Below are 144,179 nucleotides of genomic sequence, written 5' to 3' on the forward strand. Positions count from 1 at the left end.
CCGTGCTCAGTGTAGATGCTCAAATGGATACGGAATGTACTCCCCTACATATAAACCGCAAACCGGTTGAATCGAAGAGGGTGACCGCCGAGCGGCGAGCACCAACGTATCCACTATGTGGAGTTGTTACACCAAGCACGGAGCACCCACCTATGGATACCTACCTTAACGGGATGTCGCACCTATTCGTACTATCCCATAAAGAATTTCTACTAAAAACTACAGTTTTTATTCTAAATTGGGTTAGATTTGCCACCACTGTTTTTAACGAACGAGCCATTTTAGAAATGAAGTCTATAACTTCCATTAGTTGGTCTTCATTCAATTGTTCTCCTTTAACTCTCGTAATTTTTTTATTCGTATTAAATTCAATTCTAAACGTATTCCACCCATTTCAGCATTTAAAACCCTTTGTGTTTACGTGCTTTTTTGAAAAAATGACTTTTGGTTGCAAATGATGAAAACATCGTATCCTGAATTGGACGTTTCTGATGTTCCACCTAAAGCTAACAGATCTACGGGACAAGGAGGTCGGTGTTACTTATGTCAGAGAAAAAAGACCAAAAGTCCCGGCATAACTGCTGTATTGTGTGTAAAAACTCTGTGTTACTCATTCTGTGAAAAATTTCATGTGTTTGTCTTGCGACGATAATATTTTTTTTTTAAGAAGAAATGAGTACTTTTTTGTAAAATTAGGTTTCGTACGATAATAAATAAGTCTTAATTATCTTTCAAATTAATTTCCCCGACATTCACATATAAAAAATGGATATACAGATGGGGTGCACATGCACCCCGCTCCGTTGTTTACGTAAGAATCTAAGCACCGCCTTACGAGGGTTAAAGCGAGCATCAAGAAGATTGGCTGCAAAGTGAATCAGCTTAGAACAAAATTCGTAGCGTTTTTTAACATATTTTAACAAGCTTTCGATAAGAGAACTAGTCTGGTCAACTTGTTGGAGAATATTTAACATTATGCTTTTTATATACTTAAAGACAAAACGCACTTCTTATAGTATAGATCTATCCGATTTTATTAAATTTATCGATTTTGATACGGGATGCGTAATTTGTTTAGTACATTGAAACAAATTTCAATTTTTCCGTATTTTACCATTTTGTTTTCCCGTTTTCCGAAAATTTTAATTCTCTAGTTGGGATTGAATATTTTTAAAAAATATTCAATGCATTTATTAAGAAAAATTATCAATTTTTTTCTAAAATATCTCGAAACAAATAAAGAGAAAAATAAAAATTTAAAACATGACGCAACAAGAGATACCATACTTGTATTGTTATTTGTAATTTGATAGTTTATGTCTATTCATTGACATCAATAATACGTTATTTTTGGTCCTGCACAGTCATATTGGTCAAACTTTTCAAAATTAATGTGACAGTTGATCAATTATTTGTAGAACGTTTTCATACTTCTTAATGAGTCCATTTTCCTATTTCTAATAATACCGTAACAAACTTTCCATATCTAGACATACGTTATTTTGCAGTGAGTCCATACTAAAGTGTTCGTACTGTATAACATGGTCTAAACTCTAATGTGATATGCCTGAGGTACCGCCTTAGTAATTTATCATCTTTTCTTAATGTTTAAGTACCTACATATGTGCGCTATAATTTATCTTTCCAAATCATAACGCGTCTGCCTTTATAAGATACTCTATTAATCAAAGTAACAATATCCATCCTCATTATTCAAATTGCCAATTAACCAAAGAAAAAGAAGTAGATTTCGTAATGGTCAACAATTATCCTTGAGCGAAAAAAGTTTATATCCTTGTTGTATTTTTGTCCCATACGAACTCCAAATTATAGGTCAATAATGCCTGGTTACACCAACAGATCTTAAACTCCAACTTAGCTAAGCTCTACTTATAGATAGGGCCTCTTTGAGTATCACTTACGTTGCACCATACTTTTCGATTTTTACCTTATTATCAATCATATCTATTGCTATATTATGATATTTTTATTATAATTTATTATAATTATATTATATTTATTTTTTTGTTATTCTCGTCTTAATCTTAAGATCTGTTGGTGCAACCGGGCATAAGAGATTTTTCCTCTATTCCGCGACCATAAGCTGGCCGAATATCCAGGAAGGTGGAGGCCGATAAACCAAAGAAGAAGAAGGTTATTATTTACCGAGTTACAGTGCTGGAAGTAACGTTACTTGTGTGATTTTTATAAAAAAAGGATTCAAAGCTCTTTCTTGTGTTGATTTATCACTGCTATTTGATGGGAAAAAATACCGTCCAAACCGAACAATAGCTCAAAAAGTGTTACAAAAAGGACTCTGCTCCATTTATTACAGCTGGTTCTATTAGAACTTAATTACACCAAAATATATTACAGAAAAGCGCCAAGTGAAGTTTTAAGAGATAGCTGACCCTCTATAGTCTATAGTGATATAGTGATATAGTAATTTGGGCTTATTACATTCTAAAATATTGTTTTTTGATTGCTAATGAAGCTTGATCGCCCATCCTCTCATAAGCGCTTTATTTACAATTGAAAAAGAATGATTACGATTAAAACATGCCACAATGTTTTAATGGGAGCGTATACAATAACGTTTTCGTAATTTAAAAATTTTTTACTTGTGTTTTTAAGCCTTCAAAATCGTCTTTTTTTTCAGTTTTAAGTTGTTCATAACTCGAAAACGGTCAACTTTAGAGAAAAATTATAAAATACTTTTTTTGTTTCCAATGATCCAAAGAATCTAAAATAATATCTTCTTGGGCCGAAAAAATTAATTTTTATAAATTGTTTAAATTTTGTTTTCTTGCTTTATAAATGTGCAAATTAGCAATAATTTCGAAATTACGGCATGTGAATGTAGGAAATCTTGCATAAGAAATAATCAATATTTCTTAATGACTTCAAAACTTGGGTTTTGAAAATTTCCGGAAAACTAAAGATCTGAAAACAATGTAAATACCATTATAATATCGGTCGCATTATTAGAACACTCTTACCCATCAAAATCAAAAAAAAGTTTGCAAGCCGTTTCCGAGATAATTGAAGCGTTCCATACATAAAACTCACTCTGTATAATATACGTACTTTCTTAGTGCCTGCGTGGGTAAAAATTATTTGTTGAATGCACTTTCGTTTCGTTAATTTTCTCTAATGTCTCTTAGCTGGATTGCTCGTTATTTCTGACAAAAGAACTATAATTTTACGTTTTACTAAAAGCCCACTCACCTTTATGATCTTGATATCATTCACTTTTAACATTGAATTTTTTTACAATAATGTAGTCAATTATTAATTATTTTAAATTAAGGGTTGGTTGAATCTCCGTGCATATGTTTGTATTAAAAGAAACCATTAGCTATTTTTAAACGCTTTTCTTTAGTTCAATCGTTTGCGTTAAATTTTTAGACGTTATTTTGACTGCCTTTTCTTCAATGCAAATGAATAAAATTTGGCAGACATGTGCGTTTGCAGGAACAATTCACGAATGGTCAATAAATTATTTTTTTATGTTTATGAATTGTTAAAAAAAAACGATTTTAATGGAAAGTGCTTAAATTCTCTTGTTTTTTACAATGTAGAAACTTGAAACTTTTACAGATTGTAGCTAATTATATTAACTATACATAATTTTACTTTTTACGTTAATTGTTTACGTTATGCTTCTTAGCTAAACAATAAAGTTTTAAATTTATCCAGTTTCTGTCCGATTTATATCCAGTTTTCAGCGAAAAAAAGTTATGGAACCGCAGAGAGATGAATGCTGCCCTTAGTATTGTTGTGGGCTTTGACTGTCCATAAGACGGAAGGTTCGACTGTTGACTATGCTGTCGTGAACGTGGGCCCGAAAATGTTTGCGTAAGGACAGGCTTACGTTGCATTGAGCCGAGTGCGATCATTAAGGTACGTATCCATACAAGGGTGAACCCTCCTCGGTGTATCTGCTCAAATGGATACGGCTTGCGCTCCCCTACATATAAACCACAAACCGGTTGAATCGAAGAGGGTGAGCGTCGAGCGACGATCACCGACGTACCACTATGTGGAGGTGCTACACCGAGCGAGGTTTACCCTTGTATGGATACGTAACTTTAGACGGCTTGCGCATCTAAGAACTGCATTGCGAGAAATTAACAGGGTCTACACCGTGCAATAGTAAAGCATTAGAAGAGATGGAAAGACTGCGAAAACTGTAATAGGTGTAAATAATGATTTTGATTTAAGAAATATATGAAGAAATTACATAAAATGTACAATGTATGTATTAGGGTGGTGCGAAAAAAGTCAAGTTGATAATCCAGTATCGCTATAGTGCGGAAAAGTTGCGATTGGTAATTACAAGAAAAACAAAACAAAAATTATTCAAATCGGAATTTATCTTCCGATCTCGCAACGGGCCTAAAGATTATGAAAAAATGAAATTTTACCTTTTTTCCGAAATTTTTATTTATTCTCCATGTACATTTTATTAATCGCAATAGTAAAATTTATTTACAGTTTGCATGGTTGATTAATAAAAACAATACTTTTACGCACTTAACGAATATATTCCGATCCCGCAAGGTCAATCAAAATCTATAAAAATTTAAAATTGTCGATGATTTTGATAAATTAAAAAACAATTAGTTATCTCATTTTTCTGTTACATTGTAAAGCTCTTCGCTTGTTTAATATATTGTATAATAATATTTAAACGACCCAGAACTCACAACAAGAAGGTGGTTGCACTTTTTACTCCACCCACACCCTTCACTCCATACAACCAATGAGTGTGTGGTTTTTACATTATTTACATAGTACATTTCTTTTTCATTTGTTTGTATCCAGCTTTTAAACGTCAACTTTGAATTTTGATTTGGTGGTAAAATCTGGCAGCATGGACCTTGATTTAAGTGTTGCCTTGATGAATCCATCTCTTGATTGGGTTCCACATACATTAGACGATACTTCCCTGACCAACTCTACGTACCGCTAGACAGCTTGCGTATGACAGGGATGGTTTTGTACATTTCAGTCTGGCGTATTGCCTGATATAATGTAGGAACTTATATCTTCATTTGAAACGCTTTGAAGAACTGGTAGAGAAGATAGTTTAGCAACATTCCAATCTAATATTTCAGTGTAGTCCTGTGCTTCAAAATTTAAAGTAGGAGGGATGAAATTTCTAATACGTTTGTCCTTGGCTTTAGTCTATCCGGCTTTTAACACTCTCTTTAGCCCTAGCTCTCTAATGTGTTTCCTTTCTTCCTACTACTTAAAATTTTGAAGCACGGGACTAAACTGAAATAATAGACTGGGATATAATGTTGCAAAACTATTGCAGACTGTTGCAAAACTATCTTCTCCACCACTTCTTCGAAATGTCAAATGAAGATATAAGTTCTTGCATTACATCGGGCGACATACCAGACTAGAATGTACAAAACTATCCCTGACATACGCAAGCTGATGAGAGGTGCCTAAAGTTGGTCACGGAAGCATCGTCTAATACAGGGGAGGCCAACCCGTCGATCGCGACCCCTAGGTCAGTCGATCGATGGCAAGAAAAAATTATCTACCTACCTATCTATTCCCGTCCTAAATATTACAAAAATTCCTAGTCAGTAGATCCCAGAGAATTAGAAAGGCAGACAGTAGATCTCGAGTCCGATTAAGTTGGTCACCCCTGGTCTAATGTATGTGGGCCCCAATCAAGAGATGGATTCATAAGGGCAACACTTAAATCAAGGTCCATGCTGCCAGATTCTACCACCAAATCACAATACAAAGTTGACGTTTAAAAGCTGGATACAAGCATGAAATAGTATATTATTCAACGAGCATGTAATGATGGCTATTACTCACAATGATGAATTTTGCGACACGAGCCGTAGGCGAGTGTCGTAATTCGTCAGAGTGAGTAATAGCCATTACATGCGAGTAGAATACTATACTTTTTCTACGACCTTTTTTTATTTTAATTAGTAAAAAATTTAATTATCGACTACTCGAGATTTAAATTATAATAATTTACAAAAATACCTAAATGATATTTACCCCTAGTACGTGGCTGAATAATTAGTTGCCTACTATTACTAAATTCTTATTTATTGTAAAAATACAACTAGAAATAGACGATATAAGTTCTATTCGTTTCCGAAAAATTATAAGCTTAAATTTGTACCTACTGTCAGTGAATCTAATAAATAGGAAATGGCTGTTGTCGGTGGACGTATTTCATAATAACGAGCGATCCACAATTATTGGGATCAAAGCTAGCCGTGCAAAAAAATACGTATGTCTTGTTTTAATCTGAATTTATATCATTGGTTTATCAATTAATTTTGATTAACATTTTAAAACAAAAAACCAGTCAAAGCCTAACACAGAACTTTAATCAGAAATAAAAAGAATTAACAAAATTATAAGTAACAATAATAAATAAAATCAAACAAACTACATAACCTAACTTTTCTTGTTAAGTTGACGTACACTGCAAAGTTGACGTAAACTGGAAAGTATATCTGAATTAAGAATAGACATGCACTGTATAGCTATCTCTGTCGTTCAAAGCCACCTATGGTGACAATAATTTTGGATCACACGTTATATAGTTATAACGTATATTTAAATTTAACTATATATTATAATATAATAATATAACTATACATAATATGTTATAACATATTTAACACAATATAACTTTAAAACAAACACAACATTAGTTATAAATTCCAATTAACATAAACAAAATGCGCTAATGTCACTGTCACTAAATTAAATTATAAACGTCAAAATTTTTAGTAAACAAGATATAAACGTAAAAAATATACTGACATTGCTATAGTTAAAATTGCTTTAAAAATTTTACGAACTTAATTATTGGTATAAATTACAATAATTATTGTATTAAATAAACAAGTTTAAGTAATTTTGTTTGCAGTTTATATACGATTAATATTAAAAGTGGCATGCGCCACTTGAATCTAACTTCAGCCCGTGAGTAATGACCCGTAAGTAACTTCAGCCCGTGAGTAATGAATTATTACTCACAGGTACAGTAATGGGTGCTATTATCTATGAAAAAATAGCGAATAATGAGCATGTTATTAAACGGTCGTAGAAAAAAGAAATTTACTATGTAAATAATGTAAAAATCACACTCATTGTTTGGTTAGAGAGAAGGGTGTGTGTGGAGCTAGAAGTGCAACCACCTCCTCGTTGTGAGTTCTGGGTTGTTTAAGTATTGTCATACAATATATAAACAAGCGAAAAACTTCACAATGTAGGAGAAAAATGAGATAATTAAATGTTTTTTAATTTATCAAAATCATCGAAAATTTCAAATATTTATAGATTTTGATTGACCTTGCGGGATCGGAAGATATTCGTTAGATGCGAAAAACTGTTGTTTGTATTACTTAACCATGCAAACTGTTAATAAATTTTACTATAGTGATAAATAAAACGTACATGGAGGATAAATAAAAATTTCCGAATAAAAGGTAAAATTTCATTTTTTTCATAATTTTTAGGCCCGTTGCGGGATCGGAAGATAAAGTCCGATTTTAATAATTTTTGTTTTGTTTTTCTTGTAATTACCAATCGCAACTTTACCGCAGTTTAGCGATACGGAATTATAAACTAGACTTTTTTCGCACCACCCTAGTATGTATCAAAAGTTGAAATAAATGCAAATAATATGTCTATCATATACGTACATCCTTTTTTAACATGACGATATATTCTAATGTTTGAAAATTGTAAGACTAAAAAGTAAAAAGTAAAAAAATATGAAAAAAAATTAAGAAACGCTATTCTTTAGTTATGAGTGACTAAAATTTAAAATATTATAAAAAAAATCAACTAAAAAGCAAAAAATTAAAAAATATCAAACTCGAAGGATTATTGGAAAAAAACGTTCGTTAAAAAATGTAAAAATCTAACACATTCGTTCAAAAAAAAAGCGTGGAGCGCTATCCTCAAACCGTTTATTCGATGAAGACACGCCCCATGCTTTTCTTTAACGAATGTGTTAGATTTTTACATTTTTTTAACGAACGTTTTTTTCGAATAATCCTTCGACTTTGTTATTTCTTTATTTTTACCTTTTTAGTTGATTTTTTATAATATTTTTAATTTTAGTCACTCATAACTAAAGAAAAGCGTTACTTAAAAAATTTTATCTACTCTATAATGTCATATTATGTATCAGTTTTTAGTTTGTGAAAACTGTCATTATAGATAGCAGTGCGTGAAGGGTTTAAAGTGTGCGTGAAGTAACAATGTATTTTAAATGGGATTTACTTTCTCGCACACTTTCAATGGGTTTTTTGGCACACTTTTATATAATCAAATATCCTTAACTTTTGCGTTGTCATGGTTGTGACAATATGAGCAATGACTTACAACAAAATTTTTACCAGTTTTGTGGTTTGAAAGTAGTTAGGATTTTTAAATGTCAAAGTTCTAATAATTGTAGAATAGAAATGAATTCCAGTGACGAAGAGTTATAGTTTTTTTATTTGTTTATCGAAGAGTAGATAAAATATTGTATGAAACTGTGGGTGAAGTACGTTTTGCGTATAGCACTTGCTCCGTTGTCGCTCGTTCTCTAAATGTCGCATGCGTTCGCAAAAAGCATACTTCACGAACTGTTTCATAAATAACTATTTTTTCATATTTTCTTATTATTACATTTTTGGTGGGTGATTCATTTAGAGGTACTTTTTTTTGGTGAGGATTTGTTGGGAGATCGTGCATGAATGGTAGCACCTAAGTTGCTTTCTTATTAAGTATTGTTTGACATTTCATACTGGAAAGACCTAACTCGGTACAACCTCTAGAAATTATTTAACTCTATTACGAAAATAGGCGTTCAACGAAGAATGTGTTTCGTGCGCTTAGAGAAAAAAAATTGTTTTCCGATTAGTCCCGTTTTTGGCTTAACGAGGACGTGAATAAACAAAATGTCCGTATTTGGGTTGACGAGCAACCCAAAGAGGTTTAAGAGTTGCCATTGCATTCAGAAAAAACTACTTAGAGAAAAAACTACTCAGAAAAAACTACTGTTTGACAGACACCGGCCAGAATGTTACTGTGAATGGAGACCATTATAGCGCCATAATAACGAACTATTTGGTACCAGAAATTGAAGTTCGTAGTTTACATGACATTTATTTCCAAAAATATGGCGCTAACTGCCATACATCCCGTAAAAGCCAGGCTTTACTGCGAAAACGATTCGGTGAGCAATTTATTTCACGCTTCGGACCACTCAATTGGCCGACTATATCCTGTGATATCACAGGTCTAGTCGTTTTCCTTTAGGGCTACCTAAAGTCCAAAGTCTACATGAATAAACCGGCTACGATTGAGGCATTGGAGGCCAGTATTACTCGAGTTACTGGAGAAATACCAATCGAAAAGCTCGAACGCGTCATCTAGAATTAGAACTTTACAGTGGACCATCTTAACCGCAGTCGTGGTCAACATTTGAAATAAATTATCTTAAGAAGTAATTGTAAAGAATGATTCTTTTTTATGACAATAAAGATTTTTAAATGAAATTATTTTTTTTTATAGTTTTTTCTTTTTTAAAAAAGTAAATACCTCTAAGTGAATCACCCTATTAATTAGCCTGATTCCATTATCGCTGAAAGTATCTTTTCTTGGAGACCTATAATACTATGACTATTGTTTTGGTAGCCAGTTCAAATAAATAAATTGCATATTACTTTTTGCATTATTACTTCTCGCATAATTTCGATACCTTCAATTCTTATTTTACATCTGGTCCATCATTTGATGAGCAATACCTAATAGTGATTATTTTTAATGTATCTTTATTACGTTTAGTTGAAGAATGGTCTTACTGGCGGCTTCCCAATCCGTAATGTTTTTTTCAGTTTTGTTTTATGATTATGGAATATCCTGTTTTGGCACTTCGGTCTTTAGATAGGTACTTCACTCTAGAAGTGTACCTATCCTTTTCTTGCTGCACCAACCGCTTTTTTCTATGATTTCAAATTATTATTTTAAATTTCCCTGTAAATTGTTTTACATTTTACATTCCGACATTCGTTTTCCGTGACCGTTTTCATCTTAAGTTTTTTTATCTACATATCCGTGGAATTTATTGGGTTTTTATTATTGTGTTTTTTAGTACGAAAGAACCGGTCCAACGACTAACCCCCCCCCCCCCCCCCCCAACCTGAAGGATCAGATTTTTTTTAGGTTTTAATTCCTTACAATCCGGCCAACTTACACATCAAAATAGTTGGCAATTAACAAAAATTGCCGGAGAGCCAAATGTTGGTGGAGGACTAGAGTTTACCATAACCAATAAAGTTTTAAAAGTCCCCATCGATCCCATGTGTGCAACAAAAGTTATCCGGGGTCAAAGGTCAAAATTTGAGATTTTTGGATTTTTCTCGAAAACGCTAAGTTTTATCAAAAAAAAAACATCAAACTAAAGTTGTAGATCTTAACATTTTCTACAAAAATAGTTCTTACAATTTTTTTCCTAAGAGTTACCATTCCTGAGATATCGCGATTTTAAAAGTTACTTTATACATTATATGCACACATAAGCCACGTATATGCATAATGTGGCACTTAAGACAAGTATAAATGCCTATTTGTGTCTCTTTTATATAATACATTATACTATTCTGAAAATATTTCTTCAAAAGATAATCAGTCCCAAACTGAATTTCCTCTATCCACGTGGCCTTAAAAAACATTTGGCTGTACCATTGTTTAAAAAAGAACAGATTGTCTATTGTAAATAATGGCTACAGTATTGTACGTATGTCTTGTTCATATTATCTGTTTCTTTTAGTGCTAAAGGTTCAGTTCAAGTGAATATATAAGTGCTTATTACAAGCGTCTACCATTTAGCAGACATTACGGGCTTACAATGACAGTGGTATTTGACGGCTACAGTCGAACTAAAAAAACATCATCGGGTTCCAAGATTAATTATCTTTGATGAAAATATAACAGTTCCAGCGAATCAACAACAATTTTCCGCTAATATTAATAATAAATCTCGTTTCATTTCCACGTTAACTGACAAATTAACAGCTGCGAATATTGAAGTGAAACAAGCTAAAAATGACGCAGATGTCCTTATAATTGAGGCAGCAATTGAAAATTTTAAGGCAACAAACATAACAATTATAGTTGGTGAAGATGTTGATCTGTTAGTACTGCTTACTACAAGGACTCCAGTAGATAAAGTTATTTATTTTCTGAAACCTGGAAGGGCTCAACAGCGAACAGAGATATATTCTTCGAAAAGTTTATCGGCTTATCCCAAATGCCAAAAGTACATTTTATTTTTACATGCGATAACAGGCTGTGACACTACGTCAGCAATGTACAGAAGGGGCAAAACGTCAGTACTTAAATTATTCGAAAAAAAAAGATTTGACTGACTGCTGTAAAGTTTTTACAGAACTCGATTCCACACCGCAAACAATAATTACGGTAGGAATTCGCTTTCTTCTTGCGGTTTATGGCGCTCCAAAAAAAATTAGTTGTCTTGATAAATACCGATACTTAACTTTTGTAAAAAATACGCGAAATAAGAAACAAGTACAACTATCATGTCTTCCTCCAACATCAGCATCTGCTTTTCAACATTTGTATCGAATATATTATCAAGTTCAAACATGGCTAGGCAATAAACTGAATCCAGAAGACTGGGGTTGGAAATTAATAGATAATACTCAGGAACCGATTAAAACCTTACTCCCACCTGCTCCAGAAAAACTCCTTAACACTATTTTTTGCAATTGCAAAAAAGGTTGTAGTGCCAAATGTCGATGTACAAAACTAGGGTTGCTGTGCTCTCTAGCGTGTACCAACTGCCAAGGTCAGTCTTACTCAAATGTCCAGTTTAGTACAACAGAGGAAGACTCCTGTGATTTTAATGAAGAGACCAATGACTCAGTCACATTTGAACAATTTTTTAACATCCAGCAAGAGGAAAAGGAAAAGATAAAATCGAAGAAGACTTGACTGTTGAAGTAGCCTTTCAAGGATATGAATCTGATTAAAATATCTAAAGAAACCAAAACAATAGTTAACCTAATAATCAATAGCAATATCAATAATCAATATTAATAATAAGGTAATATCTAGAACTTGACTGGTATTGTCTGCTTTAATTATCCTAAAATTGTCAAAACAGTTAGTGGAGTAGGCCTACAGGGGAAACCAAAGTAAAATAAACGCGCCGAGTACACTACCTCACAGGTGGTGTGGAAATGTTGGCATTGGGCATATCATGTATAACGTGACTCTTAGAATCGCGATATCTCAGGAATGGCAACTCTTAGGAAAAAATAGTAAGGACTATTTTTGTAGAGAATTTAAGATCTACAACTTTGGTTTAAGGTTCTTTTTTGATTAAACTTACCGTTTTCGGAAAAAATCCAAAAAATCTCAAATTTTGACCTTAGACCCCGAATAACTTTTTTTGCACACATGGGATCGATGGGGACTTTTAATACTTTATTTGTTATGGTATACCCTAGCTCTCCACCAAAATTTGGCTCTCCGGCAATTTTTGTTATTTCAAATGTCTATATAGACCTGGTTATTATGCAACATATTTCAGTTTTAAGGCGCCAGAGACTTGCCTTTCGCCCTTTCTCGTCTGCTATAATATAACGCATACCCACTGTATGTCATACACCCAGTGATTAGGCGGCACATTTTTTTCAGTACGTTAGAGTAAAATTTGTGGAAAAGCTGAGTTATCTTCCAGAACGTCCAAAATATTGGTTAGAAACCAGTCGGCATTTCTCAGAATTTCATTGTAATCGGGATTTCGACACTTCATAAAAGTTATTGACTTTTCTAAACTAAATAGTTATTTATAAAACAGTTCGTGAAGTATGCTTTTTGCGAACGCACGCGATTTTTAGAGCACGAGCGACACGAGTGCTATAAATCACGTAAGTTCGAAAAAAGTACTTCACGCACAGTTTCATACAATATTTTATCTACGATAAATAAAAAAGCTGTAACTCTTCGTCACTGGAATTCATTTCTATTCTACAATTTTTAAAACATTGACACTTTCTAGCACGCATTTCGTTTCCGAAAATTGCACTTTCCCGCACGGCGTGCGTAAAAGTAAATTTTCCCGCACGGCATGCAGGAAAGTAGAATACCTTCTAATATGGCATTATAATATACTATAATACATGCAATAAACTAATATATAGATATTATTTACTAATTTATTTCAAATGTACAAGTAGGAAAAATGAAAGAATACCCATGAACGAACATATAAAACACGCTGTATTTTCCTGTCACCGTGTCACACAAAAAATTGGTCAGCGCAAGTACATGTAATAATTATTGTTACATGTACTTGCACTGGACAATTTTCTTTGTGACACGGTAACAGGAAAATACAGCATGTTTTATATGTTCGTTCATGGGTATTCTTTCATTTTTCCGACTGTATCTTATTGTGTTCATGTTTTAATGAAATTAACGCAATAATTGGCTAAAATAAAATTATTTTGACGTCATATTTAAAAGTAAAATCAGTAGACAATTACAATGGTTTTAAATCGTCGTCATGGAAACCAATATCGTCGTTGTGGTAACCCATTATATTGAAAGTTTGGTTTTGACAACCTTGTCAAAGAATTAATTTGTGTATTTTCACTCCTAAATAAAAATTGATATGACTTTATTTTTTGTGTCTTTTTTTCCAAACGTACGGCCCTAGAAAAAATATTGTTCCTAATTCATGCAGAAAGTGTCTTCCCGGCACTCGACTGCTTGCCCGAACTCCGCTATCGCGTCGTTCGGGTCAACGCCAGTCTCGTGCGTGAAAGTATCACTTTCCGCACTAGTTAGGAAACTATTTCATTAGAAGAGTTGTAGAATGAAATTGTAAAGTACTAGATTATAGTGGAGTAGAGTACCTAGCCTTCAGCCGAACTAGTCTACTTACTAGAGTAGCGTTTTAACTCTACTGACTCCACTTTACTACACTGGGGTGCAAAATTAACCGGACACCTTAAAAATGGGTCATTTTTTATGTCTGGAATTTTTTAATCCTGTTGTCCGATTTAAGTGATTTTTTTAATATATTATAGCCTTAATCTTTCACAATATCGCTGTAATAGTTGCTAAACAGTTAAATTTTCATTGTATACCGGACGTACCAATCAAACTGTGTTTTTTTCTCAAAGTTCGCGTCACCCTTTGGAACATTCTAGCATTTATAAAATACTAAAATTAAATTCTACCTATAGCCTCATATTTTCTCCACATTTTGTTTTTTGGTTCATTCGCTTACATTGGACCATAAAAAAGTTAGGTACTTTAACAACTAGCCATGTTTTTCATCAATACAGGGTGTTTTAAATAAGTTTGTTCAACTTTAATGGGAAATTCTGCATAAAAAATAATGAGAGTTTGCTTTATAAACGGTATGTCCGCAAATGCTTCGTTTCCGAGATAGGGGTGTTGAAACTTTTATTACAAAATGACGATTTATTTATTGCTTTAAAACCGCTTGAGATATACAAATGAAATTTGGTCGGGTTTAAGACGCATTTATTGCACATTTTTTGACATAAAACTAAGCATTTAATATTCACGCTTGGCGCGCATACGGGTAATATAACCGCTCATATTACCCGTATGCGCGCCAATGGTGAATATTAAATTCTTACTCGTATGTCAAAAAATGTACAATAACTACGTCTTAAAACCCACCAAATTTTATTTGCATATCTCAAGCGGTTTTAAAGCAATAAATAAATCGCCAGTTTGTAAGAAAAATTTTAACACCCTCTATCTCAGAAACGAAGAATTTACGGACATAAGTTTATAAAGCAAACTGTCATTATTTTTTCGTATAGAATTACCCCTTGAAGTTTGCCACACTTATTTAAAAACACCCTGTATTCATGAAAAACATGGGCAATTATTAAAGTACCTAAATTTTTTATGGTCCAACGTAAGCGAATGAATCAAAAAACAGAATGTTGAGAAAACATGAACTTATATCATTTATATCATTTATATGAAAGATAAAAAAGAAGCCAAAACAAAATCGGTTACCAACTGAAGTAATTCGAAACGATTGGAATAAATAATAAATAAGAAAACATATAATTTATGTATCCAAAATCGGATAGGAACCAATTATATAAAATATAGGTTATAAACAATTAAACTAGAATTTCTGAAGCACTATAATAAAATAAAGATATTAAAGCAGAGAAAATATTATTTATGACACTAAGCATAAAAGTCTTCAATGGCGATTCTGATATTTTTTTATTTATTTACATAAAGTACCTCGACAACTATGGCCATTGGTACTAGTACTTATTCCAAACAAAATTATAAAAGAAATTGGGATAAATAAAAGGAAATTTAAATGAAGGAAAAACTGAAAAACAGCAGAAAAAGAGAGAAAGGAAAATAAATAAATATACATCATCATTTCATGAATTTATTCTCAAAATGCTCTTTAGTATACCAATTTTAAAAAATATAAAACTTAAATAATATTAATTATCCACCGTTAAATTCTTTAAAAAGGTCAATATATTTTTTACTAAATCTACTTCCTTTTGAATAATAGGATCTTCGTTCATCCTCCTTAATATAGATGATTCATTCTCCAAAATAGTGTTATCAATTTGTGCGTAATTATTTAATGTTTTTTCAATTTTTTCGATACTACTACCTATTTCATCTTCTACGCCTTTGAATTTATAAAATCTGTCAATAGGTATGACAGTTTTTCCTGAGTCTTTTTGACTAGAAGGATTTACAACAAAAACATTTTTATAATGATTATCTTTAATCTTCTTGTCTGATAATTTAGTTTGGTCATCACTTACAGCTTTCTTTAAAATATCTTTAATAAAACTGTGAATTCCACTTTTCTCGTTTAGTTCCTGCTGACTTGGTGTAAACAGATTAGCCAAATTATTTACCTGACTATCTACAAAATTGTTAAACGATTCACCCACAACTCCTGGCAATGGAGATTTAGTTTTAAGTTTAATTTCTACAGGTGTCAATGTATCTATAGATCGCTTATGTCTGTTAAACCATCTTCTATTTCGTTGCGAATCTTCAAAGTGTGTTTGTTTTTTATTTTGAGTGTCTTGTAAACTATTGCTATTCAAGCTCTCATCTTCTGCAATAATTTCTGGTTTAGGCATCCCAACTGATATGTCTTTTGAATCATCTAACTGTTCAACTTCCTGCTCCAAAATATTTCCAACAGTTTGTTCTAATTCAGAACGATCCTTGGGGTCTTTAGGGCAGGTTATATTATTACACGAACAAAGTTTATCGAGATCCACTGTAACCTGAATGGATCCGTTAGGAGTTTTTACCATTTTCAACGGCAGCTTGATTCCGTTTCCAATAAAATAAAGATGTTCAGGATCTTTAAATGATACTTCAATGTTATCTGAAACTGGTACTAAACTACCTAGAGAATTAGAAGCGTTATTTTCATTATTGTTGACTTGTTCCCTAGGTCCAGTATCAACATTATTTTTATCCAAGCTAGCGCTCACCCTTTCATCATCAACTTGATTGCTTCCATTTGGTTCGTCCATCATTTCATTATGTCTACTTGCTACCCCGTGTCCGTTCCATGGTCCATTTGAGCCAAGTTGTAAGTTTTCCCAGCCATTTTCCAAAGGTTGACTACCTAGTACTTCGTTTTCTCTTTTGTTGTTCTCATCGTCATTAACAATTTGCTGTAGTTGCTGGAGAATTGATTGAGGTGAATCAAAATTATCGACAGCAGCTTCTCTAGGGGCTTGTTGAAGGTCACCACCGGCATTGGACTTTCCTTGTGGATCAGCTAAATCTTTCAATGCGGTGTCATCTACAAAGATAATGGTTTTAAGTTGTATAAAGTAAACATATACCTAACAATAATTAAGATGAAAGGCGTTGTAGTAGAGAAAGATAAATATGTTAGCTGTTTTTAGACTGGCAAAGTGTGCGGTTGCAACTCTGTAACCGGAAAACTGAAATTAAATCGCTTACTTTTAGCAATATATTTGGGTTATAATCCTTAATTAGACACCTCCTTTGTCATTCTATCGGTTCTAATAACGGAGGAATTGTGTTCATGGACACATGGACAGAGAGAGGGACTGACACACAGAAATAAAATAAGAAGTATATAATATTTGTTCTCGTTTTGCTGAGGTGAGTCGAATAATATTCGCTTGTACTCTTTCGGCTACTTTAAAATGGTACTTTGGGTTAAAAGTCCATAACCGGAAATCAGAAGTTTGATTTTTTATCACCTTTAGTACTTTGGTTTATAAGATTTCATTTAAGACCTCATTTGGTATTATACAGAACAAATTTTATGTATGGAACGCCTCAATTATCTTGGAAACGGCGTACACGATTTTTATAGATTTTGGTAGATTAGGGTCTAGAACAAACGAGGAAGTGGCTCAAGCGCTTCAAAAAATAAAGAAAGGAAAAGCAGTAGGACCAGATGATATTCCTGGGGAAGTATGGAGAGCATTGGGAGAGACAGGAATAAGTTGGCTAGCAGATCTATTTAACAGAATTATGGAAGTTGGACAAATGCCAGACAAATGGAGAAGCAGTATATTAGTACCTGTCTACAAAAACAAGGGAGACATAAAACAATGCACAAACTACAGGGCTATAAAACTACTTAGCCACAAAATGAAAATATGGGAGAGAGTAATTGATAGACGGATACGTGAAGAAACCGAAATATCCGATAATCAATTTGGCTTTATGCAGGGCAGATCAACAACAGATGCAATTTTCATTGTAAGGCAACTGATGGAAAAATACAGGAATAAAGAGACCAACGCTCATATGGTATTCATTGATCTTGAGAGAGCATATGATAAAGTTCCTCGAGAGATTCTATGGTGGGCTCTCAATAAGAAAGGAGTCCCTGGCGAATATGTAAAGATTATGAGAGATATGTATGAGGGAGTAACGACTAGTGTTAGGACAGATGTGGGAGAGACTGATAAATTTCAGGTGAAAGTAGGATTGCACCAAGGCTCGGTGCTTAGTGCTTATTTATTCTCATTAGTTTTGGACCAGATAACATCGAAACTACAGGGTAGTATTCCATGGTGCCTAATGTATGCTGATGATGTAGTGTTAATAGGAAATAGTGAAAGAGACTTAGAACAAAAACTGGAACAGTGGAGACAAGCTCTGGAGGAAAAGGTTTAAGACTTAGTAGGACAAAAACAGAGTATTTGGAATGTTCATTTAAATCTGGAGTTACTACAAATAAAATGGTATCTTTGGATGGTGAAATGATTGTGAAAAGCAATAGTTTTAAGTACCTAGGATCGGTATTACAGAGTAATGAAGAAATAGATGGAGATGCATGCAGTAGAATTAGGGCTGGATGGATGAAGTGGAAAGAAGCGAGTGGTGTGTTGTGTGACAGAAAAATTCCAATGAAGTTGAAGGGAAAATTCTATAAAACAGCCATAAGACCGGCTATGATGCACGGAACTGAATGTTAAGCAGTGAAAAAGAAAGAGGAACAACGAATGCATGTGGCGGAAATGAGAATGCTTAGATGGATGAGTGGAGTGAAAAAGAAGGATAAAATTAGAAATGAGTATATTAGGGGAGGTCTAGGTGTGGCACCAATTGATGCCAAAATGAGAGAGCATAGGTTAAGATGGTTTGGTCATGTTCAACGTCGAGACGTTAATCACCCAATACGAAGAAGAGCTGAAGTGCAGATTCCTGGAAGGAGTAGGAGAGGAAGACCAAAGAAGACCTGGGGGGGAGACGATAAGGCAGGACATGTTGGTAAAGGGGATTAACATTGATATGACCCAAGATAGAATTGTGTGGAGAAATGCAATTAGGGAAGCCGACCCCGCATAGGGATAAGGCAAAGAGAATGATGATGATGATGGTAGATTAGGGTCTTCTAATGCGGCCGATATTATAGTGGTATTTACATTGTTGTCAGATCTTCTATTTTTCTGGAAATCTAATTAACTTTCTTATTTTAATAAGAGCAGCTGTATATTTTTTGCATTTTAAAGTCTTCAAGGAATACTTATTATTTCATGTTATATTCCCTATATACAGGGTGTAACAAAAATACAGGTCATAAGTTTAATCGCATATTCTGGGTCCAAAAATAATTCGATTGAACCTAACTTACTTTAGTACAAATGTGCACATAAAAAAAGTTACAGCCCTTTTAAGTTACAAAATGAAAATCGATTTTTTCGAATGTATCGAAAACTATTGAAGATTTTTTATTGAAAATGGACATGTGGCATTCTTATGGCAGTATCATCTTAAGAAAAAATTATAGTGAAATTTGGACACCCCATAAAAATTTTATGGTGGGTTTATTCCTTTAAATCTCCCCCAAACTTTTGTGTACGTTCCAATTCAATTATTATTGTAGTACCATTAGTTAAACACACTGTTTTTAAAACTTTTTTGCCTCTTAGTACTTTTTCGAAAAGTCAGTTTTTATCGAGATATTTTGAGTATTTCTCAAATCCACCACATATTTGTATATTAAGTACGATTATGGAGTTTATTTTTGATTTACATTTTTAGGGATATTTTGAACCATATTAAAAAAGAAGTCACATCTCGATAAAAGGTGCCTTTTCGAAAAAATACAAAGAGGCAAACAAGTTTTAAAAACACTGTGTTTAACGTACACAAACATTTGGGGGCTTTAAAAGAACAAAACCCCCATAAAATTTGTATGTAAACATATTGAAAAATAAGCCTCAACTCGATAAAAACTGCCTTATCGAAAAAATACTAAGAGGCAAAAAGGTTTTAGTAATATTGAATTTAACTAATGGTACTACAATAATAATTTAATTGAGACGTACACAAAAGTTTGGGGGCGGTTTAAGGGAACAAAATCCCCATAAAATTTTTATGGGGTGCACAAATTTCACTATAATTTTTCTTTAAGATGTTACTGCCATAAGAATGCATTATGTTTATTTTCAAAAAAAAAATCTCCAATAGGTTTCGATGTAACTTTTTTTATGTACATATTTGTACTAAGGTAAGTTAGGTTCATTCGAACTATTTTTGGTCCCAGAATACGTGATTTAATTTATGACCTGTATTTTTGTTACACCCTGTATAAGTGCCGTACTTTCGAAGCTATTGCCACTTTTACTTTGACAAAATCAAACTAATCAATTAAGCAAACTATCAAAAATAATTTTTTTGGACCGGACAGATATTATTTTAGGTTTTTTTGGATCATTGAGAAGAAAAAAGGTTTGTTGTTGAAGTTATAAACAATTTAAAGCTGAAAAAATCGAAAAATGGTGATTTTCAAGGCTCAAAAACACAAATAAAAATCTAATTTTTGAAATTGAGAAAGTACCTAAATTTAAATTCAAGTTTAAATCTTATTCTATCAGTCCCTGTAATAATTTTTGGCGTGTTTTGTTTTAAAAGTTTGTTTTTAATTGTTAATGAAGCACTTTTGAGATGGCGGGCGATCGGGCTGCAATAACAACTAAAAAATAATGTTTTCAAATGAAAGAAGCTCAAATTATTTAACGGAAGCTGATAATATAAGGTTTGATCTTGAATTTAGGCACTTACTAATTTCAAAAGTAATATTTGTTATTTGGGTTTTTGAGCCTTGAATTTTAAATTATTTATAACTCGAACACGATTATTTTAAGAGAAAAATTACAAAAGATAGCACAGTAAATGAACGGGAAATACGGCGATATGATTTAGCTTCTACTTACCCTCCACTTCAAAGTTGAACTTGTGCCGTTGGTTGCTTCTACTTGTGGGTGACATTCACCCCTTTTAAGGGGTGAAAAAACGCGCGTTTAAAATAAGTCTGGTATTGGATAAATTGGACACGCGCCAACTCGTAACTTTTAATGACAAACATTTTCAAGTCAAAATGTACACCTGCCAATTCGTAACTTTTCTATTATTGACCTGCCAACTCGAAACTTTCTTCAGGTGAATTCGAAACCATTGATTAAATCTAATACGTTAGATATAAACCGAATGTTTCTTGGTTTGCTTAAAAACATTATATTTGTATTATATGTACCTATAAAAAATAGCAAAAATTGAAATATCTTAATAAAATAACTGAAACAATATTATAGTGTTTCATTAACACGTGTTATAAATATTATTTCCATCAAGTATAGCTCTACACGAGCTTGGTTTTTATTAAGTAATTGTAAATTAAATATTTAGATGTTTAGCAATGATAAATTATTTAAATCCATCTTATACTAATTTAAAAGCAAAGAGATTTTCCATATGTTTACATATTTCAAATCCAAAAGATTATACCTTTATTTAGTTACGAATTCACCGGCAGTTGATTGGTTACCGAAAAATTACCTGAGGGCCAGAGTTACCAATTGGCCTGTAATTAGGATGGGGGATTAAAATAGTTACGAATTCACCGGGACCCGATAAATTAACCAATTTTAAGCAACTTTCATTTTATAGTCTTTTAGGTAAGTCAATACTTTTTGACTTATTTGCGATTGAAAATGTTTATGTTTCGACAAACAACCACGTTTTCAGGCGGTTTTTCGAAAATAACTCAAAAAGTAAATATGTTATCAAAAAAAATATTATTAGTTAAATGTAGCTTATAAAACAACGGCAAAAAGGTGTATTCATGAGCTCTACAAACCCAGTAAAAGCAAAGTTGTAGCTCATGAAAAATATATTCTTAGTCGTCAAATTCCAAATCGACTACTTCAACGTGAAATAACCAAAAAATTAAGCAATTTTCGGAAATATCTCATAAAAAATTTTTAAAGTATTTAAAAAAAGCCTAATTTTTATTTTATAGTCTCGAACATCAAAACTGAACAAGTTACACTCACAATAAAATTGGCCCCATTTTTGGGAAAAAAATTCATGAAAATATCTACCTATTTAGCACCCCAAAATAAATTAATCGTTACCGCTTTACAAACACTTACTTTATTTATATATTTTTATATGGTCGGTAAGTTTCACCGATTTAAAGTGAAATTTTTTTATTTTTGAAAGGGTTATAGTTGAAAGGGCTTGAAAGAGTCACTAATTAAGAGTGTACGCAAAATTTGAACAGCCATATCTTAACCAATTTTTGTCCTACAGAAGAACAAAAAATACAAAATATTCATAAAAGCAAAACCTACATTTTTTTAATCTTTGAGATTTTTCGTATCACGAATACTTTTTAAGTTATTATGAAAAAATTGAATTTTTCAAAATAATTTTTTGGCATTGGAAAATTTTTAGAATTTTTTTTTTAATATCAAACCAATTTTTTTCATAAATAAGCACTTCAATAAGTCAAACTTACGGATCGTGTAAACAATACACATACCTACATATAAGGTAAACGGTAAAGCGGTTACGATTAATTTTATTTAGGGCGCTAAACAGGAGGAGATCTTCACGATTTTTTACCAAAAAAAGGGGTCAACTTTATTTTGAGTGTATCTCGTTTAGTTTTGATTCTAAAAACTTTCATAAAAAATAAAAGTAAGGTTTTTTTAAACGCTCAAAAAAATGTATACGTTATTCCCGAAAATTGCTTAATTTTGTGGTTATTTAACGTTGAAATATTCGATTTGGAATTTAACGAATAAGAATGTATTTTTCATAAGCTTCAACTTTGCTTTTACGGGGTTTGTGGACTGCATTAATACACCATTTTTTCGTTTTTTTTTATAAGCTACATTTTTGCTAAGAATATGTTTTTCGGTCAAATATTCACTTTTTGAATAATTTTTGAAAAACCAACTAAAAACATGTTTGTTTGTCGAAAAACAGACATTTTCAATGTCAATATGTCCTTTTCCGATTTTATTTTAGATTTTTTTTACCCCCGGGAAGGGGTGACTGTCACCCTGCCCCCCCCCCCCCCAAGTAAAAGCAACCAACGGCATAACTTTGAAGTGGTCGGTTATCAGAACCTAAATCCAAATTTTCATGCAATTCGGAGTTGACCCTGAAAATTACACTCCAAAACGGCCATTTACTGAGATAAGACTTTTTTGTTCCCAATGATCGAGTGAATCTAAAATAATTCTGCCCGGGACGAAAAAATTGATTTTTATAATTAGTATGGTATAACTAGACCCAAGCCCAGACATCCAAAGCGAATGTTATACTCCAACACTAAATTGTTTTAGATGATCCACATAATGTTCAGACAAAAGTTACACTATTTTGAGCGTCGGGTTTGGGCGGGAGAAGGGGGAGAAGTCGGTAAATTAGTAGTTTTTTTTTACGATTTTCGTCAGTGTTTTATACAAAAATGTTCTAGATAAAATTTAAAATAAAAAAGGTCCTATACATAATTGTTATAAAATCAACGGTTCCAGAGTTACGGAAGGTGAGAATTGGAGGTTTTCGATACTTTTTATATTATTTGGGCAATTTATAATATTATTACTGATCAAGGAAAGTTTAACAGGATTGTGTTTTGTAAATAAAATTTGCTATTTCCGTGACCGATGGAATGTTAGTAATAAGAAGTTCTTGAGGAAACGTCAACCTCACCACCCAAAATCATCATCAATTGCCCAAAAAATACAAAAAGGATCGAAACTCTCCACTTTTCACCCTCCGTAACTCTGGAACCATTGATTTTATAACAATTATGTATAGAACTTTTTTTTGTTTTAAATTTTATGTAGAACATTTTTGTATAGAACATTGTTTACGCTAAAGTATAGTTTTAGAAATATTGACGAAAAACCTAAAAAAAAACTACTAATTTACCGACTTCTCCCCCATATCCCCCCAAACCGGACGCTCAAAATAATGTAACTTTTTACTGAACAATATGTAGACCATATAGAACAATTTGGTGTTGGAGGAAAACTTTTACTTTGGATGTCTGGGTTAGGCCTTTTTTGGACCAATTATATTATACTACCTCCGTAACTTTGGAACCGTTCATTTTAGAAGGATTATGCATAGGGCCATTTTTATTTTAAATTTATTGTAGAACATTTTTGTATAGAAGGTTGTTCATGCTAAACCGCATAGTTTTATAAATATTGACGAAAAACGTTAGATAACTACGAATTTATCGATTTCTCCCCCTCTCCCTCCCCCAAACCCGACGTTCACAATGGTGTGACTTTTTTCTGAACATTATGTGGACCATGTAGAAGAATTTGGTGTTGGAGGATAACTTTCACTTTGGATATCTGGGTTATGCCATCTTTTGGATCAATTGTATCATACTTTGTTTTAAAAATGTTGTCAAGTAAATGTAACAATATCTCCAAAATTACGGAATTTAGATATAAGAAATATTACATGAAAAATAATATGTATTTCTTAAGATCTTAAAAACGTAAAAAATATATATTAGATTTTCAGAAAAACGGAGGACTGACAACAATGTAAATATCACTATAATATCGACTGCATTAGAAGACGCTATGTAAGATACACTAACAATGTAAATATCACTATAATATCGGCTTTACCCACCAAAATCTATAAAAATCGAGCAAGCTGTTTTCGAGATAATTGAAGCTTTACATACAAAAAACTCACTCTGTATGTGTTCTCATAATGGAGGAGTTGTGCTTACGGACGGACGGACAGACAAGGATAATTCTAGGTTTTCACATTTTAATGTTGTAAATGGGTGAAAGCAATAATTAAGTTTAAATAAAGGAAGTACTAAATGAAGAGGAAAGGGTGAACAAAATACTAGAGATAGAAATGGCGAAGAAAAGTAAGGAACACCGACCTCTGATAAGGGAAAAGCTAAGGAAGAAAAAGAAGAAGAAAAAATAAGGGAATATATATTTCTATTTTTTTAAATTACCTTGTTTTGATGTATCTTTATCAATTTCAGATTTCAGTCCTTCTCTGGCTCTTTCAAAGTTTTGTCTTTGCGCGGCTATCTTCTGCAAAGTCTGGTCTTGTTTTTCTTTAATTTTTCGTAACAGCTCGCTAGTCCTTGCTCCAAGTTTGATTTTGGGAGAATCATTTTTCTCCTCTTCTTCCAAATGGTCTCGTGCGGGGAGAGAATTAGGAGCACCTACACGATCACTATGTTCCAAATCGTCTTCTATTGGGAGAGAATTACCATCTTCGGTATCTTCGGGAATTCTTGGAACAGCTGAATTTATTTGTTTATCTTTAGTGTTTCCTTTATTTTCAAGATCTAATTTTGAATTGTCGGAACCATATGATGGGGCGGGCATAGCAACTTCCGGATCTTGGAATTCATTTCCACGTGATGAAAACTGAATTTGCTCTTTTTCAGGATTGTTTAGACTTGGCATTTTACTTTCGTCATGTTGGACATTACTCTGTAAGTTATTTTCGTCTGTTATATGCACAGCACCAACTGGGGTATCTGCAGATTTATCTCCTGTAAAACAAATGAATTACGATTACATATTATATCGATTAATAATTGATATTACATTACGAGTATAATAATTAACAAATTTATTTAAAAAAAAAACGTAGCATAATGTAGGCCATAGGCATCGGTAAAGTGAGGAAAATGGAAATGATCTGATTACTCTCCAATTAGGACACTTGTAGTATTATAAAGTAAAATATAAATCATCTACGGGAGGTACCAGCCTCTTTATATTGGTACACAAGAGTTCCCAATTACTAATTTATTACTAATTTTACGAAAAAAAGGTATTCTTCATATAATCTGAACTCTAAGATGCAACCATTATTATATCAAATTGTATGAACTGTATCTCTCTCTCTCTCTCTCTCCTGTCGTTTCCCCATTACTGAGGATCGTGATTTCTTCCAATATTCCTAACAATGTTTCTCCATTGGTCTCTATCTTCAGCTGTTCTAAGAGCTTAGCAGAATGAGTTTCCAGCTGAATGCTTTATTTCGTCAGACCATCTAGTTGGTGATCGTCCTCTTGATCTTCTCCCCGGAACGTTTCCAGAAACAATTAATCTCTCCAAACTGTCGTCACCTCTGCGAACCACGTGGTTAAAGAATTGCAGAATTCGTTGCAGACATATTGTGGACAGCCTTTTTTTAACATTGAGTTGGTTTAGAATGGAAACGTTTGTCCTATGAGCTGTCCAAGGTATGCGCAGTATTCTTCTCCAGCACCACATCTCAAAGGCATCAATTTTTTGGCGCTCACATGCGCGAAGAGTCCAAGTCTCTGCTCCGTATAGAAATATTGAGAATACAAGAGCATTCACCAGTCTCATCTTGATATTTTGAGATATAGATCTGTCTTTCCAAACTTTAGTTAAGCGACTCATCGCATTTTTTGCCATACCAATACGTCTCCGAACTTCTGCTTCACAGTTACCATCGTTAGTTATACTAGACCCGAGATAGACAAAGGTGTATCTGGTATTCCTGTAATATGTTAGTCAGTTGAATAGTGTCAAATGTGTCGACTACCATTATTTTTGTCTTAGCTTTATTGATTTTCAGACCAACTTTATTGCTTTCGTACTCAACTCTTTGCAGAAGATCAAACATTTCTTGAATGAATTGTATACGAGGTATATAAAAAATATGAATTTCGCTCAAAAGTAAAATACATAGCTTTAGAGTTCAGATTATTTCAATCAGAAGGATAGAATTGCACATCGAAACATAATTTGTAGTTCTAAACAACTTTCATAATAACAATTGTCAATATTCTGAAAAATAAAGGTACTTTACTCTTGAGCGAAATTTTTTTCTGTCCTCTTGAGCGAAATTGTTTGTTAAATTTTCTTATTCCGCATACGTCTTCCGCCTGATCGGTTATTGTTCGTTTGAATATTTTTCAGTTTTCTTTAATATTCCGTTGACTTTCTTCACTTTATAATTTTTGAAATTTATTGTTTGTTTCGTGTTCGTATTTTTCCTGTATTCCTCCCTTCTTTAGTTTGTATATTGTTATTTTTATATACTCAGTTTAATCTTGTTTTCTTCCTGATCTTACTATTATACATTATGCTACGACTAACATATTATAATGCTGTGATTGTATTTGTGTTTCTCTTCTTGTTTCAATTTTTTTTCTATTACTTTTTTTTAATTCTTTCGTATGTACTAGATAATTTATCAAACCTCTTTTTTCAGATTTTCTAGAAATATTCTAGGTCCAATTTTCTTGTTTCTTTCGAGAATTTGTTTTATAATATGGTCGTTAGTAAATCTTTATTTTTTTCTAAATCCGTATAGTGCTGGATCCTGCGTACCAAATAAAAGTTTATTAATAGCAAACTGAAAATTTGTTTACGGCTTTTAACGGTATCGAGTCGGACAAACTTTGATGTATGGGAACACTGGAACAGAGGAAGTTTTAATTGTTGAAGGTGATAAACGTGTCATTCTGACAAGTTTGTGATTATGAAAACTAGCAGGCTCTTTCTAAGTTTATTCAATAGCCAACATTATAATATACTGAAAAATGTTTGTCCGACAAAAATATTGGGCATTTTAACCAGTCCGACACATATAATATGTCAAATGACAAGAATTATGTTGATAAAATAGCAGTCAGATTTTGGTATGAGAGTTTAACGAAACTGTAAAGAAAACAATTGGAAGTTCTGTCGTACAAAGTTCATGGGAAGTTTTCGTAGTCCGACGTTAGAAACTGTCTATACCTTACAGGTTTAGAACGTCGGACTACGAATACGAAAGCTTCCCATGAATTTTGTCTGACAGAACTTCCAATTGATTTTTAACCTTTCATTAAACTCCCTTGCAAAGATCAGACTGCTATTTATCACCAACATAAGCCCTGTCATTTGATATGTTCTACGTATCGAACTGGTTAAAATGCCTAATTGTTGAACTAGTGGACACCCAACTAGTGGAGTCACTGAAGGTTTTCACCTCCGATGTCGTTGAACCTTCATCGATTTTCATGAAAATTGGTGAGTAGTTAGAAGATACTTCAAGGAACAAAGGTGACACGATGCCAACTTGCGCTTTTACCCTGGGAGTGGATGTCACCCCTTCTCGGGGTGAAATTTTTTTTATTAAAAATAATACCAGAAACCGATAGAGGGGCAACTTCTAAGCAAAATTTGTTATATAAAGTTATTAACATAAACTTTTTGAGTCATTAAATATAAAAGATTTTATTTTTTCTTGAAAAAAATGCATGTTTTAAAGCTGTTTCTCACGTATTACTCAAAAACCATAAGCTATTGTAAAAAAGTTGTTATTACCAAAATTAAAGATAATAAAAAATTTAATACACTTCCCACTTAAAGAACTAAACTAATGGTATTTCAAAGTGAGTTAAGGGTAATTGAATGTATATTTTTTTCGACGAGTACTCAAATCTAAGTATTCAAACTTCTCAAAGTACTTCGGAATACCTATCACATGAGCTCCAGTAGAAGTTAGTAGCATCAAAATTAAGCAAGTTATGATGAAAATAAGAGAAGCCTTTCGATTTTTTTAGGAAAAAGTGAAAAATAAAACATACGCCATTTCCACAAAAATTAAAATTTGTAGTAATCCTCAAAAGAATTCTTTAGGTTAACATAGTTAATGATTTCAACAATTTTAACCGGTTTAGAATGCATATTTTTGAAAAAAAAAGATATAATTTAAAAAATCAGAATTTTTAAAATTATCGTACTTTTCATTTTCTTTTGATAATAACTCCAAAAATACTCAATAAACGTAAAAAATGATATAAAACTAAATTTTAGTTTTTCTGTTCCAAATATTTACCCATTTTACTATTTCCATAGAGTAAAAAATAACCGAGATAGAAACGTTTAAAATTTCAATTTTGCTGCGAGAACCATGTAACCGGAGCCATTTTACCTTATATTTTTAAAAAAGTAAGAGATTTAAAAGACTTAGATCCGACGTTTTTAATAGCTCTTGGAATCAACTTCTAATTAGTTTTTAGGTGAACCTCAGATCTTAAAAATTAACGTTATTTACAAAAGAAACAAACTAATAACATTTTTTGGAAAAATTTTTAAAAGATAAGTTTTAAAAGCTTTTTATTGCATAAATTTTAATACTATCAACTTGTTCGAAGACTTATTTGATAGAGATTTCTAAGAACTTTGACCAAAATGTTTAATAAGTTTATGTTATAAAATGCAACATTTTCCCGGTATTTAAGCTTGAATACTTAGATTTGGGTACTCGACGAAAGAAATATACATTCGATTAGCTATAACTCACTTTTAATTAATATTGAAAGGTTTTTCTAGTAAGGAGTTTATTTGATGTTTTATTAGCCTCAATTTTGATAATAATAACTTTTTTGTAAAAACTTATAGTTTTTGAGTTATTTATAAAAAATCGGTTAAAAACGTGCATTTTTCTCACGAAAAATTAAAATGTTTAATCTGTAATAATTCAAAAAGTTTTGATTTATTTTAATAACTTTAAATAACAAATTTTACTTATAATTTGTCCCTCTGTCGAATTGTGGAGTTATTTTTAATAAAATAATTTTCACCCACGAGGAGGGGTGGCATCCACCTACAGGGTAAAAGCACAAGTTGACACCATGTCACCTTTGTTCCTTGAGATATCCTCTAACCACTCACCAATTTTCATGCAAATCGATGGCGGTTCAACGAAATCGGAGGTAATAGCGCATATCCACCTTTAGTGCAGTCACTGAAGGTTTTCACCTCCGATTTCGTTGAACCTCCATCGATTTTCATGAAAATTGGTGAGTAGTGAGAGGATACCTCAAGAAACAAAGGTGACATGATGCCAACTTGTGCTTTTACCCTGGGGTGGATGCCACCCCTTTTCTGGGGTGAAAATTATTTTATTAAAAATAATACCATTAATCGATAGAGGGACAAATTCTAAGCAAAATTTGTTATATTAAGTTATTAAACATTCTTCTTCTTTTAGTGCCTATTCGTTTCGAATATTAGCGATCATTCTGGCTATAAATATTTTATTAACTGATGCTTTAAATAGATTAGTTGTTGTTGATTGAAGACACTCTTCACTCAAAGTACTAAACTAATGTTAATTCAAAGTGGGTTATGGGTAATTGAATGCATATTTTTTTCGATTATTACTCAAATCTAAGTATTCAAGCTTAAATAACGGGAAAACGATACATTTTATAAAATATATCTGCTAAACACTTATCAAAGTACTTTAGAATACCTAACAAATGAGCTCTAGATGAAGTTAACAGCATCAAAATTAAGCAAGTTATGATGAAACTAAGAGAACCCTTTCGAATTTTTTAGGAAAAAGTGAAAAATTAAACATCCGCCATTTCAACAAAAAGTAAAATTTATAGTAATCCTTACAAGAATTATTTTGTATTAGCATAAGTAATGATTTTAACAATTTTCACCGGTTTAGAATAAGTATTTTTGAAAAAGGATATAATTTAAAAAAATCAGAATTTTTAAGATTATCGTCATTTTCATGTTTTTTTGATAATAACTATAAAAATATTTAATATACGTAAAAAACTGCAAATAACCAAATTTTATTTTTTCTATATTAAATATTATATCTTTCTTACTATTTCTGTAGGGTGAAAAATAACCGAGATAGAAACGTTTAAAGCTTAAATTTCGCTGCGAGAACCATGTAACCGTGGCCATTTAATCTTTGATTTTTAAAAAAGTAAGCGGTTTAAGAGATTAAATTTACTGCGTTTTAAAATCCTTTGGAATTACCTTTCAAACCGTTTTTAGGTTAACCTGATATCTTAAAAATAAACGGAGTTATTAAAAAAAACGGTAACATTTTTTGGAAAAATCTTTAAAAGAAAAAGTTTGAAAAATTTTTGGAGCATAAATTTTAATGCTATTAACTTTTTCAGTATCTCAATTGATAGATATTTCTAAGTACTTTCACAAATGTTTAATAAGTTTATGTTATAAAATGCACAATTTTCCCGTAATTTAGCTTGAATACTTAGATTTGGGTACTCACCGAGAAAAATATGCATTCAATTAGCTATAACTCACTTTTAGTCAATACTAAAAGGTCTTTTTAGTAAGAAGTTTATTTAATTTTTCATTAGCTTCAATTTTGGTAATCATAACTTTTTTGTAAAAACTTTGTTTTTGAGTTATCTATGAAAAATCTGTTAAAAACATGCATTTTTCTTACGAAAAATTAAAAATTTTGATCTTTAATAACTCAAAAAGTTTTGATTTATTTTAATAACTTTATATAACAAATTTTACTTAGAATTTGTCTCCCTATCTAATTATGGGGTTATTTTTACTAAAATAATTTTCACCCCGAGAAGGGGTGGAATCCACCCCCAAGGTAAAAGCGCAAGGTTTTAGCGTGCTATTAATAATCTTTTATTTGATACGCCATAATGTTCTGAAGACTAGATATAAAATACTAAATATTTATTCAAAAAAAACTCTTTAAAATAATAATTTTATATAAAGTTAGGTCATTTTAAAATTTACCAAGAATTTATTGAACATACATAAGTAACATTTGCAGTAGCAGAGTATGTTTTATAACTTTTTTCAGAAACCTACTACCCAAAAATATTGATGCTATTTGAATAGAGATATATTTTAGCTAAATCAGTTCACAACAATAACTTCTTTGGTTTTAAAACATTTTAAGTTGTCCTTAAGGAAGTACATTAACTGTACTGAGACACAGATAAAATAATTAAGGTTATTTGTGCTATAAATCTTAGAGGAAAAACCCAGAATTGTACCGTCGGATTTCAATACGAAGCACGATTTTATTCCTTATGGCTTTTTGGGTACTAAATATAATATCATATTATGAAATAAGCAAAAAAAAAAAGGAAATTCAGAGTAGAATTCTTAGCAACTTTTCTAAGGTACTTTTTTTTGTTTTCACTATACTTTTGTAGATTCCTTATCATGAAAGCTAAGAAACTTTTAAGTGGCATGAACTAGCTGTTTAGGTTATAATTTAACACTCTCAGCTAGGAAACTTTGGTCTAAGTAACCAATAACTAGGTTCAATAGGTACCAAATTGTTTAAAAATAGAACCAATACTCCTCGACCGGTTGTTAAAATGGCATAAGGTAGAAAATCGTCGCAGTATATATGATTTATTTATAAAAGAAATTTCATTTTTTACGCAGATTTCTCTAGTAAACCACACAGTTGTCACATATTTACTCTTCTAGATTTTGTCTTTCAATGCCCTCAAAGGCATCAGGAATATTTCGTGGCTGAACTTCTGTTGTAATCCGACTACAGGGTGTCCAGAAATTCTCCTGACAATCGAAGACCGAAGATGCCTCAAATAATTTTAAGATAATTCAACCCAATTCACATAGTCCGAAAATGGGAGCTTGAGGATGAATAAGGCGCCTTGTACATAATTATTTTTTTTAATATCTCCAGAACGCTTCTATTTAGAAAAACTAAATCTGGTACGCTTATTTATCTTCCGGAGCTAAATTGATTCCATCAATTACGAATTTCTATTACCGGTTATAGGCGTCCGTTTTGGGTAGGGCAACGGTTATTTTATCGCATAACTTTTTTACCTTTAACTTTTAAGCATTTTTTACACTGGATTAATAAATTGTGGGATATTATAGTGATAAACGTACTCTTACTTTAAGTCGACAGGATGCACCATTTTCTAAAAAAATCGAGTCGAAAATTTTTCGATTTTTGAATTTGAAAAAAATTTGAAAAGAATAAAAAAACAAATTGTGTTTTTTACCGACTTAAAGCAAGAATACCTTTTAGTACTAGAATATTTCATAATTTAATAATCTAATGTCAAAAATGCTTAAAAATTAAAGACAAAAGAATTATGTGATAAAATTATAACCGTTGCCCTACCTAAAAGTAACGCCTATGACCAGTACTAGAAATTCCCAATTGATAAATTGGGTTAAATTTTCTCAAAATTATCTGAGGAATCCCCGGTCTTCGTTTTCTGGACGCCCTGTATATAATACTATGCTTGATAGCGTTACCATTACAAAATATATAGTTGATACATATCAACTGTTAAAAACGTCTACCCAGACGAACTATAAAACAATAATTATTTCCACCTACCTCTACCGAAAGTATACTTTTCCGGACCTGATTGTAGGGAGCAAAGTTGTACTTTTCCTCCCTAGGGAGGAAAATATTTTTCCTCCCTAGGGAGGAAAAGTAAAAGTGACGTCATAATATTTCATTCATGAAATATAACTTATTGACGCCCTGTATAATATCTATTTTCTATTACGGAGTATCTATACATTTTAACGTTTATTTATAAAACATCCTGTATTTTGCAGAATGGTAAAAAACAGTAAATTGTTATTTTTATTTAACAATGTTTACATTAATAATTTGACTTATATTTGACAGCTGACAGTTATATTGTACCTACTTGTTGTTTCAGTTCTAATAAATTTTGTTGGTTAGTTACATAAATAAATTAAGTAAAAATGACAAAATGACTTGTTATTTGAGGAAGGTGGAAAAACCATATGTATAACATGGGAGTAAAGTGCCTTTTCCTCCCTTGAATGATTACTGCCCTCCGCTACGCGTCGGGCAGTAAACTTCATTCTCGGGAGGAAAAGTTACACTTTCCTCCCTTGTTATACAAATAGCTATTACAGCATACTTTCACGGCATACTTATAATAATCCAATATTCTTGCAAAAAATATTTGTGAGTAGTTGACTGAGCGCGTAATAACCGCCAAAATAACCCAAAAGATGGAATACATAATAGGTAAATTGTGAAATAAAAAGAGATGAAACTAGCAGAGGTGTAAAATTATCGATAAGAACCCATAAAAATTTACATTACTTTACATACTTTCCCACCTTTAGACGTATCGGAGGAGCATGACGACTATCACTGTGACAGGAGAATTTTATAAAATTCTGCTGTCACAGACATCTAAAGGTGGGAAACTATGTAATGTAAATTTATAGGTTCCTATCGATAATTGTACACCTCTACTAGTTTTATCTCGTCCTATTATACGTCACAACGTATTATGTTTTCCATCTTTCATACCGTTGGTCTTTGGATAATGTTGATGTAAATATTTTATACCAAGAGTTACATGATACTTGTGGTAGAACATTAAATAATGTAGCTCCCATCCAACCGTGTAGTTATAGCGGTCACTTATGATGGTTTGATAATGAAGTAGCCAATAAAATAAGAGCTAGGGATAGCAGCTACAAGGTGTTTAAGAATTCTTTGGGTCAAGAAAGGGATAATAATTGGTTAACTTTTAAAAAAGTTAGAAATAAGGTTGTGAATGTGTTGAAAGTCAAAAAGGAGCCATACTACTTTGATAAAATTGACAGAAATAAAAATAACTCTAAATTAATGTGGAAGACTTTAAGAAAATTAGTTAACAGGAACGGTCGGGATTTTCCAAATAATATAGAATTTGAGTTGTCAGAAATGCGTATGTCATGATAAGGTGGACATTGTAAACAATTTTAATGTGTATTATGTTAATAGCATAGAGGATATAGTTAACAGTATGGAATTACAAGATTCTTGGATTAACATTAATAGTAATTTATATATGCCCTTTACAAAATTTAAATTAATATCACTTTCTGACCTACGACACATCATTAACTCTCTTGATAGTAAGTACAATCCACAAGACGTTCTTTGTAGTAAAATGATTAAAGAAGTATTTGAAACCATAGGTCATGTTATTTTAAATTTAATAATTAATACTTCCCTAGATGGTGGCATTGTTCCTTCTGACTTAAAATAAGTACAGTTGTTCCTATCCCTAAAGTGACAAATACTATTAAGTCGAGCGAATTTAGACCTATCAACATGTTACCGGCTTTGGAGAAAGTATTGGAAAAGGTTGTATACGAGCAAATTCTTGATCACATAGATTTGAACCATATTTTAATTAATCATCAATCCGGTTTTCGTAAGAATCATTCATGTGAAGCGGCTGTTCAACTCTCAATATGTAAATTTAAACAAGAAATAGATAGAAATAATTATACAGTTGCAGTTTTTCTAGATCTTAAACGAGCGTTTGAAACGATTGATAGATACATTTTATTGGATAAGCTAAAAACCTATGGCATTAATGGAGCTGTTCTGAATTGGCTAAGGAACTTCTTAACTGACAGAAAGCAAAGAGTAAAAATCTCTGATGTATTATCCGAAACTGTCAGTTATAACGTTGGTGTACCGCATGGTAGTGTACTTGGACCATTGCTTTTTATATTATATTTAAATGATATAAATTTGTTTCTGGACTATGAATTTATTGACCTTTTCGCTGATGATACCCTCTTGGCTTGTAGCGATAGTTCTATTGAAGGGGGGGTTGACAAAATGAATCACGTTTTATGTTCAGTGTCTAAATACTTAAAACTTAATAAACTTAAATTAAACGTAAGTAAGACAAAAGCCATGATAGTTAAATCTAAATTTAAGTACAGGAGTCTTAATACTAACAATATAATGTTAAACATTGATGGGGAACCAATTGAACTAGTGACAAAAACTAAATATCTTGGTTTTCAATTAGATAATACTCTATCATTCGACAAGCATCTCGAGTATACGTGTAAAAAACTCGCAAAAAAATTGTATTTCTTTACAAGAATTTCTAAGAATTTGTCACTTCAGTCAAGGGTCACTGTATATAAATCGATAATCCAACCTCATTTTGATTTTTGTGCATCCATATTATATCTTTTAAATCTTAACCAACTAGCCAAATTACAAAAATTACAGAATCGTGGAATGAGGATCATTTTACGTACAAGTAGATTAACACCTGTCACATTGATGTTGAATACTTTGCAGTGGTTTTCTGTATCGCAACGTCTTTTTTATTTGACCATGATATTGATTTTTAGAATTGTACATGGATTGGCACCTAAATATTTTCTCGATCTTGTTAGTTACAATTCAGATATTCACCCTTATTTTACGAGAAATTCTAATAATATTTACATCAGCAGAACCAATACTACAGGTGCTATGAACTCACTTCTCTATAAAGGTTTTGATAATTTCAATAAGTTGCCAACGGAACTCAAGTTGAAGACCTCAATTAACATGTGTAGGAAAAATTTAAAGAATTATGTTGCAAATCGTATTTATTGTCTCATGTGGCTCCTAAATGTGTTTTTTAACTGCGTGTAGTTTAATGTAATATTTTGAGTAATGTAGTAGTTTTAATGCTTGTATTGTTATGGAATATTTTAAGTGTTTTTTTTTTGTTTTTTGTTTTATTTTTATTATTGTGACTTGTATATTGTATCTTAATAACACTTTTCTATTGTCAAATAATTTAAATTGTATATACATATTATAAAATATCTCAATTGTAACTGTATATTAGGGTTACCTAATTTTTTTTGAATAGATTCTTCTTCTTCTTTTTTTGAGCTATTTTACCGGTTATTAGCACGATCATCATTGTATACAAACAAAATATACATTATTTGGGAAATGTGCCAATAGAAATGGTTGATAAATCCAAATATCCAGGAACCTGATCAACCAACAATGATCAACCAACAGAAATAAGGGCCAGGATAGAAATAGCAAGAAATACGTTTGTAAAAATGAAAACAATTATCTGCAAAAAGGACCTTAGATTAGAACTGAGAGTAAGAGCTCTGAGATGATATGTGTTTTTGGTACTGCAATATGGACTTGAAAGCTGAACATTAAAGCAAGAACACATAAATAAACTACAGTTATTTGAAATGTAGTATTACAGAAGGATGCTTAGCTTATCATGGGAACAGATGAAAACGAACACGAAAGTATTGAGGGAAATGACAAGTGGCACAAGTGAAAAATTTAAGGGCACACAAGTGAAAAATTTAAGGGACTGCGCTGGTTTAAATACAATTCCATAAAACTCTTCAGAGCGGCGGTAGATAGAGTAAATATAGTGACGATAATATCCAACTTCTGATTGAGATACGGCACTTAAAGAAGAAGTAGAATATATCAGTACAATACATAGTCGAGGAAATGAAGCATTTCGGCTCGCAATTCTTTCGTCCAGCATGGATTTACTTGAAATTTTCGAAGAAGGTAGGGAATAGTCCAAGGATCATTTTCTATATCATGCTGCTGTACGCTAAAACCTCGGGGGTGGTTGCCACCCCATCTCGGGGGCGGAAATATTTTATTACATTTTAACCATGTAAATCGATGTAGAAAGTAATTCTAAGAAAAAAATGTTTTTTACATTTTCTTCGTAAGACTAATATTTTTCGAGTTATTCGCGCTTGAAAGTAAGAGTTTTTCGATGAAAAAATCGACTTTTTTAGAAGGTTTTTTGAGAATACCTCGAAAAATATGCATTTAATCAAAAAAACTGTAAATATCAAAATTGTATCTTTTAGTAACAAAAACCAAATTATTTTTCTGTAATATCTTTAGCTTTTTTCGTCAAATGCATAATTTGAAATATTCAAAGTGAAATAACGGAAAAACTTTGCATTTTTCGAGGAAAACTTGAATAATCTTTTTTCAAGCATACAGATATGCCTTTCAAAATTAATAATAAAAAGTTTCTAGCCTGAAAATAAAGCGACTTATGATCAAAAAAAGGTCGGTACCTGCTTTTCTGTATAAAAAAATCAGTGAAAACAACCCCCTAACTACCCTCCTAATTAAAAATTGGTCTTTGCTTTTCTGTAGTTCCTTTTATATTTGTATTATAAATACACCCAAGAAGTTTGACCTATTTAAAAGGCCTAATTTTAGAAAAATTGGAGTTTAAACAAAAATTTATTTTTTGGAATTTCCCATTTGTCACCTTTTACTTCAAAATATCTCCGAAAATACTGGAGATACGAAAAAAATTATAAACTACTAAATTGTAGCTTTTTTAAGAACTAAAATTCACTTGCGCATAGATTTTCATTATAGTGAACAGTTAGCGAGATATAGCTGTTTAAATCCTCTATTTACTAGCAAACACTCCCTTATTCGAGCCCTTTAAACCCACCCTAATTAAAACTAGGGGATCTTAAGGAATTTAGTTTACACAATCTTATAACTCTTCAAAACCCCTACAAAGTCATTTAAAAAAAAATATCGACAAAAATAAGGGAGCTATGTTTATAAAACAAATTTTTTTTTTCGAAAAATTCGGATAGTCCGCTTATGGATAATTTTCAGTGTATGTATAATACCACAGAACCGGTTCGTATACTGAAGATGACTTAAAAACTATTTGTATGTATATTTGTAAATTCGTATTTCTGTGTAAATAAATGTTTTTGTAATTCTTTAATTCTACTTTTTTTTTCTGTATAAATCTATTAAAATATCTACTTATAAAAAGTGTAATGTTATTAGGGGTGGTTTTTAAGGGTTGAAATATTATGATATTATATCCTAAAGTATAAAACAATCATTATTTAACCAATCAAAACCAAATTTTACCCATATTAAAGTTGACAATGTTTTTATATAATTTTTAAAAATAAGGGGTAGTTTACACCCCTAAAAATAATCAACGCCCTTAAGCATGATATTGAATATGAAGTACAGGGTGAGATTATCCTAATCCCAAATTCTTATGTAAATCGATGCAAGCCGAAATTATTCTTTTAGGATAAGTAAATTTTTTATATATAGCTCCACGGGTGGTTTTAAAAGTTGAAATATTATATCTTAAAGCATAAAACAACCATTATGTAATTAATAAGAAAAAAATGTTGACAATATTAAAGTTTAAAATGTTATTTTATAATTTTTTAGAATTAGGGGTAGTTTTCACCCTTAAAAAACCAAAAGCGTACAACAGCTCAATATAGAAAATAAACTAGATGGTGTAATGAGCCTAATCCCAAATTTTTGTACAAATCGATGCTGGACGAAAAAATTGAGAGGTTTTGCCATTTTTTCAGCTTCATTTTCTCGACTAACAGGACACAAGCTGAATGACCATGACACTAACAAGAACAAAAGACCACGTTTAATTATTTAAGTAAAAACAAAAATTATAAAAAAATCTAAATAATAATCAAATAGGGATTAGAACAGATAATAATTAGGGGAGTGCAATTAGAACGAAATCATGCATTGTTTTGGAAAAATTCAAACAAGCTTATATTTTTCTAAAACTTTTTTGTTAGTTTAAATAATTGTTAAAATAAAAAGTTCTACTCGCAGATTTGGCCGCTAATTGTTTATTAATTGTTTAAACAATAACAATTATTTTGTATAAATAATTTTAAAAATATCGTTGAATTCGTCATTTTACTTTGTACAAATATGTTTCTATTTTGTTTTTGATTATGCTGAATCTGAATATGGCATTACAATTTAAAAATTCTTATACAGAAACTCTTATACAGTATGTCTGCCTAGTTAGGAACCACATGCAAAACTTTTTTATTATCAATTTTACGAAAAAAAGTTATTCTTCATAAAATGCTCTACCTGGTCTAAAATCTTAAGATACAACTAACAGATATCAAACTTTTGCAATTTTATACGAGATATGTAAAAAATATGAATTTTTCTTAAGAGTTAAGTGCCTTTATTATTCACAATATTTTAATTAAAAGGATGTAATTGAACACTGAAACATATTTTTTAATTCCAAACAACTTTTTTTAATAACAATTTTCGATATTGAGAAATATAAAGCTACTTTACTCCTGAGTTAAATTCATATTTTTGACAGAACGCGTATAAAATTAATAAAATTTGACATTTGATGATTGCATCTTAGATAATATACGATGCAGAGTATTTTATAACGAATAACGTTTTTTCGTAAAACTGATAATAAAAAAGTTATCAATAGGTTTCAAGTTACGCAGACATACTGTATAAGAACTAAAAAAAAATTTTTTTGTTGTACATTTATTATTGTTGAAGCTTATTATTAAATGTGTTTTAGGTAAGTTTTATAGAAAAGAGTTTTGATCACTTTGTATAAACATTTTTTTAACTGGTAATTTTCGGTTTTTGTATCACTTTTTGGTTATTTTTCTTAATTTTCTCAAAAAGAAATAGTTTATTTCATTTCTAAAGTAAAATAATTCAGTGCATTTTAAAGATTATATCCTAAGTTTTAAAAAAGCACCTACAAAACTGTAATAAATCTGTTCCAACTTGAGTAATATCGTCTTAAAGTGGTGGTAATTCTGTAAAACTACGAAATTTTCAAAAATTACATATTTTGAGACGTCGTATCATTTGAATTAAATTTTTGAGATTTTTTTTTAGAGAAACATCGTTTAGTACGATGTCTGAAAGATAAGATGTGCAAAATTGAGAGTTTTATAAGAACAATTGTATTAGTTACACATTTTTAAATCATTTTTAAACCCAATTCATGTAAGTCTCAATTTCCGCCCACCCCATACTGTCTATTTATGATTATAGTTTCCCTGAAGATGATAATAATCATTATAGAAAGCTTGGACCTATTTTAAAGAGTTTTCTTTGAGATTGCTGCTGCCAATTTTTATATGTCAAATATAAAATTTTGTTTAAACTTACCTAACTTCTTATCTTCGCCTAAAATTGATTTATCTTGTGCCTCATTTTTAACTGGACTTTCGGATTTACTAGTACGAGGGAAAAAGCGATTATTAAAATGGTCATCTGTAAATGTAGAATGGGACTGTGGAAATCTATCTGGATGATTAAATTGCATTTCAGGAAATTCTGAACGAAAATGCTGACGATTTGAACTTGGTATACGATGATGAAAGCGTTGATCATTAAAATCAGAATCAATAAAATTAGGGCTGTCAAAACTATGCTGATGGAAATGAGGATCATGAAATTGCGACTCATGGAAGTGAGGATCATGGAAATTTGGATCATCGAAGTTACTAAATGCAGCCTCTCTGTATGAGGATTCTTTTGGTTGTCCTAGAATTTGTGCTTGCCTACTAGGTGGTCCAAATTCCACCGCAGGATTTTTGGTTCTCGGAAGAACTTTATGAAGATGATGGTGGTGGTGATGGTGATGGTGGTGAAGGAGGCCTGTTGTTCTTTGATCTGGAATTTCAATTTTATGATAGGATGCCGATGGATTAGCACCTTCTAAGTTATTTGTTTTTAATTTTTCAAACGTATCACTTGGTCCTTTCGCCATTAAAGTAGCAGGTCTTCCTGCATTTTCAGTATCTGCTTCTGGAAAGATGGCATCATCTAGGTTATCCTGTAAAAATATATAATTATAAAATTAACAAGATTGCTCAACCCTAAACTAGAATTTTGTTTGTACTTTTATTTATATAGTATTTGTGTGTACATAGGAAGAAAAGATAACAAGACTGACAGACCAGTCTAAATTTGAAGTCGAACTGTTAAAACATAAATTTCTGTTACAAACAGGAACATTAGTGTGTATGTATTATTCCTTCTTTATAGACCTTCAGCGCTGATTGCGAGCATATCAGTGTAATATTCTATGTCTTGGGCTTACCCCATACAAGAAAGGTAACAGGATATAAGTGCTACGTTTCAACCGTCTATGATTATTAGTGGTTTTACATAAATAAACTTTGTGAAGGTTATGTATGTATATATTGAATTTTATGTATTTAACATTCGAAAAATATCTGCTCAAAATCTACTTTTCACCACAATTACAACTTTATTCGAAAAATATGTGGGTGATAAGATGTGTGTCTAAAAATTTGGTAACGATGTTGTTAGTTTCACGTAAAATACAGTGCCTATGTTAGTATTGACTTGGAATAGTCGCATGTAGAAAAAGTCGATTTAATAGGATTGGCGAATCAAAATTATGTCCAGAATATGGACCAAGATTTAAAATTAATTGCTTTTAATGGTAACATGAAAATTAGCCAGGTATACTACAACATCCAGACGAAGAAGTTGAATACTTTTATGATGATATATATGTAGGTCTAAAGACACAGCCACCCACTTTACAATCTTGTGTGGGGATATTAATGCAAAATTAGGCCTTAAAGAAGACGAAACAGAAACATCACTAGGAAATTTTGGATCTCTAGGTAGGAATGAACGTGGAGAAACACTCTTAGGATTCTTGTTACAAAATAACCTGTTTCAAATGAACAGTTTTTCGTTAAAAAACTACATAGAAGGTGGACGTGGGAAAGTCTTGATGGTAAAACCAGAAATGAAATAGATTACATTATCAGCGACAAAAAACAAATTATCACAGACGTGAGCGTCCTTAATAAATTTATTACAGCAAGTGACCATCGAATGGTAAGAGCCAGAGTAAAAATAGATCTCAAAAAAGAACGAAATTGTTTGAAATAAAAGAAAACTTTGCAAACAAAACTTTAGATGATAGTATATATAACTTAAATGAAAACATAATTAGAGCCAATGAAGAAAGTCCATTAAAGAACGAACGAAAAAATTGTTAAAAAAAGGAAAGAGATAAAAAAATAAGCCCAGAAACTAGAAAACTAATCAAAACTCGAAGTAAAATGAGAGGAAGCGAAAATACTGAAAAACGTGCGTTAACATACATCAACAAGAAAGTGTCAAAGGAAATCAGAAAACACCAAGGCACGTTTAAAACTCAAGGCATGAAGAAAACCATAGAAGAAAACAAAAGTTTGAAACTTTTACGAAGGAAATTGAACAACGGGAAATGCGAAATACATAAATAAAAAAATAAAAAAGGCGAAATAACATCAAACAGAGAAGATTTACTAAATATTGTGTAAGAATTTTTTTGGAATTCCATTAATATGAGAGTCGAAGACAAAATCAAAATAATCTAGGGAAGCGGTTTCAAAGAAAATAATTAACCAAGGCTCCGACATACTACTAGAGATAACCACTAGCACTAGACATGCATCAAGTACTAAGAGAAATAAAAAATGGAAAACCACAAGGTGAAGATGAAGTCGTAATAGAGGCCATTAAAAACGGAGGCCACATTCTTATAGGTAAAATAAAAAATCTCTTCAACTTATGCCTTCATCAAAAGTCGATACCTGAAGAATGAAAAAATTCAGTATAGTCGGTTCGCTAAACTTAGACGCAACTGCCTAGTAGTTTTAGTAGGTATTTTTTTGGTTTTTAACTAATGTTGCCAAAATTGACAAAATTGCTAACTATTTTTTAATTATTAACTATTTAGTAATTATTTTTTGCCAATTTTACGAAATTGGCAAAATTACTTACTAAAATCGTTAGCCAATTGTGTCTGAGTTTAGCGAACCGACTATAGCAATACTTTTGCATAAGAAGTGAGATAAGACAGACTTAGAACATTACAGAACCATTAGCCTGCTAAACCACTTATACAAACTTTTTACAAAAGTAGTGACATCAAGAGTAGAAGAAAAGCTATATTTTTACCAACCAAAAGAACAAGCTAGATTTCGCACAAACTTTGAAACAAGCCACCATCTGCAGGCAGTAAAGTTACTAATTGTGAAGTCAATAAAATGTATTAAGCTCCTTGTACTAGCATTCGTGGATTTTCATAAAGCCTTTGATATGGTAGAGCTGGATAGCATTTTATAAGCTCTAAAGGAATGCCGCATTAACCGTCGTTATAGTACACTCATCTATAATATTTATAAAGAGGCAACAATGAGAGTTAAGATACATGGTAAAACCAAACAAATAAGCATAGAACTCGACGTAAGACAAGGCGACACACTCTCGCCAAAACTATTCATAACTGTTCTGGAATATGCTTTAAGATGCTCAACTGGGACAATAAAGGGACTACAATAGATGGAGAAAAGTTAAATCATCTTTGTTTTGCAGATGACATATTCCTTATAACTGATGACCTAGGAGAAGTAAAGGAAAAGCTAAATGAGTTAGATGGGATCTTCTGGAAAATAGGCCTGAAAATGAACTTTACTAAAACTAAACTTATGAATAATCTGATTCCTAGCGGACAGCCGATTATACTTGAACAAGGAGTAGAACTAATGGAAAAGTGCATTTACTTAGGTCGTGAAATCAGAATTGGCAGAGATAATCAAACGTGCGAAATAAAAATAAGATTAACTCTTACTTGGGTAGCCTACGGGGCGCTTAGAGGCATATTTAGAAGCAGTATACCGATCAGTTTAAATTAAATTAATATTTATTGACGGAAAACTCCATTTTACAATTAAAATTAAAAGTCAAAATTAAACATTGAACACAAGTTAATTTACATTACTTACAATTAAACTAACGACATCAAAAAATTAAAATCTAATTAAAATAATGCATGTCCTTTGGAAATAGTCATGGAATTTAGTGTCAGGCAGTAGCGTCGGAAATTGTCATGGAAATAGTCCTTTTAAAAGCATTTAGTGTGACTCCCATAAAGTCTATATTTGGAAACTCATTTACACTAGAAACAATTCTATTTAAAGGCATATTTTCTGCATGACGTGTATTGCACGATCTAGCGGATAGCAAGGGACATCTTCTCAAATTCCTAGCTGTAACATAAAACTCTATTCGACCCAGAATGCTAGGTGCAAAAATAATACCATTTAACAACTTAAATACGAAATTAAGGTCAAAGTATCGCCTGCGATCCTCTAGACGGTGCAAATGAAACATCTGCATGATCTGACTGGAATTCAATTGCATTCCTCTAGTAGCTAATCTATACCGCAGATATCTAACGAATTTATTTTGAATCGATTCAATTCGATATTTGTGATTCTCATAACTTGGACTCCAAATCACTGAACAATACTCTAGTAATGAACGACCATAACTCAAAAACAATCTCACAATTACAAACAAATCATTAAAATCATATGACATTCTGATAACTAACCCTAATGTCCGATTAGCACGCGCAATAATGGCATCATAATGGTCCACTAAACTTAGCTTACTATCCAGTAACACACCTAAATCCTTAATTACCTGAACCCTAGATAAATCCACATCTCCTATCTTGTATTTAAAATCACTGGTGGTCTTATTACGTGAAAAAATAATATATGAGCATTTCGAAGCATTCAATCTAAGATTATTCTCCTGGCACCAATGTACTAAAGAATCCAAGTCTCTCTGCAAACCCTCACAATCAGATTCTGACCTAATGCATTTAAGTATCTTTAAGTCGTCTGCAAATATCAGATATTCAGATTTAAAGTTCCTACCAATATCATTTACTAACAACAGAAAAAGCTTAGGACCCAAATGGGAACCCTGCGGAACCCCTGACATGGCTTCAAATCCATTAGAAACACATCCTGCTGATCTTACTTGCAATGTCCTTCCTTGCAAATACGAAGTAAACCAAGCTAATAAAGAACCAATGATACCAAAGTTTCTCATCTTTGTAATTAAGACATTATGATCTAGTAGGTCAAAGGCCTTACTGAAATCGGTGTATATAGAGTGCACCTCGTAACCCTCATCCATTGCTGTACCTATACTATCGATATACAAAAAGAGGTTAGTGAGAGTAGAACGTCCGCCTACAAATCCATGTTGGTTTTCCGTAATAATGTTTCTAAAACAATTATCCAAACTTGGCAAAACCATTTTTTCAAATACTTTAAATAAGGCTGACTTAATACAAACTGGCCGATAATTTTTGATATCACTATGATCTCCTGCCTTGAAAATCGGACACACAAAGGAATGTTTCCATCTGTTCGGGAAAATTCCCATCTGGAGAGATTTATTAAGATATATATTTATTATATAATATACTAATGGTTCACACAAGGACACTGCACTTTCTCTTAGGAACAAATTCGGTATCAAATCAGGGCCAGCCCCTTTATTGACATTTAATGACAACAACACATTCAGTAAATTGTCAAAAGTGTCTTCGAGGTTACTAATTTCCACCTCCAGCTGTTGTGAGAAAATTTCATTACTCTCCAGGTTATCCAGAGATTTACTATTAAAAGTGCTGTGTACAGTACCAAAATATTTCGCAAACAACTCTGTTATTTTTTGTTTGTCATTCTCACTTTCCTCACCTAGAAACATAGAGCCAGGGAGAGCACCATGTCCGTTGGTTTTGTTTTTGATGAACTTCCAAAATTCACCAGCGTTCTCATTTATTCTCACTTCCATCTTTGAAACGTAAGCATTGTAAGACTGCTCAGTGAGTGATGAGCATTCATCTCTCAAATTTTTAAATTCAATATAGTGGTGATACTTATTTGTAGTTTTATATTTTTTATGCGCAATCTTTTTGGCAATGACTTTACTCTTAAGTTCGGATGAGAATCAAACAGGAAAATTCGATCTTTTTACAGATATCTTTGGTACAAAAAGTTCAATTGCGTTCCAAATAATGGAATAAAAAGCATCTAAAATGTCATTTACATCCTCTAAACAGTACAACTCAATCCAATTGATCTGAAGCAAATAATTATTCAAGGCACCAAATAGACAAGTGTTTGATCAATGTGGGCTACCGTAATGACATATGGAGCAAAGATACTGACTCTAACCAAGGCAGTAGCGTCGGAAATTAGGGTTTCTCAAAGGCGTATGGAAGAATGCATGCTGGTCGTAACCCTACGGGATAAAATAAGAAATGAAAATCTCAGACAAAGAATTGGTATCACAGATGTTATAGTACGTGTCACCAAGCTCAAATTGGACTGGGCGCGACACGTCGCCAGGCTGAAGGACTCAAGATGGACACGAAAGCTAATGGAATGGAGACAAGACAAGATAAACGCAGTAGAGTAAGATCGCCTACACAATGGGCAGCTGATATCAGGCGGATTAGTAAAAACTGACAACACAAAGCACAAAACCGTGAAGTGTGGAAACAGTTGTCCAGTAGTGGACGTAAATTGGTTGGATGATGATGATAATTAACATAATGCCTTCTTCTTCCTTAAATGCGCTCTCCCAAATGGAGGTTGAGAGACGGTACTCTAATCTATCTACTGCTGCTCTGATGAAGAGTTCTATTTACCTATAAACTAAATTTTAAACTAGTTCCTTAAATTCTTCAACCAAGATACTTTCCTTCTTCCTATATTTCTTTTTTCTTGTCTTGCCTGTAGGTATTATCAATCTTAGTATTTCATATCACTATCCCCTCTTTAGGTACGTGTCCCAGAAGTGGTAGCTTTCTCATGTTTATTGTGTTTATTATTTTGTATTATTTGTTCATTTCTCGCGTAAGAATTATTCCCGAATATTTGATCTAATAGCTTTATATTATTTAAGAGAGTTTAGTTAATATGAGGTAGATTATGTTTTGTGCAGATAGTAGTTAGACTCTTGTTTATTGAAAATTGACAACCATTTTTAGTCAACCCAGAATGAAACATCTTGAAAATTATATTCTCACAGCTCTATAATATTATTAAAGTGAGGGTGTAATATATAAAAGCAAAAGTTGTTAGGATACTACAACACTTTTACTACAACACTACTAGGAACACTTTTAAAATGAAAATTAAGTCTTTTGATATTGTGAAGCTCGGACATATTATGTATATGTAGGTACATGATTAACTATTTAGATGGGTAATAAGCCACAATTAAATTGAAAAAATAATTTTATTAACGTTTCGACACCCAAATTGGGTGTCGTTGTCAAAATACAAAATACTACTAAATTAAAAAAATGTTGTTGCTAAGTTAAAAAATTCTTCTAATAATTTATTTAATCTGACTCATTTATATTGGCAACTCAGACGTATATTATACATTTTAAAGTAGAAGACATTAAAACGATATCGCCAATATTTATGAGTTGCGTTCCTGGGATGACTTTACTAAAAGATAGTTCATTCGATTACATGAAATCAATCCCAACTCAAGAATATCCGTCACAAAAAAATCATAGCATGTGACCTGTCTTTAAAAAGACAACCAAATTCAAGGATGACAGTAAAATTCTCGCTTTAAAGATTCCATAGTAAATCACGAGGGAACACCAGGATAAAAACCTCGTGATACTATCCTAACATCGTAAGTATTTGGTCTTATATTTAATTTACTTTCAAAAACTAATACCAAATTCGGACTTTAATATGTTTAAATTATAAATAATAATAATAATATATAGGTGTACAATAAGTAATACTTAAATATAAAATATGTACTAACTCGATATATTATTGACTTACTAATCGTGGTATTTTCTTTCTATTGACTTCCTCTTTCAGTATGGGTAACCACATCCTACTGCATTCTACCGAGGAATTTGCGACACAATTGGTTTCATTTAGCATAATTAGAGCCGCTTCTTTGATTTTTCTCTTTTACTATCTGATTCTTTCAGGACGATACTTTAATCTCTCCACTGAACTCTATGTTCATTATCCCATGCATGTTGACATATTTGAGATTTATCAAATTCTGTATTTTTAATATAAGACTGATGTTCACTTATTTTAACGTTTAGTGGTCTTGATGTTTCACCTAAATAAAATTGTACACATTCACAAGGTATTTTATAAATGCAATTCTTTGTTTTTTCTTGTTCATTGTTTAGTTTAGTTTAGTTTTAGATAGAATAGAGCTCAATGTGTTTGTTGTTTTGAATGTTTTTCAAATGTTAAATTTATTTCCTATTATTTCCTATAAGTTTCTCAGATAGTCCTTTTATATATGGTATTGATATTTTCCTCGTATTATTTCTTGTGAATGTTGTAGGATCCCGTTTTAAGTTGTTCTATTCCATTCGATCCAATCTTGATAATTATATATTTATAAACGAAAAAGTATAATCAATTTTTAATAAAACAGATGTTAAAAATTATTGTTTTTCTTCTAAAAAGGAATATTCGTTAGAACAAGTAATTTTGGCTCTATCATATAAAATTTAATGATTCCCTTTTTAACGTTGATGTTGTGATTTGATTTGTAATTGAGATATAATCTGTTGGTGTGTGTTGGTTTTCTATACACTTGAGTTTCATATCCAGTATCCTTTTTTGAGACTAAAACATCGAGGAAAGGCAAATCAGAATTTGGTATTAGTTTTTGAAAGTAAATTAAATGTAAAACCAAATACCTACGATGTCGGGATAGTATCACGAGGTTTTTTCCTGGTTTTCCCTCGTGATTTACTATGGAATCTCTAACGCGAGAATTTTACTTCCATCGTTGCATTTGGTTGTTTTTTTAAAGACAGATCACATGCAGCATGCATGTGATCTCTCTCTGGAGGGCGTGGGCGAGGCGGTGAGGCGCAAGCAAGCCTGCGCACTTGCGCAGGTTTACGCATGTTCGGTGTATTCAACATGGTATGGCCGTTGGCGCCCCACGATAGTGTGTGTACCGTGTCTGCGTCCGAGGAACCATTTTAAGGTTTTTTTTTTAATTGCACTTCCCTATTTCCTTCATGGTTTTTTCCTTCCCTAAATTATGGAGGCTACAAATAAGCATTCATTTTGAAACTTTTGTCAATTCATGAACGGTTGTTGTCGGTTGCCTAACAAACGCGGGGCGCCGCGGGCGCCCCTCAAACCTCGGCGCCCCTAGGCCCGGGCCTAGTTGGCCTTACGGTAAATCCAGCCCTGTACATGCTATGATTTTTTTATGACGGATATTCTTGAGTTGGGATTGATTTCATGTAATCGAATGAACTATCTTTTAGTAAAGTCGTCCCAGAAACGCAACTCATAAATATTGGCGATATCGTTTTAAAGTCTTCTACTTTAAAATATATAATATACGTCTGAATTGCCAATATAAATGAGTCAGATTAAATAAATTATTAGAAAAATTTTTTTACTTAGCAACAACATTTTTGTTGTAGTATTACAATTTAGTCGTATTTTGTATTTTGACAACGACACCCAATTTGGGCGTCGAAAAGTTAATAAAAATATTTTTTCAATTTAATTGTGGCTTATTTCCCATCTAAATAGTTAATCATAAAAATGCCACAAGAAAATAGCTTCAGAACAACATGTAGGTACATAATATATTAAAAAGTATGGCTCTCAGTACAGATCCCTCAGGCAAGCTTATAATACTAAGAATAAAAATATATACCTAATAATAATTATGTTGGTCAATTCTATAGTAACATACTTGTTTAGTACAAAAATATACAAGCATGTTTTTTAGAATTGAACAACAATATGTGCAATATGGTGGTATATAAAATTGAGATATTATTTTACGTTTTAAAAGCGGTAAACACTAAACATACTGCATCGTAAGCGCTTTGCCTCATGAATGTTATGTAGGTACATTTTTGCACAATATTCTGCGGTGTATAAATTCAATAGAAAATATTTTCTTCCAATAGTCGGTACATTAATGAGCATGGGGATATGTAGATATGATTTTTGCAGGAGCAGTATTTGTTCGAGAATTGTATGCAAAATATCTTAAAATTGTAATTCAAATCTTGTAAAGGTACGAGTAGTAGATAAAGTGTGTTCTGCATTTTTAGATAAATTATTTTCTTGAATTGTAAAAATGAAAAATAACAAAAGGAGTTGCCATTTTGTCAAAAAAAACCCTCAGTCCATTCATCGGTAAAACGATTACGATTTATCTTGCTATAATCATTCTAATGGCTTTTATGGAATACATACAGGAAGCTTCATAAATTATGGGAATCGTGATAAACATCTAAGAAATTAATTACATGGCGGAATCATTAAAAAAAACAATAATTTACCAAATTGTACAGATTTTTTGTGACACAATATCGACCAAAATAATAAAAAAACTAAAATTGCGAATTTTATCGTGAAATTGGTAGGTATGTAGAGCTAGAACAATATTTGGAACAACTTTTGCAAATAATTTACTTTAAGATAAGCAAAATATCGAAAATTTACATTGTTTGTGGAATCGCAGTAGGCCGCGTTTAAAATTTAAATTTTAGTTGAGTATCTTACTGTATGGCGCATGACGATGCAAAACTTCAAATCTGTATTACTTTTGATAGCCGAAATATAGATATGTCTTCATCTTAAATGTGACACACTGTATAAATAGACAAACTGTCGAAGATTTTTTTCCCATAATCATCACTACGATGATGATTATTACAATTACAATCTGGTCATACTTGACCAATGAGCAATTTTAATCTAACCTAAATTATTACTGTTCCTTAAAATTAAGAGCTTGCCCCATAGCGTCTCTTATCTAACCTAACAAGATAGTGCACTATTCTAGCATACACACTAACGCGCACAAGCACTATGCTCTGCTTTTCACTATCACCTGTCGAAGATGTTAAAGAATTTATATATCATGGTTCTCTTGTTGGTACAAAAAAATATATGAACAATGAAATTAAGATACGATTTCTCTGTGCTAACAAATGCTACTTTGGTATGTATGTCACAGCAATTAAAATTAAGTAACAAAAAAAGTACAAAAACTTGAAGAAAATATTGGCATGTAGCTTAATAACTTAGACTTCCTCCTCTACCTTTTCTCCTTCGTAAGGATTAGTGGCGTCATGTAATTTGTTTGACTATTTCCGTCCAATTATCTTTCTACTTTGCGTGTTGATTTGCTTCGGAGAATGAGTAAACAGCATGTCCTTTATTTAGTAAGACCCAAGCACTGATTAGTCAGGCCATGGAGTTGGAGTGTTTACATTGTAAAATGGCGTGCACCCTATCCTCCGTTCTATGGCATGCTGGACGAGCCATACAGCCTGTAGTCAACATCCCGAAGTATGAGCGGGAATACAAAGTGTATTAATACTCATATGCTTATGAAACGTACCTGGCGAATCATAAGGGCCTACACATTTTACTCTTTTTCAACTAGTCTTGAGTGAAATGTATTTAATCTTTCTTATCGGCCTCTCTTCGCTACCTCTTCTTCTTCTGACCCCGAATGGCTATTAGGTTTCCGAGGCAGACGTATTTCTTTCTACTACATACCTGCTCTTAACCGAATGATTGCCGGTATAAGCAATCCCCCACTTACTAACCAAAGGCTTCGGGTGGATGAGTTGGTAAGTGGCAGGGCACTCTTTTGTCCTGAGACTGAGAAATCGGTCTCGAAGGCAGATGAACCGTACAGAATGGTCAACTGTATAAGAATGCAGAAGCCAACGAGAAACCACTGCATTAAAGACTCATGTAGTGTCCCTAGAAATCGTCATGGCTTACAGAAATGACAATCAAAAATCTGCTAATCATGGTTCTCGGATGCCAAGATTCGGCAGGGGAAGAAATAACAGTAACGACAGGGCTTCCCAGGCTGTTAGTCAGCGAAATCCTTGTTCACTAAATATATACAAATCCACCTACAAAATCGCTACATGAAATGTAACAAGTATGTATGAACTTGGGAAACTGAGGAATATACAGCAAGAGACGATGCGACGAGATATCGATATATTAGGAATAAGCGATACAAGAATGGTCAACTCTGGCAAACTCAATACAGACAATGGACGAATCGATTACTCTAGAAGCAGCGACACCCAACACAGATATGGAGTTGCTATGATCCTCAGTACTTATACTAATAAGAGAATCAAAATCTGTTCAGACAGCCAAGTGGCCTTGAGGGCTTTAAAGAACCCAAGGATAACCTCAAGGCTTGTATGGGAATGCCGCGAAGAATTTGACACCCTGACGTAACATAATGAGGTAAAACTCATTTGGGTGCCTGGATATCAAGGGATCGCTGGTAATGAGAAAGCTAACGAACTTGCTAGACGAGGATCAGCAACAAGATACTTCGGTCCAGAACCGGCACTGGTAGTGCCCAAAAGCACAATCAGTGACCGATTAAGAGGCTGGATACTAAGGAAAGCACAAAGAATACTGGGAAGAAATTCCCACGCAAAAGCATGCGAAGAGATTTGTACCTCAGACATGCGCAAAAAGAGCTGCAGAACTGTTCAAAATGAACAGGAATCTTGGCGAAAGAAACGACAAGCCTAATAGAATTTTACCAAGAGCATAATGTTATAGTCGCAAATACATTATTTAAATTACCTAAGCGCCGCCTTTATACATGGAAATCGCCAGCTGACAAAGACAACAAAATCGTCAGAAATCAAATTGACTACATCCTAATAAAGCACAGATGTCGAAACTCAATTCAGGCAGTAAAGGCATATCCAGGAGCGGACGTATCTTCTGATCACAGACTTTTTATTGCTAGGTTTCAACTTCAACTAAAAAAAGACGCAAAAAGCCGCAACAACAATAAACTTAACATACAGAAACTAAAGTCAGAAGAAACAAAAGAAAATATGAAACACGAAATCAACACAAATCTAGACAGAAACCCAGGAAATAATTGCAACGGACAACACCAGTGGCATTTCTTCAAAATCTCTATATTAGAGCCAAGTAAGAAAGTACTTCTATCTATAAGCGACGTTCCTACAGCCTCTGCCGCTTCTCGCATTTTGACCGCCATCTTTTTCTGTCCATCCATTCGTCGTCTTTGATGTGCCGTAATCTTCTATCTCTCATGATGTGCCGTAAATTTTCTTCCCAAGCAACTGAAGGCCTTCCCCTTCTTCTTCTATGTTGTGGTATGTAATTTAAAGCTTTCTTTGGCGATATCTCCTTAGATAATCCATTTCTACTGCTTCTATTATTTTTCGATCTTTTTTCGCGATCTGCCAAACTTCTATCCCATAAGTTGTAATAGGCTCTGCCAAGGTACGATAGATTGTCAATTTCGTTTTTTGTCTTATATCTTAAGACCGTAGTAGAGAGTTTAGAATGTTTACCGCTTTTTTGCCCTGCTGCGTTCTGTTTTCGATGTCTCTTTTTTTAGTGCCTTCTTTAGATATTATAGATCCAAGATATTTATATTCTTTACATGTTTTTTGTGGTTTTAATTTCTAAATCTGGATTTTCTTCAGCAAGAAAGTACTTACAACAACCAAATGTAAGAAAGGAGAATGGATGAGGGAGGAAATTCTAGAGTTGGTGAATGAAAGAAGAAAAAACAAAACCATCAATAGGACCCGCTTCAAAACCAAATAAAAAGAAAAATTAGGGAGGCTAAAGAAACCTATTTCTCTGAAAAATGTAAAGAAATAGAAGAACTGCAAAACAGATATGACAACTTCAATCTACATTAAAAAACTCAAAGAACTAGCCGGAATAGGAAATAGAAGAACATCAAATATATTGCTCGACAAAAATGGAGATATTGTAATGGAGACAGAACGAAAACTACGACGATGGAAAGAGTACCTCGAGGAACTATTTCATGACCAGAGAGAAGCTAGTACATCCGTAGATAGCCAAACCGGAGATGTGGACCCAGAGATAACCAAATCAGAGGTTTTTCAGGCAATAAATTCTATAAAAAAAACCAATAAATCTGCTGGTCCAGATGAATTACCTAAGGAGCTGATAAAGTTGGTCAACGAGAAAAACCTGGACATAATAGTAGAACTGTTCGACGCCACCTATACTACGGGAATCATCCCTAGAGAAATGTTGACATCAGCATTTGTGTGTTTGGCTTAGAAAGTGAATTCCAAAGAATGCAGTGACTACCGAACCATAAGCTTAATGTCATATACCTTGAAAATTGGGCTGAAAATTATCCACGCCAGAATACACTACAAACTGGAGCTGGATATTAGTGACACTCAATATGAATTTCGCAATGGTATGGGTACCAGAGAGGCATTGTTTTCCTTCAACGTGCTGACACAGAGATGTTTGGATGTTAACCGTCCTCTTTACGTCTGCTTTATAGACTACAATAAAGCGTTTGATAAAGTAAAACACGATCGACTAATGGAAATTCTAAAAACTAAAAACCTAGATAAAAGAGATTTAAGACTAATAATACACCTCTATTACAATCAGCGGGCAATAGTAAGAATTGGAAAAGAAACATCTGAAGAAATGGAAAAAAGAGAGGAGTCAGGCAAGGCTGCATACTACCACCTCTATTATTTAACGCTTATTCTGAAGAGGTAATGCGAGAAACTCTGTAAGATTAAACAGTCGGCATAAGAGTAAATGGAGTCTTAGTTAACAACATCAGATATGCAGATGATACAGTAATAATTGCCGATAGTTTACAAGACCCCCAAAGATTCATGAGTAAAATAGTAAGGTGTAGTAGGGAGTACGGACTCTCTCTCAATATCAAAAAGACGAAGTTCTTGAAAATTAGTAAAAACAACCATAATACTAACGAAATCTTAATAGTAGGGGGCCAGCAGATCAAAAGAGTAAAAAAGTACACTTACCTAGGAACACTTATAACGGAAAATAACGACTACACTGCAGAAATCAAAGTCAGAATCGAAAAAGCACGTTCTAATTTTATGAAAATGAAAAAGGTCCTATGTAGCAAAGATTTAACATTAGCTCTTAAAGTACGCCTAACAAAATGTTACGTATACAGTGTACTAGCCATATAGAGACAATGAGACGACTTAACGCCTTTGAATTGTGGACCTATAGAAGAATTATGAGGGTTTCCTGGGTAGATAGAGTTACGAACAATGAAGTACTGAGAAGAATACGTAAAGAGGAAGTTGAACTTACAATTAAAGAAAGGAAACTACAGTGTCTCGGAATGTGATGCGGGGCAAGAAGTATGGCATCTTGCGACTCATAATGCAAGGAAAGATAAATGGCAGAAGAAGCATAGGAAGAAGGCGAATTTCATGGCTGAAGAACCTGAGAGAATGGTTTGGATGCAGCTCAAAACAACTATTTAGGGCTACTGCCTCAAAATTTAAAATAGCTATGATGATTGCCAACCTCCGTAGCGGAGATGGCACCTGAAGAAGAAGAAGTACTGAAGATCTTCCTTTGAATCTTTTGTCCGCTGCGTTGCCTTCAACTATAATTGGTTCCATACCTTCTCTTCTTCTAGTTATATGTCCAAAATATCTCAGTATATTTTGGTTGATAGTTGTGGCGACTGTAGTTTATAATATATTAAGTTATCCTAGTATTGACTTATTTGTACTATATGCGATCCATGGTATGTGCAACAATCGACAGTAAATCCACATTTCAAATGCCATCATACGCTTAGAATCGGCTTCTACTTCAACGAACGATAGATATCTACTACCGCAGATAGGGTCTACTGCTTTATCTACTATTCTGGCCAAAGAGGTGGGTAGCATCAAAGGACCACCACTGGATACGACCACTGAAGAAACTGGCTCCTGGTCATCTTAAAATATAGGAAGTCAGGAAATCTCTTAACAGACCGCGGAATGCAACAACAAGATCTAAGCAAACTCTCTACAAATGCGGTTAGCCAGTTTCGTCGGATCTGTGTGTTTGCGGTGAGTTGCAGTCAACTATACACATATGTATCCTACGCTAATGTCCCACCCAGTGGAGCCTCGACGATCTCTTGTCTACTACTCCGAATGCAACTGACGCTCGCTTCTGGGCTAAGCAATTTAAGTTAAGTTTCCCTATGTGTGTCTGTTTTCATATTGAAGAGTAGAGGGACAAAATGATATAAGTCACATTTAAATAGTTTTAAGATTTTTAGCCTATTTAAAGATTAAAAACCTTCTAAATAAGTGGTGATGAAAAATGAAATTGATTTTTTTATCAAAACTCATTTTAATAGATGTTAGTAATATTAACCAAAACAGCTTATATAATTTAATTCTAAATTACACAAAAGAAAAATTAATAATAATGTAAAATTTAATAAAAAAATTTTGTCCTGGTAAAAGGTATATTAGTTTAAAAAGTCCCTATAGGGCTACAAACATATAAACAAAACGTTTTCGCTCTGTAACAAGAGCATCATCAGTGTTACCTAAAATAAGTATAACCTTATTAATTAAAGCAAAATATTAAAGTTAAAATGATGACCAAGGTAAAAGCAAAGTTTGGTTATACTTACAAGAACATGGTGAGCCACCCAAAAATACAAAGGTTGAAACCTTTTACAAATAGACGTAAAGTCTTATATAATTATAAACATCCTAAAATCCAAAGGATGGATAAAATTCCTATGGATGTGGATTTAGGGCAACATATGACTCCCACAGGTGGTAAGTCCCATCTTTAAAGATGAAAAAAAAAAAAGGTAAGTGGGTTAATTAATTAGGTCATTGTGTTATAAGAGGTGACAGGTAAGTAGTAGCAGATGAGATTTCAAAGCGAATCTGTCTGACGTCAGGACGACAATAATTGTCAATGAAACTTATAGTTCTATTTAATGTTGGTTACACTAGCCAATAAAATTTAAAGTTGTTTATTGTGCAAGCAATGATAACAGCTAACATCAGTGTGTTGGTATTATAAAAATACAAGAGTTAGTGAGAATAAAGAATAAATTATCTAAGATGTAAAGAAAGAGGGTGAATTTGAGTACCCATAATCATCAATGAGGTGTACTTAAATTGATGAAGCAAAAATAGGCAAAACAAAATACAGGTAAGTTGTTGCGGTTGTGTTGAAAATAGATAATTATTATTTGTGACCCAACGCAAATGATGGCTGATAAAACTGGCTGAAATAAAGGTGAAACAAATAAATAGGGGTTGTGATATCAAATTCTAAGATATGTTGTAAATGCAAAAACTTGTTTATAAGTTAATGTAATATAGATGGATTCATCAACACAAATTTTAAAGACTGAAAAGTTGTTTTAAAAGCTTAGTCCAATTCTGTCCTTTTATGTTAAATAACATCTAGGGCAAGGAAAAATGAATGTAATTAAATAAAAGTATCTAAGTCTAAAGTGAGGCCATATGAAGAAAAGTGTTGAGTAAAATTGTTGAGTGCGTGGTAATAAAAATTATTAAATTTTGTTTATTTAATTAAATTAGAAGGTTAAAAGAGAATAAAAGAAAAACGGGTGGATAGATAAATGAGGTTATTAAATAAAAAATAAATTTGATATCAGAATTAAAATTAATGATAAATATTGAGAGACTGTGAACTCCAGAGACCCGGCAACCAAACCAGATGATGAGAGTAAAGGTGGGTTGAATAGAATAACTTGATGTGTGAAACTTGATTGAATTATTGTAAAGTTTTGTTGGATGAATGAGTTGAGATTATGAAATGGTTATGATTGAACACTAAACGAAGACCAGGTTGAAAAGATGATGTGAAGAGAATGATGAGAGATATTGACTAAATATAGGTGTGTAAGAGTTGTGAAAAATGGATGTTATGGTCGTTAAAAATAATTATTTGGGAGAAAATATGGATATAAGACTAGATGATTATTGAAAATTGGGTGGAAGTGTGAATGTGGATAAGAAAGAAATAAAGAAAGAAATAGGAACAGTATTAATAAGGATGAGAATAATTAGGGAAAGCAAAGATAATATGAGAAACAGATTTATAATGTAATTTATGAAAAGAGTTGGCGATGTAAGGGTTGAAAGTCACTATTGAAAGACACATGACGATTAACACAATTCGGACTTCTCTGTTTCTCTTTGACTATTGCAAGGTCCTCGTAGAGGTCCAATCTTAAAAAGTTTTTTTCGGAAATGTTATGCATTAGAAGAAAGAAGTGAATAAGGTGAATTAGAATTCACGGCTATAAATAACAAAAAGTCATCCACATAACGAAACCAGTGTAGAATCTCCGGATTTTTCATGATCTGTGTGGATTCTAAATGATCCATGAAAATATCAGCTAAGAGAGGGGATAGACAACTACCCATGGCTAAACCATCAGGTTGTCTATAAAATTTATTATTGAAAACAAAGAAGTCTTGAGCTAGACAAAATTGTAATAATTGGATGATAGAATCTGTAGTAGAAATAGTGATTGAACTGGCTCTAAGAAGAGAGTGTACCAGATTAATAGTTTCTTGCTTAGGGACAGAATTGAAAAGATTGCTAACATCAAATGGAAGCATAGTGATATTGGGACGAAGATTTATTTGTTGAAGATTATTGACTAGATGGCTAGGGTTTTTGAAAAAACGGGGGTTGAAGTTCGTCAAAGTATTAATGAGGTTCAATATAAAATTGGAAAGAATAGCGACTGGAGTGTTAATGAAGCTCACAACTGGACAATTTCATAATTTTTATTGCCACACACTTAAAAATTTTACTCAAGACTTTTCTTCATATGACCTCACTTTAGACATAGCTTAGAAAGTTTTATTCAATATTATTCATTTTTCCTTGCCCTAGATGTTATTTAACATAAAAGGACACAATAAGGAAATTTGGACTAAGCTTTTAAAACAACTTTTCAGTCTTTCAAATTTGTGTTGATGAATCCATCTATATCATATTAACTTATAAACAAGTTTTTGCATTTACAACATATCTTAGTATTTGATATCATAACCCCTATTTATTTGTCTCACCTTTTTTTCAGCCAGTTTATCAGCCATCATTTGTGTTGGATCACAAATAATAATTATCTATTTTCAACACAACCGCAACAACTTACTTGTATTTTGGTTTGCCTATCTTTGCTTCATCAATTTAAGTACACCTCATTGATGATTATGGGTATTCAAATTCACCCTCTTTCTTTACATATTAGATAATTTATTCTTTATTCTCACTAACTCTTGTATTTTTATAATTCCAACACACTGACGTTAGCTGTTATCATTGCTTGCACAATAAACAACTTTAAATTGTATTGGCTAGTGTAACCAACATTTCATATTTTTAGAACTACTTTCATTGACAGTTGTCCTGACATCAGACAGATTCGCTTTGAAATCTCATCTGCTATTACTTGCCTTTCTCCTCTTATAGCCCAATGACCTAATTAATTAACCCACTTACCACTTGTGGGAGTCATGTGTTGCCCTAAAGCCACATCCATAGGAATGTTATCCATCCTTTGGATTTTAGGATGTTTATATTTATATAAGACTTTAAGACAACCTTTATATTTTTGGGTGGCTCACCATGTGCTTGTAAGTATAACCAAACTTTGCTTTTACCTTGGTCATCATTTTAACGTTAACATTTTGCTTTAATTAATACGGTTATACTTATTTGAGGTAACACTGATGATGCTCTTGTTACAGAGCGAAAACGTTTTGTTTATATGTTTGTAGCCCTATAGGGGCTTTTAAGACTAATATACCTTTTACCAGGACAAATTTTTTTTATTAAATTTACTTGTAATTAATGGTATACAGCCAGCTACAGAAATTTCTTCCTTGTGTATTTTTAATAATGATGTAGTAGGTATCAAAAAATCGATCGAAGTCCAGTTCTGGTTAAGACTGTAATGTGACTTTCGCCCCTTATACCCCAGGCTGTGGGTGAAAAAACGTGATATAATTCAGGAATTTTTGAAACCTATCAGGTGTTGTAAAGGACGATGCCAGGAATAACTTCTACTAAAATGTAACCAAAAATATTGTGCGCTTTATTTTTAATTGCGATTTTCATTTGTTAAATTTGCAATTTTTATTGATTTTTAATTTTGTAGCTTAGGATATTGATTTTAGAAAAAACCTTTTAAATAGAAAGTTGTAGTAAATTAAAAAACCTACAATTTGAGCTATAGTAAGTTTAATTTCGGTAACTGGTTATTGCAAAACAGCCTGCGAAAAGTCCAAAATGGCCGTTTTTTACAATTGCATTATTTATTGTACAAATAACTTTTTTTATTTTTTAAAGCTTTAAAATGAAGATCTTTCAATTCCAAACATAAAAAAAAATTGTAAAGCCAGATTAACGAATTTTTTGCTTAGATATTATAAATTGTTTTTCCCAAGACGTAAAATCTCGAAGGCTATAACTTTTTGAAAAAAAAATCGTAGAAAGTTGGTGAAACATCCAATCTCCTTTGAAAGAGTTATTTTTTCATATTCTGATGTAACTAAATGCGTAAAACATTTTTAAACCTCTAATTTTTGGATTTGAAAATAAGGGGGCAAATTTCGTTATAAACATTTAGAGCTGAAGCGGCCCTGTACATCCTATGAGTTTTTACCTTACATATTATTGTTGCTGAAGATGAAACTAAGGTTTATAAAAAAATAAAAAATTTCTACGACCAACTGAAGCCGAGATAATTTTTGGGTTTGCAAATAAGGGGGCAAATTTCGTTATAAACATTTAGAGCTGAAGCGGCCCTGTATATCCTATGAGTTTCTAACTTACAGATTATTGTTGCTAAAGACGAAACGAAGATTTATAAAAAAATTAAAATTTTCTACAACCAACTGAAGCCGAGATAATTGTTTTTTTTTTTTTCTTAAATCATAGTGCCTTTATTTATAACAATTAAGAAATTATTTTACAGTCATTGACTAAAGAAAGACTTATGTTATCTTAAAATAAAAATTATTATAAAATATAATTATATTAAATTATTAGAAATTATTTTTTAAATCGGTGCTTTTGCAAGCGGCCGAATTTTGCAAATCGCCCGGCTCGCTTCAAATCCGCGCGCTCGGAAAATTTTTACGTAACTTGTATTAAATGACAGAAAACAATTTAATAATATTACCATTTTAATATACAGTCTATTTACCACTGTATTTGTTTTTCTTTATAAACTTTTATATGTGAAATCCAAAAAGAATAGTCACTACAAGAAGAAAAAGTTTTATGTATATTATAGTAAGAAGTAACATTGTGATTATTATATTTATATAACAATGAAAAAATTAAAAATATAGTTATATATTTCATATATATGTATCATTTTTGTAATATTATTTCTTCAGAAATGAAATTTCACATATAAAAGTTTATCAAGAAAAACAAATACAGTGGTAAATAGATTGTATATTATAACGGTAATATTATTAAATTGTTTTCTGTCAAAATTTAATAGAAGTTACGTGAAAATTTTCCGACCGCGCGGATTTGAAGCGAGCCGGGCGATTTGCAAAATTCGACCGCTCGCAAAAGCACCGATTTTAAACATAATTTTTAATAATTAAATGTAATTATATTTTATAATAATTTTTATTTTAAGATAATATAAGTCTTTCTTTAGTCAATGACTGTAAAATAATTTCTTAATTGTTATAAATAAAGGCACTACGACTTAAGAAATAAAAACAATTATCTCGGCTTCAGTTGGTTGTAGAAAATTTTTATCTTTTTATAAATCTTCGTTTTGTCTTCAGCAACAATAATCTGTAAGTTAGAAACTCCTAGGATGTACAGGGCCGCTACAGCTCTAAATGTTTATAACGAAATTTGCCCCCTTATTTGCAAACCCAAAAATTATCTCGGCTTCAGTTGGTCGTAGAAATTTTTTATTTTTTTTATAAATCTTTGATTCATCTTTAGCAACAATAATCTGTAAGTTAAAAACTCATAGGACGTATAGGGCCGCTTAGCTCTAAATGTTTATAACGAAATTTGCCCCCTTATTTTCAAACCCAAAAATTAGACGTTTAAAAATGTTTTACGCATTTATTTACATCAGAATATGAAAATATAAATCTTTCGAAGGAGATTGGATGTTTCACTAACTTTCTACGATTTTTTTTCAAAAAGTTATAGCCTTCGACATTTGACCTCTTGTGATAAACAATTTATAATATCTAAGCAACAAATTCGTTAATCTGGCTTTACAATTTTTTTTTATGTTTGGAATTGAAAGACCTTCATTTTAAAGCTAAAAAAAATTAAAAAAATTATTTGTACAATAAATAATGCAATTGTAAAAAACGGCCATTTTGGACTTTTCGCAGGCTGTTTTGCAATAACCAATTAACGAAATTAAACTTACCATTGCTCAAATTGTAGGTTTTTTAATTTACTACAACTTTCTGTTAAAAAGTTTTTCTCTAAAATCAATATCCTGAGCTACAAAATTAAAAATCAATAAAAATTGCAAACTTAACAAATGAAAATCGCAATTAAAAAAAAAGCGCACAATATTTTTGGTTACATTTTAGTAGAAGTTATTCCTGGCTTCGTCCTTTACAACACCTGATAGGTTTCAAAAATTCCTGAATTATATCCTGAAATCGACCTATTTTTCAGCCACAGCCTGGGGTATTATAGTTGGAGATGTGACTATGGGTTTTGTCCAAAATTTCTTCAGTAACTTTGTGGACGGTTTGTATAATTTCCCCTTTTATCATGATATAGACCTCCTTTATTTTTGAGATATTTTTTAAGGGTTATCAGTCTTCGATATGTAATTCCACGTAAATTAATAGAATCTGCTTGCCAGAGATATGCATTTCCTTAAACTGCAATTATTTCTTGTCAAATTCCCTACTTTGTACTTAAAAGCGTTACGTTCCTTTGCTGAATCATGTCCAAGTTTCCTTGGATGTCTTCTTAGTACATTATTTTATGCTAATGAGGTCATACAAATGATGGTTTTGTTAATTTCTATCGCATATTAAATTGAAATTGATAATTAAATCACGTTTCTGCATCAAGTAATTATCTGCAATTAGTAATTATTACATCGTTATTATTATTCATCATTATTACACCGTTAACGCGGCCGAAAGATTTTCGTTGACTCGGATTTGTTTTTGATTCAGTATTATTACCAATACTACTAAAACACTAATACACCAGTCAATGGGAGCAATAATAGGATATTACCTCCGAATTCTATCCTACTACATGGATTTTAATGAAATTTTTGGCATAGCCTCTACTTTATCTCCCAATTCAAAGTCTGCCCCATGCCGATGTGTACTTTTATCTTGGGGGTGGTTCCCACCCCTTCTTAGGGGTGGGAAATTTTTTGATTAAAATTACCACGGAATTCGCTAGGGCACCTAATTCTTAGCAAAAACTATTGTATATATTTTTTTGAAAACTCAATACCTACTTTTTGAGATATTTGTGGTTGAAAATTAGCCATTTTCATTGAACCGTAATACCTTTTCGAACGGTTTTTTGCTAATACCTTAAAAACTATGCATCTAACTAAAAAATTATATTAAACATTTTTGTAGGTAATAAAACAACAAAGAGACACTTGCCTTCATAAATCTTAGAGAAACGGTCGTTTTAGGTGTATAATGCTACTAATACCTTTTGTAGTACTTGAAAAGACCTTTAAAATGAGCTATATTCAAGGTCCATTACATTAAAACTAAGCGAGATATACTGTAAACAAAATTGATAACTAATGTATTTGAATAAAAAATGAGAAGTAATTTTAACCCCCATCCACCAAAATGTAAATGCATCGTTTTCCTTCCACAATTCCTTTTATTATAGTGTTGTTTATATGTTCAAAAAGTTGGACGGGTTTAAAATAAATGGTTTTTGAAAAAAAAAAGATCAAATTATAGAGCGCATTTTTAAATTTTCTTAAAAATCTTCTTCTTCTCCATGTAACTTGAAAATGATAAGACATACAGTAATGAAAAAGAAAGAGGAAATTTTTATCTGAAAAACCCCTACATTTTTGTGTGGTATCTTTTTTTTTTGTATCTCTTATCTTTTTCGAGTTACATGGAGGAAAAGGAAGATTTTTAAGAAAATTTAAAAATGCGCTCTATAATTTGATCTTATTTTTTTCAAAAACCATTCATTTTAATTCAGTCCAACTTTTTGAGTGTAGTAATATCACTATAATAAAAAGTATTGTAGAAGGAAAACGATGAGTTTAAATTCTGATTCTGAAATACTTCGGTTCTCTTGCAGTCAACTTGAGTCCAAAAATGTTGTCCAGACTCTTGCGAGAACGTTTTGCGACTCATAATCAACGACAACGAAAGCTTTGAATTATTGGTTAGGCTAACTTTCGGATAATCCGAACTTTTCGGAATCCAAACAGGCTGTCCCCCCAATTAGTTCGAATTTGCGGGGTTCTACTGTATACCTAAAATCGACAGTTTCTCTGTTATTTCAAGTTGAATACACCGATTTGAGCCTGCAGCAAAAAATCAAACTCTTCTTACCTACCATACCCCTCTTTGTATTTTAACTAGAAGATTTATGAAGGAACGAATCTCTTTATTTTTTACGACCTACAAAAATGTTTATATAGTTTTTTTGTTAGATGGATAGTTTTTAAGGTGTTCGCAAAAATCCGTCCGAAAAGGTGTCATTTTTCAACGAAAATGGCAAATTTTCAACCACGAATAACTCAAAAAGTTTTCAAAAAATAATGATAGAACAGTTTTGCTTAAAATTAGGTTCTCTAGCCTCTTCCGTGGCTATTTTAACCAAAACATTTTCCACCCACTGGAAGGGGTGGGAACCACCCCCCAGATAAAAGCGCACATTGGCATAGGGTAGAATTTTTTTCTTGAGCTATTCCCTACTTACTGTGAAAATATGAAGTAAATCGATGTAGTAGGATGGAATTCGGAGCTAAATATCCTCATTGACTGCCCTATAAACATCATTCATATTAACAAAGCACGTATACCGATACCCACTTAATACTATTAAATCCATTTTCCAAATAAAACAAACATGATGCATGATGAGAGACAAACATATATTATGAGAACCTGCTTGAGAGTTATTGTGGACTTAGATCAATTTTTCATAAAACGCACGGAGTTCGATCGCTTTTCCATACATAGTCCATTCTTTCACGGTTTTTGCTCTAAATTTTAAAGAACCGCTTGGATTGACATAAAATTTGGCACACGTATAGCTTACATGTCAAAGAAAAAAAGTGATATTGTTCCAATGTGTGCTTTTGCCCTGGGGGTGACTTTCACCCCCTCTTGGGGATGAAAAAATATATATCCAAACTAAGTCCGGAAATGGGTAAACTGACAAATTTTAAGTAACTTTTGTTCTATAGAGCTTTTTCGCCAAGTCAACACTTTTCGAGTTATTTGCAAGTGAATATGTTCATTTTTCAACAAAATAACAACATTTTTAGACGGTTTTTCGCAAATAATTCAAAAAGTAAGTATTTTGTCGAAAAAAACGTTCTTAGTAAAATATAGCCCATAAAAAAGTAAACAAAATGGTGTCCGCGGTAGGTCTATGAATCTCGCAGAACCAGAGTTATAGCCAATGAAAAATAGATTCATATTCACCAAATTTCAAATAGAATATTTCGACGTGAAATATCCAAAAAATTAAGCACTTTTTGGGGAAAACCTATTTTAAGTTTTTTAAAGTGTTTAAAAAAAGCTTTATTTCTGTTTTTATAAAAAGTTTCTAGCATTAAATTTAAGCAAGTTACGCTCAAAATAAAGTTGCTCCCTTTTGTTTTTGCAAAAAAAAACCGTGAAGACCACCCCCTAATTAGCAACTTAAATTAAATTAATCGTTACCGCTCCATAAATTATTTCTCTTATGTTGTGTTTATATGACCTGTGTTTCATGGACTCAAAGTGCTTATTTTTGAGAAAATTTGGTTTCAAAGTAAAATTTTTAAAAATTTAAATTTTGAAAAATATGCTTTTTTTCAAAATAACTTAAAAATTGTTAGAGATACCAAAAATCTCGAAAAACAAAAAAAGTCAGATTTGCTTTTCTGAATATCATGTATTTTTTTGTTTTTCTGTTAGACAAAAATTTATTAAGATTTGATGTTTCTAAATTTGCATACACTCGTGATCAGTGACTCGTTCAACCCCTTTTAACCACAGCCCTTTCAATAATAAGGACTTTGAACCGATGAAACTTACAGATCATATAAACAATATATACACGAGTCAAGAATCTTGTGAAGTCGTAGCGATTAAGTTCATTAAAGATACTAATTAGGGAGTGATTTTCTCGATTTTTTTACCAAACCAAAAGGGGCTAACTTTATTTTGAGCGTAACTTGTTTAATTTTGATGCTAGAATTTTTTTTATTAAACAAAAATGAAGCTTTTTTTAAACACTTTAAATAAGTTTTAATGAGTTTTCCTCGAAATGTGCTTCATTTTTGGTTATTTCACGTTAAAGTATTCCATTTGGAATTTGACGAATATGAACCTATTTTTCATTAGCTAGAACTCTGCTTCTACTAGGTGTAGAGACGTGATATATACACCATTTTTAAAAAAAATTTACAGGCTATATTTTTGCTAAGAATATTTTTTCGACAAAATACCTACTATTTGAATTATTTGCGAGAAACCGTCTAAAAGCGTGGTTATTTTGTTGAAAAAATAAACATATTCACTGCCAAATAACTCGAAAAGTATTGACTTAGTGAAAAAGCTCTATAGAACAAAAGTTACTTAAAATTAGCCAGTTTATCTATTTCCTGACTTTCTTTGGACGAATATTTTTTCACCCACAAGAGGGGGTGAAAACCACCCCCAGGGCAAAAGCACATATCGGCAGGATATCACTTTTTTTCTTTGACTTGTTAGCTATGTGTATGCCAAATTGCATGTCAATCCAAGCGGGTGTTTAAAAATTTAGAGGTTTTGCAATATTTTACCGTTAAAGAACGGACTAACAATACTTATTTTCATTCGAGGTTTTTGATGTCAATAGGTTTTTAGACTTAAATCGGTTTTATTTTTAATTTCAAGTATATACACACAAAGGAACACAAAGCAACAATATTCTTTTGGATTTTATAATTAGTGCACCACATATTTAACAAAAATTCTTGGTGGTCTACGCAATTTCAAATATGGCTAGTTTACTATAAAATATTTACATACTTGTTACTCCATAAACTGAAACATTTTGAGTGAAAAGAAAGGAGCCGGAGCTGTTTTGACATGTCTGGTGTGGAAAATGATAAAGGCGACTATTTAACGACAAACAATACAGAAATATACACCCTCCTTACTCGACAAACGGTTTGTAACTAAACAAAGTGGCTCACGTAAATAAATAAACGCATGGGACATTATTTACACCGTGTCACAGGAGTTGTTTTGACACACCTGTTCCACATTCCGTACGGATTTGGGACGCGGGAAGGTCACTATGTTAATTTCGCTTCATAGAGACTTTCAGCAATATGAACAAAGACATTTCAGGAAGGGCTGTAGTAATAAAGCGGCAGGGAAAAAGCATTAACTGGAATAAGCCACAAGGTGATGTAAAACGAATATATATGTAATTTTAACATGTAAAATTAAACAAAACTGAGCCTTGAAAAACTATATTCTGTTTTGCCATAGCACATAAATACATAAGAAGTAGTAAAAATTATCATACTCACAAAATTGCTACCTATCAAATACTGTAATCGAAATAATGGTCAAATTTGTGTGGATGAATACTCCACCAAGGGCCACACCACCAACGAAAATAATCTCAGGTGAATAAAGATATGGAACTGCTAAAGATCATCAAAGTTAGAAAAGATAGCTATTATCTGAGCACATAACGACAAACGAAAAGCACTGCCTCGCGCAACTGATCATCCAAGGTGAGATTGAAGGAAAACGGGGTCCCGGTAGGCGCCAGATTTCATGGCTTAGGACTATCAGAGACTGGACTGGCATTGATTCAACATCTTTGTTTAGAGCCGCGTTGGATAGAGGCAGATTTTCCAGTGTAGTCGCTATAACCTCTGCTAAAGGAAACAACACCTCAAGAAGAAGAAGAAGACTCATAGTAGAATAAAACATAAAGAAACAGTAGATTTTCTGGCAAAAAGTAGTATTTTCCATGGGATTAAAAATGAGTATAAATAGTTTAATATCTGAGAGGAAGAGACTGAGGAGAATTAACGGAGCAGTGAATGGGGGTGGTTTGAGGAGAAGATAATATTATAACTTTGAACTGTAGGGTACAGGGTACAGGGTACAGGGTACAGGGAAAAAAGGGGGAATGTAAGAAATTTTCATTTTTTGTTTTAATAATTCATTAGATAGGTTATATTCTGTGTTTTACTATACGTAAATAACACTGGTTAAAAATGGGTTGTGTCGTGATATAACACTAATAATACAATACCTATACAGGAGAAGAAGGGGGAATGTCACGGTGTTACCGTTAATTAGGGTGAATGTCAGTTGTGAAACACGCAGAAATAAATGAAAACACATTGTGTTCGTGTGTTCCCACAAAGTAACTTTTCCAAACATATGATTTGAAAAAAAAATACCATCAAAACATATCAATAATATTAGTCTTAAAACTTTGAAAATGCTCTTGACAAATTCAACAGAAGTGACATACCTTCTTTGTTCCCTGTACTCTTCGTATAGAATATATCAGGGACCAGACATCGCCAAGCACATAAAATAAAACGTATGACGTGGTTAGGGCGTGTATAGTTTTTTACTACAAAAATACGCTTACGTCATTCAAGATTTTTGACGTCAGAGCATTGCCAAAATATTAGAATACGACTTCTCATCACGGCCTTGTTTCTTGTACAGTGAAAAGTTAGGCATCATTACTTGTTAGAGAAATTTTTCTCTACCGTAAACAAGATTTTGTTCTTGTTTACCGTATAAATAATATCTATAATTCTTTATTCTAATTAATGATGTCAATAGGTTTTCATTACTTCCCGAAATATATTAATTAACAACAATGTTATTATAGTGTATAATGAATAAAATAGATGATTTAATAAACTGCTCGTCAAAGGTTAGGGATATAGAAAATTCTGCTGAATTTTCATAGTTGATTTTTTCGTGAACAGATTAACGGATTCCGCAATTTTTTTTTATTATTTTAGATTTTTCTTTAGTATTTACACAGTTATGCAAAGGTTTACTCAAACTTTTTTTTTGTACTTATACCGGGTGGGAGAAAAGAAATGTTTTCTTATGTTAAGTTTGAGACGCCCTGTAGGGAGGACGAGGTACAAATGTGAGTATACATCGAAATTGTATTGTAGTCTTATGTTTTGTGAACATTTTGTTTTTTGAATGTCCCTGATATCTTTAGAAACAAAAAAAAACAGACGGTTTTGTAATTTAACATGTGTTTTAACCGAAACAAAAGTTTGAGACACCTTGTAGGGAAAAAAAGGCACAAAGGTGATATACCTCGATATTATGTTGTAGTCTTATATTTTGTGAATATTTTATTTTTTTAATTTCTCTAATATCTTTAATAACAAAGAAACTAGACGGTATTACTCTTTAATGTGTGTTTTAACTGACGATATGCATCACATCACACATGTGAAAAGTAGAAACACATATTAAAGAGTAATACCGTCTAGTTTATTTGCTATTAAAGATAGAGAAATTAAAAAATAAAATATTCACAAAATAGGAGACTACAACATAATATCGAGGTCACCTTTGTGCCTTTTTCTCCCTACAAGGTGTCTCAAACTTTGTATCGGTTAAAACACATGTAAAATTACAAAACCGTCTATTTTTTTGTTTCTAAAGATATTAGGGACATTTAAACAACAACATGTTCACAAAACATAAGACTACAATACGATTGTGATGTATACTCGCATTTGTACGTCGTTCTCCCTACAGGGTGTCTCAAACCTAACATAAGAAAAACATTTCTTTTCTTCCACCCGGTATAAGTACAAAAAATAAGTTTGAGTAAACCTTTTCACGATTGTGTAAATACTAAATAAAAATCTAAAATAAAAAAAATAGCGAAATCCGTCTGTTCGCGAAAAAATCAACTATGAAAATCAGCATAATTTTCTATATCCCTAACTTTTGACAAGCAGTTTATTTTAAGGCTAAAAATGAGAGATGCATGCACTGATAGTATTATTTACCTATTAAGAATCAAATATTGTAGGTAATAATAATTCATCTAGCCCGAAAATGCTTCCTAAGAGAGCTAGAGCTCTTTGAAGATGGCGCATTGTTTTTAATACTACCATAATACTACCAAAACGCTTCTACTTAGAAAAACGAAAACTGGTACTAGTGGAATACTAGTATTCGAGTTATCTTCCAGAAATACTTCGATTCCATCAATTGCGAAGTTCTAGTACCGCTCATAGGCGCTCGTTTTAGTTAGGGTAACAGTTATTTTATCGCATAACTTTTTTGTATTTAACTTTTTAGCATTTTTATCACTGGACTATTAAATTGTAAGGTATTCTAGTACTAAAAGTTACTCTTACTTTAAGTCGGTAGGACGCACCTTTTTCTAGAAATATCAATTTTAAATATTGTTCAGACAATCTGTTTTTGAATTTGAAAAAAAAATTAAAAAAAAAACGGTGTATTTTACCGATTTCAAGCAAAAGTAACTTGTAGTATGTACTAGAATACTTCACAATTTAATAATCTAGTGTCAAAAATGCTTAAAAATTAAAGACAAAAAGTTATGCGATAGAATATCCGTTGACCTACCCAAAACGGACACCTCACCGGTATTACAAATTCGAATTTGATGAAATATATTCATCTCAGGAAGATAAATAGACGTACCAGTTTTCGTTTTTCAAATTGTTTTTTTTTTAATCGAAAAAAAAAACGAAAAATTTTCAAATCCATTGTTCTAGGAAGCGATGTATCATACCGACTTAAAGCAAGTGTACCTTTTAGTATTAGAATACCTTACGATTTAATAATCCAGCGTCAAAAATGCTTAGGTTAAAGACAAAAAAGTTATGCGATAAAATAACCGTTGCCCTACCCAAAACGGGCGCATATGACCGGTAATAGAAATTCGCAATTGATGGAATTAATAATTTTTCCACCTACCTCTACCGAAAGTATACTTTTCCGGACCTGATTTTAGGGAGCAAAGTTGTACTTTTCCTCCCTAGGGAGGAAAAAATTTTTCCTCCCTAGGGAGGAAAAGTAAAAGTGACGTCATGGTATTTCATTCATGAAATACAACTTATGGACGCCCTGTGCAATATCAATTTTCTATTACGTAAGTATCTATACATTTTAACGTTTATTTATAAAACACCCTGTATTTTGTAGAATGGTAAAAAACAGTATATTTTTATTCTGATTTAACAATGTTTACATTAATAGTTTGACTTATATTTGACAGTTGACAGTTATATTGTACCTACTTGTTTGTTTTAGTTCTAATAAATTTTGTTGGTTAGTTACGTAAATAAATTAAGTAGAAATGAAGAAATGACTTGTTATTTGAGGAAGGTGGAAAAACCATATGTATAACATGGGAGTAAAGTGCCTTTTCCTCCCTTGAATGATTACTGCCCTCCGCTACGCGTCGGGCAGTAAACTTCATTCTCGGGAGGAAAAGTAGCACTTTCCTCCCTTGTTATACAAATAGCTATTTCCCCCTACCTCTACCGAAAGTATAGTAGTTTTCCTCCCTAAGAAGGAAAAGTAAAAGTGACGTCATGGTACTTCATTCATGAAATATAACTTATTGACGCCCTGTACAATATCTATTTTCTATTACGTAAGTGTCTATACATTTTAACGTTTATTTATAAATCACCCCGTATTTTGCAGAATGGTTAAAAACAGTAAATTGTTATTTTGATTTAACAATGTTTACATTAATAATTTGACTTATATTTGATAGTTGACAGTTATATTGTACCTACTTCACACAATAAATAACCACACAAAAGCGAAACTCCTGCCAAAAACGGTAACATAATTTTCATGCTCATGTGTTAACGTAACTGGTGCAACCTCACTTTTGCGACTGACGTGACAGTTGTTTATAGTTAAATTTTATATTTATATATGTTTATTTTATATTTTATTTATATTTTATAGTTAAATTATATATTTCATATTTAATTAATAACTACTTGTCAAAAATATTACCTAATTTGGAATTGTCTATTCCTTAGAACATCAAGTTCTATTCTGTAACTGGTGCACAAGGTCAAATAATTCGGTCCCAACAAAATCAATGGAAACGACAGTCAGATTCGCTTCTGTGTGGTTATTTATTCTGTGCCTACTTGTTAGTTTTAGTTCTAATCAATTTTGTTGGTTAGTTACATAAATAAATTAAATAAAAATGAAAAATGACTTGTTATTTGAGGAAGGTGGAAAAACCATTTGTATAACATGGGAGTAAAGTGCATTTTCCTCCCTTGAATGATTATTGCCTCCGCTACGCGTCGGGCAGTAAACTTTATTCTCGGGAGGAAAAGTAGCACTTTCCTCCCTTGTTACACAAATATGTAACTATATCTTTGGAAGATAATTAGCCGTACCAGTTTTCGTTTTTCTAAATAGGAGCGATTTGGAGGTATATAAAAGAACTAGTTAAAAGACGCTATCTTCAAAGAGCTTTAGCTAGGTTAGGAAGCATGTTCGTACTAGGTGAGTTGGGTTAAATTGTCTTAAATTATCTGAGAAATCTCCGGTCTTGTTTGTTAGGAGAGTTTCTGACAATATATGGTACCCTGTATATACGGAAATGAAACTATGCAAATAAACGTAGCAGAAGGTCTAACAACAAGCAAAATAAGACCGCTAAGAAGGACAGGAGGGCACGATCTCTCCAAAATTGTTTACCCTTACATTAAAAGATGTAAGTTCAATTGGAAACAACGCCGAATTAAAATTGATGGCAGGTTTTTAACTCATCTAAAATTTGTCGATAACGTAGTATTCATAAGCAACAATACAGAAAAACTACTCTGTTTCCCAAAGAAAGTTAAACGAGAATCTTTTGGTAAAATCGGTTTTAAATGAATTTAAATACAAAAAAAGTGATGGCAAACAAAATATAACAAAATACTCACATGGAATACCTAGGTCATACCGTGAAACTGGGTAAACAGAATCCGAATGACTTATGCAGCAGTAATACAGGATATCGAAAGATAGACGAAAAACATTGTACATTGGAGACCCTGAGAAGACTGTGGTAGTAGAGAATATTACAAAAACGGTGGCTAGATAACATCAAAGCAAAAGTGGGGAGAAACTGGTATCAAATAGCATAAAACAAAGAAGAGAGGAGAACTTATGGGGAGGCCTTTATCCAGGACTGGGTGCAAAGAGACTGAAGAGGTAGAATTAGTATCTGCCTGTTGGATATGATTTAAATATGGGGTGGTTGTGCTCTACCTTACACAGTATGATTTATATTTAACAAGGTTAACGGAATACATTAATACATTTTATCGAAGGATGTGAATGATAATTTTTAGAGAGTTATCACTCTTCGTTTGATATATCCGCATATATTTCACATATTCCTAACTCTTAAAAAATTTAAAAATCCTTGAGATGATATTTTAAAAATGATATTATGTAGAGATACTTACTTGATTGGTTGGTTCTTCTGGATTTGGTGATAATTGACTTGGAAATTCTTCATTTGCTTGTAACTCTGCGTTGCGATTTAATACCTATATCATCATTATATTTTATCAAAATAGTACTTTTATTTTGAAAGATATTTCCATAGTGTTTGATAAATTTGAAGTAAAACGCGCCACACAAGGGCCTCAAACTGCAAACTTTAACAAAGGTCTTTTGTGGTACGTTTTACTTCAAATTTAGCAAATACTATGGAAAAATCTTTCAAAATAAAACTGTAATTTTATTTTCAGTTAAAATAAAAATACATTTTTGCGCCACGTAATATTCATATTAGCTCTTTTGTAGCTGGAATATTGTGTGCGCCACTTATTTTTACCGCGTTTAGCGGTTTTTTTTTGCATCAGGACTTTTTTCAAAGTTTTTCATAAATTAAATGTATGAACTTGAATGTAACGTTTTTAGATTACACTTTATGTGTTATAGATGGTCCCTATAATCGTAGCATTATCGCTCAAATTGTCTGGTGGTTACGACACTAAACTTGTGGTAGGACAATCAGAGTTCATATCCCAGCCGTTACAATATTTGTTTTCAGTATAATTCTTTGTATCCATCGAATGTACACTAGATTTTCTTTTTCTATTCTGAATTGATTGAAAAAAAAATATTGGGATGGCTGGCAAATTAACCCGGCTTGCCCGATCAAGTTTAGCGTCTTAACCCAGGGGCGTAACAGAGGCCCCGCAGCATGAAGCTTGCAGGGGCGCCGATCGATCAGGGGCCCCATCTTGTAGTCTGATATTATGTAAAAATCTGTTATTGTTATAATATTTTACGTTGTGTGTTTAAATTTAAAAACGTAAATTTCTAAATAGGCTTATTCGGCAAGTGAATCATCTCATATCTAGAAACTTAATCCTTTCCGGTATGCCGAACTTTTAGGGTGACGGCAATAAACTATATTGCTTTGTACGTGACTATTGAAAGTTTTGAGAATTGCAATTTGCCGAATTTTAGAACAATATTTCTAAATCTAGAAATGGGTTTTCTCTTTACTCTTTACCTACGTTTAGTATTTCGATACAATTATCGGCAGTAGTTTCATATTGATTGTTTGCGTTTTGTGTTATTTGTGTTTGTGTCGTTTTACGGTTATAGTTGCAGACGCGTAACAGAGGCCCCCGCAGCATGAAGCTTGCGGGAGGCCCCAATCTCTCAGCGGCCCCACCTTGTCGTCTAATTATGTAAAAATGTGTTTATTGTTATATTATTTTACGCATACATGCGCAACGCTTTTTAAGCAGTGTAGTATTGAAAATTAAGTTGCCCATGAGATAAATATTATGTATTAATAAAATTATTTTATTCATAAAGCCTATCGACACTGTAAAAGTAAAGTTGTAGCTCATGAAAAATTGTTCTTATTCATCCAATTCCAAATCGAATAATTCAACGTAAAATAACCAAAAAATGAAGCACTTTCGGGGAAAACTCATCAAGACACGGTCTTTTTTTAAATGTTAAAAATGTATTTTTATTTTTTATAAAAGTCTGTAGCATCAAAACTAAGCGAGTTACGCTCAAAAGTTGCCCCCTTTTTTGTAAAAATTCGAGAAAATCTCCCCCTATTTAGCACTGCTAAATTTTGTCGTCAGCGCTTTACCATTTACTTTATATTTTTTATGTCATTGTTGTATTGTTTATATGATTTGTAAGTTTGACCGGTCCAAACCTCTTGTTTTTGAAAAAATTTGGTTTTATATTTAGTAAAAAAAGTTTTTTTATTTTGGAAAATGCCCTTTTTTCAAAATAACTTAAAAAGTATTAGTGGTACGAGAAATCTCAAAGAGTAAACAAATGTAAGTTTGGCGTATATAAATATTTTGGTTTTTGTTTAGTTTGTCTCTCGCACTTTTATTAGTAACTCCTTCGAGCCCTTTCTACTAGAATCCTTGCAAAATAAGCCGTTTGAACCGGTGAAACTTACAGGTCATATAAAAAAGTTAAGTAATTTGTAAAGTGATAATTAGTTTCATTTGGGGTGCTAAATAGGGGGAGATTTTCACTAATTTTTCTTACCAAATAAGGGGTTAACTTTATTTTGAGCGTAACTCGTTTTTTTAATAGAAACTTTTTTAGATAAAAATAAAGCTTTTTTTTAATAAAAAAAGTTTTAATGATTTTCCCAGAAAAGTGCTTCATTTTGTGGTTATTTCACGTTGAAATATTTGATTTTAAATTTGACGAATAAGAACAATTTTTCATGATATTACTTTGCTATTATTGGATCGATAGACTTTTTTATTCATTTTTTATAAGCCGGGTATACTTTTGCTAAGAATATTTTTTTCGATCAAACAATACACATTTTCACTCGCAAATAACACGAAAAAGTATTGACTTGGCCACTTCACTGATTACACTGAAAATTACACGGTATCGCCGAATTTCACGTTAATTTACTGGGCTATAACATATTTAAGTTTTTGTTATACAAGTAGCAAATAATTTTTTAAAGGGGGCCCCATTTCAAATTCTGCGTGGGGGCCCCGACGAAGTTTGTTACGCCACTGTTTAGCCACTAGACCAGTTCGTCGATAATGATCAAATGGATTATTATTATTATTATTAAATGAACTTGGTGCTCTATAACTTCTAAACATTTTAAACGATTTAAACGATTTTGTGCACTAAACATGAGCTTAACCTTCCGATGACCAACCTTTTTTTGTTACACGGATGACCAAGGGGGGGAAATGGCCCCAGGTCAAAAATGTCAAAAATGACAATTAACAAAAAAATTAAGTTTTTTTTATTTTTATTTTTTTTATGGCATGGACTTTATGTCATTCAGCCAGTCACAATATGAGTATTAGTGTCATGTGTAGTGTGTATGGTTGAGTAAGTGTCTTGTTACTTTGCAAAGTCGACGTCATTAGCGTAAAACTACTTGGAATTACACATAATAGACGGTATTTTACTAAACATCAACTTCAGAGAATATATTTTTTATTCGTAAAATATAGGGAATTTTTTTTATGTCAAAATATGAGGATATCTAAAAAAATAATGAGTTAAAAATTGAAAATACTTTTGAATTTATTAAAGGAAAACCTACGCTGGGGTCACAATTTCCCCCGCTTGGTCATCCGAAGGTTAAAAGGTAGTGATAACTAGTGTCTGATGAACCTAAGGTCAAATATGATATCTGAAGATATTATAGGAGTTAGTAAACTTAAAAACTAGTTTTTTCCATAATATTATGGATTTGATAATAATTATGAGGGATATAACTTAAAAATTCAAATTTTCCCAGATATAAAGTATGCGACCATTAGACGCGTCTGAAACTGAACTTTTGAGTACTTGTCAAGAGACCAAAATTTTCAAAGTACAATTTTTCAGTTTTTCGGCTATACTGAGCTGTATTCATATTTGATCCTGAACAGTCAGGCACCATTTTAAAGGTGAACTCAAGCGCTATTGATCTGGTGGATTTGCGGTTTTCCGGTCTCTCTTTGAACCTGAGATGCATTATTAGTAAAGACCGGATTATATGTTTTTTGCATATCGATAACCATCAAAGATACAATCAAACGCTTCAGGATATGGACGAATTATGATAATTAAAGGCGTTTGACACTAATTTAATTTTACATATTTAGAATATTTTCGGTTTTTTAACATATTTTGATGGTTTGAACATATTTTCGACCGTTTGACATATTTTGGCATATTTTTAACATATTTTGGCATATTTTGACATATTTTTGGCTGTAAACAGCTTGACACAGTTAACCATGTAACAATGGTTAGGTTTAAAAATGATGCATTCATGAACTTTTTCCTTCCCGACATTGTTCCAGCTAACAAAATCTTGCTTATGGTTTCCGATGCTGCGTCATACATGGTCAAATCTGGCCAACAACTAAAAGCTTTATATCCCAATTTAATTCATGTGACGTGTTTGGTGCATGGTTTAGACAGAGTGGCGGAAGAAATTCGAAATTCATTTCCTACATTTAATAGTTTAATTAGCAACGTGAAGAAAATATTTGTAAAATCGCACTTTAAGGATTCAGATATATAAAGAAAAATTACCAAATACTCCTTTGCCACCGGAGCCTATAATCACAAGTTAGGGAACATATTTAAAAGCTGCCTGTTTTTATGCGCAACATTTTCTCCCTATAAAAGAACTAATTTTATGTTTTGAAGAAACAAATATTGGTGCGATTTCAAAATGCAAATCAAGTTTAGAAAACAGATCACTGCACAATGAGCTTTGTTTTATTAAATCGAATTATGAATTTGTTTATAAAACCATCCTCAATCTTGAAACTGAATCGTTTCCACTACAAGAGTCCCTTAATTTAATTCAGAAATTTAAGGAAGACGCTGAAGAAGTTTCTGGAAAAATTGGACAATCAATAAATAAAAAATGGATTGAAACTTTACAGAAAAATAGTGATTTAAAATTATTATTACAGGAAGCAAACCAAATTATTTGTGGCGATTTTGATGTCAATACCAATTTAAATGCGGAGATTGTTAATGTTTGCACCAATCACATGAGTTGATGTTGAACAAAGATTTTCAACATACAAATGACTACTAACGGATAGGCGACATAATTTTACTATTGAAAATATTTAAAAACATTTGATTGTGAATTGTTTTTATAAGAAGGAATAAAATGTAGAAACGTAAGTAATAGTAATAGGTACTAAATAGGTATACATTCGTATATTTAGGTTAATTTTGTCAATATATGTACTTACCGTTATTTAATAAAACTTTTATACATTTTTTAATGCATATTTTCTTGTTACTTTAAAATGTTTTTCGCATATTCCACATATTTGGAACATATTTTAAACTTTTAGGGAATATTTTCAACATATTTTACTCATATTTCAGACATATATATGCACATATTTCAGTCAAAACAGGAACATATAATCCGGTCTTTAATTATTAGTCTAGTAAAATAAAATTACACTACATGTAAATCAGAATGTAAATTCGTACAGGTTGAAACAAATTCTATATCAAAGTTTAGGTGGGTACAAAAGATATTTTCAAAAAAGTATCCAAATCATACAAGGGGATCATTGTTTAAATAATTAAAAAGGGGTCATTTTTGCAAAAAAATAACTTTTTCGACTGCTGAGGTAATTCAATTACTAATGAAGGTCTATAGTAATATTTTCTGCAAAGGCGAAGGGTAAATCTGTCACATAAGACATACTAAATTAAATTTGACCCCCTATTTATTTAAATAATTATACATAAAACTTTAAAAACAAATTTGCAAAAAAATATTTTTAGCGTTTTAAATAAGCACTATAAAATATCTTATTTTACAGAAGAAGTTGCGCTATGTTATCAGTATTAAGCAAAAAAAAATTGGTCCAAAAATATTAAATATTTTTTAAGATATGGAATTTGTTTATCAAATGTTAATCTATTTTCAATCGCAAAAACGCGGTTGTTGCCAAAGAAATATTCACCTGTATTAAATCCTGTTATTTTTATTCTTATGTATATTTTCGATAAATGTATTGATAAATTCAAATTTTAATTAAACTTCCCCCTAAAATGGCATTTGAAAATTATTCAAATTTGTTTATAATTTGTTTTTTAATAACGTCACGGGTATTAAATATTTTGAAATGTCGTTTCGATAATTGGGTTTCTGGTAATTTTTCACTAATTAACAAATATTTTTGTCTTTTTTTCCTCTTCTTTTTTTTTTCTTGGAGTTATATTACTATGGGCCCTTTTAGGGTTAAGTTTCATTAAAAATGTAGAATCTCTAAGTTGTAGATTCTATACCTAAAAATATTAAGATTGGTCTAAAATCACTTAAATAAAATGTGACTACTTACTGAGTTACAGGGTGTTTTATTTAAAAATTTAAAAATTATTTTTACCAAGTACTTTCAAACTATTTGACGTATCCTTATCATACTTGGCAGAAAGTGTGGGTACAGTACAGTCTACTAAATTGTGATAAATAAAAGTTTCTAGCTACTACCAGAGGCGTACGACATGGGATAGTTAATGTTTAACCCTTCCCAAATTCTACGCCACTGAGGTAATTACTATTTTAGTGAAATTTTTCGATTCTTCAATACTTTCTAAGTAAATAATATACTCTTTACTGGTAACGCTTAGGTCATTAGTTTTCGAGATATTGGATGTTAAAAATGAAACGGCATAGTTATTTTGATTGATTCATTCATTCATTTTAAACTTCCAATATCTCTCAAACTGATGACTTTCTCGATACCAATAAAGATACTTACATACAAAGTATTGGAGAATCGAAAAATTTTGCTAAAATAGTAATTCACTCAGTGGCGTAGAATTTGGGAAGGGTCAATCATTCACTATACCCTGTCGTACGCCTCTGGAACTAGCTAGAAACGTTTATTAATCACAATTTAGTAGGGTGTATAATAGCCACACTTTCTGCCCAGTATGATAATGATACGTCAAATAGTTTTAAAGTACTTGGCAACAATAATTTTTAAATTTTTAAATAAAACACCCTGTAACTCAGTAAGTAGCCACATTTTATTTAAAATATTTTAGTTAAATCTTAATATTTCTAGGTCTACAATCTACAACTTAGAGATTCGATATTATTAATAAAATTTAGCCCTAAAAGGGCCCGTAGTAATGTAACTACAAGAAAAAAAAGAAGAAAAAACAACAAAAAAATTTTGTTAATTAGTAAAAAATTCCCAGGAACCCAATTATGGAAACGGAATTTCAAAATACTTAATCCCCGCGACGTTATTAAAAAAACAAATTATAAACAAATTTGAATAATTTTCAAATGCCATTTTAGGGGGGAGTTTAAGTGAAATTTAAATTTATCAATACATTTATCGAAAATATACATAAAAATAAAAATATTGAGATCTTAAGCAGGTGAATATTTCTTTGGCAACAACCGCGTTTTTGCAATTGAAAATATAGTAACATTTAATAAACAAATTCAATATCTCAAAAAATATAAAATATTTTCCGACCAATTTTTTTTGCTTAATACTGGTAACATAGTGCAACTTAATCTGTAAAACAAGATATTTTATAGTGCTTATCTAAAACGCTAAAAATAATTTTTTGAAAATTTGTTTTTAAAGTTTTATATACAATTATTTAAATAAATAGGGGGTCAAATTTAATATAGTAAGTCTTATCTGAAAGATTTACCCTTCAACTTTGCAGAAAAGAATCCCATAGACCTTCATTAATAAGTGAATTACCTCAGCAGTTAAAAAATATTTTTTTTTTGCAAAAATGACCCCTTTTTAATTATTTAAACAATGATCCCCTTGTATGATTTGGATACTTTCTTGAAATATCTTTTGTACCCACCTAAACTTTGATATAAAATTTGTTTTAACCTGTACGAATTTATATTTTGACTTTTTTTTATTTTATTAAGCTATATGCATTTGCCCAAAAAATATGCTCTTTTGTATCTACCCGGTCCTATAACTGGCTAATAAGTTGTCAAAAGCCACAAACTACACCGGTTCTGAAGAGGCCCCGAACGACTCTTGAAATGTAGAAAAACATTCAGATCGGTGTAACTTTTCCCAACACATACAAACATAATATTTATATATACCCACAAAGAGTTTGCTGTTTTTAATTAGAACTTAAATCAAAATACTTCGCGTACCTCTATACAGTGAGGACGTTTGAGTTGGAATAAATTCATTATCTCCAGAATGGACGAATTTGAAGAGAAATCCTGAGACACGTCGATTATTATTTTTAAATTATGACTTTTTGGCATATATATCATACTAGTGAAGTCATCCACCTGGGCGTGATGACGTAATCGATGATTTTTTTAAATGAGAGTAGGGGTTTTGTGATAGCTCATTTGAAAGGTTTTTTAATTCTCTATTCTATAATAGAATCATTAATATAATTATTTATACAGTGTGTACAAAAAAAAATATTTTATTAAATTAATTTACATAAAAGAAGAATGTAAGCAATTTATTTAGTTTAAAATACATTTTACTGCTGTTATAAAAACAGGTAATATTGTTTATTTCACAAATAAACATTGCTTTTCGCTTAAATTCAATGTTCAAACTGCTAAGAGACAGGTGGGTGGCAGTTTTAATATTGAATTTAAGCAAAAAACAATGTTTATTTGTCAAATAAACATTTCTTTCTCTTTTCTGACAGCACTCAAATGTATTTTGAAATAAATGAAATACATACATTCTTCCTTTTATCTCAATTAGTTTAATTAAAAAAAATTCTTTTGGACTCCCTCTATTAATAATTATGTTAGTGTATATTACTGAATAGACAATTAAATAACCTTTCAAATGAGCTCTCATACGATCCCTGCTCTCATTTAAAAAAATCATCGATTACGTCATCACGCCCAGATGGATGACGTCACTAGTATGACATATATGCCAAAAAGTCGTAATTTAAAAATAAAAATCGACCTGTCTCAGAATTTCTCTCCAAATTCGCCCCTTCTCGAGATAATGAATTTATTCCAACTCAAACGTCCTAACTGTATAGTGTCGCATGTATGTAGGGGGTATGGGCTACTGGCGAGAACTACCGTTCTCTGGGATACGTCTGATATTTTTGTTACTTTTATAAATCATTTTTATTACAGTGTTTCCTAGTTTGCAACTACTTTAAATTAAGAAGATACGTACCTGCAAATTTTCTGGTTGTTCAATCATATCTTCACTCATCTTCTCTTGTTCTCCTAATATGTTTGACTCATCAGGCGGTCCTTCAATTATGTCTGGATTCATAACTCCTTGATGAAGAATGTGATCAGGTTGAGAGTCTCTTAATTCGGAATTTTGATTATTGGTTGAACCAAGAACAGGAGAGTCGTCATTTTCTCGAGCATTTTGTTCACGAAGCTGAAGATATAAAATAAATTTTAAGTTTTAAGGTAGTACTCCAAGAGAAAGACTATTAAAAATATTGCTTAAATAGCCTACTAAATGAAACCTTCTTTTTACAATATGATATGCATCAAATATAATCTAGACTACCAAATCTAAGCGAAGATAAAGATTCGAAAGATTGTGTTCAACCAGTCAGTAAGATTGAGCCATTTTTTATTATCATATACCCAATATTATCACGGACGAATAATAAAGATAATAGGTACTTGAAATGAATACAAAAGAATGTAGACACATATATTAACATTAAGAGGAATCAGTAAGCAATAATAGAGATCTATTATGACATAATATAGTGATGAGCGCGCTAATAAACGGCAAAATAACGCAAAAGTTGAAAAATATATTAAGTTGTGAGATTAAAAGAAATGAAACTAATTTAGGTGGGAAATTTAGCGATAAAAACCTATAGATGACAATATATTTATTGTTCCCCATCTTTACACCTATCATACGAGTATGTCAACTAAAACTGTCACAGTGGCAGTTGCCAAACTCGTTCGATACGTCTAAAGGGGGGAAACAATAACTAAAATGTGAATTTATAGGTTTTTATCTCTAAATTTTTAACATTCACTAGTTTTATTTCGATTTATCGCACAACTTAATATGTTTCCATCTTTTGCGTTATTTTGCCGGTTATTAGCGCGCCCATCACTGTATTATGCAAACTACACCAGAAACATCACAGATAAAAACCTATTAAAAAACAGAAATTAGGAAAACAATACTCCGTAGGGTCGAGGCTACTGAAATAACAATTATATTCACGTGCAATAAAGATAAAAGAGACTGGTTAAAATCCAGGAAAAATAGTATATTAGTCGAGTAATAATAATTAAATTAAAATTAAATACATTACGAGTAGTCTCAGAAATTCAAAAACAAATCACAAATATAAAAATATTTTGATAAACTAATTAAAAAAAATTGAAAAATAGAAAAATAAATAATAAATGGCACATATGACACTATGAATTATCTCAAGAAAAATTTACTATGGTCTAGTACATTCCCATAGACAACTAATATTAAAATTTCAGGCGAATCGGACTCATAGTTTTCTTTTGACGGAGTATAGAAGCGGACAGCGTGTCCGTGGATTTTGGAAAATTTTGAAAAAGAGCTATCGGTCGTGGATTCGATTTTTATCTTTGGATGCGAAATCGGGAAGCAAATTCAAAGACTTCTTAGATTTTGTATACAGTGACTCTTCTCCTGGTTTAACGAGTTTCATCGAAATCTTACGTCGGTTTTTGATGATCCACGTCCAGGTACCCCGCAAACTGCTGTCACGGAGGATAACGTGACAAAAATCTACGATCTCGTATTGGATGGCCACCGATTGAAGGTTCCTAAGATAGTAAATACACTAGGCATCTCAAAATATCGCATGTGTCATATCCTACCTGAAATATTTTGGGCATGCGACAGCTGTCGGCGCGATGGGTGCCGAGTTTGGACCCACCGGACAACAGGGGCAACCGTGAGACCACTTCAGAGTAGTGTTTGGTATTTTTTAAACGCATTTCGAAGAGTTTCTGCATCGCTTCGTGACCGTCGATGGAATATTAATCCAGTGGTACATACTGGAGACCAAGCAGCAGTCGACATAGTGGACTTCGGCCGCCGAACGTGCTCCAAATGCGACTATAATCATCATCATCATCATCATCATCATCATCATTATCCAGCCTTCTGCATCCAAAGTTGAACATAGGCCTCCCCTAATTTCTTTCAGTTTTGTCGATCTTGGGCTTTCTGCAGCCAATTCCCAGCAATCCTTTTGACGTCATCTGTCCATCGTGTAGGTGGTCTACCTCTACTTCTTCTGTCTTCTCTTGGTCTCCACACTGTAATTTTTTGGGTCCATCTCCCGTCCTTCATTCTGGCTACATGGCCCACCCAATTCCACTTCAGCCATGCTACTCGCTCTATGACATCTGTGACGCCTGTCCTTCTTCTGATTTCTTCGTTTCTGACCCTATCTCTGAGAGTCAGTCCAAGTAGTGACCGTTCCATTCTTCTTTGGGCCAGTCTAAGTTTCGTTGCTGTGGCCTGGGTTAACGATAATGTTTCGGCGCCGTAAGTCATGACTGGAAGCACACATTGGTTGAACGTCTTCCTTTTCAAATAATTTGGCAAATTTCTCTTGAAGATGTCTGATAGAGCTCCATATGCGGCCCATGCTAAGGTCATCCTTCTCTGTAATTCAGCAGTTTGATTGTCCCTGGCAATTTGGATTTCATGCCCTAAGTATTTATATTTATAGACCAATGCTATTTCGTTGTGGACTTTTGGATTTTCGCTTGGTACCAGGCTTGTCATGTATTGTGTCTTTCCAAAATGTATGTTTAAACCAACTTTTTTACAGGCGGCATCTAACTCAGTAAGCATAGTTCTAATCTCTTTTAAGTTGTCTGTTATAAGAACTATGTCGTCTGCGAATCGTAGGTTGGAGAGCTTTTTACCGTTGACATTTATTCCTTTGGCGTCCCACTCCAATTGTTTGAAAGCATGTTCAAATACTGCCGTAAAGAGTTTGGGAGATAACGTGTCTCCCTGTCTAATTTCTCTTTTGATTTTATAGATTTGGTATCTTTGTGTAGTCGGACGGTCATGGTTGCATTATTGTATATGTTCGCTATCAGTTTGGAGTAACGATAATCTATACGACTTTCCTCCAATGCTCTCATTATGCTGTCAATTTCTATCGTATCAAATGCTTTGCAAAAGTCTATGAAAGCCAGGACCAATGGTCGGTTGTATTCGATAGATTTTTCTATAATTCCTCTTATGCAGTGTAGGTGGTCGTTAGTGCCAAAGTTTTTCCTAAAACCCGCCTGTTCTCTAGGTTGGTAAAAATCCAATTTTGTTTCCAGTCTACTTGTTATTATTCTTGTAAATAACTTGTAGATGTGGTCTAATAGGCTTATGGGCCGGTAATTCTCGAGGTCTGTTGGATCGTCCTTTTTATGCAATAAGATGGTAAGTGCACTGTGCCATCTTGTAGGTGTTTCACTTTGGTGCAGACATAAGTTGAACAATTCCTTTATGTTGTTTAAAAGTCTATCTCCTCCAATCTTTACGGCTTCTATAACGATATTGTCTTCTCCCGGAGCTTTATTTTTTTTCATTTTTCTCAATGCGTTCCTGATTTCGTCTATTGATATATCATATCAGCCGGAAATCCAGCCACCATTTTCTGGTATTCATGTGTGATCTACATTGACTACCTAGAAAAAGGGCAAAACGATCATAAGGCTATTCCGTATGCAATTATTGAACTGATTTGACGCCGAATTGTAAAAGCGGCCTAATTTTACGAAGAAAAATGTGCTCTCCCACAATAACACCGAACCGACTCACACCATCGCCGTCACCACGGCCATATTGTTCTAATTGGAGTAGGGATTGCTGTCCCATCCACCGTTTTCTCCAGATTTAACCCCGTGCGACTTCTTTTTTTTGCAAACTTGAAAAAGTCCTTTGAAAAAAGGAGATCCTTTCGAGTAGGTTTCGGTGCCAATTACATCTTTAAGCCTGTTTCAAGTAGCTATCGTCGATGCACACTAGCCCAGGGGAACTGACGTCTTTAAGAACCCTCTAAAGTACGGTAAACGGCTTGTATAACTTTTAGAAATAAAAATGTCTCTGTTGGTGCAGAGCACCATCCGCCAATTTGACTCGAATGAGGAGATCATCGCTGCCACGGAGGCCTATTTTGCAGACCTCGAGAAAACGTATTCTTCAGGTGGGTTAAAGAATTCGAAACGTCGCTGGGTTAATTGTATCAAGCTAAAAGGAGACTACGCTCAAAAATAATTCACCACGTTTCCAAAATTCACCTCGTTTTTATTTTGTAGGCTATATCCAGGCCCGTTCCGTGCTATGATGCGGCGAGGCAGTCGCATCAGGCGGCATCACAAGGGGGCGGCATAATCAGTAAAATTCAGAAAAAATGAAAAGTTACAGACAATATGGTTAATGACCAAAGGAAAAGTTAATTAAATTGCAGAAAATTTTCATATCTGTTTCCAATTTTCAGCTGAAAATGAAATTCGAGCCAGGTGAAAAAAGCGTTTATTTGTGGACGAGCTCGTAACAGATCAAGCTAAATTTAATAGTTACATATTTATGGAACAGTTCGTGAAGTATGCTTTTTGCGAACGCACGCGATGTTTAGAGCACGAGCGACAGCGGAGCGAGTGCTATGCATCGCGTAAGTTCGCAAAAAGTATTTCACACACAGTTTCATACAATATTTTATCTAAGATAAACAAACAAAAAAACTGTAACTCTTCGTCACTGGAATTAATTTCTTTTCTACAATTTTTAGAACTTTCACATTTAAAAATTCTAACTTCTTTCAAACCACAAAACTGTCAAAACTTTTGTTGTAATTTATTGCTCGCATGTCATCACCATGACAACGCGAAAGTTAAGGATATTTGATTATATGAAAGTGTGCCAAAAAACAGTGCGAAAAAGTAAATCCCATTTAAAATACATTGTTACTTCATGCACACATTAAATCCTTCACGCACTGCTATCTATAATGACAGTTTTCACAAACTAAAAACGTATACATAATATGAGATAGAGCAGATAAAATAAATTTGTTCATCTATATTTTAGACATTGCCGTTAATTCTTTGATTGATGGATTTTCGCTTCTAGAAACTCATAATAAAAATTTTAAATTTTTATATAATATTTTTAAATTAAGGGAAATAGATGATGAAAAGGGACTAAAAAAATATTGTGTGAATTTTCATTCAATACTTTGAATACAAAAAGAAAAAAATCTGATGATATAATGATCTTATAAAAGAATTGCGTAATATATTTCAAACTACTCCATGAAAACAGAGGTTTAGAACTATTTGTGCCAAAATGACCTAATTTCTTTATACCCAAATGTAGTTGTAAACTAAGAATTTTATTAACACTCCCTGTCTCGGTAAATAGTGGGGAAAGAAGTTTTTCAAAATTAAAAACTATTTACGAAGCTCCATAAGAACAAAACTATAAAATTTAACACTTATTTCAATAGAGTTCTCACTAGCTGCTACCCCTATATATCCCCACTAGATCACATCAATCTGATTTACGAGTTTGCCAAAATTAAAGTCACAAGGGTGAAATTATAATTTTTGTAAATGTTACTTAAGAGCATAGCCGCAAAATTTGCTTGCAATACTTTTTAAATGTCACTTTTTTCGAATCCTGATAAAACTAATAAATATTTTTGAAAAATTTAAAAGCTGATTGAAATATTACCTTATTACCGAGGGCCTAAAGTCCCTAAGAACAAACAAAAGGTTTCTTTTGAACAAAATATTTAAAATTAAAAATTACACTCAATTTTCTCTTTTTTTTTACTCTGTAACCTATTCAAATAAACATTATAGAGATTTTCAGTGACTTTCGGCCCTCGGTAATAATATAATATTTTATTTTGCATTTAAACATTTCAAAAATACTAATTAGTTTTGTCAGGATTCGAAAAAAAATATGAATGCATTTAAAAAGCATTGCAAGCAAATTTTGCGCCTACCCACGTAATGTAGTGTTAATACATAAATATTTCATTTAATATAAAGTATGTTTTGTTTTTAAAATAAAACTTTTCGTTCATTTTGTGTAGTTTCTTTTAATAAAAATAAAAGTTAAGTTTGAATAATATTTAATACCAGGCCCTCACCCTCACTGGTAAAAATTTGCGACGCAAATTATTACGACGAACCATTAGTAGACGCGGCTTAAAAACCGGCAACCGATGGAGCATATGAGTTGTGTTCGTCGAAAATTGTTGAGTCCGATTTATACGTCGAACACGTTCACATTAGCACAATTTACCTCGAGCACGCAAATATTTGCGACGAACAGCTGGTGCGTCGCAAATTTTTACCAGTGAGGACGCGGCTTAAGGGGCGGCATTTCGAAGACTTGCATCATATTGAAAATATGTACCGCACGGCTCTGGCTATATCTATATAGCCTACAGTAGCTATAATATATCGGACCCCTATCTTAGAAGAGTTGCCAAATAAGCCACAATTTAAATTAAAAATGAAATTTATGGACATTTCGACTTCCACTGCTGAAGTCGTAATCGAAATAACGAAAGGAAGTCGAGTCGTCAATAAAATGCATTTTTAACTTATCTTTATTAAATTGTGACTTATTTCCCAATAAAATAGTAAATAAATAAATATGGCCATAAATTTGGCTACAAATAAATAATACCTATATAGGTACTTATATTTTGACGATTTGAACTAAACCGTGTTATACAAAAAAAGACGCATGCTGTTTAACTGTCTAATTAGAATGAGCTAGATAGAAATACAATTTTGATAAAATATGTTACTTAGATTTTACGTAGTTAATTTTATTTTAATTTTACCTTAGCTAATATCTCGGAAACAATCCTGTCCAGCTCACGTGGTTCTAAAACTGTTCCTTTGGATTTACTGACATCCAGGTCCTGTTGATCTAAAGCTGTATTTTGAGCCGGAATAATTTTCTCGCTAACGGTGGTTTCTATATCGTGTTTAACGTTGGCACCTATCTTCTCTAAATTTAAGGGCTGATCCAATAAAGTTTTGACTGTGACAATTACGCTATCAATAGATTTTGTATTCGGAATAGAGAGGAAATTAAGAATTTTGTCCCTCAACGTCCCATCTTCTACGTTAAATCTGTAAACATTGTGACTTATACCTTGCTTATCATCAAAACTTCCTCTGTTAGATACTCCCACTATTTGGCCATCAGATTCAGCAGCCTCTTTGTTAGATTTATCTTTTTCTGGGTTTTCTGGTTTGGAATCTATTTCTTTTTTGGGATCACAATCGGGGAGACCATTGAGACACCATTTTTCGCATGTCGGACATTCAGATAAAGATGTACATTTATATTTACCGGTGCAAGTTTTGCAGAATGCTTCGTATAGCATGGTATTCTTTTTATTTTTATCTTCGGGTAGTTCTTTAGATGTTGCAAGCCTGGACGACAAGGATAAACCAAGTCTAGAAAGAATTCAAATTAATATAAATTATTTAGCATAGACATCGTGTGGTTACATTTTTATAATTTAATACATTTATCAAGTAATTTAAAGGTTTTTATAACCAAAAATATGGCTAGTATCAACTACTCTCAAGATGTTTCACTGATGATAGTCCGACTGGATTGAAAACATTTTGAAGATATTTATAATCTGTTTGTATAGTTTTAAAACTTTTATAAAAATATACCATCCAAAAAAATCGTTGCAATAATTTTACCACAGAGAAACTGGTTTCTATACTGCAGAATTGATATGCAGAATTGATATCATCGACGATTTTGTCGAACGACACCGCAGTATCGTGTGTGGCCCGCTTAAAACTGCATTAAAATGTTTAGGTTATTCCACCAAATTTTTAAAATATTAAAAATATTTATGTTAATTTTTAAAATTAGTAACAATTAATTAATTAATTATACAGGGTGTAACAAAAATACAGGTCATAAATTAAATCACCTATTCTGGGACCAAAAATAGTTCGAATGAACCTAACTTACCTTAGTACAAATATGCACATAAAAAAGTTACAGCCCTTTGAATATATTGAAAACAATTAGAGATTTTTTATTGAAAATGGACATGTGGCATTTTTATGGCAGGAATATCTTAACGAAAAATTATAGTGAAATTTGGGCACCCCATAAAAATTTTATGGGGGTTTTGTTCCCTTAAACCCCCCAAACTTTTGTATACGTTCCAATTAAATTATTATTTTGATACCATTAGTTAAATTCAATGTTTTTAAAACTTTTTTGGCTCCTAGTATTTTTTCGACAAGGCAGTTTTTATCGAGTTGCGGCTTCTTTTCTAATATGTTTACATAAAGATTTTATGGGGGTTTTGTTCCTTTAAACCCACCAAATGGTTGTGTACGTTCCAATTAAACTATTACTGCGATACCATTAGTTAAACACAGTGTTTTTAAAACTTTTTTGGCTCCTTGTATTTTTTCGAGAAGGCACCTTTTATCGAGATGTGGCTTCTGTTTTAATATAGTTCAAAATATACCTAAAAATATAAATCAAAAATAAATTTTCCTATTATTATCAAGTCTCCATAATCGTACTTTGCCATATACAAATATGTGGTAGATTTGACAATTATGCAAAATATCTCGATAAAAACTGACTTTTCGAAAAAGCACCAAGAGGCAAAAAAAATTTTAAAACATTGTGTTTAACTAATGGTACTACAATAATAATTAAATTGGAACGTACAAAAAAGTTGGGGGGGTTTAAAAGAACAAAACCCCCATAAAATGTTTATGGGGTGCCTACATTTCACTAAAAGTTTTTGGTAGTAGATACTACTACCATAAGAATGCCACATGTTCATCTTCAATAAAAAATCTCCAATAATTTTCGATATATTGGAAAAAATCGATTTTAATTTTGTAACTTCAAAGGGCTGTAACTTTTTTTTTCTACGAGCGTGCAAAAATGTCTACTTTCGCGCAAGCATTTTAGTTTAGAAAGTTTCACTTTTCCGCACGCGTGTTACTTTTCCGCACGTGGTTTTTACTTTTCCGCACGCGTGTTAATTTAGATATGTTAATATGGCCTTAAAGTAATTATAATACATGCAATGAACTAATATTTAGATATTATTTACTAATTTATTTCAAATGTATCTTATTGTGTTCCTATTTTAATGAAATTAACGCAACAATTCGATGACATAAAATTATTTTGACATAATATTCAAAAGTCAAATCGGTAGACAATAACAGTCGTTTTGAATCATCGTCATGGAAACCAAGATCGTCGTCATGCTAACTAATTATATTGAAGGTTTGGTTTTGACAACCTTGTCAAAGAATTAATTTGTGTATATATTTTCATATTAATTAAATTTAGTCCATTATTTCACGGTTTTTGCTCTAAATTTTAAAGAACCGCTTGGATTGACATGAAATTTGGCATACGTATAGCTTAAATGTCAAAGAAAAAAAGCGATATTGTGCCGATATGTGCTTTTGCTTTGGGGGTGACTTTCACCCCCTCTAGGGGGTGAAAAAATATATGTCCAAAATAAGTCCGGAAATGGATAAACTGACTAATTTTAAGTAACTTTTGTTCTATAGAGCTTTTTCGCCAAGTCAACAATTTTCGAGTTATTTGCGAGTGAATATGTTCATTTTTCAATAAAATAACCACATTTTTAGACTGTTTTTCGCAAATAACTCAAAAAGTAAATATTTCGTCGAAGAAAAACGTTCTTAGTAAAAATATAGCGTATAAAAAAGTAAAAAAAATGGTGTACGCGTTAGGTCTCTGGATCTCGTAGAACCAGAGTTACAGCCAATGAAAAGTAGATTCATATTCACCAAATTTCAAATAGAATATTTCGACGTGAAATATCCAAAAAATTAAGCACTTTTTGGGGAAAGCCCATTAAAACTTTTTTAAAGTGTTTAAAAAAAGCTTTATTTCTGTTTTTACAAAAAGTTCTAGCATTAAATTTAAGCAAGTTACGCTCAAAACAAAGTTGGTCCCTTTTTGTTTTTGCAAAAAAAATCGGGAAAACCACCCCCTAATTAGCAACTTAAATGAAATTAATCGTTACCGCTCCACAAATTATTTTACTTATATTGTGTTTATATGATCTGTAAGTTTCATCGGTTCAAAGTGCTTATTTTTGAAAAAATTTGGTTTCAAAGAAAAATTTTTAAAAATTTAAATTTGGAAAAATATGCTTTTTTCAAAATAACTTAAAAATTGTTAGAGATACCAAAAATCTCGAAAAACAGAAAAAAGTCAGATTTGCTTTTCTGAATATCATGTATTTTTTTGTTTTTATGTTAGACAAAAATTGATTAAGATTTGGTGTTTCTAAATTTGCATACACTCGTGATCAGTGACTCGTTCAACCCCTTTTAACTACAGCCCTTTCAATAATAAGGACTTTGAACCGATGAAACTTACAGATCATATAAACAATATATACAAGAGTCAAGAAACTTGTGAAGTCGTAAGATTAAGCTCATTTAAGATACTAATTAGGAAGTGATTTTCTCGATTTTTTTACCAAAACCAAAAGGAATTAACTTTATTTTGAGCGTAACTTGTTTAATTTTGATGTTACATTTTTTTGTAGAACAAAAATAAAGCTTTTTTTAAACACTTTAAACAAGTTGTAATAAGTTTTCCCCGAAATGTGCTTCATTTTTGGTTATTTCACGTTAAAATATTCCATTTGAAATTTGACGAATATGAACCTATTTTTCATTCGCTATAACTCTGCTTCTACTAGGTATAGAGACGTGATATATACACCATTTTTTTAAGTTTTTTACAGGCTATATTTTTGCTAGGAATGTTTTTTTGACAAAATACTTACTATTTGAGTTATTTGCGAAAAACCGTCTAAAAGCGTGGTTATTTTGTTGAAAAAATGAACATATTCACTGCCAAATAACTCGAAAAGTATTGACTTAGTGAAAAAACCCTATAGAACAAAAGTTACTTAAAATTAGCCAGTTTATCCATTTCCTGACTTTCTTTGGACAAATATTTTTTCACACCCAAGAGGGGGTGAAATCCACCCCTGGGGCAAAAGCACATATCGGCACAATATAACTTTTTCCACCTACCTCTACCGAAAGTATACTTTTCCGGACCTGATTGTAGGGAGCAAAGTTGTACTTTTCCTCCCTAGGGAGGAAAATATTTTTCCTCCCTAGGGAGGAAAAGTAAAAGTGACGTCATAATATTTCATTCATGAAATATAACTTATTGACGCCCTGTATAATATCTATTTTCTATTACGGAGTATCTATACATTTTAACGTTTATTTATAAAACATCCTGTATTTTGCAGAATGGTAAAAAACAGTAAATTGTTATTTTTATTTAACAATGTTTACATTAATAATTTGACTTATATTTGACAGCTGACAGTTATATTGTACCTACTTGTTGTTTTAGTTCTAATAAATTTTGTTGGTTAGTTACATAAATAAATTAAGTAAAAATGACAAAATGACTTGTTATTTGAGGAAGGTGGAAAAACCATATGTATAACATGGGAGTAAAGTGCCTTTTCCTCCCTTGAATGATTACTGCCCTCCGCTACGCGTCGGGCAGTAAACTTCATTCTCGGGAGGAAAAGTTACACTTTCCTCCCTTGTTATACAAATAGCTATTTTTCTTTGACTTGTTAGCTATGTGTATGCCAAATTTCATGTCAATCTAAGCGGTTCTTTAAAATTTAGAGGTCTTGCAATATTTTACCGTTAAAGAACGGACTAATTAATTTTTTAAGATTTGGTAATTTTTTAAAGACTCTTAGAAAAAATATTGTTCCTAACTCTTGCAGAAAGTCTCTTTTCCGCACTCGACTGCTTGCCGAACTCACGCTTCGCGTCGTTCGGCAAACTGCAGTCGCGTGCGGAAAAGAATGACTTTCTGCACTTGTTAGGAAAATAACTATTATCTGCACATTTGTACTAAGGCAGTGGTCGGCAAAGTGCGGCTCCAGAGCCGCATGTGGCTCTTTGGCTCATTAAGTGCGGCTCTGGTACAAATAATATCCACGGAAAGCACAATAATATTTGTATTAACAAAAAACTTGGTAAGGGCTATCCCACGAATATACGACTGTCTTGGATTATCGCGACAACGAATATTTTAGTGCGCAACATAAGGAGTGCGAAAGTAAATCGCTTTAATAATTGTTCCAATAAACAAAAATGTATTTTGCAATTTACTTTCGTTCTTCATAATTTGCACAGTAAAATATTGGTTGTCGAGATAATCCACAACAGTCGTATGTTCGTGGAATAGGGTATAGGAAAAAATTACATCTTATTTTGACAAATTAGCATTTGCAATCTTTAGCATTTGTAAAAAATCCTCGTGATGCTACGATAACCGAGATGGAATTTTCTCCTTTTGAAATTGACACTGGTAGCTTTGAAGTACAATAATTGCTGAATTTAAAAAACAAGGAAGTAGTACATGTGGCGTTCTAAATTCGAACATATTTGTGTTGAATTGGAAATATTGAAGAAGAAAAAATGTGATCTTAGAAATTGAAGACATGATCATTTTCAACTCTTGGAATAGCATTTCTGATTCTTACGATCAGCTGAAAAAGCTCGAGTTTGATGTTCTTTCCCTTTTTGTTTCTACATATCAATAATGTATCAAAAAACTTAAATTTTGCGATAAAAATTATTTAAAAAAATACAATGTTATAGGAAATAAAAACCCTACAAAATGAAAGAAAATAGGAGTTTCTATGGAGAAACAAAAATATTGGCAAGAAACGAAAAAACACGTTTTAATTTTTTGGGGGGTTATGAATAGGGCTAGGGGTCTAAAAATTGAATACTTTTTGATGCGAAACCACATTGTATTTTTATTTTTGGAATATCGCTGGGGCAATTTTGCACTATCGTAACCGGCTAACCCCTATAGTTTTATTTAGTGTACATACCTACTATGTATTTATTTTTAATAAAAGTTCACTGAACAAGCAGATTTGGCTTCCAATTTGTTTTTCAATTGTTATAATATTCATATTTGGCTCTTTGGCTAATAAGTTTGCCGACCACTGTACTAAGGTAAGTTAGGTTAAATCGAACTATTTTTGGTCCCAGAATATGTGATTAAATTTATGACTTGTATTTTTGTTACACCCTGTATATGTTAATTAATTTTATAATAAAAAATAAGTATACAGTTGAGTCCGCGAATCTTTACCCGTGCGTCATCATTTAAAGCATACGAAATAAGTCGATGATAAGTCGGAAATTGAAATTTACTAAACGCAACAGCAAGTCACTTACTGTCACTTGCTGTTGCGTTTAGTAAATTTCAATTTCCGGCTTATCATCAACTTATTTCGTATGACGAGGAAAACAACGAAAAGCCCCAGATGCAAAGTTTACTACCTTTTAAACAATTAGAATAATTGAAATAAAAATATAATAAACAATATTTTAAATCCAAGACTTTTCGTTAATAAACTGCTTTCTGGCTGCATCCCATATCTCCGGATTTTACAATATATAATTACAAGAGACGACTAAAGTAGGAGAAAGCAAATAGAGGACGCTTAGGCCACGCATTTACCTTCCCTTCGTCAAGGAAAAGGACCGAAAGACAGTTTCTAAATACTCAAACTGAGTAAAAATGAAAAAGATAAAAAAGATCAAGGCAGGTTTTGTTTATATTTGATTCAGAGTTGGACCACCATCTCCATATAGCTATTTCAGCATCCTTATGCCTCATCGGTGATGATGCTGAAACCTGCCTTGATCTTTTTGATCTTATTTCGTATGCTTTAAATGATGACGCACGGGTAAAGATTCGCGGACTCATCTGTAGACTATGGTGCAAATGGAATGAATAAATTCGTTATTTTGTAAACCGTACCTACTTTAAGTTAAAATCCCAAAACAGGTCGATATCCGTTTTTAAATTATGATATTTTTGTATATAATAATATATCATACTGGTGACGTCATCCATCTGTGCGTGATGACGTAATTGATGATTTTTTTAAAAGCGAATAGGAGTTGTGTGCTAGCTCATTTGAAAGACTATTCAATTCCCTATTCAATAATATAAACATTTACAATATAATTATTTATACAGAGTGTCCAAAAGAAATTTTAAATTAAATTAATTGACACAAAAAAGAATGTATATAATTTATATAATTCAAAATACATTTAACTGTTGCCAGAAATCAGAAAAAAATGTTTATTTTGCAAATAAACATTGCTTTTCGCTTAAGGCGATGGGTACGTAGTTTCTGCTCCAATACTATTCAAATAGGATTCATTTTTTTCGAATCCTGAGAAAACTAATAAGTATTTTTGAAAAATTTAAAAGCATAATGAAAGATTGCGTTATTAGCGAGGGCCGAAATTTCCTGAGAACTTCTATACCGTTTATTTTAAGTTACAGGGGTAAAAACTAAGAGAAAATTTAGTGTGATTTTTAATTTCAAATATCTCATTCAAAATAAACTTTTTATTTATCCTAAGGGACTTTTGGCCCTCGGTAATAATTTAGTCTTTGAGTCTACGTTTAAATTTTTCATAAATATTTATGGCTTTTTTCAGAATTAAAAAAAACGAACACAATGTCGCTGGTAATATTTTTCAAATCTATTTTGTCCGTCAGACAGTGGCAATTTTAAATATTTGACATGACATCGGGAATATTTTGAGTTGGTGGTTAAATAATATTGATAGTGTATTTGATAAATAATTGATTTTAGACGTGAACTTAATAAAAAGTTATTTATTGTTTATTATTTGTGAAAGATCCAAGCAAAGAATACACCAGGATATATCCAGTGATCCAAGTATTTTGTTGTTAAAACTGTTTAAAATTTTAAGAGTTTCTTAGTAACGATATATTATTAAAAAATCACTTTATCACTTTTCCTCTTTTCTCGATTGATTATTAGTTTTTGTTGTACAGTAGATAATTTATTACAATCACTGAATAGATAGTTAGTAAAAAAATTATCATATTAATTAACTGGATTAATAATTAAGGCAATTATGCCTGGTTGCACCAACAGATCTTAAGCTCCAGCTTAGCTAAGCTCTACTTATAGATAGGGCCTCTTTGAGTATCACTTACGTTGCATCAGAATTTTAGATTCTTACCTTATCATCAATTATATCTATTATTATATTATGGTATTCTTATTGTTATATATTTATTATAATTATATTATATTAATTCTTATGATATTATCGACTTAAGCTTAAGATCTGTTGGTGCAACCGGGCATAATGCCTGGTTGCACCAACAGATCTTAAGCTCCAGCTTAGCTAAGCTCTACTTGTAGATAGGGCCTCCTTGAATATCACTTACGTTGCAGCATAATTTTAGATTCTTGCCTTATTATCAATTATATCTATTATTATATTATGGTATTCTTATTGTAATATATTATAATTATATTATATTAATTCTTATGATATTCTCGACTTAAGCTTAAGATCTGTTGGTGCAACCGGGCATAAATTATACAAGTAACAGTTATCCAAGAATATTCAGAAGCCATCTTTAAAGTTAATGATGACATTGTCAAGTAAAGTTTACATATCCATACCAGTGAGAATTTTACTACACTTAATTTGCCGTGTAAAGACAGAAAAAGTAAAGATAGCCGTAAAATATTTGCGAATTATGTACCGATGGCCTTAAATTAAATGTTCAAACTTCGAAGACTCAGGAAAAGCAGTGTTTATTTGTGAAATAAACATTTTTATAATTTCTGACAACGGTAAAACGTATTTTGAATTAAATAAATTACCTACATTCTTCTATTTTGTCAATTAATTTAATTCAAAGTTTTTTTAAAAACCTGTATAAATAATTATGTAAATGTTTATATTACTGAATAGGGAATGGAACAACCTTTCAAAGGAGCTCACACACGACCTTTATTCTCATTCAAAAAATCATCGATTACGTCATCACGCCCAGCTGGATGACGTCACTAGTATGATATATATGACAAAATATCATAATTTAAAAATAAAAATTAACCCGTTTCGGTATTTTCCTTTAAAGTCGCTGGTTTACGAAATAACTAATTTATTCCTCTCTTTGGCACCATACTGTATGGTAATAATATTACCATACAGTATGGTGCAAAAGAAAAGAATAAATATTATGTATATTACCATTGATTATTACTTTTAATATACTTGTTCCATTTTATCTTTGCACACGCGTCATGATTCATTTTCAAACAAATTAAATAAAAACATAAAGTGAAACGTACGTTGATGTGTAGATATAGTATATAGTGACCAATATACAAAATGTATATACACATCGACGTACGTTTCACTTTATGTTTTTATTTAATTTGTTTGAAAATGAATCGTGACGCATGGGCAAAGTTAAAATGGACCAACTTTATATATTACCTACAAACATATTTAAATAAAAATGAATTGCAAACTCAATTCTCAAATTAGTCCAAACTATTTGGGAGGTATTGTTAGACAAGCCAGAATAGGGAGTTTTGCTTCATTGTAAGTGTATTTAAAATGGTACACAGCCAACTACTGGGATTTTCTCTTTTAATTTTTAATTCACATAACATTGAGATTTTTCAGAATAATGAAAGGCTAATAAGATTTGGTATCTATAGAAATAAAGACGTAAAACAAGCATTAAATATTTATTAGATCAATCAGAAAAATAAAGAATATAGAACAAAATAAAATAAAAAAAAATGATATAAATAGTGGCGTTTAAATGGTTATGAGGCTCATTTTATTATTGTTTACTATTTTTAATGTAAATAAACAACAATTTGAGTTAAAATTACGTTTATTTTCACGTTTGGATTTTCATTGTTAAATCCCATTAAAAATATTACAAAACATGCAAACGGAATGGACGGAAATCGACCAACTACAATCACAACACCTACAGCTCCCGGACCGAACCATGATCGGTGAGAGAAATTCTGTCTGCGTAAAGTTTAGATGGGTGTACGACCATCGGCCATGGTTCGGTCCCAAAGCTGTACAATATTGAGAAAATCAAAACAGAAATTAATAATTAAACAGACCATACCTTGGTGAACATCTTTTGTGCTTTAAATTGGGTGTAAAATCGGAAACAGATGAAGAAGAAACTAGATCTTTTTCTGCTACTGCTCGCACTTTTCTGTTTCTTACATTAAAAACAGCGTGAGGTAATCTAGAACATAAAAATAATATGTTAATATTACCTATTTACCATGAAATGCCTAAAACGAATAATGCATTCGTATTATTTTTTATCATTAACCCATTAGAGCCCAGTGTCCTCGTTTGAGGACGGTTTGTTTAGGTGGGGATAAAACAATTTCTGGGTGAATGTTTTGTGATTGCCTACCTCTACCTCAGTGGTTTAGTAGAAGCACTACCCATAAGTGTATGTATTCATGCTTTATTTTTATTTGACGAAATACTAGCCCAAGGCAAAAAGTACGATTTTTAAGTTTACTGAACTATACTTACATCGGTGTGCATAAGGTTTTTTATATACAAAGGTAAGTTCTAAAAATTTGTATTTTTTATTAGGTTAAATCCACAACTTGCACAAAAAAATACAAAAATGGCTACCCAGTAAAAAAAATGTTAAAAAAATTATAAGAGTAATATGCGTCCTCAAATGAGAACGCTGGGCAAATTCATATATTTTGTGTAAAAAGTATACATTAGCATTTTTAATAAATAATTATTTTCTTCAATTCTAGGATGAGACAAAAATATTTATTAGAGAAAATATTTAGAGAAAACCGAACTGCAAAGTGTCCTACCAAACAATAAAAATACCTAGAACAGAAGCCTTGAGGTGCATATGGCTGGTGCTTTGACAACAACAATACAGTAAATGTGTTTCTATTGGAACCAATTATTGGAACCAAGTTGGACTAACTTGGAGTTCTCACCCACCAGCAATGGAGTAACAAGGAAAAAAAGAAAGTATAAGTTTCCCAACTATCCGCTATTTCCAATATATGGGTGGCGTGGATCACCATGACTGGTTGTAAAAAAAACACCATAAATGAGAGAGGAAAAAATGGTATTAGTGTCTTATTACACGAATGATAGATATGGCTATCGTAAATGGGTGCGTGCTATACAACATGATACATAAGGGAAAATATATCAATCAAAGAATTTAGGCGACAAGTAGCTTATTCATATCTAAAAATTGGACATGACGTAAAAATAAGCAAAGGTCGTCCATTTAGCCTTTCAAGTACATCAAGAAGCAATATCTCTGAAGACATTAGATATGATAGGAAAAACCACATTGTAGCAAAACGAGAAAAACAACGAATATGTCAAAATCGAAACTATACGTCAAAACCGCGAACATATTGCCAGAAAGGTAATGTAACGCTTTGCGTGTCGATTTGTTTTGAACAATTTCATAAAAAAAGTATAGGATTTATATTCATATCTTTTAACTCCATAGTATATAATATGAATATAATTTGAAAAACTACTAAATAAACTTATTTTGCTAAACTAAATTTTGTCATTAATTTCATAGTAATTGAGCCCAGCTTCCTCAAATAAAGAGAGTTGTTTTTTCAAAAATCTGAAAACAAAAAACAAAAACTTTGATAGGACTTTGATAGGATTAAGGAACTAAGGGAAGAAAACGATCATATAAAAAAAGGAAAATAAGGATCTGAAGCAAAAAATGGACAAAATCGAGAAGAGAATGGATAAAATGGAAAAAGAAAAGAGAAGAAAAAATGTAATCATACAAGGAATGGACATAAATACATACGATCAGAATATATTAAAGAAAATGATAGAGGATTTCTGCGCTAAAACACTGCAGGTGGAAATAAATATTAAGGGGGCAACAAAGTAAGGAAATAAAACCTGTCTGGTGGAACTGAAGAATGCAACTGATAAAGAAAAGATAATGGTAAATAAAAATAAATTACAAAAGGTTGGCCAGGAAAATATATACATTAATGAGGATATTATGAATAAAATAGAAAGGGAAATACAAGGAAGAATAAGAAAACGAGCAAAGAAAGAGAAAGAAGAAGGAAAGAATGTAAAAATTGGTTTCCAGAAACTGGCAGTAAACGACGAAGTCTGGAAGTGGAACGCCAAGGTGAACCGCTTTGAGGTGCAGCAAAGTTCAAAAAACTGAAAACGGTATGTAACAGTAAAACGACAGAGGCAACGATTAAGGCAAATGATAAATATATACGAAAAATAATTTTTGGAACTTGGAATGTTAGAGGGACGTATGGTGCAGGCAATCTGAAAGAACTAGTAAGAGAAGTCAAGAAATATAAATTGGACCTGCTTGCAGTACAAGAAACCAAACAATTAGGAACTGAAATAGGTAGTGGATGTAGAGGGCACAACCTGTTTTAAAAGTGGTTGAAAAGACAGAACCAGAGGAACAGGTTTCATACTACAGTAAAACTTGAAATCAAGGGTAACAGCTTTTAAGCCTATATCTGACAGACTGTGTTCTTTAAGAATGAAAGGGGAAAGAAGAAATATAAGCATTATAAATGTGCATGCTCCCATAGAAGATGCGGATAAGGATGAGAAAGACATGTTCTCTGAGCAACTAGAGGAGGAATACGAAAAAACACCGAAATACGATATGAAAATAATAATGGGCGATTTCAACTCAAAGATTGGAAAAGAAGATATATATGAGAACATAGTAGGGAAACATAGCAAACATGATATAACAAATAATAAAGGGCACCGAGTAGTATGTTTTGCAATGGAGAGAAATATGGGAATAAGAAGTACACAACTGCGCCGGAACGAAATCCACAAAGGGACATGGAAGTCGCCCGACGGAAAAACAATTAACCAAATAGATCATGTAGTAATAGAAAAAATGCTATTAAAAGAAAATTATTAACTATTAAAAAGAGCTAGACAAATAATGCTATTAAAAGAAAATGAGAATAACAGAAATGTGTATAGGGACGCAAGAAGGGAAATGGAAAGACAATGTAGGAGAAAGAAGAGAATATCCAAAGAAGGTAAGCTAAAGGAAATTGAAGAAAAATTTCAAACTAAATAAATAAGGTCATTTTACCAAGAGGTTAAAAGAATGGTATATTTTCTCCATACATAAAACTTAAAACAAAACAAACCCCAACAATTACAGGGGAATATGCATTACACCTTCTGTGGGTAGGTTGTATGGAAAAATGATTGAAGAAATGATGGATGAACAGTTGTGAACTTCAGAAGAATAGAGTGGGTTTTTTCCCGAACGCTCATGAACTAATAATAAATATTTTCTAAAAAACATACCATAAAAAAAACAAATAATAGCATTTAACTCTGAATTACACATTATAATCGTAGACCTCCGAAATGCCTATGATAATGTCCCCGTCAACAACCTGAGGAAAGCAATGGAAAATCATGGAGTACAGCTGCATAAATGCAGTCAAATCACTTTAAGAAAACAATGAATGTAGAAGTAAAAACGGACAAAGCTACTGAGAACCGTTTAAGTTCTATAAAGAAATGCCTTCCACAAGAATGATCACAGATCTTATTTAAACTGTATACCTATAGATAGACGAAATACCAGAAAACAGGAACAACAAATAAGGAGAGATAGGAGTAAAAACTGACTACAACTATATCCATAGTCTTTTGTTTGCCGATGATCAAACAATTTTAGCAGAAGGCTAATGATTGTGTTTAACTAATGGTGCCACAATGATAATTTAATTGGAACGTCCACAAAAGTTTGGGAGGTTTAAGGGAAAAAAACCCCCATAAAATTTTTAGGGGGTGTACAAATTTCACTATAATTTTTTAAGATGTTCCTGTCATAAGAATTTCACATGTCGGTTTTCAATAAGGAACCTCAAATAGTTTTCGATATATTGGAAAAAATTGATTTTTATTTTGTAACTTCAAAGGGCTATGACTTATGTGCACATTTTGTACTACGGTAAGTTAGGTTCAATTGAACTATTTTTGGTCCCAGAATATGCGACTTAATTTATGACCTGTATTTTTGTTACACCCTGTATTATAGGAACTACATTAAACAAACAATTGAATGGATAATACTTGTAACTTTAACAAATACAAGATCATTTGAAATGGATATATATGTAGTAATAGATAAGGCGAAAACGGCGGGTTCGTTGGAAAAAATATTCCCATGAGATTTTTTTGCATAACCACATTCGTGAGACAACCCACAATAAGGTTCAGGAAGTCGCCCACGCGAAAAGTGGTCCAAATTTTATTTGGACCAAAACAATTTATTTTTAATCAAATTGCAAAAATGAATATTGGAATAAAAAAGGTCTCTTGTAACTTTTTTCTTAAGTTGATCGTGTTCGAGTTATAAGCAATTTAAAATTTGGAAAACGCGAAAATAGCCATTTTTAAGACGTGAAAACTCGGTTAAATAGTATGATAGAATTGATTCAAAAAATGACATAACCCAGACATCCAAAGTGAAAGTTATCCTCCAACACCAAATTGTTCTATATAGTCCGTATAATGTTCAGAAAAAGTCACACTTTTTTGAGCGTCGGGTTTGGGGGAGAGGGGGGAGAAGTTGGTAAATTCGTAGTTTTTTACGTTTTTCGTCAATATTTCTAAAACTATGAGGTTTAGCATGAACAACCTTCTGTACAAAAATGTTCTGCATTAAATTTGAAATAAAAAAGGCCCTATACATAATCCTTCTAAAATGAACGGTTCCAAAGTTACGGAGGTAGTATATTATAATTGGTCCAAAAAAGGCCTAACCCAGACATCCAAAGTAAAGGTTTTCCTCCAACACCAAATTGTTCTATATGGTCCACATATTGGGCAGTAAAAGGTTACACCATTTTGAGCGTCCGGTTTGGGGGAGAAGTTGGTAAATTAGTAGTTTCTTTACGATTTTCGTCAATATTTCTAAAACTTTGTTTAAGCGTAAACAATGTTCTATACAAAAACGTTCTACATTAAATTTAAAACTAAAATGGTCCTATCGATAATTGTTATAAAATCAACGGTTCCAGAGTTACGGAGGGTGAAATGTGGAGGTTTTCGATACTTTTTATATTTTTTGGGCAATTGATGATGATTTTGGGTGGTGAAGTTGACGTTTCTTCAAGGGCTCAGCACTAACATACCATCGGCCACTGATATAGCAAATCCTGTTAAAGAAAATTTCTTTCAATCAGTAAAAATATTATAAATTGCCCAATTAATATAAAAAGTATCGAAAACCTCCACTTTCACCCTCCGTAACTCTGGAATCGTTGATTTTATAACAATTATGTATAGGACCTTTTTTATTTTAAATTTGATGTAGAACATTTTTGTATAAAACATTGTTTACGCTAAAGCATATTTTTAGAAATATTGACGAAAAAAAATTACTAATTTGCCGATTTCTCCCCTATCTCCCCCCCCCAAACCGGACGCTCAAAATGGTGTAAATTTTAAAATGGTTAATGGTGTAAAATGGTTAATGTCTGGGTTAGGCCTTTTTTGGACCAATTATACTATACTACCTCCGTAACTTTGGAACCGTTCATTTTAGAAGCAGTATGCATAGGACCTTTTTTGTTTAAAATTTAATATAGAACATTTTTGTATAGAAAGTTGTTCATGCTAAACCGCATATTTTTAGAAATATTGACGAAAAACTTAAAAAACTACGAATTTACCGATTTCTCCCTCCTCTGTCCCCCAAACCCGACGCTCAAAATGCTGTGACTTTTTTCTGAACATTATGTGGACCATATAGAACAATTTGATGTTGGAGGATAACTTTCACTTTGGATTTCTGGGTTTGGATCTACATAGTTATACCCAGTGCTGTTGTTGTGACGGTACGCGCCGGTACGCCGTACCGGCACCTCTTGGGATAAAAAATAAAAGAAAACAACCAAATTATAGACAAATTCCTGAATTTTTTCCTTGCTCCCAAATAGCTTTAAAGCGCCCTTATTGAGGATAAATTTAAAAAGTTTTCCCGGGGCAGACCCCCTTATGAACCCTCCCAGACCCCCGGAACATTGCGTACCGGAACCTCTATTGTTACAAAAAAGCACTGGTTATACCATACTATAAAAATTATTATTTAGAAAGTCAGAAAGTGACTGAATAAAATTTAAAGCCTCACCTACATGATCCTAAAGAAATTTGTCATTAATTTATTACTAAGCGGTTATTTTTAATTATTAATAATGAGCGATAAGATCGTATTGACGCGGCTGTAAATGTGAGTGCGAGGGAGATGCGCCATTGGACTGCCTGAATGGCATCTCTTTCGCACTTATTATGGACGGACGCCTAATACGTGCATGGCGCTCATTATTATAACTTAAAAATAACAACTTAGTAATCAAATAATGACAAAAATTCAAGATCTTGTAGGGGGGGATTTAAACTTTGATTTTTGACTTTCATAGTAATATCTTTTAACCGAGTTATTAAGCCTTGAAAATCGCCATTTTTCGTTTTTTTTTTCAATTTTAAAATGCGTTTACCTCGAAAACGATCAACTTTAGAGAAAAATATAAGAGACCTTTTTTATCCAGAATGGTCCAAAAAACCAAAAAAAAAATTTGTCCGTGCCGAAAATATTGATTTTTGCAATTTGATTAAAAAAAAGTGCTTAAAAAAATTTGGACCACTTTTCGCGTGGGCGACTTCTTGAATCTAATTCTGGAATGTCTCACGAATGTGATTATGCAAAAAATCTCATGGGTTATTTTCCCCAAAGAACCCGCGGTTTTCGCTTTGTCTATAAAAAAATAAAAAACAGAAAGACAATAATCCAACAATTACGCTTGATTATATGGAGCGACGATTTTACAAGCAAAACCAAGCAACAAAAATCTTTAAAACAATAATGGAACGCTGCTCACGATACGGTTCAGAGATACGGGAAATAAAACGGGAAAATAAAAGCAGCACAGAAAAAAAGATTAACAAATAAAGAAAATAATAACGATCCAAATATTAAAATAATGAAACGGTAAGAAAGTAGAAAAGGCAGACAAGTTCACATATCTGGGATCGGTCATGGAAAAGAGCCGGGGGTAAAAAGGATATAAAACGAGAATAATAAAGGCTCAGCATGCATTCAATGTTTAAATACAATTTGGCAAAGAACCGAAATATCGGAAACACCAAAAATTAAAACCTTTAATGGTTGCATCAAAAAAACAGAAATAATACGAAAATACAATAATTAATAATAAAATATAAAAAAAAAATTTTTAGGAGACGCTTTTCTTTAGTTACGAGTGACTAGAATTAAAAATATTATAAAAAAATCAACTAAAAAGCAAAAAATAAAAAAATTCAAACACATTCGTTAAAAAAAAGCATGAGGCGAAAACCGTTTATTCGATGAAGATGCGCGCCACGCTTTTCTTTAACGAATGTGTTTGAATTTTTTTATTTTTTGCTTTTTAGTTGATTTTTTTATAATATTTTTTATTTTAGTCACTCGTAACTAAAGAAAAGCGTTTCCTAAAAATTTTTTTTATATTTTTTTATTTTTTACTTTTTAGTCTTAAAGTTTTCAAACATTAAAATATATCATCATGTGTATTAAAATATATGTATAAAACATAATATGATTAACAAACATGAAAATTAGTCGGAATCGGCAAAAAAATGTAATCTCTATTGTTTATTTATGAAGCATAATGTAAACAATTAACGTAAAAAGTGAAATTATGTATAGTTCATATAACTAGCTACAATCTCTAAAACTTTCAAGTTTCTTCATGGTAAAAAACGAGGGAATTTAAGCATTTTCCATTAAAATCGTGTTTTTTTATTTAAACAATTAATAAACATAAAAAAAAATTAGTAACCATTCGTGTATTTTTCCTGCGAATGCATATGTCTGCAAATTTTCATTCATTTTCATTGAAGAAAAGGCAGTCAAATTAACGTCTAAATATTTGACACAAACAATTGAACTAAAGAAAAGTGTTTAATAATAAATTACATTCATTCTTCTTTTTTGTCAAATAATTTAATAAAAAAATTGTTTTTGGACACCCTGTACAAATAATTATATAAATTTTTATATTACTGAATAAAGAACTGAATGACCTTTCAAATGAGCTATCGCATGTCCCCTATTCTCATTTAAAAAAATTATCGATTACGTCATCGCGCCCAGATGGATGACGTCACTAGTATGATATATATGTCAAAATATTGTAATTTAAAAATAAAAATCGACCTCTTTCGGGATTTTTCCTTAAAGTCGCCTTTTTACGAAATAACGAATTTATTCCTTTCATTTGCATCATACTGTATAAAAAATATATGAGTGTTCAAAATTTAAAACTTTATTGTTTATTTATGAGGCATTACGTAAACAATTAACGTAAAAAGTGAAATTATGTATAGGTTATATCATTAGCTACAATCCGTAAAAGTTTCAAGTTTCTCCATTGTAAAAAACAAGTGAATTTAGGCCTTTTTCCATTAAAATCGTTTTTTTTTGTTTAAACAATTAATAAACATAAACAAAAATTTTTTGTTGTCTATTCGTGTATTGTTCCCGCGAATGCATATGTCTGCAAATTTTCATTCATTTGCATGGAAGGAAAGGTAGTCAAATTAACATCCAAAAATTTGACGCAATCTATTGAACTAAATAAAAGCGTAAAAAACTGAAAACTTTTGTAAACAAATATTTAAGAAAAATCCTGAGATTATACTGCCTCAACAGAATATCTAATGAGGGAAAAAATGGAAATGGATTGGCCACACTTTCAGGATAGACCAAAGCAATCTAGCGCAAGAAGCACTTGAATACCAACCAAAGGGGACAAGAAAGAGAGGAAGACCAGACAACAGCTAGAAAATAACTACGAGAGAACACGAAAAAAGTGGACTAGTATGGGGTGAAGTCAAAAACAGAGTAAAAAATAGAAGAGATTGGAAGAAAGTAGCACACTGTTTATCCAGAGAATAAACACAAAAGGTGGCGCGGGCAATCAGCAATGTTACACTTTTTACCAAGAAACGGATAAGCGCCCAATAATCCACAAGTAGATATGGCACTAGAGAGGGGTTTTTTTTTTATTTAAGTTACTATACATATTTTGATTGAAATTTAATTTAAATGTGTAAAAATGTGTTGTTTTTTTGTACTTTTTCGCACTGTAAATACTTCACTCGTGTTAGACATTTGAATATTTCTAGTAGTCGATTGAAATGTTACATTTAGTGTGCATTTCTTAGAGGAGTCAATTTTATTTTTTTTAATGTGTAGGGGGGCTCAGTAGAAGCTTAAGTTCAAGTTTTTGGAGTTGAGGCCCTTGTCCCCCGGCCGCCATCTTGGAAAAAGAGGTGCAAAGGGCTTTCGCGCTGTATTTCGTAAACTAGCTACCCTACTGAAAATTTAATTTCACATTAAATGAAGCAAATTAAATTTTCTACAATTTTATGTCTATTACTTTTTATCGTAAAGTGACCAACAAAAAAGTTATAAACAAAAATAAGAGAAAATTTTGTAAGAAATTTCCTTTTGGAAGTTATAACTTTTTTTACGTTCATTTCACAATAAAATAACATCATAGCGATATTGTAGAGGATTTTTCAATAAACAATTTTCACTATAAAGTTGTTTAATTTTATTTATTATCTAGGTTTTACAGCGCTCCAAACTTGACCAGATTCTCGAATTCTCATAGAAAAATAATGCTTTTCTATCTACGAGCGGCATTCCGTTATGCCAACCACGAAAATCAAATTTAAGGTGAATGATCAATTTTGGTCTATTTTTATGTTTTAGAGGTCGCTGAATCCGAATATGAAGTTTATTTTTGTCTAGAGTTGGTGTAACATGTTAGAAAAATAAATTTTATACAAAAATGCCAAAAATCAATTTTGATGATTTTTCAAATTTACCTCGCTGTATCTTTGGTCGCTGTAAATAGTTCCTTTTAAAAATTTTACTGTGTCAATTTTGAAGTACATAGATAACAATGAAATTTGTCCAAAATGTTTAAAAAGATTAAAAAAGGAGTTGTTAATTTATTAACATTTTGTCATCATATTTCGTTAGTTTCATGTTTACTTAAAAAAGTTGAGTGACAAACTTTTTAGTTTATAATTTTAACCAACACAACAATAAAATATAGTTCATGAAGAAGTTTTTTGGAAAATTTTAAGTCAAAATACATAATAGGAAAAAAGTTATATCACTTCATATACAAGCGGCACACCACAAAAAACGCTTATATTTCGAGATCCTTACCACGCTGTGGTGAATGGCTAATTTTTATCATACTTTATGATTTTGATATCAAAAATCGTTTTTTTGTTCTGCTTAAGAATTTTGCATTTTGCGGTTGCGTCATTCTTCTTCTGAAGCGGCGAATTTGTCCTCAAACAAGTTCTTGGGCCTTTTCTATATATACTTAGAGTTATAAGTTTTATAGTAGTAAGAAAAGACAAAAACAGATTAATAATAGCATAGGAATGTTAAAATCATAATAAATTGTATGAATAAAAAATATATAGAGATAGAAAAGTAAGCCTAACTTTTGTTTTTATTGTACCCCTATGAGCATTCGAGAATCTGGTCAAGTTTGGAGCGCTGTAAAACCTATATAAATAAATAGAATTAAACAACTTTATAGTGGAAATTGTTCGCTGAAAAACCTTCTACAAAATTGATAAAATGTTATTTTAGTTTAAAATGAACTGAAAAAAAGTTATAAGATCTAAAAGAAAACTTACATATTTTTGGTTATATCTTTTTTGTTGGTCACTTGCCGATAAAGATTAATAGAAACAAAATTGTGGATAATTTAATTTTCTATATTTTATGTTTAATCAAATTTTCCGTAGGGTTGGTAGTTTACGAGATATAGCGCGAAACCCCTTTGCACCCCATTTCCAAGATGGCGACCGGGGGACAAGGATGGCGACCCCAAAAACTTGAACTTAAGCTTCTACTGATCCCCCTATACATTAAAGAAATAAAATTGACTCCTCTAAGAAATGCAAGGTACGGCCTAAAAAATGTAACATTTTAATGGACTATAGGTGAATAGCAGGGGATATATCAAAAACTCAAAAACATGACAAGGGTTCAACGAGATAAAGAAGTTGAAGAACCTCTGGTCTCACATAAAGAAAATGTAATGAAGGTGAAAACATAAAATCAAAAAGATATCCTAGAGATAGACTAAACGGATAGTCGACCTTTTTCCCTTTTAGCATCAAAACGAAATATATACTGAATAACAAAGAAGGCAAGGTTGCATACTATCACCTCTATTATTTAACGCTTATTCTGAAAAGGTAATGCGAGAAACTCTGTAAGACGAAACAGTCGGCATAACAGTAAATGAAGCCCTAGTTAACAACATCAGATATGCAGATGATAAAGTAAGAATAGCCAATAGTTTACAAGACCTGCAAAGACTCATGAGTAAAATAGTAATGTTTAGTGGGGAGTACGGACTCTCTATCAATATCAAAAAGACGAAGTTTATGAAAATTAGTAAAAACAACCATAATACTAACGAACTCTTGATAGTAGAGGTCCGGCAGATCGGAAGAGTAAAAAGTAGGTACACTTACCTAGAGTAAAGTACACTTTACAATTACTTCAGAGTAAACAAGTCCTATGTAGCAAAGATTTAACATTAGCTCTTAAAGTACGCCTATAAAAATATTACGTATACAGTGTACTATACTATGGGGTGAAATCATGGACGTTAAATGTAGAGACAATGAGACGACTTAACGCCTTTGAAATGTGGACATATAGAAGAATTATGAGGGTTTCCTGGGTAGATAGAATTACGAACAATGAAGTACTGAGAAGAATAGGTAAACAGAAGGAAGTTGAACTTACAATTAAAGAAAGAAAGCTACAGTATCTCGGACATGTGATGCGGGGCGAGAAGTATGACCTCCTACGACTCATAATGCAAGGAAAGATAGATGGTAGAAGAGGCATCGGAAGAAGACGAATTTCATGGCTGAAGAATCTGAGAGAATGGTTTGGATGCAGCTCAAAACAACTATTTAGAGCTACTGCCTCAAAAATTAGAATCAAAAATGATTGCCAACCTCCATAGCGGCGATGACAGAAGAAGACCTTAAGAAGAAGAAACAAATGAGGAACGATATAAATACATGAAAACCCAAATACACCTAGCAGAAGAAGAAGCCATTGTCAGGGAAAATGACCAGATCAATTTTAAAAATAAGAAACCATATTGGTGTAAAACAAATATAGAAAGCCAAATAAAAGAAAATAAGAAAGCTTGGCAAAACTGGAACTGGAACTGAAACTTAGCAATACTTGTGAAACAAATAAAGAAATAAATAGCAGAAACCACAATTTTGGCAAAAAAGTGAAGATATAAATAACTTAATGGAAAGCTGAAAAGCAAAGGAGGCATAGAAAGGGAGGAACTTTATATGTAGAGAATACCCAAGAAATGGTAAAAATATAATAAAAACTTTACTCAGAAAAATTACATGAAAAGAGATATCTGTATACTCCCCTTTTACCCATTTACTAAATAAAAGACAGACAAACACAAGTTGCAGATACCTATCTGAAAATGAGATAAGAAATGAGCTAAAAAGGATGAAAAATAACAGAGCAACTCGCCCTGGAAACATACCTGCAGAATTGCTAAAACAAGTCGCTTTGGCCGAAGGAATGGAAAATGGGCTTCTTAAGCTCCATATATCAAAAGGAAAATAAAACAGATACCAACAATCACAGGTGAATATCCATTACTCCTTATGTGGGTAGGTTGTGGGAAAATAATTAAAGAAATTATAGAGAAACAGTTTTGAACTTCAGAAGCGTAGAGTAGATTTTGTTCCGGACGCTCATGAACTGATAATAAATATTTTCTATTAAGCAGATCATAGTAAAACAAGAGCATTCAACACTGAATTATTACACAATATATTCGTGGACCTCCGAAAGGCGTATGATAGTGTCCCAGTTAACAACCTCTGAAAATCAATGTAAAATCACGGAGTAGATAACACCTACATAAATGCAGTCAAATCACTTTACAAAAACAATGATTGTATAATTAAAGTCGGACAAAACTTATCAGAACCATTAAAAGTCGATAAAGGACTTCGGCAAGGACGGTTCCTATCAGCGAACTTATTTAAACTTTATATAGTAGGTCTGGATCCCGCGTATGAAAAAAAAGTTGATTAATAGCAAGCTAAAAATTTGTTAATAGCTTAAAAGTGTCTAGTCGGATAAACTTTGATATATGTAAACACTGGAACAGGGGCAGTTTTAATTGTGGAACAAGTTAAAAATTTGGAACGGTCACACCACGAAAACGGCACATTTATTTTCTCCGACAGAACAGACTTAAACTCTCCGAACAGAGATTAAGCTCTCATGAAAAATCAGACTGCTATTTATCACCTGTCATAATTCCTGTCATTTGACATATTCTACATGTTCCACTCATTGAAACGCCCATTTGGTGATAAATAGCAGTCTGATTTTTGCATGAGAGTTTAATCTCTGTTCGAAGAGTTTAAGTCTGTTCTGTCGGACAAAATAAATGTGCCGTTTTCGTGGTGTGACCGTTCCAAATTTTTAACCTGTTTCACAATTAAAACTGCCCCTGTTCCAGTGTTCCCATATATCAAAGTTTGTCCGACTAGACACCCTTATGCTATTAACAAATTTTCAGCTTGCTAATAATCAACTTTTTTTTTCATACGCGGGATCCAGAGCTATAGATGAAACACTAGAAAACTGTAACGAGAAATGTGAATACCTAGATGTGAGTAAAAATTGACGACAACTATATCCATAACCTTTGGTTTGCCAATGATCAAATAATTTTAGCAGTAGACAAACACATCGTCTACATGATGAAAAAGCTAGAAGAATTTGGAAGCTGAGGTTTGAAAATTAACTATAATAAACACAACACATACATAGTTATTGAAAACAGTGCAAGAAACCTGGAAATATTTAAGAACTATGTACATAAAACAAACAAATAAATATAAATACTTGGGGGTGACTTTAATAAATACAAGTTCATCTTCTTCATGTGCCTTGTCCGTTGCAGACGTTGGCTATCATCATAGCAATTTTAATTTTGTTTGCCGCGTGTCTGAATAACTCGATCGATGTTACTCGAAACCATTGCCGTAAGTTTTGAAGCCATGAGTGTCTTCTTCTTCCGGGTCCGCGTTTGCTTTCTATTTTACCCTGTATTATCAGTTGGAGTATATGATATTTATCATGTCTCATATTATGACCTAGGTATTCAAGCTTCTGTTTCTAAATTGTGAGAGGTATTTCTTTTTGTTTTCCCATTCGGCGCAATACCTCTACGTTGGTGGTGTGAGTCGTCCAGGATATTTTGAGGATACGTCGAAACACCCACATTTCGAATGCCTCCAGCTTCCTCATTAATATTTCCGTTAGTGTCCATGCCTCTGCGCCATACAGCAAAATTGGAAATACATAGCATTGTAGCAGTAGTGGGAGAGATATGTCGGAATAGATGTTTGTTTTGTCCCATTGTTTGATCCCATTTCGAGTTGACGACTGTTCCGAGGTATATATACGAGTCAACGTATTCAATTAATTGGTTTTTTATTTTCAATTGTCTGGCAGGTTTTTTAGTTTTGCTGACCAGCATCCATTTTGTTTTATTTATGTTGAGGTTAAATCCTCGTTCTTCACTCGCTCTTTGTACCCTGTCCATAAGGTACTGAAGTTCATCTATTCTACTGGCAAGTACGACTGTATCGTCCGCATATCGGATGTTATTTGTCAGTTCTACATTGATTTTTATGTCTGCGTTTGCTTCATCCAGTACTTTTTTAAAAATTTGTTCGGAGTAACTTACTTCAGATATATTACCATTTATCCTGTTTACTTCTTTGTGTAAGGATTCTTACACTTTTCTTCTAATATTAGGATTAGAGAGTTTCTTAATGTCTATTCTCTCACTTAAAGCTTTTTTCTTGAGACTCTTCAGTTTTACTTCGAGCTTGCATACAACTGGATTATGGTCTGTTTACACATCGGCTCCTGGATATGTTTTGGCAAGTTCATTTGAAGCGGATATAATAAATAAAATAAAAAAGGAAATACAGTAACCCGACAATTAAATTTGATTATATGGATCGACGATATTACAAGCAAAACCAACAAAACAATAGTGGAAAGCTGCTCAGTTTATGGCTCAGTGACGTGGGTGACAAATAAAAGAATGGAAAACTGTATAAGTGCAATGGAAATGATAAAATAATGATGTTTTGGAGAAAAAATTGCAGATTAACACTAATGGACAAAATGAGAAATGAACGAATTAGAGAACTAATGAATGTGCAGGAGAGACTAAATTATGAAATAGAAAAACGAAACTTACTCTGGTATACATCTAATATGAAGAATACACTGAATGAATATAGACATAATGTATAAACTGAAGAATTGACGAGACAACAATAGCTACCGCTTCTTCTTCTTTAAGTACCGTGCCCAAATTTTAGGCGTGGGTAGCTTCCATGACAATTTGATTGTGCGGTATGTAATAGTTGATCTGCTGATATAGGCGAGCGGCACACCCCTAATTTGAGGCTTAGAAATCGAAAAAGCGACCATGATTGGTGAATGGCAAATTTTGGTCATTATTTATATTTTCGAAGTCGCTGAATCCGAATATGAAGTTTATTTTTATCTAGAATAATTGCTGGAACATGTTCAAAAATAAAATTTTGATGATTTTTCATATATATCTCGCTGTATCTTTGGTCGCTGTAAATATTTCCTTTTAAAAATTGTACTGTGTCATCTTTAAGGTATTTAGATGACAACGAGCTTTGTCCAAAATATTTTAACAAATTAAAAGAGGAATTGTTAATTTCTAAACATTTTGTCGACAGATTTCGTTAGTTTCGTGTTTACTTAAAAAAGTTGAGTGACAAATTTTTTAGTTTATAATTTTAACCAACACAGCAATAAAATATAATTCATGAAGAAGTTTTGTGTTTAATTTATTGTCAAAATATGCAATAGGAAAAAAGTTATATGACTTTATAGACGAATGGCACTTCCCCAAAAAAACGCTTATTTCTCGAAATACTGACCATGGTATGGTGAATGATTAGTTTTAGTCTTACTTAATGTTTTTGATGGTGCTGAAAACGAAAATAAGGTTTATTTTAAATGTTAGATAGGGGAACATTGTCAAAATCTCAATTTTTCCCGAAAAATAAAAAAAAATGAAATCGCGTTTTTCTTAAAATTAACAGTTGCGCCATTTTTATCTGTAAAACACTTTATTTCTTGTACCATATGTTTTAACACAAACTTGATGAAAAAGCTAAATTTTAAATTTGTGTCACTCAACTTTTGCGATTAAACTTTGCAATTCATAACTTTTATTGTAACAAGACAGAAAGATTGAAACAGGTACCATTGTCTTCACAAAGGTAAGAAATATACACTATAAAAATTTTATAAAAAAATATTAAAATGAAACAGAGTTGTAGTGAGTTGAAGGCAAAAAAAATGTGATTTAATTTTTTTTTTATTTTTAGGGTAAAATTGCGATTTTGCCAATGGTCCCCCACGTAGAATTCAAAATAAACCTAATGTTAGTTTTTAGCACCAAAAAACATACAGTATGACTAAAATTACCCATTCACCACACCGTGGTCATCACACCACACAGTATCTCGAGAAATAAGCATTTTTTGGAGTATGCCGCTCGTCTATAAAGTCACATAACTTTCTTTTGTATTGCATATTTTGACTTAAAATTTTTCAAAAACCTTCTTTATGAATCATATCTTACTGTTGTTTTAGTTAAAAATATAAACTAAAAAGTTTGTCACTCAACTCTCTTAAGTAAACATGAAATTAACGAAATCTAACGACAAAATGTTTAAAAATTAACAACTCCTCTATAAATTTGATTAAACATTTTGGACAAAGCTCGTTGTTACCTAAACACTTTATAGATGATACAGTAAAATTTTCAAAAGGAAATATTTACAACGACCAAAGATACAGCGAGGTAAATTTAAAAAATCATCAAAATTGATTTTTCGCATTTTTGCATAAAATTTTATTTTTGAACATGTTCAAAATTTATTTGAAATAAGCTTCATATTCATATTCAGCGACCTCGAAAACATAAAGAATGACCAAAATTGGTCATTAATCTTAAAGTTCGTGGTCGGTATAACGTAATTTTGGGGGTTGCTGCCGCTCGCCTAATAAGCCAGTCCATTGACGAAGGTTTGGGAGCCATGAATATTTCTTCCTACCAATTTCACTTGTTCCGTCGATCTTTTCGTTGAGTATTAACTGCAGCATCCTGTATCTGCTACCTCTCATTATATGCCCTAGATATTCAAGTTTTTTTTATTATCTTGATTAAGTGACTTTCGCCTTGACCTACTCTGTTTAAGACTTACCGCTAAGAACTTGGAAATGCAAACCGAATAGGAGGAAAAGAGGACGTCCTTAATTACAGTGGAACGGATAAATAAAAGCAGCAAGGAAAAAAAGGGCACCAAAGAAAAAAATAATAACCATGCAAATAATAAAATATTGATAAACTTATGCTACTCTACGGAGAAGAAACAAAAAAAAAAACAGGACGAAAATACGATTTAAAAACTGCAAACTTTTGTAAACAAATCTTTAGAAAAATCTTGAAAATATACTGGCTCAGCAGAATAACTAATAAAGAACCATGGGAAAAACAATGCAAACTAACATATCTACTACAGTCAAGGAAAAAAATGGAAATAAATTGGCCACACTTGCACAACAAGCACTTGAATACCAAACAGAGGGGGAAAAAAAGAGTGAATGGCCAGACAACAGATGGCAAATAACTACAAGAGAACACGAAAAAAATAGACTAAGATGAGGTGAAGTCAAAAACAGGGCAAAAAATAGAAGAGAATGGAAGAAACTCATATACAGTGTATCCAGAGAATAAACACAAAAGATGCGCTTATTTGGTCAGTTAGCAATCTTGCACTTTCAGCAAAGAAACGCATAAGCGTCCAACACTCCACAAAGGAGGAATGGGACTGGAGAGAGAAATAAATAGAAATTAAATTAGAAACTAAAAGATATTAGAAAAACAACAAATACATGAGAGATGATAAAGGGATAATGAGCTCGAAAAAAAAAATGAGAAATTGTCAGAACTATTTCACAGAACTACTAAATAAGAGCAGAGTGGGAAAGGAAACAAACCATGAAATTGCAGATGATCAAATAGCCACAAATCAAGAAATAGGGAACGTAATAAAGAGCCTGAAAAAGAACAAAATCCCAGGAATAACAGAAATATCGGCCGAAACAATAAAAACAGGAGGAAAAATACTACAAAAAAGATATATGGACTGATAAAAAGAATATAAGAAGTAGAAAAAAACCAGAAGGGTAGACGAAAGCAAGGATAGGCCCATAAAAGGAATTGCGCTTCTAGAAATAGTTTACAAAATCTGACACAAAATATAAGAGAAATGCTAAATCAATATTCGGAAAATCTATGAGGGGAATACCAGGCAGATTTTAGAAAAAACAGATAAATTGCAGACCAAACATTTTCCTTAAAAAAACAAACTACCTGTTTTGAACATAAAACAGCAGTATATGCTTTGTTTATCGACTTTAAGTAGGCTTACGACACAGTAGACAAGCAGCAGATGTACGAACCGATGAAAGAATTGGGGATACCAAGTAAAATTATCAAGATGGTAAAGATGACGCTGGAAAATACAACAAACGAAATAGTATGAAAAGGGCACACATCCAAAAAGTTTGAAACCAAGGAAGGATTATTGGAAGGAGACCCACTATCAACAACTGCATTTAATTTGACATTGGAATGAATAATCAGGAAAAGCAGAAAAAAAACGATATTTAAAAACATCCACCAATGCGTGACATTTGCAGATGACCTGACACTATTAACAACAAGCAGGAAAGAATTAGAAAAGTAAATGAAAAACATAACTAAAGAAGCCAAAAAATGTTTACTTGTAAATGAAGAGAAGAAAAAGTATAATGATAATGGGAGAGATAAAAAAAAGATACCACTACTTATATTACAAGTGGATGGAGAAAAAAATAGTCGTTGAAAAGAGCCAAATAAATTAATTAAATGGGAGCCAAAATAGATGAAAACGATCATGAGGAGCAGGAGATAAAGGCAAGAATAGCTAAAGGAAATAAAACTATGGAGCATTAAGAACATTCATGAAATGCAATTACGTCTCAAGAAGAACAAAAACCAGAATTTAGACAGTAAACTTACCAGACCTGCAGTAACATACGCATGCGAAATAGAACTGCTGAAAAAGTCAGAAACAGACCTTTTAGAAAGGTAAAAGAGGAAAATGAAAAGAGAAATATTTGGAGGTGTACAAATAGAAGGTCATTAAAGAAAAAGAAAAAATGGATAATTAGAAGAACTGTTTAAACAGAATACGATATTTGGAGCACGTCGAAAAAATGGGAAATAAAATAATGCCAAAAATGGTATTCTCACGAATACGAAAGAGAAGGAAAGGCAGACCAAGAAAATATGGAAGGACAGTGTGTACGAAGACCTGAAGAAAAGTAATATTGAGAGATGGAAAAACTAGCATTGGGCAGAAGGAGATGGAGTGAACTGGTGAATGAGTATATAAAATTACTAAAATGAAATTAGATAAAATGTAAAAGAGTAAAATAAAATGTAATTAGAAATGTGAACGTTTTAGCCCTAGGTCTTTTTATAAAGCCTGGTGAGCTTAATAAATAAATAAAACTGAAATTGTTAATAATTGTAAAAATATTGATTTAAATAATCGTATATTAAAGAAAATAAAATATTTAAAATACTTACCTATTAATTGTTTCGCCGAATGCCAGTACTCGAACATCATTTTGATTTTCTTTACAATCTATGTAAAGTGCCGAGAACAAAACGAATAAAACGATTGGAATCTTCATAATAGCAGTTAATGCCGTTTTCTCATTACAAATAAAGAAAACCAACTCGACTGAAGTTCGAGAGAAATGTGTTACTAAATGAAGTTTGAAATTATTTTCTGAATGTTTTACATACATAACTAGGTCAAAAATTTGCTGATTTTGCAGAAGTAATTGTTTTATAAATATAAATGTTTTATGTTGATTGTTTATGAGGTGTTACATATTTTGGTACATCTCTTGCATAACAGACCTTGGCAATATTTTGTAGAACTAGAAAAACATATACAAAGTAATGTACATCTTATTTTAATATGATTTATATTAAAATAATTGCCTATTTCTTGAAATCTGATTACTTTAGCTAATATTATTATTCCTTTCTTACCACAAACGTCCTCGCTCTTTTTCATATTGTCATCGTACTAATAGTACCCTTATTAGGCTTTTTAAATTAGTTATTCCTATATTTCCAAGTTCTTCTTCTTTAAGTGCCGTGTCTCAATCGGGGGTTGGATATGATCATCACTATCTTTGCTCTATCTACCTCTGTTCTGAACAGTTCTATGGAACTGCATTTAAACCAGTCCCTTAAAATCTTCAACTACTAGGTTGTTCAATAAGTTTTGCGGTTCGATAATAAAAAAAACACAACAAACATGATTTGAAATACACTTTATTATTCATAGCCCAGTAAATGAACGGGAAATACGGCGATACCGTGTAATTTTAAGGGGCAGCACCGAATTGCATGAAAATTAGGATTTAGGCTCTACTGACCCTCCACTTCAAAGTTGAATTTGTGTCGTTGGTTGCTTTTTATTTTTTAGGGGAGGAAACAACCCCTATTTTAAAAAAATCGTATAATTGTAAATTAAAGCGGGTAATTGATTCAAATCATATTTTAATAAAATAAAGGAATGTCAATTAACATGAAATAACATAGTTTAAGATTTTGTCACAGTTTAACCCTTAAATTTCACCCCCTAGAATAGTTACAATTCAAACAAACAATATAATTGAATACCATGTCGTTACTGATTTGCATTCAAATTTGGATTTAGGTTATATTTACCTTTTATTTCAAAATGTGAATACTGCCGTTAGTTGATTTTAATTTTTTAGGGGTGAAAACTACCCCTATGATAAAAAAATCATATAATTGTAAATTCAAGCAATTTGGAATTATCTAATTATACGGTCACATTAAACTTAGATTCCTTTACTGATTAAATTTTTTGCCACATAATTTCTACCGTTATCAAAATGACCCCTTGAGAAGAAATTCGAATAGTTACATTGTGTATACAGTGTGGGCCAAAGAAAACAGTCCACCTCGATATTTGGCAGTATTTATTAGATTTTAACGAAATGACGAAACAGGTTGATTTTTGATCTAATGGGGACACATTTTTACGGTACATACATCTGTCATTTGTCAACCCCCTCCCTTCCACTTCCCCCACCCCTTATCTTTACATAGGGAATAGGACTCGTGTGGTAGCGCATTTGAAGGGTTATTCAACTGTCCATTCAGTAATGTAAACATTAACATAATTACGGAGTTGAATTGCTTGAATTATACATTATAAATTCGATGACTAAAATGATACTGCCAATATTTATGAGTTGCGTTGCTTCGACAACTTTATTGGAAGATAGTCCTTTCCTCTGTAAATCAACTTTAACTTTTGTAGTAAAAATTGTAGTATTTGATCAAAATTCTCGTGTTAGGGATCTCATAATAAGTCACGAGGGAAAAACCAGGAAAATAAACCTTATTATACTAACCCGGCATGGTAAGTATTTGGCCTTACATTTAGTTTACTCTCAAAATTCACTACAAACTCTGATTTTATATGTAAGTTATTTTAAAATATAAATGTATCCTAATATGTTATGGACTTACAACGAAATTACAAAAACCATAGATAACTATCTTTTAAACTATCTCATATAATAGTACAAAATCCTTTATTTTAAGAGAAAAGACATCAAGGAGAATCCAAAAATGCAAAAATATACAGAGTATTCCATTTAAAAAAACATAGGTTTTTGTCACCCTGTCAATACGAGTGGCCTTGTATATTTGAAAATATATTTAGGGTATGGTCCTATCTGTGCCCCGACTTTATCTATAAAACTTTTTTCGTATCTCTTACTACAAACGAGTAATTGGACTTCCTCGCACTAATGCCCCATCCTGTATGTTGTTGGTTTTTTACTCATAACTAGGTTACTTTTTAAGCTATAAAGTGCTAAAAAATAACAATTTGTAGGTTTTTCTAAGGGCAATAAGAGTACGTAAATATATTTTTTAATCCCTTATTTTTTAAAAGAGTTTGAGTTAAAAGGGCTTGAACGAGTTACTAATCACCAGTGTATGCAAATTTTGAACAGTCATATCTTACCCAATTTTTATCTTACATAAAATTTTAAAAAAAACGGAGTGTTTATGCGAGTAAAAACTATGTTTTTTTACTGTTTGAGATTTTTCGTAACACTAATACTTTTGAAGTTATTTTGAAAAGAGTGTAATTTTTCCGAAATTAAAAAAAAAGTTTTTTTAATATAAAACCAAATTTTTCCAAAAATAGGCACTTCAAACCGGTCAAACTTACAGATCATATTAGCAATACATATATAAAGTAAATGGTAAAGCAGTAACGATTAATTTCATTTGGCATGTTAAATAGGGGGAGATTTTCACGACTTATTATATATAAAAAAACGGGCCAACTTTATTTGAGCGCAACTCGCATAATTTTGATGCTACAAACTTTTATGAAAAATAAAAATAAATATATTTTTAGACGCTTTAAAAGAGTATTTATGAGTTTTCTGCGAAAAGTGCTTCATTTTTTGGTTACTTCAGCTTGAAACATTCGATTCGGAATTTTACGAGTAAGAACGTATTTTTCATGATATACAACTTTGCTTCTTCTGGGTTTATAGTCCAAGTGAATACACCAATTTGTTCCTTTTTTTACAGGCTACATTTTTTCTAAGAATATTTTTTTCGATAAAGTACTTTAGTAGTTTTAGTAGTAAAGTTTTTTAGTTATTTGCGAAACACTGCCAGAAAACCTGTTTTTTTTTTTGTTGAAAAATGCACATTTTCACTCTCAAATAACTCGAAAAGTATTAAAGCAGTTAAAATACCTTATAGAACAAAAGTTGCTTAGAATTAGTCAATTTATCCATTTTCAGACTTATTTTAAACATATGTTTTTTCACCCCCGAGAAGGGGTAAATTTCACCCCCCCCCCCCCCCAAGTAAAAGCAACCAACGGCGCAATTTCAACTTTAAAATATAGGGTAAGTAGAACCTAAATCCAAATTTTCAAGCAAATCCGTCTTGCCCCTGAAAATTACACGCCAAACCGGTCATTTACTGGGCTATCAGTATAGTTTAACTCTAGAAATGGAACGCCTACAGATACAAATCTTCGGCATCAGTGAAACGAGATGGCCACACTCGGGAAAATGTGCAACCGCGAATGGAACCTTATTCTACTCCGGAAACAATGACAAAGACCACAGAAACGGAGTAGGAATAGTATTAACTAAGAAACTTGCTGAAAAAGTAATAAATTTTGTCCCCCATTCTGACCGCATGATACTGATACAACTACAGGGAAAGCTCATGAATATAAATATCCAGATTTACGCACCAACTGCTGATAAATCAAATTCTGAAATTGAGGGCTGGTACACAGAATTGGAAACCATCATTAAAGTAGTTCGAAAAACTGAAATAACCATTATAATGGGAGACTTAAACGCTAAAGTTGGGGATGAACCAGTGCCAGAAGTGGTTGTCAAATGGGGACTAGGTAAGAGAAATGACAGAGGCGACAGATTGATAGAATTCTGTCAGCAACATGAGTATGTAATTACTAACACCTGGTTTAAACTACCACCAAGAAGGTTATATACCTGGAAGTCCCCACAGGATAGAGAACATAACATCGTCCGCAATCAAATTGACTTTATTCTTGTCAATAAAAGGTACCGAAACTCTTTCAAAAGCGTAAAAACTTTCCCTAGTGCTGACATTGGTTCCGATCATAATCCAGTATTGGCGCAGATGGAAGTGCGATTAAAAATATGTAAACCACCACAAAAGAAGATTATTAGACGCATATCCGAACAACTCAATGATGAAAAAACCAAAAAGAAAACAGAAGAGCAGCTGAACAACAAACTTAAAAAAATTACCAACAAAGAAGACAGAACACAAGATATAGAACAAAACTGGGAGGAAATCAGACACGTCCTTGCAACAGCAACCGAAATGATAACAGATCAACGAACACGGAAGCATAGATGGATGACAGAGGAAATATTGGATTTAATGGATGAAAGAAGAAAATGCAAACAGCACAATGCAATGTACAAAGCAATAAATAGAACCATTAAACAAAAAATAAAAATTGCAAAAGAAAAATGGATAACAGAACAATGTGAAGAGATCGAAAACTTATATAAAAAATAGGATGAATTCCGTCTTCATAAGAAACTCAAGGAATTCACAGGCACGACATACTCACAAGGACCAAATAATCTAATCAACGCAGAAGGCAAACTGATTTCAAGCCCTGAAGAACAAATAAACATGTGGGAAGACTATATAAAGGAACTCTTCTATGACATCAGAGAACCTCCTACATTAAATAAAGAAAACGACGAAGGTCCTCCAATACTGAAGTCCGAACTGGAATATGCTCTACGTCAACTAAAAAACAACAAATCTGTAGGAAAAGATGAAATGCCAACTGAGATATTGAAGTTAATCAACGAGGAAAACTTAGACCTCCTTCTTGGACTATTTAATAATGTTTACAATACAGGGACAATCCCTAAAACATGGCTTGAATCGGTCTTCATACCATTGCCTTAAAAGAAGAACGCCAAATTATGCCAGGACTTCCGCCTTATAAGTTTATTAAATAACATTCTGAAGCATTTCTTGCGAATCATACAGAACAGAATATATAAAAGATGTGACGAGGTCACCGGTCAAGAACAATTTGGCTTCATAAAAGGTATGGGGACGCCAGAAGCAATATTCTGTCTTCAAACTCTGGCACAAAGATGCAAAGATCAGCAAGCAGACCTTTTTGTCTGTTTTATAGATTTTGAGAAAGCGTTCGATAGGGTAAAGCACAAGCCCTTAATAGAAAAATTGAACCACATCGGAGTCGACAAAAGAGATTCTAAAATTTTAGAAGCTATTTATTGGAATCAGACAGCAATCATTTACCAATGGTAACACGTCAAGGTCAATTGAAATACAACGAGGTGTTAGACAGGGTTGTGTGCTATCACCCATACTGTTTAACGTCTACTCTGAGGTAATATTTGCTAACGCTTTATCGCACTCTTTAGAAGGAATCGGGATAAACGGTCAAAGAGTAAGTAACATCCGCTATGCAGATGACACGGTATTAATGACTGATTCGGACCATAGTCTGCAGATACTGTTGGATAGGGTTACTGAGAGTTGTGAAAAAATGGGGATGAAGTACTGCGAAAACCAAAGTTATGAAAATATCAAGGAACAAAAATTTACCTCTTCCAATATATGTGAAACACCAACAGCTTGAATACGTAAGCCAATACAGATATCTTGGTTGCTGGTTCAACAATCAACTTGATTATAAACAAGAAGTAAGGGCGAGAAAAGAGATAGCCCGACAGGGGTTTATCAAAATGAAAAGCTTATTTTGTAACAGTAGCGTTAGTATCAGCCTTAGATGTAATTTTCTGCATTGCAATGTGTGGTCAATACTTTTGTATGGAACGGAGGCCTGGGCACTCAACACAACACTGATGAACAAGTTAGAAGCCTTTGAACTCTGGCTTTATAGAAGAATCTTAAAAATACCTTGGACAACCCACACCACCAACGAAGATGTTCTGAGGCGAATAGGTACAGATAGGGAACTGCTAAAAATCATTAAAATGAGAAAAGTTAGCTACCTGGGACACATAATGAGAAACGAAAAGTACCGCCTCGCGCAACTGATCATCCAGGGTAAGATTGAAGGAAAACGAGGTCTCGGTAGACGCCAGATTTCATGGCTTAGAAATAACAGAGACTGGACCGGCCTTGATTCAACATCTTTGTTTAGAGCCTCATTGGACAGAGACAGATTTGCCAGTGTAGTCGCTAACCTCCACTAAAGGAGAAAGCACCACAAGAAGAAGAAGATTCAGTATAGTCTCCATGAACATCAATAAACTTGTTCAAACGAGATTACAATTTAAAATTCCATCCCTGAAGGGAGAATCTGGAAGGGCTGCAAAATACGATTCCACAACTGCTATATACTCATAATTTGATTAAAAACGCTTTCCGCATTCGAACTTTAATTCATGGATTTTACCCATTGGTAAAATGTTCATATGACACGGTGCACTGTCCTGATGATTCAGCTGATCTAAAATATTGCAATAATATCCAGAATTTATTGTTTTATCAGTTTGCAAGTACCCCACAAAAAAAAATTCTCTCACATCCCAAAAACTGATGTTAAAACCTTCTTGGTCGATTTCTGGACACGAACTCGTTTGGGAGCCGAAAAACAAGATTTTACCACTCTTTAGCCTTTTGTTTTGAATCAGGATCATGGTAATAGACCAAGTCTCATCCGTTGTGATGAATCGACACGCAAAATCTACTTTATCCTTTTAAAAACGCTCTAAATATTACTGAGACAGTCGCATTCGAATGTGTTTATGTTCCCGTATTGGCAAATGCGGCACCCATTGTAAACACGTATTTTTGAAACCCAATAATACTTCAGTCCAAATTTTGCTTTCAATGCCCAGTATGATGCCTAGGGATTCTACTAAACGACTTTAAGTCACTCGACCAGTTTCCAATACCATATCCTGTATTTTTTCTTCGTTTAGCTGCCCTAAATTTTATTTTTTTTTAATCTTTAGGGGTGGTCAATAGTAGTGTAAATTTAAAATATCGACTGAATTCCGCCATTGCATTAGCCGTAATCTTGATTTTAAACGAGAACTGTTTTTGCTCAATATCTCCGCCATTTTCAACTTTTCGACAAAAAGTATAACAACCAAAATTGTTGAAAATGTAATTTTCTATCATTTCTATTTTTACGATTTTTTCGTGCCATCGATATTTTCCGAGTTATAGCGGAAAATAATGACAGTTATGTATAAATAGAGCATAATTATTAAATTATCTCTTTTATTGTTAGTTTTACGACAAAAATGTTCCTATACAAAAATAGAGAGAATTGAATTCTACACAGTTTTAGTTTCTTTTATTTTTTTTCTAAAGTTAGTATTTAAGGTAGTATGTATGCGATAATGGCGCGAGCGTAAGACCTCATTGATTTTGTAGCAATTGTTTTTGTTCCATATCTTCGCCATTTTCAACTTAAATTGTTCCAAATATGATTTCCTACAATTTCTTTTTAACAATGTTTTTCATGCGGTTGATATTTCCCGAGTTAAGTGGGAAAATAGTAAAAAGTGGTGGGGGGAGCATAATTACTGAATTTAATCTTTTTTCCGAGCTGCCCCAAATTTTATAATTATATCCTTTAGGGGAGATCAATAGTAGTGTAAATTTAAAATCTCGACTGAATTCCGCGGTTGCATTAGCCGCCATATTGATTTTAAAGGAGAACCGTTGTTGCTTAATATCTCCACCATTTTCAACTTTTAGACAAAGACGGTAGGAACTAAAATTGTTGGAAACGTAATTTCCTACAATTTCTTTTCCACAATTTTTTTATTCGATCAATATTCTCCGAGTTAAGGAGGAAAATAGTGGAAGCGGAAGGGTAGCATAATTATTGAAATGTCTCATTTATTATTAACTTTACGACATAATTGTACATCAACAAAAATAAAGAGAATTATATTTTATACAATTTTTGAAACTTCCAATGAAACACCAACCAAACTAAGTACATAAAAGATATAAATAATAACTTATATCTTTTAAGTTCACTTAATTTTATTAACTAGAGGGTTTTATTGGTTGAATTTGTCTGTCGATTGTTAAGTTTCATGTCAGCTAACATATTTTAATATTTCAACAATTTTTTTTAATTTTGGACCCCGTTGGGGGAATTTTCCCATCCCCCCCTCTTAGACCTGCCACTCGAAAAATTGTAGTAAATCGTAATTGAGTCCTTACACTTTTTGTCGAAAAGTTGAAAATGGAGAAGATATTGAACAAAAACAATGGCTTTAAAATCAATCGGGTCTTACGCTCGCGCCTTTACCGCATACGTACTACCTTAAATATTGATTTTATCAAAATATGAAAGAAATCAAAATTGTATAAAATTTAATTCTCTTGATTTTTGTATAGGTTAAAATTTGTTGTAAAAGTAATAATAAACGAGATAATTCAATAAATCAATAATTATGCTTTAACTGTCACTGTTTTTCCCCATAACTCGGAAAATATGGACCGCACGAAAAAAATTATAATGAACGAAATTATACAAAATCGCATTTTCAACAATTCCAGTTTCCATATTTTTTGTCGAAAAGTTGAAAATGACTGAGATATTGAGCAAAAACGGTTCTCGTTTAAAATCAAGATGGCGGCTAACGCAACGGTCAAATTCAGTCAAGATTTTAAATTTATACTACCACTGACCCCCCTCTAACGAATAGAAAAATAAAATTTGGGGCAGCTCCTAATGCAAGGTCAAATGGTATCCCGACTGGGCTAACTACGTTTAAATTGAGCAACTCATATGTCTACTGTAACAATTGAAGGCGAAGAGTCCTTATACACTTTCAACATTCGTTCATAACCTGTGCATTTAAACCTTATGAAAAAAAACTTCAATTAATGCACGGTACTTGAGTGGTAGGGCACTCTTTTGTTCTGGGGTTGAGAAATCGGCCCCGAAGGCGGATGAATCAACAAATAATGGTCAACAGCATAAGAATGCAGAAGGCAAAGGGGAACCACTGCATTAACGGCTAATAGAGCACCCCCAGGAAAATCACCATAGAATTGACACTTCAATTGCAAACCGTTACTAATCATGGAAAGCGGAGTCCAAGATTCGGCAGGAGAGGAGAAACATGTTTATACCACGAGGCCTCTCCGGTCGTAAACATGCGAAAACCTCGTGAAGAAATCCTAAAAATAAAGAAATCTAATTTTAGAATGTGCACATGGAATGTTAGAAGTCTATTTGCGGCTGGGAAACTTGACAACGCAATTCAAGAAATGAAAATAATGAAAATAGACATACTGGGAATCAGCGAAATGAGATGGCCAGAGTCAGGAACTTGTAAAAAGAACGGAAGTGTATTATATTATTCCGGTAACAGCACAGAAGATCCGCATCACAAAAATGGTGTAGGTATATTAGTAACATCAGAACTGAGTAAATATGTGACCAATTTCGTACCAGTCTCGGATAGAATAATATTACTCCAAATAAATACTCAACCATTTAAAACTAACATACTTCAAATATATGCCCCGACTGCAGATAGAAAATATGACGATGAAGTCGAGAATTTGTATGATCAGATCCAAGACATCTTGCAGAAACTTAATAAACATGAAATTTTATATATTATAGGCGACTTCAATGCAAAAATTGGAGAAGGTCGACGAGGTCAGACTGTAGGTCCTTATGGTCTTGGGCAACCTAACGATCGAGGACAGAGATTGTATGAATTTTGTAAAGCAAACGATATGATCATTGCAAACACCTGGTATAAACTACCCAAACGACGACTATACACTTGGAAAGCCCCATTTGATGATGGCAGTAACCCTGAGTCTTCAAGAAATCAAATAGACTGTATACTTGTAAATGAGCGTTTCTGAAATGCCGTCAAAAAAGTCACTACATTTCCTGGGGCAGATATTGGATCTGATCATCAACCACTTGTAGCAGATATTAAACTGAGGTTAAAACGAATTCAGCGACAAAAACCAAAAACCAATGTACTTAACTTTGACGATATAAACATAAAACATAGCATTAAAAAAGAAATTAACAATAGAATAAGAAACATCGGAGAACAACTAGAAGATCCAGAAGAAATATGGAGTGAATTTAAAAATCAAGTTAACGAAATCTCCACAAACAATGATTATAGAAAAAACTTAATCAAGAAAAATAAATGGATGACAGATGAGATCTTGAAATTGATGGAACAACGACGACTGATCAAATCTAATGAAACAGAATATAGACACCTGCAGAGAAGAATAAAAAAGGAGATCAAATTAGCCAAAGAAAAATGGATGAGAGAAAGGTGCAACGAAATGGAGGATGTGATATCTAGACACGACTTGTTTAATGTGCACAAAAAACTAAAAGAATTAAGTAACATATTTAAAAAACGAGTTCCCTCTGTGCTCGTTGACAATAATAACAAAATTATTGTAAATGAGCACGAAATAAGAAAAGAATGGCAACTGTATATATCACAGTTGTTTGAAGATGATAGGAATAATATTACCGAATTCTACCAAAACTGTACTGACGGCCCAGAAATTATGAAATGCGAAGTAGAACACGCTATAAATAGTGCTAAAATTAGAAAAGCTTGTGGTCTAGATGATACACCAACTGAGTTGCTGAAACTAATAGAGGATGATAACATAAAAGTAGTAGTAAAACTTTTTAATTCAATATATAACACCGGAGTGATTCCCACAGATTGGCTCAAATCCATCTTTGTCGCAATACCTAAAAAACACAATGCGAGAAAATGCTCAGAATATCGATTAATTAGCCTAATAAGCCACACTCTTAAGATTTTCCTAAGAATACTTCACAACAGAATTAGACGCAAATGCGAAGAAGATCTCGAAGATACCCAATTTGGTTTTAGAAATGCTATGGGTACCAGGGAGGCACTTTTTGCGCTTAACATCCTATTACAAAAATGCCGTGATCAAAGAAAAGATGTATTTGCATGTTTCGTGGACTTCGAAAAGGCATTCGATAAAGTACAGCATGTAAAATTAATGCAAATACTGAAAAATATCGGAATAGATGACAAAGATATTCGTGTCATTAAAAATTTGTACTGGAATCAAACTGCTACGGTCAAAATTGGAGATAACTACACCGATGAAATCTCCATACAACGAGGCGTCAGACAAGGTTGCATTTTGTCACCAACATTGTTTAATGTTTACTCGGACCAGTTATTTAAAAAGGCACTTGAGAGACAGCCATATGGAATAAAAATCAACGGAGAACTACTTAATGTGATAAGATATGCAGACGATACAGTAATTCTGTCAGATAATATTGAAGGTCTCCAAATTCTGCTTGATCGTATTCACGAAGTAGGAGAGGAAATGGGCATTAAAATAAACTCAAACAAAACCAAATTTTTAGTGTTTAGTCGTGACCCACATCCCGATGCAAAGCTTCAATTAAACGGAGTCCAAGTTGAGAAAGTACACAAAATGACATATCTGGGAACTGTGATAACGGACCAACTAGATCCAGACATAGAAATAAAACGTAGAATAGCAATGACTATAACCACTTTTACGAAAATGAAGTCATTTCTTTGCAATAATCATCTCAGTTTAGAACTAAGACAAAGAATGGTCAAGTGCTATGTTTGGTCCGTACTTTTGTATAGTGCAGAAGTGTGGACGCTAAAAGTATCGATTAAGAACAGAATTGAAGCATTGGAAATGTGGATTCATAGACGGATGCTGAAGATACCCTGGACAGCAAGAAAAACTAATGAAGAAGTACTAAGGAAGGTCAACAAAGATAGAGAACGGCTAAAGACTGTTAAACATCGAAAAATGTCTTATCTGGGACATATAGTGAGGGGAAGTCGATATAAAATATTACAACTGATCCTTAAAGGCAAAATAGAGGGCCGTAGAGGTGTAGGAAGAAAACAAGTTTCTTGGTTAAAAAACATTCGTGAATGGACTCAGATATCAAATGCAGGACAACTATTCCATATTGCAGAAGATCGAGAAGCCTTCGCAATGGTGATCGCCAACGTCGGATAATTCTGATATGGCACGTGAAGAAGAAGACTTGATTATTTCCACTGTAAAAAATACTGTGACATATCGATACTAAATGTCTTCTAAACAAAGAATGAATTAACAGATTGAAATAAAACTTCACAACAACAAAAAAATTAGGCTAGTAGCAACGCCCTCTCTTATCAAATGACAAAACTTTTTGAACAACATAGTATGGTACCGTTTTTCATATACTCCTTCCTCCTCTTATCTTTTCCTGTATTATCAGTTCTAGCATTTCTTATCGCTATCCCTTCAATGACTCCACATTTCAAATGACTGTAGCTTCTTTATATATTTTTGCTTCAATGTCCAGCTGTCAAGTCCATATTGCAGTATCGAAAGCACGTAGAATCTCAAAGATCTTACTCTCAGTTCTAATCTAAGGTATTTATTTAACACATGTATTGGTATTTCTATCCTGGCCCTTATTTCTGTTGTTTGATCATTATTGTCTGAACTACAGGTCCTAGGTATTTGTATTTATCAACTCCTCCTTCTGTCGGTACATTTTCCAAATGTATGCTTGTTTGTTTGTTTTTTTGTTTGTTTTCTTAGTTCTTATCATGTATTTTTTTTATATTCATTTTGTCCATCTCCTTCACAGAAACTGTTTGTTTTGTTTAGCAATAATTGAAGTTCTTTAGTAGAGCTTGCCATAACTATGGCATCGTCTGCATAGCTTATGTTGTTATAACCGTCGATACCCATAAAAATCAGGTTATTACGATCTTATATCTTTCCTACGTTGTTGTAGGGAGTTGAGTTGTGGACTCGCACAGACGCCACCTGCAAGAAAATTAAGGCTTTTGAAATATATCGTATGAGTATTTGAACACATCAAGAAATCAAACAAAAACTTCAAAAAATCAACAAGAAATCGTTGAAGAATTAATACACGGAAAGATCGACATATGTGCACTTCAGGAGATAAAAAAGAAGGGAAAGGGACATAAACAATACAGTGATCACTCTAATATATAGTGGTGTCAATAGAGAAGAAAGAGCTAAAGCAGGAGTGGAAATACTCATCCATCAAAAATTCAAAAACATCATTGAGGATTGTCATTACGTCTCAGAAAGAATATTACACTTAAAACTAACAACGGAACATAAAGAATTACATAAAGTATGTGTATATAGTCCAGAAGACTGTAAGCCAAAGGCGGAAAAAGAAGCATTCTATTAGAAACTGCAAGAAACCCTAGACAACATCACAAAAAATGAGAGTCTCTTGTTGATGGGAGATTTTAATGCCCGAATCGGGAAGAACATCATACCAGGCATTAAACGGAGATATAATGAAGACGTGTTAAATAATAATGGGGAGTCAATGATCAATTTCTGCACATACAATGAATTGTGCATCAATAACACCTACTTCCCCCACAAGACACAACATAAATACCCATTTCACAATACGAAGGGCCAGAAGTCAACTATAGACTACATAACAACAAATACGAACATACATCCTTCCAAAATATTAGATGTGGTAACCTCGAATTCAGTGAATGTGGGAAGTGACCATAATCTGCTTATCTGCAAAATATGAATGGAAGTCCGATGGAAAACAAGAAGATCGCAAACAGTTGAGAAAACACAAATAATAAACGTCGAAAGCATGTAGCAACCATTAATCAGATATCAAGAAGATCGCAAACAGTTGAGAAAACACAAAGAATAAACATCGAAAGCATGTGGCAACCATTAATCAGATATCTATATCAGAAAAGACTAACTTCCAAAATAGAAGCAAATAAAATTTCGGAGAATAGAAACAGCATGAAAAAAACTAGAAGATAATCTGAATTCGGCAGCATGTGAAGCGTTGGGAACCAGAACAGCAAACATAAACCTCAAGAAACCTAACAAAACGCCCTGGTTCCGACAAGAAATCAAAACAAAGTGTAAGTAAAAACGAAAAGCCCACTTGAAGTACAGATTACAACAAACACCAGAAGCTTACAATAACTACAAAAGAATAAGAAACGAGATTCAAGCATTAATAATGAAGACCAAAGACGAATACTGGCCGGTTTTCTCATCAAGAATGGAAGCCGACTACTACGGACTACAAAGGCAAATATGGAGATTTTTATTAGAGCGCAGAGAAAAGAAATAAGCGAATTAACCTGAATTATTAATGTCGATACCTGGACCACCCTGGACTGCTTATCCCACTTAATTGTATAAGACAGGCGAAGACCAGACCTTACCAGAAACTCCAGAAATAACCGAAAATATAATCGTCACAACGGACGAAATTACTAATGTATTAGAAAAACTGAAAACCCGTAAATCTCCAGGACCGGACAAGTTTCCAAACGAAATGCTGAAATACAGTGGAAACACATTAACTGAACATCTAAGGATACTTTTGTACAAAAAATTCTTTTGGGACATACAATACCTAACAGCTAGCGTACTAGCACAACCAGCTTAATGTTTAAAAAGGGTGATAAAACGGTACCCGAAAACTACAGAGGAATAAACCTACTTAGTACCGCTCTGAAATTGACCACAAAAGTCATAACCACAAAAATCTCCAACGAAATAGATCTAACACATGAACAACAAGACTTTAGATCCGGACGACCCTGCAACGATGTAGTTTTTGTCGTCAGGCAAGCCATGGAAAAATCACTAGAATACAACGTCCCGGCTTACTGTTGCTTCATAGATCTGCAAAAGGCATTCGACCGTGTAGAGCTGAATGACGTAATTCACCTGTTATATAAATGAAACCTACCGTCAGATATTATCAAGACTATCGAAAACATATACAGCAGGAATAACTTACAGGACAGAATTAATAACAAACTAACACAGCCGATACCAATGGAAAGAGGCATATGTCAAGGAGACTCATTGAGCCCGCTGCTGTTTAACCTCATCATGGAAGAAATTATTTATAAAGTCAAAAACCTGAGTATAGGATACAGAATGGGTGAAAAAATTATCTCTATAGTATTATATGCAGATGATGCCATACTTATTGCAGAGAGTGAAGGTGACCTTCAGAGACTTTTATATCATTTTTATATGACAGCAATCAATATTATATCACCAAATAAAACGAAAAGTATGGTAATCTCTAAAGATCCAATAAGGTGCAAGCTGAAAGTGAACAGCAAAATAATCCAGCTAGAAAGAAGTATCAGCTACCTGGGAGTGCTACTGCACTGTTATTGAGACAGAAGACACAGAAGTGGAAGTTGCCCAACAAGTAAACAAAGCCAACAGAATAGCAGGATGTCTTAAACACACTGTCTGACGCAATACACATCTACGGACAGAAACAAAGGCCAAGATCTATAGGACAGTAGTTAGACCAAATATGACTTACACTGCGGAAACAAGACCTGACACCACAAGGACAAAAAGACTGATGGAAACGTGTGAAATGAAAATTGTCCGAGATATCACAAGAAAATCATTATGGGATTGACAACGTAGCACAGACCTCAGGCAAAGATGTAATATAGAGAATATAAATGACTGGACACTGAAAATAAAAAAAAGAATGGTATAGCCATATAAGCAGAATGGGAGAAGGAAGACGTAAACATAGCACGAGACAGATCACCAAACGGCCGAAGGACTATAGGAAGGCCAAGGAAGAGGTGGAGTGACAACCTGGATATCTGATTAAGAGGCATCCTAAGTTGGAACAGGCGCGAGCCTATTAAGGAAGCAGGAAGAAGAAGAAGAAATGTGGCTTTATCGTCGAATCCTGAAGATATCCTGTATAGACTACATTACTACTCAGGATGTTCTTCTGAAAATGCAAATAGAAAAAGAGCTAAACAGAGCTGTTAATCTCAATAAAAATAGCCAAAATCGAATACCTCGGTCACATCATGAGGAACAGCGAAAGATATGGACAGGTGCAACTAATCTTGCAAGGAAAAGTAGAAGGAAAGCGAGGACGAGGAAGGCGAAGGATTTCCTGGCTAAAAAATCTACGTACGTGGTTCAACACAACAACCACAAATTTTTAGAGCAGCAGTGTGAAAAGTTTAGATTACCATCATGATCGCCAATATCCGAAACGGATAGGCACTACAAGAAGAAGATGTTGTTAATAGATCTTTCAAGTTCCTTTCACTGAATTACCTGTAGTATTATTTGTTCAGTGATATTTGCTGAAATCTCTTGTACTTTCAGCCTCATTTGTCTTGCTATTTAATCTTCTGCTATTTTTATTCTATTCTGCTATTTTTCTTGATTATCTTAGAGTCTTGCCTGTAAGTTTCGTAATTAGATATGTACATATATATGACTATCTTCCTTGAATTCTTTTCCCTTGGACCATGCCCACTGTAAAGTCTTGCCAAGCTATTTCTTCTAATAACGTGGCTAAATAACTTGGCAAGATATTCAGCTGCTATTGTAAGTAGTCTCTTCTCTATTTATTGGAGTATTGATACATTCATTTCTCAGTCCAAGACAATCCTAGCATTCGACGCCAGCAATAAAACTTACAGATATCTATTTTCTGTTTGTTTGTTTGTTTGTTTGTTTGTTTTAATGTATAATATTCAGTAAGTATTTGTAAGCTTTGTCATGGCTTACTTGGTCGGTGCAATTATTCTTCTAATTTCTTCACTGCTTGCCTGTTTTTTCTAAGGACAAGTGAAAATTTTAACCCTTTCAATGCAACAGATTTACATTATATTTAAATTTCTTGGGTTCTGTCAGACTATTATTATTATTATTTTGGTTTTCTGTTTGGCAATCCGAAGACCAACTTCCAAAATTTCTTTTTTAACTCACTGTTTGAGTTCTTGTAGTCCTTCTTTAGATATAGCGATGGGAGTGGTATCGAAAAAGAACCCTTAAGCTAGCAGGGCCACATGAGCGGAATACAATTTAACGTAAGCCATATTTTTTCACCGATTTTTACTTAATTATTTCCATCCTATTAATTTTTCACCCCTTAACCAACCTTCAGGGAGATGGTCCCTTAGCTTAATATTCAAGCTAGTAGAATTAAAAAAAAAATGTTCTACATGACTGGAATTCAATTAAAACTTCGCGCCATATTTTTCACCAATTGTTCAGTAATTTATTACCATCCTATTAAAAGTTCATTCCGAAACTACCCCTTGTGGCGAGTCAATAATTCTGTTAAAATAAATTTTAGGTGACAAAAATATACTTTTTTTACAATTGCACTGTACTCTACTTATAAATCAAAGAAGAAAGTGTTTTGTTAAGGTTTTACTGAACTTGGACCATCACGATAATTTCCACCCCTTAACCAATCCTATTAAGAAACATTGCTGCTATAGTCCGTCTCACCTTGACTTTGAACATAGGCATTGCAGTCCCTATGAGAGTTTTTAGCGCGGTGATGCCGATTTTATAAAAGAGAATTTGTAATCGAACATTAGAGAGATTAAATTAAAACTGTTTTAGAAAGGCAATCTTAATTTTAGGATTTTTTTTTTTTTTTTTTTTATTTTGGCTTAGACTTACCGTCATACTGCCAGACACATAAGGAATACAAGTTATCAAGTTATACAAAACAGGTTTAAAACAAAGATAACAACTAAAAGGTATTAAGTAACACTAAGCTTAACAGCTAAAACTACTAACTACCAAAGGTATTAATTAAAAATGTTTAAGGGAATTATAATGATAATTTGCTGTCTTTTAAAAAGTTAATTAAAGAGTTGTATACATCTACAGAACCAAGTGATAATAAATATAGTATATTCCAAGGAGTTGCTACTTTACATTTTAATAAATCATTTATTAATTTAGATGAGTAAATTGTATTTTTAGAACAACCAAAAAATATATGATCTAAATCACTTTCCTCTTCACAATGCTCACATTTATCATTATCTAAAACCTGTATTTTAAATAAATGCTTTGGATAACATGCGTGCCCGAATCGTACTCTAATAATAGAAGTTATGTACTTTCTAGAACCTCTACAAGACTTGTACCAAGGAAATTTGGGAATATCGGGCTGAATTAACGAGTATCTATTTTGATTCACAAAAGAGTATTCCTTCCACTGGTAGCTCCACTCCCGATGCAGTGTTGACTTGAAAGAGATTATACTATCAGTCAGTGTTATTTTATGTAGAATACTGGTATCGGATGAAACGCTTTCTTTGGCTAATAAGTCGACATACTCATTATGTTCAAATCCTGCGTGTGCTTTAATCCAGATAAAATGTACATTGATTCCTTTGGTTAAAAGATTTTGTTTAATATGTTTAATTTTATAAATGTATGGGCAGTCTTGGATGTTTGGGGGTCCATATTTACCAAGAGATTTCAATACTGCTAAGGAGTCAGACAAAATTATAATATGGGCGAAATCAAATTCAGCTACATATAGTAAAGCTTCATATATTGCAATAGCCTCTGCTGTATAAATCGAAGTCTCCGGTTTCAGTTTGAATTTCTTTTCTATATGTCCCGATGGTATAAAAAAGGCGCATCCAGTTCCATCTGCAGATTTAGACGCATCTGTATATAGAGCTATTGACTCATTGTAACTATTCGTTATGGATAAAAGAATATTTTTATTTAAATATATGTTTTCACTATAATTTGGTACAATAATATCTGTAGGAGAAAAGAAAGAAGAGTACGCGTAGTTTTTGAATAAGTCGTTCGTTTTATCTATATTTTTTAAGAGTACTATATTTTGATTATAAGCTTCACACAGTAAGGGAGATTTCTTTTTTTGCCAATATTTATTGGTTAGATCATGGCAACTTAAAGTCACTATTTTTTGGTATAGAAGAGGGTTAATTAAGTATACTTTCATTAAATATTTTTTGGACAAAAAACTTCGTCTTAGATTTAAAGGAGGTTCCAAGGCTTCCAAATATAAAGCTTGTACTGGAGTGGATCTCATAGCTCCTAGACATATTCGTAAGGCTGAATTCTGTAAAACGTTGATTTTGTTTAGTAGTGCATTACTTGCTGATCCATACAAAACACTGCCGTAATCGAAAATAGATCGTATGTAAGCTTTATAAAATAATAAACTTACTTCAACATCCGATCCCCACCAAGTTCTATTAATTGATTTAAGAAAGTTTATTCCCTTATTACACCTGTTCAACATGTCGTCAATATGTAACTTCCAGGTCAATTTTTGGTCGAGTATCATTCCAAGATATTTAATTTTATTTTTAAAAGAAAATTTATGCCCACCTAAGGTGATTGTGCTAATATTAGGAAAGTTATGTCTGGTAAATAAACAAACTTGTGATTTACTGCATGATAATTCAAAGCCATTTTCAATAAACCATTTTTTATGGAGACCATAGACACTATTCAAGTTTTCAATGGATTGCTGATATTTCTTGTGTTCTGTGTACAAACAGAAATCGTCAGCATATTGTACAACATTAAATGCAATATTGTTAATAGTGATGTTGTGTAGATCTGCTGTGTAAATGTTAAATAAAATAGGGCTCAAAACGGAGCCCTGAGGTAATCCTTTATTATTAAGTCTAGGGCCTATAAGAGTATGATTATTTTTTAAATAAATTATTCTATTTTTATACAGGTTTACAATGTTAGAAGCAAACTGTGATGGAATATTAAAAAATGTAATCATTTTTTCTTGGAGAATTGAAAGAGAGACAGAGTCATAAGCACCTTCGATGTCTAAAAATAAAGCGGGCACATAACTGTTCCTGGAAAAACTGTTCTGAATGTCTACAACAAGAGTTGTTAAGGAATCTAAAGTTCCATAACCTTTTTTAAAACCATGTTGGTTAGCGGGTAAAGGATTTTGATCCCTTAGCCACCAATCCAACCTAATCTTAACCATCCGTTCGAGAGTCTTCAATATACATGATAATAATGATATCGGTCGGTAAGCTTCAGCTAATTTAGGGTCTTTCCCCGGTTTGGGAATAGGAACGACTATAATACGCTTAAAATCTATTATGCTGTTGCCTTCAATAATTATCTGGTCAAATATATTTAAAAGTAATTGTTTTGCGTTATCTGGTAAATGTTGTATCATAGGATATTTGATTGCATCGTATCCTGGTGAGGTACTAACGCGATTATCAAGGGCAAATTCTAATTCAGTTCTCGAAAAAGGTGTAAGGAGAAAATGATTCTGATCAGATGGAAGCGTTTTAGAATTAATAACATCTAACTGGTTATTCACGTAAGGTGGAGCTATTTTATCGAAAAAATCGTCTACCCATGAATTACTTAGAGGTAATGAAAAATTAACTTTTTTCCTATTCATTTTTCTTGCTTGATTCCAAATAAGACTAGATGGAGTTTGTTTATTTAATTTTGAACACCATGCAACCCAACTTTGTTTGGCCTTTAATTTCAGGAATTTTTTGACACGAGCATTTACTTCTTTGCATTTACAAAAATTTTCAGGAGAAGAATTGTTTTTATAGTTTATTAATGCCTTCTTTCTTTCTGCAACGGATTGATCACATTCCGAATCCCACCACGGAGGGGGAGTCCGTTTGCATTTAAATGGTTTATATTCAGAAATAGATTGTTTAGAAGCTTCATTAATACAGTCAATAAGGAAATTATATTTTTCTTGGGTATTTAAGGATGTGTGAGGTTTTTCGTTTAATAAGGTATCAACAAGCTGAGAGTATAATGACCAATTTGCTTTTTTAATGTTCCACTTAGTACTGGGATAAATGGTATTAGCATTAGTTCCCAAGACATCGATCACAACCTTTATAACGAAATGATTTGATCCCAAGGTATCAAGATCTACAGACCACGAAGTTTTATCAAAAAGGGATGGTGAGCAAAACGTGACATCAATCATGGAATCTGAGTTTCCTGGACTCGTTTGGCAAGTTGGTTGTCCATTATTCATTACTACATAATCTAAATTCTGAATTGTCTCCACAATTTGATGGCCTATATTATCATTTTTATATGAGCCCCACAAAGAATTATGTGCATTCATATCTCCTCCAATGATACAAGGGTGTTTTAGTTGAGAAAATAACTTATCCCAATCTTCGGTTTTGGTTTTAGTTTTTGGGCACCTATATACAGAGAGTAAACTTAAATAACTTTGTTTATAGTTGATTTTAATACCACAAGCAAGCAAGTCTTGAATATAATTTTTTTTAATTGTTATGCGCTCAAAAGGAATACCAGTTTTAATTAAAATAGCAACTCCAGAATAGCCGTCATCGCGATCTTCGCGTATCACATTATAACCTCTATAAATATATACAACATCCCGTTTAAACCAAGTTTCACTTATTAAAGCTATGTCAATATCTTCGGTTATTAAAAAGTTAATAAGGCTGTTTTTGTTAGCAACAGCTGATCGAGCATTCCATTGTATTATTTTGAGTTTAGATTTGTTCGTCATTAGATGAGTTATTTTTTAAAATATTATCTAGAACATTATTAATACCTTTGGCTAACAAATTCATGTCAAGTGATTTTGCCTCTTCTAAACAATTAATATTTTGAATAAAACTTGAGAAAAGAAGTACTAAGGAATCTACTAACTTATTTTTATTATTTTTATCATTGTCTGTATTAGGAAAACTTTCCTTATTTAAGGGAGGTAAAGGTTGAGACGGTCCAAATCTGAAAGGGATGAGATATGGTGTAGGATCTTCGGAAGTTGGAGATGATACTTTTCTTTTTTTATTTGCACTATACTCAGTGCTTGATGTACTACAGCTTGGTTGGCTAAAACTTTTGGGTTTCTGTAGGTGAGGCCTCAATGGCTTGAAATAAGGAGATGTACTAACTTCAGAGGAGTTAGTTAATTTTGGAAATTCTTTGTCTGAATTTGACAATATTTCAAATCTGTTATTAGAAATAAGACCAGAAAATGATGAGTCACTCAAATTTTTTGCCTCCAAATATGAGATTTTATGTTCAATCATGATATTTTTTATTTTTTTTTGATGTTCGAAAAAAGGACAGTTTTTAGAGATCGATATATGCTTATCAGTTTTACAGTGTATGCAATACTTTTTTGTTTCATCACATATATGTATGTCATTTTTAATTTGTCCACATTGTATACAGTATTCCTGTGTACCTTTACACTGTCTAGAAATATGTCCATATTTGAGGCATTTATAACATTGCGTCACTTTACCCAACAATTTTTCCACTTGGAAAAATACATAATTTATCACAACATAGTTTGGCAAACAATTGCCTTCAAAAGTAATTATAACATTACGTCTAGGGACGTATTCTGTATTTCCATCCTTTTCTACTTTCCTGTGCATTCTTTTAATATCAATAATTGGTGAACTAGAGCTCATATATTTTTTCAAATAGTCAATATTATATTTGGTATCAACATCGCGTATCAGTCCTTTGATTTCCAAGAGGTGATTTGGAATGTACGCTTTTAAATTATCGTCCTTTAAGTGACTATTATTGACTAATTTGTTTGCATCCAAAATAGATTTGAGGATTACTTTAACACGGTTTCTTCCTATACTTTTAATTTGCTTAATATTATTAATCTTTAATTTTTGATGTAAAATATCTGCAACAACCATTGGATGCAAACGGGAAATATTCTGATCATTGGTCTTCTCAACATAAACACAACAATTTTGAAAGTCGTAACTATTACAATTAATATTAAAAAGTTTTACCTCCCTTGTAGCAGAAGAATTTGTGGTGATAGTTCCTGTATCCATGTCTTGATTACTATCACTAATAACTTCAGCAGTATTTAGTTCGCACACTGGCGTCTTTTTTATATTCTCCCCCATCTGGGGAGAATATTTTCACTTTTGTATCACTATTCTACAATATGTAAATGTTTTTACCCACGATGAAATTTAAATGTTTTAATTGTCACAAAAACTGCGAGCTGAATGTCAATATTTAGGTACGTTTAACCATGGCCAAATTTTAAACTGTTCACACAAAAGTTAAACACCGTGAAAAGAAGCCTAGGCTGTTTAACCCATAGGACTGAAACTTCTTATCAATGATAATTAAAACCACTATAAAATTAATTTAAGTTAAACTACTAAAAAATTAATTTTTTCTGGAGCTATTTTTTGAATTTTAGGATTCATATGCGTTTAAGTTTATTGGACATACTATAATAATTATTACGCATATGAATCCTAAAATTGTAGATTGCCTTTCTAAAACCGTTTTAAATTAATCTATCTAATGTTCGATTACAAATTCTTTTTGACAAAATGGGCATCACCGCGCTAAAAGCTCTCATAAGGACTGCATTGCTTATGTTTCTTATAGTGTAAAGTCAAGGTGAGATGGACTATAGATCAATATTCGAGCCAGCAGATTTAAAAAAAATAGTTTTGAAATGGCACAGTGTTCTGGTAGTTATTTAGAAGTTTATTACAATCCTACTACATGTTCTCCTCTCAATTACCTCTTGTGGGAATACAATATTTCTGTTTGCCTCGAATATTAAGCCAGTGGCAACGTTCCCAAATAAGATTGGTTTAGAGGTGCAAAATTATCGTGATGATCAAAGTTTAGTAAAAATCTACCAAAACACTTTCTTATTCCAGTTATATGTAAAGTACAGTGCAATTGTAAAAAAAATTTATCTCTATCAAGATAATTTTCTTTTAAATTAACAAAAAACAAACAAAATTCGTTTAATTTTCACAAAATTTTGAAAACGACTTACAAGATAAAGGTGAAAATGTTCATTGAAATACTTTTTATTGCATTTTTGTGCAGCACTTTTTCGAAAAATGTTGAAGAACTAGCAACTCTTATGCAGGTCACTTAATTGAAAATATTAGAGGCATGGGCGCAAAATGTCGCTTGTCAAAATGTTCAATGTGTTTTAAATGTATTCATTTTTTTCGAATCCTGAGAAAACTAATAATAATTATTTTTGAAAAATTTAAACGCACAATTAAATATTGCATTATTACCGAGAGCAGAAAGTCACTTGGAATAACAAAAAAGTTTCTTGTGAATGAGATATTTGAAATTAAATTTACACTAAATTTTCTTTCTTTTTCTCACCCCTGTAACTTATTAAAATAAACATTATAGAAGTTTTCCGGACTTCCGGCCCTCGATAGTAACGTAATCTTTTATTCTGCGTTTAAATTTTTCAGAAATACTTATTAGTTTTCGCAGGATTCATAAAAAATTAGTTCATTTAAAACACATTGAACATTTTGACAGACGATATTTTGTGCCTATACCCTTAAAGACGCTTAATAGTTATTTAACCAACAAGTGTATTAATAAGGGCAATTAACAATTGAGATATTTTAACGCGTGAGCGGATCGAGCGCGTTAATGTTCGAGATTGTTAATCGCCATTTTAATTCAAGAGTTCGTTACAAAACTTTTCCGTCGACCGTACTTTTCAGAAATAAAGATATATCCATCTTTTGATTTTTCAAATACACAGAATTTTAAACAATAAAGTAAATAATGACATACAATGACAGATAGTACTAACAGCGGCTACTGGTCACTGCCAATCACAGAGCGTTTAATTAATTTATGCAAGCAATGTGTGTTGTGTTACCTATAATGAAACCGCTCATTAATAGAAAATCATTCATTTATAGGGGTCATTAATCAATGATTTTGAGGGTGTTAAAATTGATCAAAAATGGACGGTCGACGGAAAAAGTACGTTAATAGTAGGTACGTTCCCTGCCGGTAAAATATTGCAAAACCTATAAATTTTAAAGAACCGCTTAGATTGACATGAAATTTGGCATACGTAAGAAGTAGGCGAGAGGAGGCACCCCCAAAATGACCAGGTACTGACCACGGAGAGGTGAATGGCCAACTTTAGTCATTCTGTATGTTTTTGATGGTGCTGAAAACGAAAATGAGG

General features: G+C 32.4%; 1 protein-coding gene across 1 annotated transcript; it reads right to left on the reverse strand.

Moving 5' to 3' along the window:
• Positions 1-15,467: 15,467 nt before the first annotated feature.
• LOC126879697 (uncharacterized) lies at positions 15,468-119,422 on the reverse strand. The gene is made up of 8 exons (XM_050642881.1): positions 119,225-119,422; positions 99,403-99,528; positions 89,171-89,795; positions 82,495-82,710; positions 73,780-73,863; positions 40,468-41,137; positions 24,866-25,417; positions 15,468-16,882 (listed from the first exon to the last, which is right to left on the reverse strand). Exons 1-8 carry the CDS (start codon positions 119,329-119,331, stop codon positions 15,540-15,542), a joined length of 3,723 nt encoding a protein of 1,240 aa, XP_050498838.1. The 5' UTR covers positions 119,332-119,422; the 3' UTR covers positions 15,468-15,539.
• Between the last annotated feature and the right edge of the window lie 24,757 nt (positions 119,423-144,179).

Source organism: Diabrotica virgifera, chromosome 2 (genome assembly GCF_917563875.1).
Source record: "Diabrotica virgifera virgifera chromosome 2, PGI_DIABVI_V3a".
Classification (NCBI taxonomy): domain Eukaryota; kingdom Metazoa; phylum Arthropoda; class Insecta; order Coleoptera; family Chrysomelidae; genus Diabrotica; species Diabrotica virgifera.

Excerpts from the sequence above, each read along its gene's own strand:
- LOC126879697 (XM_050642881.1), bottom strand. The coding sequence starts at position 119,331 with ATGAAGATTCCAATCGTTTTATTCGTTTTGTTCTCGGCACTTTACATA. Across the intron at positions 99,529-119,224 it reads TTCGGCGAAACAATTAATAG|ATTACCTCACGCTGTTTTTA; the intron begins GTAAGTATTTTA and ends TTTATGTTCTAG. Across the intron at positions 82,711-89,170 it reads TTTCCGAGATATTAGCTAAG|CTTCGTGAACAAAATGCTCG; the intron begins GTAAAATTAAAA and ends TTATATCTTCAG.